This window comes from Dromiciops gliroides, chromosome 3, assembly GCF_019393635.1.
Source record: "Dromiciops gliroides isolate mDroGli1 chromosome 3, mDroGli1.pri, whole genome shotgun sequence".
NCBI classification, from domain to species: Eukaryota; Metazoa; Chordata; class Mammalia; order Microbiotheria; family Microbiotheriidae; genus Dromiciops; species Dromiciops gliroides.
The window spans coordinates 546,750,879-546,895,057 of record NC_057863.1 but is presented as its reverse complement, the minus strand read 5'-3'; the positions used below and the strand labels follow the sequence as shown (position 1 = coordinate 546,895,057).

The 144,179-nt window shown below is 41.5% G+C and overlaps 1 protein-coding gene across 1 annotated transcript; it reads left to right on the top strand.

The window, feature by feature from the left end:
• Nucleotides 1–50,931: 50,931 nt before the first annotated feature.
• Nucleotides 50,932–123,147, top strand: MAP6 (microtubule associated protein 6). Its single transcript, XM_043994153.1, is given in 6 exon segments — nucleotides 50,932–53,318; nucleotides 111,804–112,005; nucleotides 118,726–118,754; nucleotides 118,756–118,820; nucleotides 118,823–118,887; nucleotides 118,889–123,147. Coding segments are annotated over 6 exon segments (2,790 nt in total). The 3' UTR covers nucleotides 118,931–123,147.
• Nucleotides 123,148–144,179: the final 21,032 nt, after the last annotated feature.

Sequence of the window (144,179 nt, the reverse complement as noted above, 5' to 3'; positions counted from 1 at the left end):
GTGATTGACAGACACGGTACAGGCAGTGGGAGAATTGGCCACAGGGGATTATCCAGAAGGAAGGGTCCTCTCCAAACAGGGGCTACTCTCTTCCCTTCTTCCATTCCCCAAGGAGCTCTGCACATTTAACTGAATAGCAGTGGCATGGATTGCTTTCAATTTAAGTCAATAAACACATATGAAGCACTAAGTATGTACCTTGTACTGTGCTAAGTGCTAGGGATATAAAGGAAGGCAAACTTTGCTATCAAGTAGCTCACAGTCTAACGGGGGAGACAGTATCCAAACAAGTTATATCCAGGATAAATTTGAGATAATCTTAGAGGAAAGGCACTAATATTAAAAGAGAATCAGGGGGCAGCTAGGTGGTGCAGTGGATAAAGCACTGGCCCTGGATTCAGGAGGATCTGAGTTCAAATCTGGCCTCAGATACTTGACACTTACTAGTTGTGTGACCCTGGGCAAGTCACTTAACCCTCATTGCCCCACACAAAAAAAAAAGAAAAAAAGGAAGGAAGGAAGGAAGGAAGGAAGGAAGGAAGGAAGGAAGGAAGGAAGGAAGGAAGGAAGGAAGGAAGGAAGGAAGAAAAGAAATCTATTGAGTTCCATTTTGGACGTGGACAATCATGACTGACAAGCAGTAGGAGACTATATACTCCTAAGTGGGGGGAGGGGGGCCTTCCATGCCTGGAAGTTGGTCCACTTCAAGTTTCCATGAGCCTGAATAGAGAACAACCGAGCATACCCAAATTGTGGTGGGGGTCCAAGGGGAAACTATACTTCAAAAGGTAGAGAAAGCAATGGAGGAAAGCAATATCCTGTTCCTATTTCTTAGCAACAAGGATGAAACAGTTGCTAAAGTAGAAATGATGGGAACCTTTGGTGGAATGGAATACTCCTTAGAATTTATCATAGAGAGGGGAAAAAGAGTTGGGCATAATCTGAATCCATTTTTTATTTTAGAACAGAGTATTTCAAAGAGATCAGAGAAAAGATATGGTCATTGTTGTTCATCCTTTGTACTCAAAAAGGACCAAGGCTGTCATATTGTTGGGGTCACAATGTGTTCAGCTGTAGCTGATCAGACCAAGATGAGCTCAGAAACCTCTATCACAGTTTGGGCACAAATAGTCCATATGAACATTTGGAGGGGAGATGTCCCTAAATTTGCACATTTTACATTTCTTTTGAGCTACTGTGATTCTGCTTTGCTCATGGAGCATAGCACCTTCTTTGATGTGGGCACGCCCTGCTGGGTGGTCCTGTGACAGTGTCTCCCAGGCCTTATAATAGATACCAAAGTTCTTCAGAGAGAACTTGAGAGTGTCCTTGTCTCACTTCTTCTGACCTCCATGTGATTACCTGCCTTGGGTGAATTCTTTGTAAAATAGTCTTTTTTAGGTAAGCATACATTTGGCATTCGAACAATATGACCAACCCATCAGAGTTGTGCTCTCTGCAGGAGAGTTTGAATGCCTGTCAGGTTAGTTCAAGAAAGAACCTCAGTGTCTGGTATCTTATCCTGCCAGGTGATCTTCAGGATCTTCCTAAGACAATTCAGGTGGAAGTGATTCAATTTCCTGGTATAGCGCTAGTATACTGTCTAGTCCTCACAGGCAGATAACAATGAGGTCAGTACAGTGACTCTGTAGACCTTCAGGTTGATAGGCAGTCTAATACCTCTTCTCTCCCACACTTTCGTTTGGAGCCTCCCAAACACTGAGCTAGCTCTGGCAATTCCTGTACCAAACTCATCATGTGATCAAAGGGTCTTAGGATCAAAGATTTAGCACTGGAATCGACCTCAGAAGTCATCCAGTCCAATTCCCTCATTTTATAGATAAGGCCAAGAAGCTAAGTAACTGGCCCAAGATCACACAGGTAACAACAGTAGTGTTGGGAATAAGAACTTTGGTCCTCTGGTGTCAAATTCATGACTCTGGGTTCAAACAACCTAAAATTCTAGAGTTGAAGTAGGCCTTCCTGAGAAAAACTTTGAATGCAGTTTCAGGGAATACTGCTAAAGACAGAATCCTAGTGAAGGAAGCCCTCAGGACTCAGCCTCAGCCATCTACCTCAGCCTAGGATTCTGCATCTGATGAGACTTTCAGGAGCTTTACACAGTGATGTAGACAGCTTTGTAATTTAAACAAACCAATAAAAAACCTGTGTTAAAATTCTGCCTGACTTTGGGCAAGTTATGAATCACATAATTAGGGAGTTGGAAGGGACCTCAGCTGCTATTGGTTCAACCCATTTTCAAAAGGAATTCCCGGGGCAGCTAGATGGTGCAGTGGATAGAGCACCGGCCCTGGAGTCAGGAGGACCTGAGTTCAAATCCGGCCTCAGACACTTAACACTTACTAGCTGTGTGACCCTGGGCAAGTCACTTAACCCCAATTGCCTCACTAAAAAAAAAAAAAAAAAAACCACACAAAACAAAAAAAGGAATTCCCACTATAACACATAGAGACAGGTAGTTGTCTGGTCTCTGCTTGAAGACCCCCAAGGAAATGGAACCCTTCACTTCTGGATGCAGCACATTCCCCTCTTGGACAACTTGAATTGTTAGGAAGGTTTTCCTTGTGTCAGGCCTAAATTTACCTCTTTGCAATTTCCACCCATTGTTTCTGGTTCTGACCTGGGAATCAAGCAGAGCTAGTCTAATCTTTTTTCCATACTACAGCCCTTTAAATGTTTGAAGACAACTGTTATGGTAGTTGGCACAGTGGATAGAGTGCCAACCTATAGTTCAAATCCAGCCTCAGACCTTTACTAGCTGTGTGACCCTGGGCAAGACACTTAACCCTGTTTGCCTCAGTTTCCTCATCTGTAAAATGAGCTGGAGAAGGAAATAACAAACCACTCTAGTATCCCTGCCAAGAAACACCCAAATGGGGTCACGGTGAGTCAGACATGACTGAAACAACTGAACAGCAACAACAACAACATCCCCCCGAGTCTTAACTCCTTCAGGTTAAACATTACCAATTCCTTCATCTGATCCTCATAAATATTTGTTGGCTATCACATAAGACTCAGGGCCCTTCTCCATCCTGGGCCCTTAGTCCTCCTCTGCACATGATCTAACTTAGTAACTATATCATTCTCAAACTGTGGTGCCCAGACAATATTCTAGGTAAGGTCCAATGAGGGTGAAGTACTATCAAAGTGACTATCTCCCCACTTCTGGAAGCTATTTCCGCCTTGATCCAGCTTTTCCCCTTTTTCTACCCTTCTCCCTTGCCCTGAGCCTGGGCAGCAGTCTGTACCAAATAGGGTTGCCTGGGCAGGAAGAGTAACATGGCTGTTGGTACTGTTTGAACAAGCTGGGAATCATCAACTCTAATTTGTCAGGTGAGATAGAGGACCACCAGACCTTATCATCTGTCTTGTCATTGCTTCCTAACAGCTTCCAAACCATACCATGTTCTCTGCCTTCCCAGACCCCCAGCCACTGTGACATGCTCTAAGGATCCCTCAGACTTACCAGTCACCCTATCCCTTCACCCTTCAGACATTCAGAACTTCCCATCAGCCCTGCAACTGAGCTCTCTTGAATACATTGTTTCTGCCAATTAAAGCATGAGTCCCTTGAGAGCTGGGATTGTCTCACATTCCAAGAACTTCATATAGTACTTGGCATTGTGCTTAATAAATGCTTGTTCATTAATTAATTCATTGACTAATTCATATCATTAGTTTTCTTGGCTGCTACATCTTACTTCTGACTCCTTTGGGGCTTGCAGTCCACTAAACCCTTCCTACCCTTTTCAGAACAACCTCTGTCTATCCATGCCTTCCCTCATCTTTTATTTGTGAAGATGATTACACCCAAGTGCAAGGCTTTTCATTCATCTCTATTGAATGTCATCTTATTTGATTGAACCTGATGCTCTAACCGTCAAGATCTTTTGAAGGATACTGACTCCATCAACCAGTATGTTAGCTCTCCCTCTCAGTTTGGTGTCAGCTGCAAATTGTTGCACATCTATCTGATCTGTACCTTTACACAAGTCAGTGACAAAAATGGTAAACCATCAGAGCCTGAAGACCACTTGACTGACATCAAACCATTAACAACTACTCTTTGAGTCTGTCCATCCAACTAATTTTGAATCATTCTAAATGTATTGAAATCTAACTCACTTTTCCTCCATCTTCTCCATAAAATAGACAGAGATATTTTATCAAGCGCTTTGCCTAAATGCCAACAGCATCCTCTTATCCACTAACTTAGTACTAATCTTGCCCAAAAAAGGAGGTGAAGTGAGTCTGACATTATCTATTCTGACTGAAGGAACCAAGGTTCCTTGTTTTCACTGCCTCCCTTTCTGAATGTTAGCCAACCATCTCTTTAGTGGTCCTTTCTAGAATTTTACCAGGAATCAAAGTCAAGCCCTCTTGCCTATAATAAGTGGACCACGCTCATTTCCTATGAGGATAATGTGCCTTGTGGCAATTCTTCCAATTTTTATGATATTTTAAATCATATTATTGACAGTGGCTCAGCCATCACATCTATGACTTCTTTCAGGACCCAAAGTTAACCTGAAGTCAAGGCCAAATGACTTGAATGTATCAAAGGCAAGGAGGTATCCTCTAATTTCCTCATTATTTATCTTGGGTATTAATTCCCTATTAGTCATTTTCTCTTTGTACTTCTAAATTTCATTCTTGATAATCTCTCATCCCTCATGTGCTGACTTCTCCCATGGCATTTTACTTCATGAGATCCAACCTGGTTTTCTTCTGAACCTTTGAAATCATCTTCCCCAAAATCTAGGGTGCATGTCAGATTATACCTAGATTTCCTCTCTCTGTTCCTCCCTTTCACTCCCCCTCTCTCTTCCCCTCCTCCTTCCCTCCCTCTTTCCAACTCACACACAAATTCTAAGATGTAGTTATTGCTTCCCCCATTATTTCCATCTCAGCAGCCAGTCCCCACCTCCTTACCTTTCCTGAGAATCAGATCTCAGAATAGAATTTCCTTTTGCTGGTTTGGCCACCCCTTGAAGACTATACAATGCTATCTCCTTCTCTTACCTTTAACCTACTCTGTTTCTTTTGAAATGAGATATATCCATCTATAAGCCATGGTCTAATCATGAGTTTAATGCTACTAAATCTCAATATTTTACCTATGACATCAAATTTACATCATCCATTACATTTGGACCTCTAATACTTCTTCATTGTTGACAAAACCAAAGGTATTTGTCTTTAGACATTTGAAGTCATGAGTTTTATTTATCACTGAGTCTTTTCTTAGATTTTATCTCCTGTCAATTTATGGGTTTCTCAGATCTTCTTTCTTCTTTGTGGTTACTCTCTATAACTACTTAGCTTTGGGTACATACATAGGTATTCTTCTCCTTTCCTCATCTTTTTTTAGTTGAAAGCCCTTCTGTTTAAATTTGCAAGATTCCTAGAAAATACATTCTTGCCAGCCTTTGTCAGGTATACTTCATCTATGGTCCACAGTCTGTCATCCCATGGTCCAGAAGTGCAAAGTTCAGTCTTGAACATCATCTTCTCAACCACCTATTCACTTCAGAAATTAATTTTCTTCTGCATTGTCTTCCTTCAATGGCAATGGTGGGAACGACACATCCTCTGACCTTATGGTCTTCAGTTTCTTGCCCAAGACTTTGTCATTGTTGGCAATATTTTTAAGGGTTCCTTTTGGTAGTGACCACATGCCCATGTGACTCACCAGAAGTGGTTTGTTTTCATCCACTTTGACAAGTTTTTGAAGGTTTTCTTCTCTTCCTCCTCTGCCTCTTGGCAGATACTTGCATCATTATCCTCTGATGTCATGGGCATCATCTGAGCTTCAGATCCAGGCATCGTAAATCTGGAAATCCAGTTCAAAGCTCTTTCCTTAATACAAGTGGCTCCCAACCTTTAGCACAAGTGCTAGAGTTAGAGTCAGGAAGACCTGAATTCAAATCCTGCTTCAGATACTCATTAGTTGTGTGACCATGTTAACTCACTGAGCCTTAGTTTTCTCATTTTAGGATAATCATAGTATCTACCTCACAGGGTTATTGTTAGGATCCAAAGAAATAATGTATACAAAGTGCTCTAGAAATCTTAAAGTGTTTGTTATATTGGGTCAGCTATGTGGCACAGTGGATAGAATGCTAGGCCCACAGTTAGGAAGACTTAAGTTCAAATCAAGCCTGTGACACATACTAACAGTGTGACCCTGGGCAAGTCACTCAACCTCAGTTTTCTTATCTGTAAAATGAGGAATAATAATAGCACCTACCTCCCAAAGTTGTTGTGAGGATCAAATGAGATAATTTCTGTAAAGAGTTTAACATAGTGCCTGGTACATAGTAGGTACAAGTTAGCTAGTAGTAGTAGTAGTAACAGCAGCAATAGTAGTAGTAGTAGCAGCAGCAGAAGCAGTAGCAGTATTGTCAAGAGCAGACATTATGGTGTGGGATTCCTTACTTCATGAGCTAGGTTAGACCTGAGGAACTTTACTTAAGATTTAGATTAGAAAGCTAAGGAGCTGTTCAGCTTTCTACTGTATTATATTCACACTGGGGCAGGTAGGTGACATAGTAGATGGAACACTGGCCCTGAAGTTGGGAGGACCTGAGTTCAAATCTCACCTCAGACACTAGCTGGGTGACCCTGGGCAAGTCACTTAATCCCAATTGCCTTAAACATCCAGGGCCATTTCCAGGTGTCCTGATATCTATCTTGCCATTGGACCCAGATGACTCTGGAGGAGAGAGTGAGATTGGTGACCTTGCACAGCCCTCCCTCACTTAAATCCAATTCAGTGCAAGTCATGACATCACCTCCAGATGTCATGGTCCTCTTCCAGAATGAAGGACAAACAACAATAATAACAATAGTAACAATAATTATTCACACTAATAATGATGTTACATATTATTTACAATATGTTATTTCTGAAATTTTATCTAGTAGCCCTTTAAAAAGCCAGAGGCTGGGACAGCTAGGTGGTGCAGTGGATAGAGCACCAGCCCTGGATTCAGGAGGACCTGAGTTCAAATCCAGCCTCAGACACTTGACATTTACTAGCTGTGTGACCCTGGGCAAGTCACTTAATCGTCATTGCCCTGCAAAAACAAAAACAAAAAACAAAAGAAACAAACAAAAAGCCAGAGGCTACTACATTCCTCAGAGTTTGCTCTTGCCCTGACTGTCTCATAGTGAGTGTGTCTCCCTTTTTAAAGGGTCACTAGTATCCTAATGTGAGATTTAAAATTGGATATTAGATCATAAATCTCCCCTCTTTAACCTTTCCCTTAATTTATCTCCCAGACTAGTAAATGGAAGAAGCTTCTGGTTTTCTAGTTAGAGCTTTTATTGTATGGTAGTCACAAGGTGATGTTGATTAGAAGGATAGGAAAGTAGAAATACAATACAAATCGTCTTAAGTCTAAGCTTAGTCTATATTCCATATAAAACTCACCAAAAGCCAAAGGCCACCTTTGGAGAGAGAGAGAGAGACCGTGTCAAGCATGTGCTGCTGCTAACCGCGAGCTGGGCCCAGTCGAACTCTCGGTTTTGGTGAGTTTTATACGGAATATAGACTAAGCTTAGACTTAAGATGATTTGTGTTGTATTTCTACTTTCCTATCCTTCTAATCAACATCACCTTGTGACTACCATACAATAAAAGCTCTAACTAGAAAACCAGAAGCTTCTTCCATTTACTAGTCTGGGAGATAAATTAAGGGAAAGGTTAAAGAGGGGAGATTTATGATCTAATATCCAATTTTAAATCTCACAGTTTGGCGACCCCTGAAGGGACCTTAAGGACCCTCCCACCCTCCCTAGTTTGGCCACAAGCCAGCTAATTCGGTGGATTTTCCAAATACCCCCCCCCTCCCACGGACTTTCCCTTTGCCTAATCTCCCTTAAAGACTTTAAGCCTCTAAAAGCCTTGTTTAAAAAAAAAAAAAAGCCAGACCAGTTTAAAATATGATTGAATATGTCATTTTCCCTTTGGTTTTTTCATTTTTTTGCATTGGAGCATGTTGGGGTACCATACTGTCCAAACTTAGACATCTAGTTTACTCAGTATTCCTTCATTGTGTTATCGGTCTCCTCCTCACTCACACAGCAAAATCTTTTTGGTATAATGGTACGAGTGTAACTGTCTCCACTGAAAATGTGTTTAATATTAGTAGGAATTTTATGCCTGCAGTTGAAATAAATTGTAATACCATACTCACGTTAGTTAACATGACTATAACTCTTATTATGGGTATTATCATGGTTGTGAAGTGGAAGGAACCACGTGGCGAGAGAGACACTAAGATGGCTCCCTCTGCTGAAGGTAACCCAGCCTCACCATGTGGTGAGGGAGACACTAAGATAGCTCCCCCTACTGGAGGTAACCCAGTTACAGAAACAGATATTGGCCAGTCTTTAGAATCAAATCAGCTGAAACTACTTCCCTTGCAGGAAGATATAGAACTTAATAAAAAGGGAGTGTCACTTCAGGTTAGAAAATATCACCCCTTTACAGCAACTGACTTGAGATCATAGAAAACAATCTTCCCTAGTTTTGAGAAACACCCAAATGGTGTAGTTTCACAGTTAAGGACTATATTTAATATATATCAACCCACTTGGGCTGATGTTACTTGCCTTATGGAAACTTTACTGTCCCCAACTGAGATTACAGATATTATCTCAGCAGGAAATGCCCTTGTTGCTAAGGGTAAGGCCAATGAGGAATGGCCTCTAAAGGATCCAGAGTGGAATTATAATAACGATAGGGATTTCCAAAGATTAAAAGACGCTAGGGAAACACTTCTGAAGGGAATGGAATTATGCTCTAGAAAACCTGAAAAATGGATGAAATTTATGAGCACATTTCAGGAGGCTAATGAAAGACCAAGCAGATTTTATGATAGGCTTTGTGAGACTTCCAGGCAATACACCAGATTAGATCCAATTGATTCAAAAGATTCTTATATTATTCTCAACATGTTTATTTGTAATTCACTGCCAGAAGTACGCGAATATTTTCTGACCCAATGTCCAGATTGGAGGAGCTTAACAGCCGATAGACTTAAGGAATTTGCAAATTATGTCTTTGACTCACGTGAGACAGGTCCAGATCACCCTAAACAGAGCATTCTTGCACCAGTGATCCCTAGTCAGCCATGTGAACACCAGAACAAGGGCACTAAGGTGTGTTATTCCTGTCAGCCATGTGAACACCAGAACAAGGACACTAAGGTGTGTTGTTACTGTCATAAGGAGGGGCATGAATTGAGAGAATGTAGGACTTGGAGAAGAAATTCTAATTCTAATTACAGGCGAAATCAAAATAGAAATAGATCTTTTCGGATGAATACAGAAAGGCAGTACCAGAATAATGGTAACCAAGGTCCCTCTCAGAGGAGGGCACAGGAATGATGGGGTCTTGGGGAGGAATGGAACATAGATAATGAAAGCCATATATTCCCAGATCCAGATTTTTTGAATGCCCTTGTACCAGTCCATTCACCTCCCCAGAGTAAAGAACCACGTCACCCTAAAAGTGGGGGAGACTTATTATGATTGTGTGCTAGACACAGGAGCCTCTAAATCAGTATTAGTAAGCAAACCAGATGCTGGGTGTAGACCTGTAGGATTTTTGAACGTAGTAGGAGTCTCAGGAAAGAGCCAGAGAGTGGCAAAATTGAATCCTCGCATGGTATCTATGGGACCCTTAACAGTGGAACATTCGTTCTTACTCATGCCTGATGCCCCTGTAAATTTATTAGGTCGTGATCTCCTTTGCAAGCTTAGAGCAACCATATCTTGTGCTCCAGATGGGGCTGTCTCCCTACAATTTCCAGAGGATACTGTTCATTTATTACCAATTTTACTTACAGAAGTTCAAGGAACAGCAGGGGAGGTATCCAAAATCCCCTCTGACATTCCTGAGTCTTTATGGGTCTCATCCCCTAATGAGGTGGGGCTCCTTAAGGCTGCCATGCCTGTTACCTTTAAAGTTAAGGGGGGACCACCCCCCTCCATTCCACAGTATCCATTGTCTAGGGAAGCAATAGAAGGGATCACCCCTATAATTGAGGCTTTGAAAAGCCAGGGTATTATTATTCCATGTCATCACTCTCCATGCAATACTCCCATTTTGCCAGTTAAAAAACCCAAGCCTGGACCAGATGGTAAACCTGTTTATCGTTTTGTGCAAGATCTTAGAGCAATTAATAATTATGTTATCCCTAGACATGCTATAGTGGCTTCCCCTTCTACCATAATTTCATCCATTCCCTATGAATCTACATGTTTCACAGTGGTAGACCTCTGCTCTGCCTTTTTCTCCATACCAGTACATGAGGACTTCCAATATTTATTTGCTTTTACCTGGAAAAATAGACAGTGGACCTGGACTAGACTCCCACAGGGATTTGTAGACAGTCCCACATTATTTTCCCAAATTTTACAGCAGGATCTGGCCTCCATTACCTTTAAAGGCTCCACACTAGTACAATATGTTGATGACTTACTTTTGGCTTCTCCTAATGCTGAAATTTGTCAGGAAGATAGCCATCACTTACTGCTGGAGCTGCACAAGAGAGGACACAAGGTTTCCAAGTCAAAGGTACAATGGTGTTTGCCCCAGGTAGAATATTTAGGATTTATTCTGGGTGCTAGAACTCGCTCTGTCTCTTCTAAGCGAGTCCAGGCCATTCAACAACTTTCTGCCCCCTCTACTAAGAAGCAATTAAGAGCCATTCTGGGAGCAGCTGGGTACTGTAGACAATGGATACCCTTTTTTGGTGAAATTACTAAACCTCTCATAGCTCTAACAAAAAGTTCTGTCCCAGACATTTTACAGTTGGATCCCCAGCATCTCTCAGCCATAAAAGAATGAAAACAGGCCTTGTTATCAGCACCTGCCCTAGGACTACCAGATTATAGTAAGCCTTTCACTCTCTTTGTGCATGAACAAAGGGGGGTGGCTTCTGGAGTTCTGACTCAATCACTGGGGCCTAACCAACGCCCTATAGCCTACTATTCAACTCAGCTGGACCCTGTAGCAGCTGGAGCGCCACCTTGCCTTAGAGCAGTGGCAGCCACAGCCCTTTTGGTAGAAAAAGCCTCTGATTTGGTCCTAGGTAACTCTAACTGTGCAATGCCCTCACGAAGTGGAGGCTCTCTTACTACGTCACAGGACACAAGCCTTTTCAGATCAAAGGCTGGCTAAGTATGAAATAACCCTGTTAGGTAATGAGAATATCACTTTAAAACGCTGTCCAGTTCTTAATCCAGCAACACTACTCCCTAACTTACCATTCTTGGGGAACCGTTGCATGACTGTGCTTCTTTAGTTGATATGGCTGAAAAACCCCGTGATGATCTTTTTGATACACCTTTAGAAAATCCTGATCTTGTCCCGTTTTACTGGAGCTGCTGTAGTTTCTGATTATGACACCCTCTGGGCAGCTTCTCTGCCTTCCCATTTTAGTGCACAGGCTGCTGAACTTGTGGCTCTTACACAGGCCTGTAATATAGCCAAAGATAAGAGTGCCACCATTTTTACTGACTCGAAATATGGCTTTGGCATATGCCACTTTATTGGTATGATTTGGCGTCAACAAGGCTTCCTAACATCCTCGGGCAAGGCTATTGCCAATGGGGACCTTATCAAGGACTTCTTAGATGCCCTGAAACTGCCTTCTTCCCTAGCTGTTGTACATTGCCCTGCCCACACAGGGAATAGTGATCCTGTTTCAAAGGGAAATGCACGAGCCGATTCTGCAGCCAAGCTTGCTGCATTAGAAGCTCCTGAACATGTATTTAACCTTTCACCTTCTGAGGATATTCCTTCCAACCTAACCTATGACGATTCTGAAGTAGAAAAGTGGAAAAAGAAATTTAAGGCAAAACAGATCAACGGCGTCTGGGTGTCTCCGGAAGGTAAGCCATTTCTTCCCCGGAAATTCTACCAACAGGTATGCCTCTCTGTTCACAGAAAAGGCCATTTTGGTACACAAGGCATTGTAGACTCTATTAAGAGAACCTGGATAGCACCAGGTGTGACTAATACAGCATCTCGAATCTGCTCGGGCTGCTCCACATGTCAGTCTTATAATCAGTATGCTTTTAAGGCCAAAGCTTATGGAGGGCGTCCTCTAGCATATACACCTTTTGAGCACTTACAAATTGATTATATTACTATGCCAAAAGCAGGACATTATAAATTTTGCCTTTTTATAGTTGATCAGCTCACTCGGTAGGTGGAGGCATTTCCCAGCCCCCCCCCCCCCCAGCCACAGCTGCCTTTGTTGCCAAAATTCTTCTTAAAGAGATAGTACCTCGTTTTGGCCCACCAGCCTGCATCGATTCTGACAAAGGCACACATTTCACTGATTCGATTTTAGCCCAAATCTACTCTTTCTTGGGAGTGACTCCCAAATTCCACACACCCTACCATCCACAAAGTTCAGGCCAAGTTGAACGTATGAATAAAGAGCTTAAGAGTATGATTGGCAAATTATGTACTGAAACCCATTTGAAATGGCCTGATGTTCTACCATTGGCATTATTCTATCTACGAAGTAGACCAAGAGGAGAACTTCATATATCTCCTTATGAAATGCTTTTTGGTCACCCTCCTATCCAAGCTAAAACTTTTTCCCCAGTTTATACATCACTGGTGGGAGGTGATACTTCTGTTGCCTCCTATATACAGGAATTACAAACCAGGCTACGTGAACTCCATGAGGCAGGAGCTGTGGTCCAGGCAGGACCATTAGACTTTTCATTGCATAACTTCAACCCAGGAGATAAAATATATGTAAAAAATTTTCAGAGAACCAGTGGAACCCAACCTGCCTGGGAAGGACCTTTACAGGTACTATTGACAACTCCTACTGCCATTAAAATTGGTGAAAAAGACTCATGGATTCATTGCTCTCATGTAAAGCCTGCACCATTCATAGGTGAAGAGATTTCAGATAGACCTGAGGTAGACGCTAAAGAGCTAAAAACCCTAACGATAGCAACTGTTAAAGAGCAAAGAGAGTTCCGAGGAAATAGGCAGTTCCCATTTGATAATCCCACTGATCAGTTAAATGCTTTGGAACTCAGTCTTCGTAAAGTATCAGGAGATGGAAATTGCCTTTTTAGGGCCTTAGCAGACCAGCTAGAAGGTCACTGTAGAAATCATCTCAGACATAGACAAGAAGCTGCTTCTTATATGATTAACCATAGACAAGAGTTTGAGTCTTTTAGAGTAAATGACTCCCCTTTTGAAGAATATGTTGATGAATTAAAGAAATTTGGAAAGTGGGGAGGAAATGATACAATTGTAGCATTTGCTAAGCAGCATCAGCTGAATGTGGTAGTTCATCAGTTAAATCAGCCCTTATTGAAAATCAGTGGCACAGACAAAACTGATGCTAGAGAACTCCACATTTTCTACCATAAAGAACATTATGACAGCATTAGAATTATCAATGACAATTCAGAAACCCCTGCCACTTTGGCATGCAGAGAATTGGGGAACCAGTTAAAACAATGTGGCATACCCCAAACTCTAGCAGCTTAAACACCTTAAAATTTAACAAGCATTTCCTTCTACAGGCAAAGCACTGAAGCACATGGCCTAGTTTTCTGGCCCACCTCAATTTCCCCCACCCTTTCCCTACCCTATACCTATTTTTTTTAATCCTTTTTTGTTTTTTTGTTTTGACTTTTGAAAGTCACTGAAAAGACCTGGAATTCACCACACCTTTAAGTTCTTTAAGAGCACAAAAGAGTGCTTAGCGAATCTTTTGCTTTTTATTTTTGGTTTTTGGTTTTGCTTTCTTTTCTGACTTAACTAAATTTTGTAAACTAAGTGACTTTTCAAAGACATTTTAAGTATATGCTGTGGGTGAGGCCATCGGGCCTCAGAAGCTACCAGAATTCTTTTTTTTTACTCTTTCTTTTTGAGAGAACCATGAGTTCTAATGAGTTTTATTTTTTTTCTCCTTTCTCTTTTATGTTGTTCTGTTTAACTAAAAAAGACCAGAAAGGGTTATTGAACCCTATTGTTTGATACCTCACTGAAAACATTGAATATTGAATCTTGCTAATTGAAGTCTTATTTCTTTTTGATAAATTAATCACCACTCTAAGTATCTGTTACTGTTATACTAGAGAATTCATGTATACGATGATGTGGTTTACTTGCTAAAAGAAGATTATGTAATAATGTCTAAAAGAAGATTATGTAATAATGTTTAATATAATCAGCTATTTACATTCGTTTATTATTTATATGTCATTATACTCTGGATATGGTTTGGAATTATTGTATATATCACTAATATATTCTCAGTTATGCAGCATAGCATGCATTTTTACCATCATACTGTCTTTGGTGAAATTAATATGAGATTTTGGAAGTATGGAAACATTATTTCAGAGACTAACTTGCTGTGAACTCTGATGCAGGCCCTGGAGAGAATATATGTGCAACAAAAGGAGAGACAGATATATGTAAGTCCATGATTTGCTTATGATGGTGACTATGTAGAGCACAATTACTAGGCACACTCCAGTATTCATCCTCTCTCCCTCCTAATTTAACCTAATTTAACTGAACTTATTTATCTTTTTATCTCACTCAGTTGAACTCACCTGTGGCCTAGCACAATCACTGGCTGTCTCGGAACCATGAGATATGGTATGATAACCTTTCCATACATTTTCAGGTGTCATGAACACATACTAAATTTGACTTTGATCCAGACACATGGTGGTAAAAAGTGTTACAGATTGCATAACTACCTCAACCGTCTATTAGAAGTCTAAGGATATAAAGGAGGGAATGTAATGGAATTTATTAATTTGGTCATTGACAATGCTATGCTAAGGTTTAGTAAAAATACAGCAATTCAAACAGTTAAAGAAGATAATCCAGCTTTCCAGACCAGAATCCAGTTTCCTCCTGATGACATCTTACCACTTCAAGAAGACAAGAGAATTCAGAGACTTTATATGAACTGTTTTGCTTTATTAGTTTTTACTATCTCCTTTCTGTTATAATATATACTACCTGTAACATGTACTCTCTGCAGAGGCTCTCCCTTTGCAAGACTAATGTAAAAGCATCGGTTCATGAGGACAAAAAAAATCACCCCTCTGGAAAAAACTTTCCTCTCTTCCTTTTCTATATTGATGTTCACATATTATTAGTTAGCAATAGTTATTATATTCTTTTTACTGTTCCGTCAAGGAAACATTTTGTTTCTTGAGGAACAAAAGGGGGGACTGTAATGATTGAAATGATGCCACCTACTGGAGACTTGCTGTGGGAAAGCTCCACCATGAAGAAAATGCCTCAGAGGCATTGTGGCTTTTCCTTGGCGTCAGGAAATGACGTTTGCTCATGGGTGCTGTCTATCAAGGCTACCAGCCGATCAACTTGAGGAGCCTCCTATGGTCTGGGAGGAGACAGGAAGGAGGAGAGGGAGCCTTCGCGGAGAGCTCTGGGGCTTTTTGGGTTCCTGACTTGATGGTGGTGGCGGCAGAGGACTTCACACTAACCAGTTCTTGACCAGTCAATGAGGAGGGCAGAGAACTTATTCACAGCTGTAAAGAGGTAACAATATAAAGGTTTCTTCACATTTGCCTCAATACCTCATTGTCTGTTAGCTATTTCTCATCTTCTTTGATTTTATCACGTGGGTTGGTGGAGTGAAAGAGAAATCAAGTGATCAGGGGTGTCCCGATCAACTGTCCTCCCCCCCCCCCACTATATGTATATTCTCCTTTTCCTGATGAATAACCCCCCAAAACTTCACTTTTGTGTTCTGAAGGGTATGGTGAGGGGCAAGGAAAAGGTGAAAGTCATAGCTTTTGAGATAATATAGGGCAGCTAGGTGGCTCAGTGGATAAAGCACCGGCCCTGAAGTCAGGAGAACCTGAGTTCAAATCCGGCCTCAGACACTTAACACTTACTAGCTGTGTGACCTTGGGCAAGTCACTTAACCCCAATTGCCTCACTAAAAAAAAAAGAGAGATAATATAGATGGTTGGATGGATGGATAATAGATAGCAGAAAAGATAGACAACAGACAGACATATGACAAATAAACAGATAAGTAAGTAGACAGAAAAATAGACAGATAGATAGATAGGTGGATGGATAGATAGATGATAGATAGATAGATAGATAGATAGATAGATAGATAGATAGATAGATAGATAGATGGATGGATGGATGGATAGATAGATATAAATAAGACAGTTTCTGTTTTCAAGAAGTTTAGATTCTAATCAGGGAAAACAAAATTTCGAGAGGTACTTAAAGGAGGAGGCAGGATACCCTCCTGGGGATATCTGGGAAAGGAGCAGGAGCAACAAGAAGCAGATACTATAGCCTCCCCCTTCTAGAAGCAGTCGCTGGACATTTGAGCGACCTGGCCAACCTCTCCCAGGAGAAGATGGGAAATGAAAGAACAATTGAAGAGAAGGGGTGGCACAATCCTGAGACCCAGTAAGGAATGCTGGCATGAGTGGGAGATATGCTGCCTGGACTCTATAAGAGAAATACCAGGCAGTAAAGGCTTCCCATAAATCTGTGTGGAGTTCAAGAAAGAGATTCACTTGAGGGATACAAGAAAGATTGTTAGCTTCCTCTACTTCTTCAAAAGGCAACCACATGACGGTTAGGGATATGGAGGACATGTTCAAAAAGGGGCTTCCAAGTAATGGAAGTAATTTTTTTCCAGCTGATAAAACACACACACACACACACACACACACACACACACACACACACTCCCTCAGAGACTTATCCCAAATGGACTCAGCTAGATAACTGGTACCCCTGTGACAGAGAATGAGTAGAATCTGACATAGGGCAGCTGAGCTGGTGAGCGCAGCTCTGCAGCGAGAGCTCAGGGGCAGGAGGCAGGAGGCATGGTGCAGTGGGCTGCTGGCTGGCTCTGCCACATCAGCCAAGCTGATAGGCTCTCTGGCCACTGCTGGGTTGAGCTAAGGAACATGATGCAGCCAGCCCTGCAGCTTACTGGCCAAGGAAATACAGAGGACCGATGAGCTATATTTGCCCATGCAGCCACTCCCAGCCTCTGGAATGGACAGAGGCAAGGACTAGGACTCACACCAATTTCCAGACGCACAGGCACAATTTGGGCCCCACAAGCCCTGAGCTGGTGGCAACCATACAGCAAATGTAGGCATAAGCTTGACCGTCACACAAATCTATGTTAATAAGAGCCCCACAAATAGCCTAAGGACCAAGCCTCAATTACCTTATTAGAGGTAATTGGCAACAGGTCCATAATTAGGAATTAATTGTTGTACTGAAGGCAGCTGCATTCAGCAGGCCCTTAAGTCAGGGAAAAGCAGAACAGTGCACATTCAGGTGAGACGAAGAAGGAGGCTGTCTTGGAGGTGGGGAGAGCTCACCCCAGCCTGTCATCTGTTAGCTTCTCAGCCCAATCAACTGCTGGTGTTAAACTATTGTGTCTGTTAAATCCAGTGCCCTGGGACAAAGTTCTGATTGCTCCACCATAGTTGCATCTCTGGCATCAAGGGTTGGTGGATCTCATCAAGTTTTCTAAAACCTGGGTGTGAAAGCAAGCCCAGGGACACATGGTGAGGCAAAGGGCACAATCATGCCTAGTCTTATAGTTGCAACACTCTGTCTCATAGTTCACACAAACTGCCACATTCTATGCTAATACTCAGGTGTGGAGAGAACAATGTCACCTTCTGGGAGTGAATGATGGCTATGAGGCAATTGTAGCGAGAGCACATTTCTGTGACTTAGCAGGCTTCCTGAAAGCAGTGAGAAGGACAGAAGGGTGCTCACAGAGAAGCCGTGGAAGGAGCCCCAAGATAAGGCAACAAACACAGACCACTTTTGCTTGGAGCTTTCTCCAGAGTAGTATTGGAAATCATGGTGACTGCACATGTCTCTGGGGCTGGGTTGCTCTTTATGGTGGTGGATACTGTTATTTTCTGTGGTGTTCTTTATGACATAATGAAATTTTATCATAGTAGTGTACCATAATTCATTCTGTGGAAGTGCTCCTGAGATTAAAATGTCTATTTTCAATAAGTTACCTTAACAGGCAGGTGCACTGGATGCAGAGTAAGCCTATTTGTGGAAATGAGCCAATCAGGAGCCTACAGTGAGCAAAAGTCTTGCTCACTCCCAGATGCCTTTGCTAGTGTTTGCTGGCTTACCTTGCTGAGCTGTGCTCCCCCTAAACTGGCCCAAACCAGCCTTGTGGTCAACTGTTCCTGTAAAACATCCTGCTTCTGTGTCCCACCTGTTTCTGGGAAAGACTGTCCCTTCTTTTTCCCAACCCCTCCCTTAACCTCCTCTTTTGTGGTTCTCAAGCATAAAGCTCCCCTGCTTCTCCTGGGCTATGGTCTCCTTTGTATTTTGCAATGGGGTGCCACGGCATTAGTGTCTGATTTCCCTGCTAATAAAACTTTCCTGCTTTCAACTCAACTTGGACCCCTCTGCATTTTGAGGTGTGGTTTTCCTCTGGTTAACAATTTCATCATTCTCTTATCTTCGGGCACATGATTTGTCTCCAACTTTTTCCTATTACAACATGATTTGCTTCTATGAATACTTTCATAAGACTTGGTTATCTTGTCAGCAATAACCTTCTGTGAAGTATAAATACCTTAGTGGGTCAAAGGATATGGATAATGTTTGTCATTTTTATTGCATAATTTTATTCTTCACATCATATTTTATTGTGTTGATGTCATCCAGAAGTGTGCTGGGAAAACAACTGACTCTCTGGAAAAAGAATGCACACAAAACACTTTTAAGTTTAATAGGCATTATTATTTTCTCCTTCACTTTCAAGTTTAGGCAATCAATAAAACAATAAATCAAGGTCTGTTTTTTGTTTTGTTTTGGTTTGGGTTTTTTTTTAGCATTTGCCAAGTTCTGATTTGCAAATGCTCTCACTGAAAAGGGAACATTGACTTCGGTGAGGTGGGCTTGAGTTGGCTCCAGCACCCGCCTCTCTGAAACAGTAAGCTATATGGGCATTGAAATCTTGTATTTCTCTTAGCACAAAGTTTAGGGTTCTGTGCCTAGTAGATAACTATTTGTTGGTGATGGTGGGGGTGTTACTTGATATCTTCCCAGAGCCATCCTCATCCTCTCCCTTTATGATGATCTAAAAGGGTTGTTGTTTGTCCCTCATTATCAAAGAGGACCATGGCATTAGGAAGTGATGTCATGATTTGCAGTGAATTGGATTTAAGTGAGGGAGGACTGTGTAAAGTCACCAACCTTACTCTCTCCTCCAGAGCCATCTGGATCCAGTGACAAGATATACATCAGGATGACTAAGGATGGCCCTGGATGTTTTAATGCAATTGGGGTTAAGTGATTTCCCCAAGGTCACAATCTAGTTAAAGGCAGGTGTTCTTAACTTTTTTTGTGACCATGACATCTGGAGGTGATGTCATGGCTTGCACTGAATTGGATTTAAGCGAGGGAGGGCTGTGCAAGGTCACCAATCTCACTCTCTCCTCCAGAGTCATCTGGGTCCAATGGCAAGATAGATATCAGGATACCTGGAGATGGCCCTGGATGTTTAAGGCAATTGGGATTAAGTGACTTGCCCGGGGTCACCCAGCTAGTGTCTGAGATGAGATTTGAACTCAGGTCCTCCCAACTTCAGAGTTAGTGCTCTATCCACTGTGCCACCTGGCTGCCCCTATAAAAAGGGTTTGATGTGTGAAATCAGAGAGGCCTATACAGGCCTCTCTATACAGGCCATGTTACTTCCACAGGGAATCTTATTTATCTAGGAGTTAGTGCCAGGTGGAGATGCAGAGAGATGAAGCCTGGAAGAAAGAGAAACCCTAACGAGAATAGTTGACAGAGAAAGTCAAGATGCTTGGCCTTAAGTGGATTTGGAGAGACTTCCACAGGTGACCTCTTTGATTCCAAAAGGGGAGAAGGAATAGCAATTTTTTTTTGAGGCAATTGGGGTTAAGGGACTTGCCTAAGGTCACACAGCTAGTAAGTGTCAAGTGTCTGAGGCGGGGTTTGAACTCAGGTCCTCCTGAATCCAGGGCCAGTGCTCTATCCACTGTGCCACCTAGCTGCCCCAGGAATAACAATTAACAGGGAACTAGAGAGTTGCTTGAGGTTCTCTAGAAAGGAAAGGATACTTTTCCTGACTGTCCAAGGTCAGTTGGGTTCAACAAACTCCATCCTATATTCAATGCCTTATTAACCACAGTGCTTGCTGGGGAATTGAGGATTAATTAAAGGCAGGTGTTCTTAACTTGTTTTGTGTCATGCATGGACTACTTTGGAAGTCTGGTAAAGTCTATAAATCTATTCTTAGAATGATGCTTTTAGGGGACAGCTAGGTGGTGCAGTGGATAGAGCACTGACCTTGGAGTCAGGAGGACCTGAGATTGAATCCGGCCTCAGACACTTGAAACTTACTAGCTGTGTGACCCTGGCCAAGTTACTTAACCCCTGTTGCCCCACAAAACAAAACAAACAAACAAAAATAAAGGAAACCAGAGTATCCCTACTGCATTTTTTTTCCAAAAAGAATGATGCTGGGGGCAGCTAGGTGGTGCAGTGGATAAAGCACTGGTCCTGGATTCAGGAGGACCTGAGTTCAAATCCGGCCTCAGACACTTGACACTTACTAGCTGTGTGACCCTGGGCAATTCACTTAACCCTCACTGCCCTGCAAAAAAAAAAGAATGATGCTTTTAAATGCATAAAATAAAGTACATACAATTTCAAATGAAACCAGTTATATTGAAATATTGTTATCAAAATAGTAAAAAAATCAAAACTTCATGGACCCCCCCCCCCAGGTTTCTCTCCTCACCATTCCACTGACCACACCGTAGCATATTTCTACACCAGGTCTGACCAAGTCACTCTCTCCCACAATAAGCTCCCTCTTGTCTTTAGGATCAAATATGAGCTTCCCCATTTGGCATTTAAAACCCTTTATGACCTTGCTTGATGCTATCATTCTCACCTTATTACACATTATTCTCCTTCACATACTCTTTTTTTAAAAATAACAAACATTTTGTTGTTTATTCTTTTTTTTTTGAGGCAATTGGGGTTAAGTGACTTGCCCAGGGTCACACAGCTAGTAAGTGTTAAGTGTCTGAGGCTGGATTTGAACTCAGTTACTCCTGACTCCAGGGCCGGTGTTCTATCTACTGCGCCACCTAGCTGCCTCTGTTGTTTATTCTTTCTTTTCCCCTTTTGTTCTGGTTCTTCTCTTACAACATGACTAATGTGGAAAAATGTTTAACATGATTGTAATGCATAAAAGTAAATAAATACATGAACATTTAAAAAAAAGTTTTGAGTTCCAAATACTATCCCCTGTTCCCTCCCTCCTCTCCCCCCCTCCCTGAGGCGGTAAGTAACCAGATATAGGTTATACATATGTGATTACCTTTACATTCTCTTAAGCGCAGCCAAATAGGCCTTCTTGCTTCCCACATGACGTTCCATCTTGCTCTTTTAAGAAGGGATTCAAAGGCCTTGGAGGCCAATTCAATCTGTAAGGTGAGGGAGAAGCAAGGGCTTAAGAGGCTTCCATGGCATTGCTGTCTCTTGGTATCTCTCAGGCCATTGCTCAGTTTACTTTGCTGAAACTTTATACAGTCCCATCCTATGTGTGAGTAATACTACACAAGACTCTATCCTGGTTCATGTTCTCTCCTTTCTCCTCCTTCCTTCCCCTCCTGTTGCTCTCTCTCTCTCTCTCTCTCTCTCTCTCTCTCTCTCTCTCTCTCTCTCTCTCTCTCTCTCTCTCTCCATGAGTTTAATTAGCTTTTTGATGACTCCCACATACATAGGCAGCTAGATGGTACAGTGGGTAGGGTGCTGGGCCTAGAGTCAGGAAGACCTGAATTCAAATCTGGTCTCAGACACTTACTAGCTGTGTGACCCTGGGCAAGTTAATTAACCCTGTTTTGCCTCAGTTTCCCCAGCTGTAAAATGAGTTGGAGAAGGAAATGGCACACCACTCCAGTATCTTTGCCAAGAAAACCCCATATGGGGTCACAAAGAGTCAGGTGTCAGCACTCCCTCTTTCCTCAAGTTATCTACTATTTACCTATCTGTTGTATAATTTATACCCCCCCCCAAGTAGAAGGTAAATAAATTCTTTGTAGGGTCCAAGAAGAGGCTGCGTCAGAGGCAAACCTAACAACATCAGACCTTCCTCCAGTCCTCCTTCACCTTTGCTCCCACTGCCAGAGGTCCTGGGCTCTGCCTCGACTTTCACTAAAGGGGTGGAAGATGTCCTCACAGCCTTGTCATCATGTCAACATAAAGATTTCTCTCCTTCTGCTGACGGATTTCTTCACTGTTCTGTATTAATCCTCTCTGTCAGAGGTAGGGGAAGAAGTTGTCCTGTCCATATCTTTTGCCTCTTGGATGAGGTTGGCGCCTACTCTATGCTCGAGGCCTGAATAGCTGAAATATTGGGTACATGAAGGTACTTTGGCCTTGGAAGCAGGCTCAGATTCCCAGGGAAACCTTCCTCTGCTGTTCCTGTGGACCACAGTTGATATTGAGGAGGAGGAGGAAGAGGAGAAGGAGGAAGAAGAAGAGAAGGTGGAGGAGGAGGAGGAGGAGGAGGAGGAGGGGGAGGAAGGGGAGGGGGAGGAGGAGGGTCAACTCAACCATAAGGAGGCAGTGTAAGGGTTCCTCCTGAAAGAGTCCTGGGTGTGAATCCAGACAGCTCTGCTATTCATTGTCCATCCTTGTTGATTCCAAAGGGATTTTCCTTAAGTCCAGATGTGACCATTTTATTCTCCTACTCTAAACTCTGGTAGTTTTGGTAGTTTTCCTTGGGGAAAAAAGTAAACTCCTCAGTTTAGTTTTTAATCTTCTTCACAACCTGTTCCCCACTCATACACCCAGCCTTCTTGTACATCATGCCCACTCCTGCACTCTGTGATCTCGCCAGACTGGCCTTTTCCCTAGTCCTCACCAGGACACAACATATCCTCTCTCCGTGTCATTGTCCTGATGGTCTCCATGCCTGGAATGCATTCCCTACTCAGAATTTTCTTGGAATAATTTTCTTCCTTAAATATCTCTCCTAAGTTCCACCTTCTATATTCAAGCTTTCTTGATAGTAATGTCTCTTCCAAATGACCTTAAACTTAACACCTTTGTACTTAATGATATTAGTATTAGCATTTATATAGCACCTACTATGTGCCAGACACTTTACAAACATTATCTCATATGATCCTCACAACCACCTTGGGAGGTAGGTGCTATTATTATCATCTCCATTTTAAAGTTGAGGAAACTGAAACAAAGAGGCTAAGTGACTTGCCCAAGGTCACACAGCTAGTGTCTGAGGCTAGTTTTGAATTTAGCTCTTCCTAACTTCAGGCCCAGTACTCTAGTTGGTACACTACCTAGCTACATTCTGTATACGTACATACGTACATGTATACATACGTACACGTATACATACATACAATACAATATACACATGCTCACATATATACACATCCTATATATGCACACATTCTTTATATATATACACATTACATATATATATGTATATATATTCATTCTATATGCACACACATTATTATAGGTGATAGAGAGGACATTGCTCCATGGTAGGAATTTTCCTGTGTCCCTGATAGTGTAGTTCACCATTGACCTTTGCCCTCCCTATGGTCATTTTTTCCCCATGGACCTTGAAATCTCTTGCCTAAGTCCAAACCCCCTCTGCCCCCTACCCTTCTGGTTTTCAATTTCCCCCAGGATCCAAAGATCCCCCTTCTCCTGAGGCAGGATGAGCAGTCTCTCTAAGAACTAAATAGCTGTAAATTATGCCCATTATGTCCAGGGTCCATATCTCCCTTTATAGAAGATCTCTTTTCTTCTATAAGAACATTCATCAGCCATGCCCCCTCCCACAAATGAAACAATAATCCTGTTTTCTTCTCCTTTTTTCAGTTCCTCTCTTTGCCCCCTCTCTTATTCTATTCTTTTTTTTTTTTGCAGGGGGGGGCAATAAGGGTTAAGTGACTTGCCCAGGGTCATACATCTAGTAAGTATCACGTGTCTGAGGCTGGATTTGAACTCAGGTCCTCCTGACTCCAGAGCCAGTACTCTACTGCACCACTTGGCTACCTGCCCTCTCTTATTCTACCTGAGGTTTTCTTCTTTTTGAGGGGACTACAGGAGTTATTGTTCTTTCATTATTAATCTTTAATTTGATTAGACTTGACTTGATTTGTGATTCTACATCATATTGTGTAATTTAAAATTCTAAATGTGGGTTCTAATCTGTTCCCCCAGTTTTGGGGAAAACTGACTAAAATCACTGATAAAACAAGTTTAGGTTTTTAAGGGTTTACCGAAAGATAGAAAGAGAAAGATTGAGAACAGAATTCCTATAGCCTGGCAATCCTATCTTTCCTCAACTCTTCTGTGTAGTCCTTTCCTCAACTCTTCTGTGTAGTCCTTTCCTCAACTCTTCTGTGTAGTCCTCTCCTCAACTCTTCTGTGTAGTCCTCTCCTCAACTCTTCTGTGTAGTCCTCTCCTCAACTCTTCTGTGTAGTCCTTTCCTCAACTCTTCTGTGTAGTCCTCTCCTCAACTCTTCTGTGTAGTCCTCTCCTCAACTCTTCTGTGTAGTCCTCTCCTCAACCTTCTGTGTAGTCCTTTCCTCAACTCTTCTGTGTAGTCCTCTCCTCAACTCTTCTGTGTAGTCCTCTCCTCAACTCTTCTGTGTAGTCCTCTCCTCAACTCTTCTGTGTAGTCCTCTCCTCAACTCTTCTGTGTAGTCCTCTCCTCAACTCTTCTGTGTAGTCCTCTCCTCAACTCTTCTGTGTAGTCCTCTCCTCAACTCTTCTGTGTAGTCCTCTCCTCAACTCTTCTGTGTAGTCCTCTCCTCAACTCTTCTGTGTAGGTCCTCTCCTCAACTCTTCTGTGTAGTCCTCTCCTCAACTCTTCTGTGTAGTCCTCTCCTCAACTCTTCTGTGTAGTCCTCTCCTCAACTCTTCTGTGTAGTCCTCTCCTCAACTCTTCTGTGTAGTCCTCTCCTCAACTCTTCTGTGTAGTCCTCTCCTCAATTCCCTGCTGTCACCACCAAGTCAGGAACCAAAAAGAGAGAGAACTCCTCCCCCAGCATCCACTTCCTACTTCGTGTGTCCCTCCCAGAAATGGAAGGCCCCTCAAGGTGATTGGCTGGTAGCCTTGATAGACAGTACCCATGGGCAAACATCACTTCCTGATGCCAAGGAAAAGCCGCATGGCCTTGCCCTCAGAGGCCTTCTCCTCATGGTGGAGTTTTCCTATAGTAAGTCTCCAGCAGGTGGCGTCATTCCAATCATTCCAATATATCCCTCTATCTCCTTCTTTCCCTCCTTCCTTTTACATGCCCTCCCATTCTGTAATTTAGTACCATACAAAACATTGTATCACCCATAGGCAGAGTGTTGTGAAGCTTTAATCCATGATGCTGTGGATCTGTTTCTCCACCATCACTTCTATTTGATTTTTTCTTTCATCTGTATCCTTGTGTGCATTTAGAAAGGAATATGTTAATGATCTCTCTGTTGTTATGTTGTTGTCTGTTGCTCTAGATTGCTATATTTGTTTGTGTTTCTTATATTTTTTGTTGTCTGGGAGGTTTGAGAAGCAAATAATTTCTTCAGGTCTGATTTTATTTCTAGAACTGTTTAGAATGCCTCTTTTTATTGAATGCACATCTTTAAAAAAATTAACAATGAAGCTCAGATATGTAGTCACCTTGCATTTCATCTTGATCTAATTTGCTCTTTCAAATACGTTACCTTCCCACCTATAAATTCTTATGGGTGCAGAAGAGCCTCATGCTATTCTAATTGCCTAATTACCTAAAGGTCTTACTCCAGATCATTTGCAGAATTTGTAGTTTGACAGTGAACTTTTTAATTTTAATCACCATATCCACTGGAGTTTGCAGCATGGGTATTTTCTTTTGTTTTGTTTTGTTTTGTTTTTGCAGGGCAGTGAGGGTTAAGTGACTTGCCCAAGGTCACACAACTAGTAAATGTCAAATGTCTGAGGTTGGATTTGAACTCAGGTCCTCCTGAATCCAGGGTCGGTGCTTTAACCACTGCACCACCTAGCTCCCCCGTGCAGCATGGGTTTTTGTTTGTTTGTCTTTTCTAGAGCCAGTCTGTGGATTCTTTTGTTTGATACTTGATTTTGTGTTCAGACATTCTGCCAAGTTTTCTTATATTATGGTTTTTAGGTTTTTTTACTTTCGTACTTCCTTCGATTTATAATCCCTAGCTTATCTCTATACATCTTGTCTTCAGGATCAGTATGTTTTGCTTCTATGGAGATAATGTTTTTTCCCAATGTTATTGCTTTTTTCTTTTTGGTGAGGGAATTGGGGTGAAGTGACTTGTCCAGGGTCACACAGCTAGGAAGTGCCAAGTGTCTGAAGTAAAATTTGAACTCAGGTCTTCCTGACTCCAGGACCAGTGCTCTATCCACTGCACCACCTATCTGCCCCCCGATGTTATTGCTTTTTGCTTCTCTTCTTCCATATTTTCCTTCATTTCCATCATGTATTTCCATTCTCAATCAGTTATTTTCTCCTTTATTTCTTTGGAGAGATTTGCCACTATGGACTTAAGTTTTTCTATTCTGCCAATTATTTCCACTGTGCAGGCCATAAATTCTTCTTTTTTAAATCTTATTTCTCATTTAAACCATTAAGAAACATCATGCTGTGCTCCTGTGCTGTCTTGGAAATCCACAGGGTTTGTTATCTAATCAGGTGTGGATTCATTTTTCTATCTTTCAATATTTATTCATAGATGCCTGAACCCTTTCACATGATCTAGAGGCCATTTTTCCTTCAGTTACTGATATTTCCCCTGTTGGTTTATCTGCTTGTGCTCAAGGTTTTTAATTTAGCTTTCTTCCCTCTGAGATTTTTGGTTACTTCAGTCCCTTTTTGTCCTTATTTCCCCTTAATGTTCACTTTCTGACTCCCTCCCCTTTGATGATGACTTCCCTGGAGGCTAGATCTTAAAGCCAATTCAGCTCCCTCCCAGGCTGTGCATTTCATGTTTTATAGTCCTGAGTCTCTGTCCTGAATGGCTTATGGGAGGGACATAACTGGACCAAGTTGGATGCCGGACTCTTTCCCTCAGGCTTAGCAGCATGGCACACAGCCATACATATGTGTCATGCCCCAGTTCTATTTGTTCCTCAGTTCTCTGGCTGAGCTCTCTTGTGGCATAGAGTTGTCCCTGCCTAAGCAAATTTCTGCCTTTTTGGATATCTGCAGGATTTGGGGTTAATTCTGTTGTAAGTTCAAGTTCTGATTTGAGTTATGTAGTCATACTTCCAGAGTGTAATGAGTGGTGTGGGAGGGGGTGCTAAGCAAGCAAGTTATGGATTAGGGATTATTGGTCTTTTCTGTTGTTAGTTCACTGGATTTTTGCCTGGTTTGGGTTCTCAATGTCCTACACTGTGAAAACAGCTGCAATTGTTTTATCTCTTGCATATTCTTCCATTCTGGGGAGGTTTGAGAGGTTATAAGGATCAGAGAAAATGTCTAGTCCTCCAAATTGTAGGTCGTGTGACCTGGAAGGCTCTGACCATCCCTAATCTACATTCATGAGCCTTCCCTACCTTCCATCCTAGGCTTGGAAAGAAGATACCTCTATTTGGGGTGGAGGCTGAGGTGTAGTTTTACTGCAGAGGGGTCTGTAGTAGAATTCTCACATGATACTACATTGGGTCTCCCAGGTTAAGTCCTGGCCACTAGAGATGATGGTACCTGGAACATACTCAGGCCCTCTGTCAATGGGGATCTTGAAAGGCATTTAAGTCTCACCCTTTGAACCACACTCAGAATGGGCCCGTTGACTCAAGCTCCATTAGAAGCAGGAATTATTCTCCCTGATCCATTGTGGCTCTCTTCCTGGTTCCTGGACTTCCAAACAATGCTGTCTCATTCCAGAACTTTCCTGTGCCTGGGAACCAGCCCTACACAGACTTCCCAACCTAAGACATCCACTTTGTAGAGCTACTCAGGCTAGCCTCCACTCCCTCCCAGATCTGTGCTAGTGCTTTTCCTCTGTTAATCATTTCCCATGTATCCTATATATGGCCGTTTGTATATTTGTTTATTTATTGCCTCTCCCATTAGATTGTGAGCTCTTTGAGGGCAGGGACTCTCTTTTGCCTCTTTTTGTATCCTCGGCACTTAGCACAGTGCCTAGCACACTTGATGCTTGATGATGATGATGCCCAGGTACTATAAAGGATTGCAAGATAGGAGGGGGCTTTGAACATCAAATAGAGCATTTTGTATTTGCTCCTGGAGGCACTAGAGAGACACGGGAGCTTATTGATTAGGGAGGTGATGTGGTCAGACCTTCATTTTAGGAAAATCTAGTGGCTGAATGGAGGGAGGATCAGAGGCAGGAGAGACTTGAGGCAGACAGACCCACCAACAGACTATTGCAACCAGCCAGGTAATGAGGGTCTGGACCAGAGTGGTGGAATTGTCAGAAGAGAGAAGGGAGCATATTGAAGAGGTGTTGCAAAGGTAAAATCAGCAGGCCCTGGCAACAACTTGGATATGGGGGTGAGAGAGGGAGGAATCAAGGATGACAACTAGGTTGTGAACCTGAGGGACTGGGAGGGTAGTATTTTCCTCTACAGTAATAGTATATGTAGTATATGTGTGTGTGTGTGTGTGTGTGTGTGTGTAGAGATATATACACACATGCACATACACACATGCACATACACACACATATACACATACATAAGCATATGTACGGTTCCATGTGTATACATATACATATATACTATGTGTAATAGATACATGTGTGTGTGTGTGTGTGTGTACAGATAAATGGAAGCAGCCAGGTGGTTCAGTGCATAGAGCGCTGAGCCTGGAGAAAGGAAGATGTGAATTCAAATCTGACCTCAGACACTTGTTAGCTGTGTGATCCTGGGCAACTTACTTAACCTTTGTTTACCTTAATTTACTGGAGAAGGAAATAACCAACTAGCATCTTTGCCAAGAAATCTCCATGCATAGTATGGTCCATGGGGTCACAAAGAATCAGACATGACTAAACAATCGAACAATAACAAGATGAATGGATGGATGGATGGATGGATGGATGGATAGATAAACTATGTTACCATTCCCCCCCACCAGTTTTGGCAGTCAACATTCTATAATTCCTTTCAGTTCTGTTTGAAAATCTCATGTAAGGGGCAGCTAGGTGGCGCAGTGAATAGAGCACCGGCCCTGGAGTCAGGAGTACCTGGGTTCAAATCCGGCCTCAGACGCTTAACACTTACTAGCTGTGTGACCCTGGGCAAGTCACTTAACCCCAATTGCCTCACTAAAAAAAAACAAACAAACAAACAAACAAACAAAAAACAAACAAAAAACAAACAAAACGAAAATCTCATGTACTTGGGGGCAGCTAGGTGGCACAGTGGATAAACCACTGGCCCTGGATTCAGGAGGACCTGGGTTCAAATCCAGCCTCAGACACTTGACACTTACTAGCTGTGTGACCCTGGGCAAGTCACTTAACCCTCATTGCCCCATGAAAAAAGGAAAAAAAAAAGTTAAGAAAATCTCATGTACTTGTTGTTCATGCATATATGTGTGTGTGTATGTATATATGTTTACACACATATACTGCTTACCATGTATCAACACTGTGCTAAGGGCTTTACAATTATTATCTCATTTGAGCCTCACAACAACCTTGGGAGGTAGTTGCTATTATTCCCATTTTACAGATGAGGATATTGAAATAATTGGAAGTTAAATGACTTGCTGAGGTCATATAGCTGGTAAGTCTGTGGTCAGATTTGAACTCAAGTCTTCCTGACTCCAGGCCCAGCACTCTCTCCACTATACCTATATACCCATGTACATATATACAAGTACATGTACATATACATATACATACACATGCACATGTGTATATAAGCATATGTTTGTGTATATACTTATGTATATACATATATATTAACTTTATATCTGTCATATTTTTATATATACTTCTTGTCTCTCCCATTAGAATGTACACTCCTTGCAGAAGGAATTTTTTTCATTCTTTGTACTTGCATCCCTAGGACTTAGTACAGTGCTTGGCACATAATAAGTGCTCATCCTCACTGAAGGACTGACTGATTGATGCATTTTGTCCTCCAACTAGAGTGTAAGCTTCCTGAGAGTAGGGACTATCTAGAATTTTCTACATGCCTCCCCAGTGCTTAGCACAGTGCTTGGCTCACAGTCAATCATGCTTTCTCACTCATAGATAATTTTGGAGATTGCTCTAGCTTGAACATTCTGTGTCCTGTGTTCCAAGGACATTCCATGTTCTTTGTTCTAAAAGCCTGTATCCTGTATCCCACAGTCTCTTTCATCGCTAAGGTTCTCTGTTCTAAGGCCCCTTCCAACTCCAACATTCTGTAATCCATGATTCCAAGCCCCACCACCATCCTCCAGGGTTTTTCTGCTTCAGTCAACCCTTCCGTGCTGAGAAGCAGCAGGTAAAATTCAGCTCACGTATGCCTGCATGCAGAGCAGCTGCCCTCCATTTTAATTATGACATGATTGATGGAAAATGAAAGCTAACTGCTAGGGACCCTCACAATTTAAAGCCAGCCAGGCGGCTTTTAAAAATGTATTCACTCATTTTTCCTATGACAACGGGGAAGATTCCATGCCAGCAAACCCATCAAATCAATTGCATCCAATGCCCTTCCTTTGCAGAAGATTGGGTTAGATCTTGGGGCTTACGATTAATCTGCAAAATGAGTCTGCAGTCCTTCTGCAGGAGGGAGACCAAGGTCTTCCTCTCACTGCCCTCTGCCCCCTTACCAGAATCCCCATGGCTTATTCGTGTGTCGAGGGTCTTCCTTGGTGGGGCCCAGATCTGACACTGTCTAATGAATGGAGCTTATAGCCTGTTCCTGTCAACAGGTCCTGGCGGGGTTTTCCCCTGCAAAATGTCTCTCAGATCCAATCCTAGCGCAGATCACACCCTTCCCCATTTCTTGAAATAACCTTTGAACTGTGGTCCAAGTCTCCAGCCTTCCTAGGCAATCCATTCTATACTCTTTCTGTATTCTAAGCTTCCCACTAGTCCCCCACAGGTTTTAACATAGTCTACAATTCCTTCCACTTCTGTTTTGAAAATACCTCATGTATTTGCTACTGGTGCATGAAAGTACCCTTGTATCCCTAGTACTCAAAACAGTGCCTGGTACCCTACTGTGCACTTAATAAATGCTTGCTGACTGACTGTATAAAATGAAAATTATATATTTACAAGTCAAGTAAAACAGGGACAAAAATGTGTTTGGGTTGTTTTTTTTCATCATTAAAAATGAGGGAGGGGGCAGCTAGATGGCGCAGTGGATAGAGCACCGGCCCTGGAGTCAGGAGTACCTGAGTTCAAATCCGGCCTCAGACACTTAACACTAGCTGTGTGACCCTGGGCAAGTCACTTAACCCCAATTGCCTCACTAAAAAAAAAAAATGAGGGAGAATATAATTCTCTAGTTATTTAAAATTAAGTAACAATAGCTACAGTGCTGAACTTGGTGCTGCCCCACCTCTGACACTTAATAGCTCTGTGGCACCTCAGTTTTCTCCTATGTAAAATGGAGATAGTAACAGCTGGAGTACCTTCCTCATCAGATTTTTGTGAAGCTCAAGTGAGATGACACATTGCACAATTTAAAGTGTCATATAAAGGTCAGGTTATTGCCATTTTCCCTCTGGTAATTACCATAGGAAATGAATATTTTAAGATTCCTCCCAGCTTTGAGACTCCATGTTCTCTGCTCTAACATCTTCCTAAAACACAGCACTGCTTTCCCGTCACAGACACAAAGCTTTATTGATTCCCCATTCCCCGTACAGGAAAATATAAATTCCTTTCCTTGACACTTAAGGTCTTTTATCATCAGGCTCTGTCCTAACTTTCTGGCTTCATCGGGCTCCCCTTTACAGACTCTTTGTTCTAGCCAGACTGTGGGACCCACCCTAGTTTCATCCCTATCTTTTCTCTTTTTTTTTTTCATAAAAGTATTTTATTATTTTCCAGTTACATGTAGAGATAGTTTTCAACATTTGTTTTTATAAGAAATTTTTCTCCCTCCCTTCCCTCCCTCTCCCCTCCCTAAGACAGCAGGCAATACAAGTTATATATGTACAATAACATTAAAAATATTTCTGCATTAGTTATGCTGTGCTAGAAGAATCAGAGCAAAAAGAAAAAACCTCAAAAAAGAAAAACAACAAAAAAATAGTATGGTTTAATCTGAATCTAGATTCCATAGTTCTTTTTTTTCTGGATTTGGAGAACATTTTCCATCATGAGTCCTTTGGGACTATCTTGGATCATTGCACTGCTGAGAAGAGTCAAGTCCATCACAGCTGATCAACACACAATGTTGTTGATACTGTGTACAATGTTCTCCTGGTTCTGCTCATCTCATTCGGCATCAGTTCATGTAAGTCCTTCCAGGTTTCTCTGAAATTTGCCTGTTCATCGTTTCTTACAGCACAATAGTATTCCATTACATTCATATACCACAGCTTGTTCAGCCATTCCCCAATTGATGGGCATCCCCTCAATTTCCAATTCCTTGCTATGACAAAAACAGCAACTATAAATATTTTTGTACATGTGGGTCCTTTTCCCTTTTTTATGATCTCTTTGGGAAAAAGACCTAATAGTGGTATTGCTGCATCAAATCTTTATACCCTTTGGGCATAATTCCAAATTGCTGTCCAGAATGGTTAGATCAGTTCACAGCTCCACCAACAATGCATTAGTGTTCCAATTTTTCCACAGTTTCTCCAACATTTATTATTTTCCTTTTTTTTTGTCATATTAGCCAATCTGATAGGTGTCAGGTGGTACCTCAGAGTTGTTTTAATTTTCATCTCTCTAATCAATAGTGATTTAGAGCTTTTTTTTTTAATATGGCAATAGATAGCTTTGATTTCTTCATCAGAAAACTACCTGTTCATATCCTTTGACCATTTCTCAATTGGAGAATGACTTGGATTCTTATAAATTTGATTTAGTTCCTGATATATTTTAGAAATGAGTGGTTGCCAATAAATTATAAGCTTTAGCAAGAGTTAGACTTTTAATAATTTATTAAGGAGAATAAGAATTTGGTGAAGAGAAAGAGAAAAGCCTAGATTCATCTATCTATTAAAGGGAGAGCACATTTCTAGCTCCCTTCTCCACCAGAGTCCTGATGAAAGAGAGAGAGAGAGAGCACCAGCCTCGCCCCCTCTTCCTCCCACAAGCAAATGTCACTTCCTGACTCCAAAGAGCTGGATGTCCTGCCCTCAGAAGCCTTCTCCTCATGGTGTAGCTTTGCTACAGTAAATCTCCAGCAGGTGGCATCATTCCAATCATTACAATTCCATATATTTTAATTGTCTACCTATTACTTTAAATGGAATTTTTCTTTCTATCTCTTGCTGCTGGACTTTATTGGTCATGTTATAGAAACTGCTGATTATTTATGTGGATTTATTTTATATCCTGAAACTTTGCTAAAGTTGTTATTGTTTCAAGTAATTTTTTAGTCAGTTCTCTAGGATTCTCTAAGTATACCATCATATCATCTGCAAAGATGATAGTTTTTGTTTCCTCCTTGCCTGTTCTAATTCCTTTAATTCCTTTTTCTTCTCTGACTGCTAAAGCTAACATTTCTAGTGCTATACTAAATAATTAGAGGTGATAATGGACATCCCTGTTTCACCCTTGATCTTATTGGGAAGGACCTTCTTCACCTATTTTCCCAGATAATTTGTATAATATTGGAATTAATTGTTCTTTTAAATGTTTGGTAGAATTCACTTGTAAAGCCATCTGGCCCTGGAGATTTTTCTTAGGGAGCTCATTAATGGCTTGTTCAATTTCTTTTTCTAATATGGCTATTTAAGGATTTTATTTCTCTTCAATTAACCTAGAAATTTGTATTTTTGTAAATATTTATCCATTTTATTTAGATTGTCAAATTTATTGGCATAGAGTTGGGGCAAAAGAGCTCTAATTATTGCTTTAATTTCCACTTCATTGGTGGTGACATCACCCCTTTCATTTTTGATACTGGTAATTTGTTTTCTTCTTTCTTTTTTTAAAATCAAATTAAACAAAAGGTTTATCTATTTATCATTTTTTCATAAAACCAGCTCTTAGTTTTGTTGATTAATTCTATAGTTTTCTTGCTTTCAATTTTATTCATTTCTCCTTTGATTTTCAGGATTTCTAATTTAGTATTTCATTGGGGATTTTTAATTTGTTCTTTTTCTAGCTTTTTTAGTTGCATGACCAATTCATTTATTTCCTCTTTCTCCTTTTTATTAATGTAAGTATTTAGAGATATAAAATTTCCCCTAAGCACTGCTTTGGCTGACTCCCATAGGTTTTGGTATGTTGTCTCATTATTGTCATTCTCCTGGATGAAGTTATTGTTTCTATGATTTGTTGTTTGATCCACTCATTCTTTAGAATGAGATTATTTTGTTTCCAATTAATTTTCAATCTACCTTCCCATGATACTTTATTACATGTAATGTTTATTGCATCATGATCTGAGAAGCATGCATTTACTATTTCTGCCTTTCTACATTTGACTACATTTGAGGTTTCTGTGTCCTAATACATGGTCAATTTTGAATATGTGCCATGTACCACTGAGAAAAAGGTGTATTTCTTTCTATCCCCATTAATTTTTTTCCAGATATCTATCATATTTAACTTTTGTAACATTCTATTCACCTCCTTAACTTCTTTCTTATTTATTTTGTGGTTATATTTATCTAATTCTGAGAAGGGAAGATTCAGATCCCCCACATTAGAGGAGAAGTTTTGCTATTTCCTCTTGTAACTCATTTAACTTCTCCTCTAATAATTTGGATGCTGTACCACTTGGAGCATACATGTTTAGTATTGATATTACTCCATTATCTATCATTCCTTTTAGCAAGATGTAGTTTCCTTCCTTATCTCTTTTTCTTTTTTTTTGGCGGGGCAATGAGGGTTAAGTGACTTGCCCAGGATCACACAGCTAGTAAGTATCAAGTGTCTGAAGCTGGATTTGAACCCAGGTCTTCCTGAATCCAGGGCCAGTGCTCTATCCACTGTGCCACCTAGCTGCCCCCTTATCTCTTTTAATTAGATCAATTTTTGCCTTTGATTTGTCTGAGATAAGGATGGCTACCCCTGCTTTTTTTTACTTCAGCTGAAGCATAATATATTCTGCTCCAACCTTTTACCTTTACTTTGTGTGTATCTCTCTGCTTCAAATGTGTTTCTTGTAAACAGCATATTGTTGGATTCTGGTTTTTAATCCACTCTGCTATTCACTTCCATTTAATGGCAGAGTTCATCCCATTCACATTTACAGTTATTATTACTGTCTATTTCCCTCCATTCTATTTACCCTCTTTGTACTTTTCCCCCTTCTTTCACCCTATTCCTCCTCACCAATGTTTTGCTTCTTACCCCTGCCTCCCCCAATCTGCCTTCCCTTTTATCAGCCCCCCTTCCTTTTCTTTACCCTTTCCCCCCTGCTTCTGCCCTTCCTTCTATCAGTGCCTCCTTTCCCCCTTACCCTTTTACTTCCCTAAAGAATAAGATAAATTTCTTTATCCAAATTAATGTATATGTTATTCCCTCTTTGAACCAAATCTGATGAGAGTAAGATTGAAACAATGTTCACCCCTCCCTTCTTTCCTTCTATTGTAATAGGTTTTTTGCACCTCTTCGTAAGATGTAATTAACCCCATTCCACCTCCCCTTTCCTCTTCTCCCCATAAACTCCTTTTTTCACCCCTTAATTTTCTTTATATCATCACATCAAAGACAATTTATATTTATACCCTCTGTGTATATTCCTTCTGTCTGGCCAAATAGATATACAGTTCTTAAGAGTTATAAATATTATCTTCCCATGTAGGGATGTAAACAGTTTAACATTATTGAATAACTTTTTCCCCACTGTTTACTTTTTAAAACTTCTCTTGAGTCTTGTATATCAAGATCAAATTTTCTATTCAGTTCTGGTCTTTTCATCAGGAAACCTTGAAAGTCCTCTATTTCACTGAATGTCCATCTTTTCCCCTGACAGAGAATGCACAGTTTTGCTGGGTATTTGATTATTGGTTGCAATCCTTTAATGTCGAAGCTGCCAGGTCCTTTTCTCCTTCATCTGATAATTCAGGAATTTGGCTACAATATTCCTTGGAGTTTTCCTTTTCAGGTCTCTTTCAGGAGGTGATCAGTGAATTCTTTCAATGATGATTTTATCCTCTGATTCTATAATATCAGGGCAGTTCTCCTTGATAATTTCCTGGAATATGGTATCTAGACTCTTTTTCTGATTATGGCTTTAAGGCTGTCCAATAATTCTCAAATTGTCTCTCCTGGATCTATTTTCCAGGTTAGTTGTCTTTCCAATGAGGTATTTCACATTTTCTTCTATTCTTTTGATTCTGTTTGACTGATTCCTGGTGTCTCATGGAGTCCTTAGCTTCCAACTGTCCAGTTTGAATTTTTAAGGCATTCTTTTCTTCAGTAAGCTTTTGCACCTTCTTTTCCATTTGGCCAAATGAATTTTTTAAGGAATTGTTTTCTTCAGTCAATCTTTGTGCTTCCTTTTCCAAACTGCTGATTCTTTTTTCATAATTTTCTTTTGTTGTCTTCATTTATCTCCCCATTTTTTCTTCTACCTCTCTCAATTGATTTTTAAAATCCTTTTTGAGCTCTTCCAAGAAGGCTTTTTGGTCTTGAGACCAATTCATCTTCCCTCTTGAGGTTTCACATTTAGGCAATTTGAGAGTATTATCCTCATCCGAGTTTGTGTTTAGCTCTTCCCTGTTGGCACAAAAGCTCTCAATGGTAAGAGCCCTCTTCTGTTTCTTACTCATATTGCAGCTTATTTTTTTTTAAGTTGAGATCTGCTCCTGGGGCACAAGGGTCACTGTTTCAAGCTTCTTCTGCGGCGGGGATAGGGGCTGTGTCACTGACTTTCTACTCTGAGGCCTCTATGGCTTGTGGATTTCTTACCACCCTGGGCTTTCTCCCTGTGCTTTCTCCAGGCACTGGGATGGTCATGCCCAGTCGTGCCTGTCCCGTGGGTGGCCCTCCATCTGGCAGCCTGCCCTCTCAGCTGGTGCTGGTGGATCTCACAACTGGCTCACTGCACCACCAGGTTGCTGAGCCAGGATCAAGAGGCCTCAGTTGCTTTGCTGTGGCCAAGAGCTTCCTGCTGACTTGCCCAGACCCCCTCCATGCTATGATGTGCTGTGCTGCACAGTGCTCCCCTTTTGCCTGAGTGAGACTGAATTTTCCTGAAGTCTTCTAAATTATCTCAAGTTGGAAGATTGTGTCTCTCTGTCTTTTTGTAGGTTTTGTAGTTTCAGAATCTGTTTAGAGGCTTGATTTAATGTTGTTTTTGAGGGAAACTTGGGAGAGCTCAGGCAACTTCCAGGCTTCTCTCTGCCATCTTCCAACCCTATCTTTTCTCTCTCAAGGAGCATTTGTTAATGGATCTTGGCAGAAGCACTTATTCCTGCTGGGCCTCAGTTTCTCATTTGTAAAATCAGGGAGTTGGACCAGATGGTTTTTAAGGTTCCTTTTGGCTCTAAAGTCTATGATTTTGTATGATTTATAACTTTGCATGTCTGAAATAGAACACTTACCTCTGTCCTCCCCACTCTTGTGTATAGCCAGACTGTTATCAACTGTCCAGTTACCTCTTTCCTTTCAAAGGTCAGCCTAGATGCCTCCTTTTCCATGAATCCTTACCACATTTGAAAGACTTGTTCCTTTGCTATTTGTATAACTGCTTACTAGAGTCTATCTTTTGTTTGATTACACATGTCTACAATGGGTTTTGTTTTTCTCGTTCCCTCAATGTGTGTTAGGGAGAGAGGTGAGGAGGGATCAGGGAGATGGAGAGAATACAGACCAAAAAATGTTGTTGTTGTTTGTCCTTCATTCTCAGAGGACCATGACATAGGGGTAATGTCAGAACTTGTAGTGAGTTGGATTTAAGTCAGGGAGGGCTGTGCAAAGTCACCAGCCTTACTCTCTGCTCCAGAACCATGGACTGGAGATGGTCCTGGATGTTTAAGGTCATTGGGTTTAAGTGACTTGCCCAGGGTCACACAGCTAGTATATGTCTGAGGTGAGATTTGAATTCAGGTTCTTCCAACTTCAGGGTCAGTGCTTTATCCACTGCACCACCTAGCTGCCCTAGACCTAAAAATTAAGTGAAATTGAATCTTTTAAAAAGGTAATATCCTACATACTGAGCTCAGAGACTGCATAGAATAGCTAATTAATAAATTAATTTAATTGAGAATTAAAATTATTAATTAATAAATTAGTTATTAGTTAATAAAGTTATTAAATTTGGCTCAAAAAATGGATTCTTAATTTACATGTCTTAGGAAAGGAAAATTCTTATTTCTTGTACTTCATTTAATGAGCACCTCCCACCAAAAAAGAACATTTCCATATACAAAATACAACAGGAAAAGATCAGTATGGTTTAGAACACAGATCTCTATTGCCTTTTTAAAAACCATATAATAAAATCAATGTTACTACTTTCAAAGTTGTCCTGCTTGTCTGTGTTTCCTTCTGAATTTCTTTCTGTTCTCTTTGGCATATTGCTACAAAGGGTCAATGACCCTCTCTTCTTTATTTTCTTCTTTGTTGTTGGTTGGGTTTTTTTTGGAACCCTTTCAATGACTTCAATAACCCTCTGCTCCCCAAGTCCCCCCTCCTCAACAATAAAAAAAGAAGAAAATCCTTGCAACAGCTCAATCAAACAAAGCAAACCTACACATTTGTCATGTCCAAAAAATACAAGTCTCATTCTGCCTCTTGAGGGCATCATCCCTCTGTCAGGAGGTGGGCAGCATGAGGAGTCCAAGTGGGTTCAGGAGTTACTCTACTGACTTCCATGTTCACTAAGTTATCATACCCTCACAATTCTAGAGGTGGTCCTAGGGGTCAAGGGATGACCTTCTAGCACTATAAAGCTCACAAGGCCCCCTCTGACTCCCTTCCCAATATGATTATCAGGTGATATATATTAGTCAGTCAGACAATTAGCTTTCAGAAAGGGGTGCTGTACTTACTATGGTAACAGAGTTGGTACAGAACATCCCCCTTCCAAAAAAAGACAATGACACATTCCCTCACCAGTACATATAGAGTCCAGGAGAAAGCATGGACTTAAGCTTTAGAAAGTCCACATAACAAAGGGGACAACTCACAGTTCTCACTAGTCCTTTTTGTTTTGATTTTTTTTTTTTTTAGTGAGGCAATAGGGGTTAAGTGACTTGCCCAGGGTCACACAGCTAGGAAGTGTTAAGTGTCTGAGGCCGGATTTGAACTCAGGTACTCCTGAATCCAGGGCCGGTGCTCTATCCACTGCGCCACCTAGCTGCCCCTCACTAGTCCTTTTTGACTTTAGTTCTCCGGTTGTTCTTCTTAGGGTATAGCTTTTTCCTGCCAGGTTCTTTTCTACTGGGATTGCACTCTGAATATGTATCTAAACTGTCCTTGGCTTCTGATGCAGACACTATTCTAAAGCTCTTCTTGGGGTGCTGTCAGGATGCTGATTGGAAGATGAGAAGTTCAAGATCCTTCCAACCTTGAGAAGCCCACAAAATTCTCCTCCAGCCAATGTGGGGGAGAGGGGTATTGAAAAGAGGAGTTCTTGGGTGCAAGGCCAAAGCCAAGGCTTCTTTTTCCCCCTTCCGCCTCCCAAGGAGTCCTCTCACAGGGGTTTGTCTGAAACATCTTTTTCTAGTTTGATACTCATTCAAATCTTTGATTCCAACTAGCTCGGTGGTTTAAACAGGCCCCAGAGAGCAGGACCAATCAATTCCCTAGAGTCATTGTCGGTCATTGCATTGATCAGAATTTTTAAGTCTTTCAAAGTTGTCAGTCTCCATTATGTTGTTAACTATGTATAAATTTTTTTTAAAAATTGTTTATTCTTATAGCCTTTTGTTAAAGTATAAATTGGTATCTTTGTTCTCTTCACTCTACTCTGCATGAGTTCATATAATTCTCCCCAGGAATTATGTATAAATTGTTTCCCTGGTTCTGCTCACTTCACTCTGTATTAGTTCATAAGAGTCTTCCCAGGGGCAGCTAGGTGGCACAGTGGATAAAGCACCAGCCCTGAATTCAGGAGTACCTGAGTTCAAATCCACACTCAGACACTTGACACTTCCTTGCTGTGTGACCCTGGGCAAGTCACTTAACCCCCATTGCCCCACAAAAAAAAAAAGTCTTCCCAGGTTTCTAATTATTCCTTTCATCATTTCTTATAGCACATATTTCATTATATTCTATTATATTCCTTATATTATGCATATCATATACCTATATAATATATATTATATTCATTATATTCTAACCCCATAATTTGTTCAGCCATTTACTAATTGATGGGTACTCTCTTTGTTTCTAGTTCTTTACCATGACAAAAAAAAATATTTTTGAATATATGGGTTTCTTTTTTTCTTTCTTTGATCTCTTTGGGTGCAATGCTGGGTCAAAGAGTGAGTATAAATGATGTAGTGATTGTTTTTAAATTTTAGGGCATAGTCCCAAATAGCTTTCCAGAATGATTGAACCAATTTACAATTCTTGCAATAGTACACCAATGTGCCTAGTTTCCAACAGCCCTCCAACAATTGTCATTTCCCTTTGCTATCTTCTTTACCAACATAATGGGTATGAGGTGGAATTTTAGAGTTGTTTCAACTTGCATATCTCTAATTATAAGTGATTTATAGACTTTTTAATAAACTGGGTGTCCCAAAAGTTTGAATAGAGTTTTTAGCTTCAATAGACAAAAAAGTCATTATTATTTTAAGCTATAAAAGGGCAAAACTGCACTGAGACTGTTGATAGTTTGGATTTCTGCCTTTGAGAACTGTTTTTTCATATCCTTTGACTATTTATCTACTAGGGAATGGTTGTCATTCTTGTATATTTCAGTCATTTCCTTAAATATCCTAGATATCAGAACTTTATCAAAGAAATTTATTGAAAAGTTCCCCACCTCCATTTAACTGAGAATGTTTCCATCCCAATTTTGACTGTATTGATATTTTTGCCCCAAATCTATTCAAATGTATATAACCAAAATTGTCCATTTCATATTCTATGATCCTCTCTATCCCTTCTCTGGGCATTAATTATTCTCATAATCATAGTAATGAAAATCAATCCCTGTTCCTTTGTTTGTGACATTACATTTTATATCTGACTCATAGATCCATTTGGAATTTATCTTGATATATGGTATAAGATATTGGACTACACATAATTTCTGCCAGCTTTCTTTCTAGTTTCCCAATAGTTTTTGTCAAATTATGATTTTTACCCCAACAGTTGGAGTCTTTGGGTTTATCAAACACTATGACACTATGTTCACTTGCTTCTGTATATTGGCTACTTTGACCATGGGGGCAGCTAGGTGGTGCAGTAGATAAAGCACTGGCCTTGGAGTCAGGAGGACCTGTGTTCAAATCTCACCTCAGACACTTACTAGCTGGGTGACCCTGGGCACGTCATTTAATCCCAATTGCCTTAGACATCCAGGACCATCTCCAGTTGTCCTGATGTATATCTTGCTACTGAACCCAGATGGCTCTGGAGGAGAGAGTGAGGTTGGTGACCTTGTACAGCCCTCCCTCACTTAAATCCAAGTCATTGCAAGTCATGGCATCTGTTATGGTTCTCCTCCAGAATTAATGACAAACAACAACTGTGACCATAATAAAAGACCTTCAGCACTTTGGGTGAACTGCCTCTGATGCTTACTCCTATTATTTTACTTCCCTAAGCCTCAGTTTCCTCATCTGTAAAATGAAGTGTTAGAACAGATGGTCTCTAAGGTCCCTTCTAGCTCTAAATATTATCTTAGGACATTTTATAACCTCTGCTTAAAGTTTTCCTGTGATGGGAATGTGTGGCTTCCCAAAGTAGCTCATTCTACTTGTGCACAGCTCAAAATTACTATAGGTATTCTGAGGATAAGCCAGCCCTGAGATCACATAGCACCCGGCACAATTTCTTTTTAATGAGGTCAGTCAGATTGGATTATGGTGTTTATCAGAAATGTGCTTCCTGGTGATGATAAAACAATGCTCAAGACACAATTTAATTGATGGAAATGTAATATATCACTAAGGAGCATGACCTAAGTCCGAAGAAGTTTAATAGATAATTGATTTAAATCTGAACAACCCTTTCATCCTGTATGATTCTCCAAGTTAAAAAAAAAAAAGCCTGTTTGACAATTTTAATTTTAAAACATACACAATGATTTTTTTCTTTCCATGAAATATCCTTTATTATTGGTAGTGAAAAGCTCTCCACAAATAAGAACTGTCATTCCTAACAACCAGAACGAATAAGGGAATGTACCAGCTCCAGAGGTGGTGAGTTTCCTGTCACTGGAGACCTTCAAATGGAAACTTAAAGACCTTAGGACCCCTAGTTGGGTATGTTGTAAACAGATAAGTTGTTCAGATATGGGTTAGATTAGATGTCCTCTGGGGTCTCTTCCAGTTCTAAAATGTGATTCTATTAAACATATATAAAAATGTGTGTATATGTATATATGCATATATACATATACATATGTGTGTACACATATAAATATAAATATACACATATATACATATGATCAGATTCTACAGCTAAAGACCATGGTGGAGAGGAGAGTCAGTCAGTCAGGAAAGAAGCATCTATTTAGTACTAACTATACATGCTATTAAATGTTGGGGATACAAAGGAAGGCAAAGTCAGGTCCTTATATTATTTTTTTTTTGCTTTCCTTTATTCCTTTTTTTAATGTCCTATTTTACCCTAATTACATGTAAAACAATTTTAGCATTAATTGTTTTCTTTTTAAGTTTTGAGTTTTAAATTCTATTGTTCCCTCCCTCCTTGAGATGGTAAGCAATCTGATATAGGTTATACATGTGCAATCTTTTTTTTTTTTTTTTTTTGGTGAGGCAATTGGGATTAAGTGACTTGCCCAGGGTCACACAGCTAATAAGTGTCAAGTGTCTGAGGCCAGATTTGAACTCATGTCCTCCTGAATCCAGGGCCAATGCTCTATCCACTCATATTAGTCATTTTATGATAGAAGATGCAAACTAAAAAAATATTTAAATTAAAACTAAAAATAGTATGCTTTGGTTTGTACTCAGATATCATCAGTTCTTTCTCTGGAGGTGGATAGCATTTTCATCATAATTCCTTTGGGATTGTCTTGGATCATCATATTGCTAAGAACTGCTAAGTTATGCACAGTTGTTCATTATACAATATTGCTTTAACTGTGTACAGTGTTCTCCTAGTTCTGTTCACTTCACTCTGTATCAGTTCATATAGATCTTCCCAGGTTTTTCTGACACCATCCCCCTTATAATTTCTTCTAGTCCAACAGTATTCTGTTACAATATCACAACTTATTCAGTCATTCCCCAGTTGATGGATATCCCCTCAATTTCCAATTCTTTGCCACCACAAAAAGAGCTGCTATAAATATTTTTGTACAAATAGGTTCTTTCCCCTTTTAAAAAAAAAATCCCTTCGGGATATAGACCTAGTAGTGGTATTCCTTCATCAAAGGAATTTTGATTACCCTTTGGACACAGTTTCAAATTGCTCTCCAGAATGGTTGGATCAGTTCACAACTCCATTTACAATGCATTAGTGTCCTAGTTTTCCCATGCCCCTCAAATGTTTATCATTTCCTTTTCTGTCATATTAGCCAATATGATAGGTGTGAAGTGGCACCTCACAGTTGTTTTTATTTGCATTTCTCTAATCAATCATTATTTAAAGCACTTTTTCATATAACTATAGATAACTTTGATTTCTTTGTCTGAAAACTGCCTGTTCATATCCTTTTACCATTATCAATTAGGGAGTGTCTTATAATCTTATAAATTTGACTCAGTTCTCTATATATTTGAGAAATGAGGTCTTTGTCAGAGAAACGTGCTGTAAAAATTTTCCCTTATTCATAGATCTGACTGCTCTCCTAATTTGCTTAATGGTATCACCCTTTATGTGTAAATCATTTACCCATTTTGACTTATTATGGCTTATGGTGTAAGATGTTGGTCTAAACCTAGTTTCTGCCATACTGTTTTCCAGTTTTTTTTCCAGCACTTTTTGTCAAACAATGAGTTTTTGTCCAAAAAGCTTGGGTCTTTGGGTTTATCAAACACTAAGCCTTTCATAATTTCTTATACACTGAATCCAATCAGTTATCAAATTCTATTGACTCTACTTCCACATGTTGCCCATCCATTTCCTTCTCTCCATTCATAAGGCCACCGTCAGTACTGAGTTCCTCATGACCTCTTACCTGGAGAACTTTGGGGGGGAGGCGGGGCAATGAGGGTTAAGTGACTTGCCCAAGGTCACACAGCTAGCAAGTGTCAAGAATCTGAGGCCGGATTTGGACTCAGGTCCTCCTGAATCCAGGGCTGGTGCTTTATCCATTGCACCACCTAGCTGCCCCCTACCTGGAAAACTCTTAATAGCTTCCCAGTTAGTCTCTCTGTTTCCAGTTTCTCCTCTCTTTATCCTCCATACAACTGCCAAAATAATCTTCCTATGGTATAGGTCTGATTATATCAATCCTCCAATCAAATACCTTCAGTTGTTATCTATAGTTTTTGGATAAAAGGCAAACTTGACCTGGCTTTCAATACTATCCACAGGTGGGCATTAACTGACCCTTATAGCCTTATTTTATAATCACTTTGCTTCATGAACTCTGAGTCTTAGTCAAACTGAATTACTGGCTCTTTCCCAAATTCAATATTCCATCTCCTGCCTCTTTGTATTTGCACAAGATTTCCCCTGCCTGGGTATGTTGGCCCTTCTCTATAAAGTTTGTCTCATACTTTAAATTTTCTTGTATTTACTTATTTGTGTATATGCTGCTTCCCCCAGTAGAATGTAAGCACCCTGAAGGTAGGATTTCTGTTTGTCTTTGGATTGCATCTGAAGCAACTAGTACACTGTGCTGCACCCCAACACTTAGCACAGTTTTTTTGCATCTAGTAAATACTTAATAAGGGTTGTTGAACAAATGAACAAAAAACTCTTTATGAAAACACTTACTATGTGCTTGGCACTATGCTAATCACTTTATAAATATAACCTCATTTGATTCTCACAACAACCCTGGGAGCTAGGTGCTATTATTATCCCCATTTTGCAGGTAAGGAAACTGAGAAAGACAAAAGTCAGTGGCTTGCCCAGGGTCACACAGCTATGGAGACAGGATTTTGAATTCAGACTCCAACCAGAGGTCCCCAGGAAGGAGTTCCAGATGAAAAGGCTAATTCTCTGGTTCATGGGGTAAATTGCTAGTGGAGGCTAGGAAGATGGCTAAGAGGAGAAGTGAATGACTTATAATCTGCTTCTCTTGTACCTTCTACTCATTGGTTCTAATTTTTCCTTTGAGGTCAAATGAAATAAGCATAATTATTCTTCTGCCTGATCCCAGTTAAGCCACAATCAGGAGCCCTCAGAACAGCCCTTAACTAAGGGTTACTTAAAAGAACTGCCAAAAAGAAGACAAAGGACTGAAGATTCCACTTCATGGAAGGCAAGGAGTATTTGTCAGTAATCTACACACCATGTACAATGTTTGTTTCTGCCAGTACCAAGCAGTATCTCTGTGCAAAGTGTAAGGGAGGGGAAAGGCTGGAAGAATGTATCATTATTCTTTAGGTTATTTAGGAGAATTAAATGTTCTTTGACAGAGTGGAAGGAGTGCTTCAAGGAGGAAAAAGGAAAAAAAAGGAAGGTGTGAAGAGACAGAGGGAAATCTAATTTCTATAAGGAGAATATAGACTAGTACAATGTGACTCAGAGAAGGAAGAAAACAAAGACCATTAAATATCTAAAGCTAACCTGATTTTCTCTCTCTCTCTCTCTCTCTCTCTCTCTCTCTCTCTCTCTCTCTCTCTCTCTCTCTCTCTCGATCAGGGTTGAACAGGACAATAGTATAGACCTAGCATAATTGTACTGCCATAAAATATTTGACAAAAGACTTCATACTGTCATTGTGAATAAGGTAGATAGGTGGCTGATAGTACAGTGAGATTGATTTGGAATTGGTTGAATGACTGGACCTGATAAATAATCATTAGTGGGTTGATTTAAATTTGGAGGTAGGTTTCTAGTATACTATCTTAGACTTATGTCACTCAACATTTTTATTAGTGAAATGAAACACAATAGTACCTGAGAAAAAGATATAGAGGTTTATTATGAGTCAATAGTGTGACCCAGCAGCTAAGTTAATGCTATTCTAGGCTACATATAGAAAGGCATAGAGTCAAGAACAAGAGAAGTAATAATTCTATTCTACTTTTCATTATCAGACACTACCCAGAATTCTATGTTCAGCTATGGGCATGATATCTTGGGAAGGACAGAGAGAATCTGGAGAACATCTAGAAATGTGTCTAGGATGGTAAGGGGACTAGAGAACATGCTACATGAGAATACTGTGTTTATACTACATGGGGATACTTGGGGGGGGCTCATGGTAGTTCTCTTTAAGTATTTCAAGTATTGTGGAAGAAGGATTAGACTTGTAATGTATTATATTCTATGCACACATCAGTTCACATCATTCTCTTATTCAAAGACCCTCAATGTCTCATTATTGCCTCCCAAGTGAATGTCAAATTCCTTGGCCTGGCATTCAAGGCTCTCTATAATCAGAGACCAATCTGCCTTTCCAGTCTTATCTTGTGTTTACCTTTCAATCTATGCTCCAGCTAAATTGGGAAGCTCTCTGTGACCCAAACATATTCTGTGCTCTCTTCCTGTTACCTATGCCTGGGATGTCCTCCCTTCTCATCTTTGCCTGCTGACTTCTGTCATGTGGAAGAGGCACTGAACTTATTCTGTTAGGCTCCAAAAGGCAGAACAAGAGCAACAGAGCTGAGGCATTTAGCAGTAAGAATGATTTCAGCTTGAGGTGAAGGAAATATTTCCTAAAAATTAGAACTGTCAGGGGGCAGCTAGGTGGTGCAGTGAATAAAGCACTGGCCCTGGATTCAGGAGGACCTGAGTTCAAATCCTACCTCAGAAACTTGACACTTACTAGCTGTGTGACCCTGGGCAAGTCACTTGACCCTTACTGCCCCACCAACAAAACAAACAAACAAAAAGTAACTGTAGACGATATAAAAATACTTGGAAGTCTACCTGTCAAGACAAATTCAGGAACTCTATGAACACAATTACAAAAATTAGAACTGTCTGAAAATGGAATGAGGTAGATCAGGAGTTAGCAAAGTGGATTCTCCTTATACAAGAGACCCATCTAGGAGGCTGCCAAAGCTTTGGGGGGGGGTATTCTTAGGACTGTGTCTAGCAGCCTCATAGATCAGAGACAGAGGGGAAGGTTTCTTTATCTGAAACTCATTTACTCCAATTTCCTTCTGAACTGAGCCAGTTCTTCACCCAGATCTCCTCCCTCCAAATCTGGTCTTGGCTTTGAGGAAGGGATCTGTCCCAGAGCCTGGTCCTGAATAGTTGTTTCTTAAATTAAGATTCACAATAACTGAATTATTTTCAGCAATGCAATGATCCAAGACAACTCCGAAGGTCTTATGAAAAAATGCAATCCATCTACAGAAAGAGAATTGATGATATTGGAATACAGATTGAAACATAATTTCTTTTCTTAGTCACTTTATCAGAAACAAAAAAAAATGATGGGCAGGATGCTATCAAAAAAACCTGGAAAGACCTACATGAACTGATGCAGAATGAAATGTACTATATACAAAATAACAACAATAGTGTAAAAGATGATCTGCTGTGAATTACTTGGTTATTTTCAGCAATGCAATGATCCAAGATAACTCTGAAGGACTTATGAAAATTGCAATCTATCTACAGAGAACGAACTGATGATATCTGAAAACAGACTAAAGCATTTTTTTGATAGTTCCTTAATCTGAAGTTTTGTTTTTAATCTGTTTTTTTTTTCACAACCTGGTAAGTGTGGAGATGTTTTGCATGACTACTCATGTATAACTTATATTGAATTGCTTTAGTTCTTGGGGGGGATGGAGGAAGAGAAGTAGGAACGCAAAGTTTTAAAAAATTGATGTCAAAATTTGTTTTTACATATAATTTAGGACAATAAAATTCTAAATTAAGACTCACAGAACAACTGAGTTACCAAGGGTCCTTAGACCATAGAAGATTAGAGCTGGTAGGAACAAAGAATCTTGGAGTTCAAAGGGGTCTTGGAGACCACTTAGCTCAACCTTCTCATCTAATGGATCAGAAAACTGTGGCTCAGAGGGAGAAGTGACTTGCCCAAACTCACACATTAAATTTCTGGCAGAGTCACAAGTAGAAACCAGGTCTCTTTAACGCCCAACTCAGTTACCACCCCTGCCCCCAGCACCCATGAATTGGCCTTTTCCATAGACTAATATGCAGTCAGCTTATACTAACTATATCCATTGTGTGGAAACCAGGGCTCTAGTTATGTTTATGCCTTTTGCCTGCTTTATGACTGTAGTCATCATGTCCCTTCCCTGGGCCTCAGTTTCTTCCTTTGTAAAATGGGAGAATTATATTATTGCAAAGGAACCTTTTAAGTGTACTATTTTGTGATTTTGATGACTACTTTTAAGCTCTTTCCATCATTTTCAGGTGTGTCATCTGCCCAAAGGCTAAGATAATAAGATTTAGAACTGGAAGGAACCTTAGAGGGCATATAGTCCAAACCCCTCATTTTATAGATGAGGAAACTGAGGATCATAAAGACTAAGTGACTTCCTAAGGTCACACAGGTAGTAAGTAGCAGAGCCAGAGTTCCAGCTCAGGGCCTTTGACACCAAATCCAGCATGCTGCCTCTGATCCTCTGGCTTTCTCCCTTCAGGCCCTTGTCAGAGCTGTTGTGCCCAAGGACAGCATGGGATGAGGGTGGGAGAGGGGTCAGAGAAGTCAGGAAGAGGTCTAAGGAACTAATTTTCCAATTTCAGTTTGAAGAGATCCAGGGAATTTTACTTTGAGGGAAATAAAATGCAAGAAGGCCTAAATCTGGAATTAGAATACCTAGGTTCAAGTTTCTGGACTTGGCACTTACTAGTTGTATGACTGCCTAGGCAAGTCAGCTCCTTTTGCTGTTTGGTGATGATCAAAGAAGAGAAAATGTAAAGTGATATGAAAGTATGTTATTTATTTGTTTGTTTATTTTTGGTGAGGCAACTGGGGTTAAGTGACTTGCCTAGGGTCACACAGCTGGTAAGTGATAAGTGTCTGATGCCAAATTTGAACTCAGGTCCTCCTGAATCCAGGACCGGTGCTCTATCCACTGGCCCACCTAGCTGCCCTGAAAGTATGTTATTATTTCCAGTTCCTTGTCCAGTCACAGACATTGTCCTCCCGGCCCTTTGGTTGTAGGGTGTGTGAGAAAAAGCCTGGATTCTGTTGCTGTCTCTTCTTTCGTGCTGAATAGCTGGATTCTTTAACCTCCATTCCATCGTGGTTTGCTGTCGGGAGGAGGGAGGGTTGAGGAGTGGAGCCTCTCCTAAGGCCATTACCACTACCCAGGGAGAATACCCATTCTGTCCTAGGGTACCCCTCCCTAAGTAAATCAGCCTTGAGGCTGGCTAAAATGTGTTCCCCACCAAACAGGAGAAATTTCCTCTTTTCCCTACCAAATTACAAGCAAAAAGGCCCCTCTCCCCCACCTTGTCAGGCGTACTGTGTGCTGCTCACGGAGCTGGACACATTTAAGGTGGTAATAAACATTTGTGGTTTGCATCAAATTGAATTCCCAAGAGGGGCTTTAGTGTTTTCAGGGCGCGGCTGAGCTGCCTGTGATGGGTTGGGGAGGGGGAATATCTTTGAAAGGGGTCAGCCGCCTTAACCGTTTCTTTACCGTCTGCATCCTTTCAGGGAAGAGCTGCTGCTCGGAGGCCCTGCTCCCAGCTGAGTAGGAAGGAGTTACAGAGGGGAGGGGGGGCGGTGAGAAGAGCTCACGGACGCTGCGCGCTGACGAAAGCAGGTGATTTCTCTGCAAAGCTCTCTCCCACAGCATCTTTCCTGGTGTGGGCTTTTTTTTTTCCTTGATGATAGTGGGTGGGGTCGCTTCCCCTGCAGCAGTAGCGGCGGCGGCGGCAGCAGTGGCAGCAGCAATTCCAGCGATGCTCCGGAGTCCCAGCAGATGATCGCTTCTAGGCAGGTCACTCTGTCCTCTCTCTCCTCCCCTTGTTAGCCAGGAAGAGCTAAGTAGCTCAAGCGCGGAGCAGGAAGCTAACGGTGGGGAGCAGGATCTGGGGAACCGCACCGCATAGGGCAGGAAAACCGAGAAGCCCGGAGCCAGCCACCGCTCCCTGGGCCCTGCAAGCTGACAGACAGCCCCGCCTGTCTCTGCAGCATGGCTTAAGCCTGCAGCAGCCTCTATGGGTTCTACTTAGGGTTGACGGGCGAGTCGAGCCCAGGAGAAGATCTTGCACCTTTGTACTGCAATTGCAGCCTTTTTGCAAAGCAGCCTTTACAGGGCAGGTTGCACGCTTGCAGACTTTTTCATCTCGGACAACTGCACTGACCCCGAACCTTGGGGCAGGTTAAGTAGGGTGGTTGTGTGCTTTTCAATAAAATAAAAACAGCGGTAGTGGGCGAATAAGGGGCAGCACAGGCAGGAGGCTAGCTCCTGCTAGGGAGCAAGATCGGTGCAGCATAGCTCGTTTAGGTGGAAAGAGAAAGGGCAGGCAGAAGGAAAGGCCTCTAGACACAAGCATCATGGCTTGGCCGTGCATCACCCGTGCTTGCTGCATTGCCCGCTTCTGGAACCAGTTGGACAAAGCGGACATCGCGGTTCCCCTGGTCTTCACCAAGTACTCGGAGGCCACGGACCACCCGGGTGCCCCGCCGCAACCGCAGCAGCCCCCGGTGGCGCCGCCGCAACATGGTCCCCCCACTGGGCGCTCCGTTGCCATAGAGACGCAGCCCGCTTCAGGCGACCTGAATGCTGTTGCCCGGTCAACGGGGCCCAGCCGGGAGCGAGAGCCTGGGCTTTCCAGGGCCCAGAGTCAGGCCAAGACAGCTGCCCGGCCGAGTTCGAGCCTTGGTCTGGGCCCGGCTGACTCCGTAATGCGGCAGGACTACCGGGCATGGAAGGTTCAGCGCCCGGGACCTAGCTGCAAACCGCGGAGCGAGTACCAGCCGTCCGACACGCCCTTCGAGAAGGAGACCCAGTACCAGAAGGACTTCCGGGCGTGGCCACTGCCCCGGCGCGGCGACCATCCCTGGATCCCCAAGGCGGCCCCGCCACCCCCGCCGCAGTCACTTCCGGCTCCGGTCTCGGCGTCCCCGGGCCCGCCCAAAGCCGAGGAGCGTCGCCGGAGGCGGCCGCGAAGCCAGGAGTGGAGGTCTGGGGAGGTCCCTACCCAGGCTCTAGGAGAGGAGGAGGGGGGCGGAGGAGACCAAGCAGCTGGGAAGAGTTCCAGACCGGACTTGTGGGAGGTGCGCAAGAAAGCGGGACCCCCGTGGATGCTGCGCCGGGCTGAGGGCCAGGGGCTGCAGGGGCCCGAGGCCCAGCCGCTTCCGGCTCCGGTCTCGGCCTCCCCGGGCCCTCCCAAGGCCGAGGAGCGCCGGCGGCGGCCGCCACAGAGCCAGGAATGGAGGTCTGGTGAGGCCCCTGCCCAGGCTCCAGATGAGGAGGAAGACGGAGGAGAGCCCGCAGCTGGGAAGGGGTCCGGACCGGACTCGTGGGAAGTGCGCAAGAAGGCGGGGCCCCCGTGGATGGTGAGCCGGGCAGAGGGCCAGGGGCTGCAGGGGCCCGAGGCTGATGAGCGCCGGCGGCGGCCGCAACAAAGCCAGGAATGGAGGTCTGGGGAGGCCCCTGCCCTGGCTCCAGATGAGGAGGGGGCCGACGGAGAGCCCGCAGCTGGGAAGGGGTCCGGACCGGACTCGTGGGAGGTGCGCAAGAAGGCGGGGCCCCCGTGGATGGTGAGCCGGGCAGAGGGCCAGGGGCTGCAGGGGCCCGAAGTCGACGAGCGCCGGCGGCGGCCGCAACAAAGCCAGGAATGGAGGTCTGGCGAGGCCCCTGCCCTGGCTCCAGATGAGGAGGGGGCCGGAGGAGAACCCGCAGCTGGGAAGGGGTCCGGACCGGACTCGTGGGAGGTGCGCAAGAAGGCGGGGCCCCCGTGGATGGTGAGCCGGGCAGAGGGCCAGGGGCTGCAGGGGCCCGAGGTCGACGAGCGCCGGCGGCGGCCGCAACAAAGCCAGGAATGGAGGTCTGGCGAGGCCCCTGCCCTGGCTCCAGATGAGGAGGGGGCCGGCGGAGAGCCCGCAGCTGGGAAGGGGTCCGGACCGGACTCGTGGGAGGTGCGCAAGAAGGCGGGGCCCCCGTGGATGGTGAGCCGGGCAGAGGGCCAGGGGCTGCAGGGGCCCGAGGTCGACGAGCGCCGGCGGCGGCCGCAACAAAGTCAGGAATGGAGGTCTGGCGAGGCCCCTGCCCTGGCTCCAGATGAGGAGGGGGCCGGAGGAGAACCCGCAGCTGGGAAGGGGTCCGGACCGGACTCGTGGGAGGTGCGCAAGAAGGCGGGGCCCCCGTGGATGGTGAGCCGGGCAGAGGGCCAGGGGCTGCAGGGGCCCGAGGTCGACGAGCGCCGGCGGCGGCCGCAACAAAGCCAGGAATGGAGGTCTGGGGAGGCCCCTGCCCAGGCTCCAGATGAGGAGGGGGCCGGCGGAGAGCCCGCAGCTGGGAAGGGGTCCGGACCGGACTCGTGGGAGGTGCGCAAGAAGGCGGGGCCCCCGTGGATGGTGAGCCGGGCAGAGGGCCAGGGGCTGCAGGGGCCCGAGGCTGATGAGCGTCGGCGGCGGCCGCCGCAGAGCCAAGAGTGGAGGTCTGGCGAGGCCCCTGCCCAGGCTCCAGATGAGGAGGAAGACGGAGGAGAACCCGCAGCTGGGAAGGGGTCCGGACCGGACTCGTGGGAGGTGCGCAAGAAGGCGGGGCCCCCGTGGATGGTGAGCCGGGCGGAGGGCCAGGGGCTGCAGGGGCCCGAGGCCCAGTCGCAGCCGCAGCAGCCTCCTGAGACCGCAGGCGGCAAAGGACGGGCGGCGGCCGACGCTCTCAATTGGCAGATTCGCGAGGAGGTGGCCAGCGCTATGGGCAGCTCGTACAGGTGAGGCAGCGCCCGGGAAGAGGAGGGAGGGAGGAGGTGAGAGGGGCGCGGCTAGTGCCACAGCATTCGCAGCTCAATCTCATCTCTGCCTTACTCTTTGTATGACCTTGGGCCAGTTACTGTAACTCCTGGGGCCTTAGTTTCCCTAGCTGTAAAGTGGAGAGGTGGGATTGGATAACCTCTAAGAGCCCTTCCAGCTCTAGATTTGGAGCTAGACCCCGCCCTGTGGCCATGACTCCATCCATCTCGGGAGGCTACTTTCAGGAATCACTTTTTTCTCCTTTCTATCCACAGCTCTTAGCACAGTGTCTTAGTAGGAGCTTAATCAGAGAAGTGATACTTGGCCGACTGACTACTTGCTGTCCGTGGCCCCACCCAGATCTATGCTCTGCCACCCCATAGCCACAACACCCTTCATCAGTTCAACCTATTCGCCTCTCATTACTGCATTTAGTTCTTTCTTCCTAGCCCAGGGACAGCACATCATTTTTCCTCACCCTTCCTGCTGTCTCAAGGTCCACCTGGTCTTACTGTTGTCTTTACTCTGATTAGTCCTCCATTCTCTACTCTGATAGTCTGCTCTCAACCCACTAAACCTACATGTGACTTATCCCCTCTCATCCTTCTTCCTAGGGCCCCATTTCACACGTATTGTCCCATGTTCTTGACAACCTTTTACATTGTTACTGTCGTCATCTTCTAGTTCTCTGTTCACATTCTCCTTTTGCTCCATCCTTCATCCTCTCATCACCAATACCAACTCTCTTGTTACCCATATCACAAGACCTTTGTTTTTTTCCCCCAACCTGCCTCAACTACTCCTTCCCTCATTTCCAGCCCAAACCTTCTCCAGCCTTCTTGCTCTATTGCTCCTTTCAACTTCCCTTTCCTCCATGTTCTTCTCCATTCCCTTATCACCCAAACTGGCTCCTTTCTGACCTGGGGGGAAAGGGAGCCACTCTTTCTAACTTTACTAGTTCTGCCAAAGGCTCTAGCCTTCTACTAGTCACCTAGAAGTTATCCTCCATTCACAAGCATTCCCAAGAGCCAAACTCCCTTCCCTGACCATCACTCTCTTATTAGAACATGTTACTGAGGGCAGGGACAGTCTTAATTTTGCATTTGCATCTTCTGTATTTAGCACAGGGTTTGGCACATAGCAAACACTTAATAAATGCTTTTCATTAATTTATCTCCTTACTACTTACTGCTATTTGTCTGAACACATCGGAGGAACCCTCTTCTGGGTACATCACAGTTTTCAAGTAAATGCTCTGCTCCCCATGTTTATAACAGACCCTTTGCTATTTATTCCAATCTCCTACCTCCCTTCTGTTTTTGTTGTTGTTGTTTTTTTAAATTTAATGATAAAAGCATTTTATTTTCCAGTTACATGTAAAAATGGTTTTCAACATGTGTTTTCATCAGATTTTTAGTTCCAAATTTTTTTCCTCCCCTCCCCCTCCCCAAGACAAACCAATCTAATATGGGCTATATATGTACAATCAGATTAAACACATTTCTGCATTAGTCATGTTGTGAAAGAAGAATCAGAACAAAAGGGGAAAACCTCTAAAAAGAGAAAAAAACAACAAAAAAGTAGAACCAGCATGGTTCAATCTGCATTCAGAATCCACAGTTCTTTTTTCTGGATGTCCCACCTCCTTTCTGGCCTTTTCCACCATCAGCACATGCTTTTTCTCCACTCTTAGTTTAAGCTTTCCAAGCTAATGAATAAACAGATTCTGCTGTAGGTTATTCTGGAAAGACAAAGTATGAAACACTGGGCTTGAGGTCTCTAGAGAATCTAGATGTGTACAATGAATAATTAGACAAGAGGTATCCAGTGTGTGGCCCTAGGGCCCTACATGAGGGCCACAGCCACCTGCTTCTTTCTTATAGCAATTCAAAGAAGAAGACCACAGGTTTGTTATATGTTGCCAAAAACCTACACTCATTTCAAAGTTTAACTTCATATATTAGAATTTATTGCCTTATCTTTTTATATGTGTATTTATATACAGAGGAAAATATTTTACAAATATTCTTGCATATAGTAATGAGGACTGATGAGAAGTGATTTTAAATCGACTGGCATCCCTATTATTCATTAATTTTTAATGTTTTTATATGTAAATTTGTTACACAGGTGATTGGTTTCCAGACAAGTTAATGAATCGACCATTTAAATAGGGAGGCAGTTTTTAAGGACCTTGAGAATCCAAGCACAGCCTTGGACAGTGTTCCATTTCTTCAATGGGCAATTAAAGTATGTAATATTTAATGTGAAATTTAACATTTTTTTGATTCGGAAGGAAGACTGACCAACAATAGAGCTATGTACTTTGGAGGAAAGCAGTTGTAAAGACTTTAGATACATTATAAAAGGAAAGAAACATCTGGAAATGCTCTACCCTGAAACATTGATTCCCTGATGTCCCCATCTTGTCTCATAGTCTTTGCCCTCTTGTGTTTCTAGGCATTTCCCTGATTCAAATATATTCCTCATCTGTTTCAAATGGGTTTGAGAGGCCATATTGGTCCCATTTCAATGACATTTTGATTTATTATTCCTCATTCCTTCCAGAGTAAATCACAATGTGTTCAGGGCACAATGACTAATTAGTTAATCTCATGGGCTTTAAAGATGGCATCTGCTGCATGATATTAATGTTAATAGTTCACTTACATATGAAAAGCTCACATAATTTACCATTTTAATACATCTATAGTTCGACATCCAGATTAAAACCATAAATGACAGTAAGGTGTCTTTACTGGGGAAACATGGTTGTTCCATCAACAGAAATACATTGTTAATAATAACAGGAAGATTTGGAGAGACCCCAAATCATAGTCTAGCCACATCATCTTGGGATTTTGCCATCAAGTGCTATTTGAAGTGCAATTTGGAGTTATTGACACACAGTGTTGAATTAATGCAGTGAACTGTGACACTGTCAAACCTGTCACTGTTTATAATCCTAAAAGTGCATTTCACTGGGCAGACTTTTGTAGCAGATTTAGCAGACACACTTGTTTAGAAGATCAATTTGTCATTGGTGAAGGAACAATGCTCTTTTGGGGAGGTAAGGGAGGGAGAAGTAAAATTATCCTTCCAATCAACCTCTCTGCCCTTGCAGTGAGTTAATAGGGATGGATGAGGGTAGCAGGTGCTCCCCGTAGGAATGCTAATGGGACAGACCTTTCATGGCAGAAGGCAGCTGATGCTCTGGGAGATACACTATCAACCAAGGAGAGAGAATTTCAGGAAGGAGGAGAAGTGACATGGATGCCAGAAAGAAACAAGCCTTGGGTTTGATGCTCTAAGGCCATCCCAGGAAGTCTTGAGAAAGTGAAAAAGGCCCATCTTAGTGTTGGGTGAAAGCCAGGACAACAGGGAAGAAAACAGTTTTTTTCCTCTTTTCCTTTCAGAGAATTATGTTGAGATGAAACAAATCTAGTCCAGCCCATACCGAAGTAGGAGACCTTTCAATAACACAAGTGTAGTGGAAAGATCATTGGCTCGGGTTCAAGGCCTCTCTGTGCCACTAATTTGGACCTCACACTACTTTTCTTTTTTGGGGCCTCAGTTTCTTAATCCATAAAATTAGTCTGTTGAACTAGATGCTCTCTAAGGTTCTTCCCAAACTAACAGCTGGTGATGTGGTATCCAGGCTCCACAGGAGCCTGCTATTTTCTGAAGCAACCCATTTCATTTTCATCTATTAGAAAGTCTTTTCTTATATGGCATTGGAATCAACCTCTGAAGCTTCCATTCATTGTTCCTAATTCTGCCTATTGAGACTAAATAAAACAAGTCTAATTCCAGTTATAACCCTGAGCCCTTTGAATGTTGGAAAAATGCTATTAGACCATAAGTTATTTGTGGGCTGGGATTGTTTTGTGTGTGTGTGTGCGCGCGCGCACACACACACAAACACTCGAGCGCTCAAGGTGTGTGGTGTGTCCGTCCCCAGGACTTAGCACGATTTGTTGTTCATGGCAGGCATTTAAGTGGTGGTTGAATTGAATCATATGTCCCTTTAAAATGTCTTTTTCCTAGGCTGGATGATCAATGGATACTTGAGTGGTGTTTCAAATCCCCATCATCCTCTAGTTCTATCTTCTATTTCCTCTCATATGTAGAAGCTATCAATGTTTATTTCAAAATGTGATCCCAGAAGTCAAGACAATGTGCCGGATATGGTCTGGCTAAGGCAGATGAGATTGAAGCTATCATTTCCTTCATTCCGGACATGATGCTTCTATTCGTGCCATCTGATAATGCATCAGCTTTTATTTATTTTATTTTTTTACTGCCATGTCAAACAGTCAGCTCTTACTGAGTTTGTAGATAGCACAAAGACAGATCCCTAGGGTACCTCATTAGGAACTATTTTAGAAACTCTGCTTCCTTCTAGGTTTTCACCAATCAATTAATCAGAGTTCTTTGGTTCCAGTCCTTTGAACAGTTCTATATTTATAGAACTGTAGCATGAGCTAGCTCACCTCTCTCAATTTGGCCCATAAAGATATCAGAAGATAGTTTATATAAAGTACCTGGCAGAATTTCAGATGTCAGTGGCATCCCTTCACAAACAAGCAAAGAAACATTCACAAACCATCCTTTTTAAGGATGTGTTTTAGAATTTTGTCAAAAACTGAAGTCATGCTTCCTAGCCTATGAAAGAATCCACCTCTTTCGAGAGCTAGGGCCTTTTGGCATCTCTCCCATTCTCCATGAATTTCCAAAGATTACTGATAATGACTTAGCAACCGCTTCTACTTGCTCTTTCTGTTTGTCTAGGCCTGGTCACTTGAGGGTGACTAGTTGCATTCTTACCAACTTTTACCTTCTTAGATTTCAATTTCCTTTTAGTCGTTTTTAAGTTTATACTTTACATTTATGCTTTTCAAGTCTTCCGGAGCATTGTCTTCGGTAGAGAAAATGGAAGCAAGATAAGAAGCACACACTTCTGCCCTCTCTGTTATTGTCTTATTCACACTTGGATCTAATAGCATTTATCACTAAGCTTGTTTGGGGGTGTTAACACTCCTAACACCCTTTCAGGATCTCATTTTCAGTTCATTTATAGTTGATCTGTCCTTGCTTTCATATTTAGAATGTATCTTAGACATCTACCTTTATTTCCTTCCTCATCAGACGCATTGTTTTTATATCATTGGTACTTCCCTCTTGAGAGTACCCCGTACCTCTCTGTCCAATTTGTCTGTGGAATTTTCAGCCCATGGCTGAATTTCCTACCTGTCCCTTGTTCTGATCTCTTTGAAATTTACTCTTTTAGAATTTAGAAGTTACTTGGATATGTAAGTGGGAAGGATCTTGGAGATGATCTCATCCAACACTTTCCTTTACAAATGAGAAAACTGGAGCCCTGGGGTTAAATGATTTGCCAGGTTGTGCAGGTAGGAGATTAGAATTCAAACCCAAGTTGACTCCAAATCTAGTCATCCTTCTGTTCCATCATGCTGCCAAGGGACTATGCTTAGCCTTCCCCTCCCTTTTGTCTGCAGTCCTGAGATAATACTGTGGTTTCTCCCTGGTTTCCAGTTTTAATTATGTTTGGCTGGGAGAGAGCACATTGGAGGGTCAGCTAGCTCTGTGGTTTTGAATTCGGATGTTTGGAAGCATTGATAAAACTAAGTCTTTTCTCCTTCCACTCCTCCCCCTGCCTCTGACAATTTTAATGTTAAGCAAAAAGTAGTTATGTAATGGATTCAATTCTTATAGAAATTCTACTTTTGCACTTTCAAAGGCATTCAACAAACATGTATTAAGTGCCTCTTTATACATACAAAACACTGTACTTGGTGCTTGGGTAGATACAAATATATTATAAAAAATAATAGAACCCCTGCTACCAATTTTCTAATCTGATAAAGGGTGAGTAAATACAATGCAGTTTAGAAAAGGATAGGGCATAAGAAAAAGTAAAAGTACAATGAGTTTAGTTGAGGGAAAGATCACGATTAACTTAATGGATCATTGTAGGCTTCACAGAGGAGATAACATTTCAACTTCTTTTTTCTTATAATTTTTATAATTTTTTTTTGTGGGGCAATGAGAGTTAAGTGACTTGCCCAGGGTCACACAGTAAACTTATTTTCAAAAGATGGAAAGGTCATGACAGTATGGTATAGTGAAATGATTGCTGGGCTTGGATCAGAAGACCCTAGGTGTTCGTTCTCTCTCTCTCTCTCTCTCTCTCTCTCTCTCTCTCTCTCTCTCTCTCTCTCTCTCTCTCTCTCACACACACACACACACACACACACACACACACACACACACACAAACTGATGAAATAGACCAAGAAGAAATAAAAACATCACTACTTGCTTATGAGATGGTGACTTAAAGAACCCTAGAGAGTTAACTAAAATTTAATTGAAACAAGTGCATTTATCAAGCACTTACTATGTATCAGGCACTATCTAAGATACAAAGGAAAGCAAAAACAGCCCCTACTCTCAAGGAATTAAAAAATCTGATGGAAGAGACAACATGCAAAAAAAAAAAAGAATAAATCTATGTATAAACAAGGTATAAACAGGATATATTTGGATATATACAGGATGTATTAGAAATAATCTCAGGGAAGGCACTAGTATCAAGAAAGACCAGAAAATAAAGTTTTATCTGAGGCTTGAAAAAGCCAGGGAGTATAGGAGATGGAGATGAAGGAGAAAATTCCAGGCATCGGGACAGCCAATGAAAATGCATAAAGGGGAGATAGCGTATCCTACGCTATCTACAAGCAGGCCATTGTAGGTAGGAAAGGGCCAGATTATGAAGGACTTTAAAAACCAAGCAGGATTTTATATATGATCCTGGATATAATAGGGAACTATTGGAGTTTATTGAGTGGGAGAGTAACATGGTCAGGTCTGAATTTTAGAAAGACGAACTTGATAGATGAGTTGAGGAAGAACTCAACTGGGGAAAAGACTGGAGGGAGGGAGACTCTATGAGTAGCCCTGGCATGAGGTGATGAAGACCTGTACCAGCATGTTTTGTAAAGTAGCATTATATGAAAATAAACCCACAAAAATCAGCCTTTTCTACTAATAAAGCCCCTCTTGAAGAGATGGAAAAATAAATCCCCTTCAAAAAACCTGTAGAATGCATAAATCATCTGGGATTTCACCTGCTAAGACTCACTCAGAACTTATATTAATACAATAAAAATACTTTAAAGAAATAAAGGAAAATTTAAATAATTGGAGAGATCAATTGTTCATAGTTGGACTGTTCCAATATGACAAAAAATGATATCAAAATTAACTTACAAATTTAGTGCCATATTTTAATTACCATATTATTTTATAAAGCTAAACAAAAAATATAATTCATCTGGAGAAATAAAAGTTCAAGCATCTCAAGAGAAATGGGGGGGGGAAAGTGGGAATGAAGGAGCCTAGCAGTATCAGATTTCAAACTATATGTCAAATCAGTGATCATCAAATCTATTTGGTACTGGTTGAAAAGCAATTGATAATGTGGATAAAACACTGGACTTGGATTCAAGAGGACCTGAGTTCAAATCCGGCCTCAGACACTTACACTTACTAGCTGTATGACCTGGGCAAGTCACTTAACCCTCTTGCCCTGCCAAAAAAAAAAGCAATTGGTACTGATTAAAAAGTTGATCAATGAAATAAATTAAGTAAACAAGACACAGAAGCAATTGAACATGGTAGCACTATGTTCAATATGTGAGAAATAATAATAAACATCTTAGGGAACTTAGTGCTCTCCCCTTCTTTCTCTCCATACCCTCCCTGCCAAGGGTCCAATTCTCCTTGAAAGTTAGATTCATCTGTGTTGAGGGGTCTTGGGTGGAGACAGATCCATTTTCTAGATGGCTAAAGGACTTTGCTGTTAAGATTTAGCCTGCACCAAACCAAACCTCTGTGGAAACCTGGAAACCATTGACCCTCCATCAGCTTGAGTGTGGTCTGCATTTTTCCTCTGATGTCTTCTCTTTTTTTTAACCAAGATTTGGGTGGCCTAAATCACTATCCCCATACTTCATTTTAATATAGCACACCTCCAATCATGTTAACCAATTAGATTTGATTGCTCTGTGATTGACCTATAGTTAGAAGGGTATATAAACTGTGATCCTACCATTATTAGGGTCTTTGGTCTGAGAGACATGTTCATAGACCATCCTTTTATTAATAACCTGCTGGCCTATTAACAATCATTAAATTACCCAAAAATTATACCTCATATTTTTAAACATCACAAGTAAATCTAAGACTACCTATTACTGGAGTAAGTCGTCCCAATCTGACAAAAAACTGGGAAAAGTAGAAAATACTTTGGCAAAAAAAAAAAAAAAATGGGCTTAGAGCAAGATCTCACATCGTATACCACAATAAGCTTCAAATTAGTACATAATCTAAATTTTAAAGGTCAAATAAAAATCAAAGAATGGAAGGAGTTACCTTTCACAACTGTGATTGGGGAGAGAATTTTGTTCTAAACAAGGGATAGAGATGATTATAAAAAGATAAAATGGATTTGTTGTCATTCATATAATTCCTTCCTTCCTTTCTTTCTTTCTTGTGGGACAATGAGGGTTAAGTGACTTGCCTAGGGTCACACAGCTAGTAAGTATCAAGTGTCTAAGGCTAGATTTGAACTTAGGTCCTCCTGAATCCAGGGCTGGTGCTTTATCCACTGCGCCACCTAGCTGTCCCCCGTATAATTTCAATTATATAAAATAGAAAAGCTTGTGCACAAGCAAAATAAATGCAGTTAGAATCATAAGGGAAACAATTGGGGAAAATCTTAACAGCCAAATTATATAATAAAAGGTCTAATATCCTATATATAAAGAATTGATACAACTATATAAGAGCAAGATTCATTTGTAAATATATAAGTACTTAAATATGAATAGGTGAGTCTCAAAGAAATGTAAGCTGCTAACAGGAGGCAGCTAGGTGGCTCAGTGGATATTTCTCTGGGCCTGGAGTCAAGAAAACCTGAGTTCAGATTTTACCTCAGACACTTACTAGCTGTGTGACTCCGAGCAAGTAATTTAACCTCTGTTCCTTAATCCATTGGAAAAAGAAATGGAAAACCACTCCAGTAATATTGCCAAGAAAACACAGAGGGCTCACAAAGAATTGGACATGACTAAATTGACTGAAAAACAGCAAGCTATCAGCAACCATATAAAATGCTTCAGGTTACTAATAACAGAGGTTCCACCATGTATTCATCAGATTAGCATGGATGACAAAAGGGGAAGATAGAAATCTTTGGAGGTATAATGGGAAGATGGTCATTCTAGCTGACGAATATTCAATTGAACTGTGAAATATTCAACCTTTCTGGAGAACAATTTGGGTGCCCCCAAATTTTCCTAAACTATACGTTTATCCAATGATCTAATGATACTGCTATTGCATATATGACCTAGGAAGGAGAATGATAGCATGTATGTATGTATGTTTGTTTCATTCATTTATTTATTTTTATTTATTGTGGAACTTTTTTTTTTTAGCAAAAAACTGGAAATAAAATAGGTGTCCATCAGTTGGGGAAAGGCTGAATACATTGTGATACATGAATGTAATGTGAAATAATATGACAGTTTCACAGAAATATGGAAAGACATATGAACTGGTACAGAATACATGGAGAAAAATGAGAATAATTTACAAGATGACCACAATAAAAATGTGAAGGCAAACATCTTTGAAGAACCTCAGAACTCTGCCCAAAGCAATCCTGACTTTAAAAGACTGATGATGAAGCATGACCTCCCCACTCTGGACAGAAAAGCGATTGACTGGAGGTGTAGAATGAGACGTGTATTCTCAGGCATGCCCAACGTGTTCATGTGTCTCGACTGACTATACAGAAGACCATTAGCTTTGTAACCATATGTGAATTCCTTTAGCCTGTTCTCTCACCTGTAGCACAGGGATAACTATACCCAAAAAAGGCTAAAAATAGTCCATGTTCTCAAGGAGCTCACAATCTAATGGGGGCCACCAGAGGGTTGGAGAGCATGTGCAAACCATTATGTATGAATAATATATATAGGAAAAATTAGGGGTGCTCTCAGAAAGAAGGCAGGAAAGTCTTGTAGAAGTTGGGACTTCGGCTGAGACTTGAGGGGAGCTAAGAGATGAGGAGAAGAATCATCACTCTCCATCCTCCCCTATAGGTTTTGTGGGAGTCAATCAGCAAACACTTAAAGCACCTTCTAAGGGCCATTTCCTATGGCCATGACTCTGCATTGGCCGTACTCCTCAGATTATTTCAGTGCCATCATTTTTCTTTTGTAGATGAGCCCAAGGGAAGTAAATGATATACATTTAGGTGTCCTAGAGGTTAGATAAAGATTTGGTGGGGTTGACGAGAAGATTTAGGAACAGGAGGAGGGAAGCATGGTAGAGCATTTGGGTAGAGAGCAATAGAAGCAGATTTAAATATGTCATATTGTCATAAGCATATACTGTGGATTGCCTGGACAGGAATGGGAAATAGATGAGGAATATGAGGAAAAGCTTGGACCCCAGTCATCTCCAGGATCAGATCTTCTGTTTGGCACCCACAGCCCTTCATAACCCAGCCCCTTCCTACCTTTCCAGTCTTCTCACACCTAATCCCCCATCACATGCTCTAATCGGGTGACACTGGCCTCCTTGTTGTTCCATGAAGAAATTGCTCCACCTCTGGGCTCCTGGTATTTTCTCTGGCCATCTCCTGTGTCAGGAGTGTTCTCCCACCTCATCTCTGCCTATTGGCTTCCCTGGTTTTCTTTAAGTCCCATCTAAAATCCCACCTTCCCAGTCCCTCTTCATTCTAGTGCCTTCCCTCTGTTAAGTATTTCCTATTTATCCTGATTATAGTTTGTACAGATTTGCTTGTTATTTTCCCCATTAGATTGTGAGCTCCGGGGCAGCTAGGTGGCACAGTGGATAGAGCACTGGCCCTGGATTCAGGAGGACCTGAGGTCAAATCCAGCCTCAGACACTTGACACTTACTAGCTGTGTGGCCCTAGGCAAGTCACTTAACCCCAATTGCCTCACCAAAAAAAAAAAAAAAAAGCTCCTTGAGGGCAGGGACTATCTTGTTGCCTCTTTTTGTGTCCCCCAGCACTTAGCATAGGGCCTGGCACATAGGAGGCACATGTAAATGTTGATTGATTGAATTGCTACAATTCAACAAACTGATTAAACTTGTGGTTTGCAGAGCCCTGTGTCTGCTAGGGCTGGAGGAGATACAAAGTCCTGCTAGGACACATTACTTTTGCTCACTGTCCAATAAGAGGAGGTATCTCCCACCACTTGGGTCTAGGATTTCAAAGAACATGTTCTCTTCCACCTTAAGATTTTTACTTATAGCCTTCAGACCATCTGTGGAACACTCACTCACACAAAAAGAGTGTGAGAGTTTTTGTTCTACCACCATCCGGATTCCAAGACCTCGGTTGGGCTCTGAAGAAGGAAGACAGCCAACCATGTTACTGTTCACATATAACACAAGAAACTCTAGCCAGGCAAAGGACAACTAAAGTCGGCACGAGGTTGTTAGGGGCTATTCAGTTTCATAGGGAGGTAGATAAAAGGAGCAGGGGCCCTTTTACAAATGTACAATTCCAGGGTACCCAGGTACCTTTGAATATGTTTTAATCACCAAGGAGATCAATTAAAGTTAGACATGGGAGTTGATAGAGTTCTTTTGGTGTCTGGTACCATATTCATAAACTGTTAATCCGTTTATTCTGGCTGCATCTATCAACATTTAGTCTCCTCTCCCCTCTCAACCCCTTGAAAAGGGGCTGGTCTAACCAGCTTGCAGAAGCAAATATGACCCATGTTAAGAATATAAAAACAGTGAAAACAAAGTGCTTTGAGAGGCCAGAGAGATAAGGTTCCCACTGTCCAGGGGACAAAGGAAGGTTTTATGAAGGGAAAAGTAGTTTGAGTTGGACTTTCAATGATGAGTAGTTCAAATCTCACCTCAGACACGGTGTGACCCTGGGCAAGTCACTTAACCCCAATTGCTTTAAACATCCGGAAGCACTCTCCAGTTGTCTTGATGTATATCTTAGCCACTGGCCCCAGATGGCTCTGGAGGAAGAGAGTGAGGTTGGTGACCTTGCACAGCCCTCGTACTTTTAAATCCAATTCACTGCAAGTCATGACATCACCCCCATGTCCTTTTCCAGAACAAAGTGCAAACAAGGAATATAGCAGACAGGGGAAAGGGAGAGGGTAGATGTCCTATGTATTGGGTGCATGAGGTCAGGCCAGAGAGGGAGAAGAACCCAATGTATGTTGAGGGGGCAGAGAGTTGTCCTGTTTGGATGGAGTGCAAAGTGCAGGGAGTTAAATGAGATGAGGCTGGTAGCATCAGGTTGTGGAGGACTTTGAATGCCAGGTAAACAGTTTCTAACCACATATTGGCAAGGAGGACTGTGTTGTAGGTGAAGGAACATGAGCTTGGAATCAGAAGGCTAGAGTTTGAGTTCTGGTTCTGCTAATCATTATGTGACCTTCGCCTTTCTCAGCCTCATCTATAAAGTGATGAGTCTATTAAATGATTTGTAAGGTCTCTTAGGCTTCTCACATTCTGCAATAGAGAGCCACTGAATATTTTTTGAGCCAGTCCATGAGAGACATGCTTAGCTCCATCATCAAGAAGATGAGTTTGGTAGTGCTAAAAGGGAGGGCCTGAAGGTGGGGATGACACATGTTATGGATACTAGAACAGCGATCTTTTCATGATTGGGAGGCTTTAGTAGAGAACCCCACGATCTCATCCATCTTTTGAGACTTTAGGATTCTGTGATGCCTTGTGATTTTCCAGAAAAAGTCCATTTAAAACACATAACCAGCACAGAAATCTAATAAAACAGTAATGAATAGGAAGACACAGAGATAGTATGGGAAGACATATGTACTTCTATAAAGCATCAGTGTTGGGGATGGCAACGAGAAAATGTCCAAAGCCAAGAGGTGGTCCTTGTTTGTGGAATAGCCAGGCCAGTGTCACTGACCTGAAGAATGAATGTTGGGGGCTGGGGGTAAGGAGACTGGGAAGGTGAGATAGGGCTAGCTTATGAAGGACTTTGAATGCAGTGGTGCAGGCTTGGCTCCCTCTATATTGAACAGCTATTTATTGAGCCCTTGTTATATGCCCAGCAATATCCCAGGTTCTGTGAGTGGTATTAGAGGAGACACGAACACTGATGTCAAGAAGCTGGTCCTTTAGGAGAAGCTTATCCCTAGGCCTAACATTCTATGCTTCTTCAGCTCCACATCAAGGCTTCTGACTCTAAACCCATTTCTCTTCCTGCTGTACAGCATATTCCAGACTGATTATTCACCATGTTCAATTTATGTATGTGTGTAAAACAGGTATATATTTAATGTAGGCATATTTCCATGCATATGTTTGTGTATATGTATCATATATATAGATATATATACTTAACTAACAAATTCAAGAATTAGAATATCTTGTTATATACATGTATATAATAAAACACATATGGGAATTCTGATATAAATTAATTTAAGATTTTGAATAACAAGTCTGGTATAGCAGAAGGAACACTGGACTTAGAGATGTGTGTGTATGTAATTGTATATGTATATACACACTTGAATATATGTAAATCAAGAATATTACTAGTTATATACACATACATATGTATATACACATCATGGTGGCTATCATATGTTATATTAACTCTAGGTTCTAAGTCCTACAAGAACAAGCTTTCTGACCTTGGAGAAATAACCATAAAAATGTACATACAGAATTTTTTCTTATTTGCATTTTTAAATTAGCAGGCGTCTGGGAAGCCCTAAGCTCTAATGGTTATTTGCCAATTTTTATTGTAATATAACAGTTGGATTTTCTGTCTATGCGTTCATATCTACAAAAACATAGCATTCCTACCTGAAGTGACTCCTGAAAGGTCAAAGTATTTTTTGAAATTTAGACTCACTTAATAATAGTATCAACAATAAACATTTATATAGTATCTTAGGATTATATAATGTTGTATATCCATTATTTTGTTTGAGCTTCACAACAACCCTTTGAGAATAGCACCATCCTAAGTGTCATGAGACGCAGACTTTCTGTCTAAGCTCCACCACTCATTCGTGATTGTTGTTCTTGTTGTTGGCCCTTCATTCTCCAAGAGGACCAAGAGGGTGATGTCTTGACTTTCAAGTGAATTGGATTTAAGTGAGGCAGAACTGCTCAGAGTTGAGACCATGGGTAAACCCTTCTCTCAGTTTACTCCTCTATAAAATGAGGTTAGACTAGAATGACCTGTTAGATTCCTTCTAGCTCTAAGACTCTGAAAATGGGTGGTAGCATTCCCATTTTACAAAGGCAGTAACTGAGTCTCAGAAGGAGATACCCATACAGCTGGTAAACAGCCAAGCTGGCATTAGACCCAGGTCTTCTGACAAGTTGGGTAATCTTTCCAACACACAACGTTGTCTTGAATTGATCACAGAATCACTACCTTAGACATCTGGTAGTCCAGCTCTTTTATTTTACAAGTAAGTGTGGCGATTAAAAATTTATGAGGTGCCCTATCTATGTTCCAAATTTTAGGGAATTTAGCTAGGGTTTATAATATATTTGTTACTTAGAAATTAGAGACTACTGCACCAGTTTTGGGCATTAAGCATTTATTAAAGCATATTAAAAATTAGTAAAGAGAGAGCACATGGCTCCAAAAGATGAGAAGCCCTACATTCCTAGGATAGAGGAGAGAGAGAAAGCAGTGTGGGAGAGGGAAGAGCGTGCCAAGAGAACGAGAGACCCCTCTCCAGGATTTTTAACCTGTCTCAGAGGTGGGTCACTCCACCTTGATCCAAGCTAATTGGCCAGTAACATTCAAGTCCATTGATTGACATGACTTGAGGGTGGTCTTAGGTTAGTTAACTTCCTTTAGTTAGGTTGATCTACTTTTCCTTTGAAATTCTCCTGAGGTGGCGCAGTGGATAAAGCACCACCGGCCCTGGATTCAGGAGGACCTGATTTCAAATCCAGCCTCAGACACTTCACACTTACTAGCTGTGTGACCCTGGGCAAGTCACTTAACCCTCATTGCCCCGCAACCCCCCCCCCCCCAAAGAAAGAAATTCTCCTGACTCTGGGCTGGCCCTGCAAAATCAGCCAGAGTTCCTCTGTGTGTGTGTGGGGGGGGGTGTCTCTGAGTCCCCAAAACACCCTATTATTAATAATTTTCTCACATAAGGAAGCCAGCGAAGGGGGATCCCAGGGTTTACCCAGGGTCTTACAGCTAGCAAAAATGTCACAACTGTCTTCAAATCTAGCTCTTCTTCTGCAACAGGTTGAATTCGGGATGATCTTTAAGTGAGTATTAAGTAATTTACCTCAATCCGTTGAATCACTGTTTTTTTTTATTTTGATGCCACCAGCTAGAGAGTAGGTTGGCTGTATGCATAATATGGATGCTTCCACCCCAGAATCTCCAGCCAGATTTCTGGGCTGATTTAGCCCCATTCCACTGGATTCTTTCATAAAGTCTCCATAGACTCTCTTCTAAGAACTAGGGATGTTTGCTATGACTTTGCTGTGCTCTTTCACGTGTTGCAGAAAACTCTGCTATTTACTCCATAACATCATCTACAAATTCATGTCAGTTATAGTTGTAGTACATTACAACTTTTATTTACTGAAGCACTTTGTAACCACAATGCATTTGGAGTCCCACAGCAGGCTAGTGAGGTAAGTCATTGAGTTCACCATTTATAGTTCATTCTCCTCAGAACAACCCTTTGAAATAGAGGGGACATTTACTAGCTGTTCTTGTTATTTGGAGGAAAAACTGTGAACTAAAAAGGTTAAGGGGCTCACCCATAGGTTGTTACACACCCAGAATGTGGCAAAGCTGGGACCTGAGATCTTATAAAGTATACAGCTAGAGGGAACCTTAGTCTAAACCCCTCATTTAATAGAAAAAGAAACTGAAATCCAGAGGTTTTAAGCCAGCGGCAAAGGTCTGAGCAGGTTTTGATAGGCTCAAATCCTTATTGCCACCGAGGATTCGATACATCCAAAATCCTCTACATTTCTGGCTCCCAGTCCACTTTTCCAGCCACATCAATGGTGATGCACTTTTATTTAATGCTTCGGGATCTTAAAAGCACCTTCACAGATGAGATAGATTGGTACAAGTCTTATTATCCCCAAGTTACACATGAGACAGCAGGAAGCTGTTTTAGCAGAAGCTAACATTGTCCAGAAACACACAGATAATAGTGATGTGGGAGCTGGGATTATAAGTGTTTGTCATTTTCATGGGGTATCTTCAAAACAAGGTGGTGGTCAGTTGTCAAGGTAGTTTTTAAGATGGTATGAAAAACAGTGGATAGAGCACTGGCTCTGGAGTCAGGAGTACCTGAGTTCAAATCTGACCTCAGACACTTAACACTTACTAGCTCTGTGACCCCGGGCAAGTCACTTAACCCCAATTGCCTCACTAAAAAAAAAACAAAAAAAAAACCAAAACAAAAAAAGATGGTATGAAAAATGCTTTGTACTTCCTTAGAACTTAAGGTCATAGAAATAGCTCATCTGGAAGAGGACATAGACATCTTCTAATTCAATCTGTTTGATTTTACTGAAGAGGAAATTATAGCCCAGACACAGGAAATGACTTGCCTGAGGAGAAGTGTCTTGGCCAAGGGCACAGAGAGTTAGAAGAAGAATTATACTTAGAACCCAGGTTGGCTACAGAATTCCTGGTCCAGAGCCTTTTCCATTTAGTGTCCATTTTTAGCGTAAATGGGACAAGTTAAGTGGCGCAGTGGATAGAGTAACAGGCCTGGAGTTAGGAAGACCTGTCTTCCTGAATTCAAATCTGACCTCAGATTTACTAGTGGGGTGACTCTGAGTGAGTCACTTACCCTATTTGCCTCAGGTTTCCTTGTCGGTAAAATGAGCTGGAGAAGGAAATGTAAAACTCTTCATGTATCTCTGCCAGAAAATCTCAAATGAGATCACATAATTGGACACGACTGAAAACAACTGAACAACAACAACAATTAAAGAAATAGGCAAATGGCCTAGAAATCATAACTCTAAGATAATACTGTTCTGACCATTCCAAGACACGAGTTAGCTTGTCTTCTTGATCAGCCAGTGCCAACCTGACTGAACAGCAGAACACCCTTAGTTAGTCATCTGCTTAATTCTGTACAATGTTGATTTTCCCCCTCTGAGCAAAATAGGACCAAAGAATTTAGAACTGAAAGAGATCTCAGAGACCATCTAGTAGGTCACTTGTTTCTTTACATCTGAAATGGGGGATGGAAGCTAATTCCAGTGTGAGAACTTTCTTTGTATTCACAGATAATGGGTTATAAATCGGTGTCTGATGGCTAGGAAGACTATGCTGGCACTGGAAGCCCCATTGTGTAGTATTAGTTGTTAGCAGATCTTGACAATCAATGAGGGAGAGTTGCTATAAATTAAGTACGTGCCCAGGTGCCTGAACTAAAAGCGATAATAACAATAGCTCACATTTAGATACTGTTCTAAGGTTTGCAAACCACAGTTGGTGGAAGCAATTGTAAAAGGATGAGAAGGAGCAAGATTAAATGGGGGATAAAGATTCGTGCTCTGGATTCAGTGATGGACAGTAGCTCTGTTGTCCAAGAACCAGGAGGGGTAAGTTGGGAATGGCTCATTAGCAGGTTGGCTGTATAGGGTGATGATGTTTCAGTCCTAGCCACTCTAGAAGACTATCTACCAAACTGTGGGGTTCATGTGCAGGATCACCTATGATGATGAAATCGCAGGCATTGAATGAAAGCATTACAAAGTAATGGTACTCATACCCCTTATCTCACAGGCATGTGCAAGGAAAGAGCTCTGTCAGCCTTCAAGTGCTAGGAAATAGTAGTATTATTTATTATTATTATAAGGAAATGTACGTAATGCTTGTCCACAACAGCCTTAAGGAGGTTAGCTATACAAATATTATGCTTAGCATTTTACAGATGAGGAAACTGAGGCTTCCAGGGACAGAGTAATTTGCCAGCGTTGAGATTCCAACAAATTTCCCGACTCCAAATCGATTGTTTCCACCACACTAGCAGCAGGAGGCACACAGCAGTTAACCCAGTAATCCCAAAGGGAATTGTAATCACGAAGGACTTACTTAAAGCATTAGGTCCCTGGGACCACAGAATCATCATTTCAAAATTGAGGACCTCAGTGGTCCTCACTCATCTAAAAAAAGAGCCTCCATGATTAATAACATACATGGCCACAAGTGGCTATCCAGCTTTTGTTTGAAAACCTCCCACGAATTATGGTACATTGTCTGTTGGCCAAACCAAACATTTCCTCTGAATCAGCTAAGTGCAGACAATAAATCAAAGAGTGGTTTGGTGATTCTAACTCCAAAGCTTCTTTTAAAAAAAGTTAAAGGAGCCATTGTGCTAGTATGGCAAGAACCCTGGATTTGGAATCAGTCTCAATTCTATCACTTGCTAACTATGTGACGTTTCCCTTTCTGTGCCTCAGTTTCCCCTTCTGTACAATTAAGGAATAGGATTGTTTCTAAGGTCTCTTCAAGCACTAACATGCTGTGACCTAGATTCACCCCCATGTCCCCTACCATCAACTCTGCCACTATGTGAATTTGAGTTGTTTCTTTTTTTCTTTCTCTTTTTAATATTGAACCACAGAGGGGCAGCTAGGTGGCACAGTGGATAGAGCACCGGCCCTGAAGTCAGGAGTACCTGAGTTCAAATCCGGCCTCAGACACTTAACACTTACTAGCTGTGTGACCCTGGGCAAGTCACTTAACCCCAATTGCCTCACTAAAAAAAAAAAAATTAAAAAAAATATTAAACCACAGAATCAGAAATCCCTATGTGTTTGGAGCCACATGAGTGGTTTACAGTTATAATTACAGAATTGTCAGCCTCTCACCTTATGGACATTAGTTACACAATTATAGCAGCGAGCAATTCGTGTTCAGTGAGTAAAAAAATACTACACATTTCAAGGGGTTCATTTAGCTTTAATGGACCACCGGTTGGACATTTTGGGACTAAATAATCTGATCTTTTGTGTCCTTCAGTTTCAGCATTCTGTCTTAGAACAAAGCTTCTTAAACTGTGGGTCACAGTTGAATGTGAGGGTCACGAAGAATTTGGGCAACCGTAAAAGGTTGTGTGTATAACTATTTTATGTGCTTATATGCCCAGGGTCACATAAAAATTTCTTGGGCGAAATGGGGTCACCAGTGGAAAAAATTTAAGAAACTCTGTCTTAGAAACATATCTGTGAAGGGAGAATAAAAATCACTTTACACCTGTAAAGTGATCACTCAAAAAAGGCTATATCTGATCTGGTCAGAAAATTTATCTTTGAGTTGAAACTAACTAGGTTTGTGAAGTTCTGTTCCCTGTTTGGGGCAGACCTATCTTAGAAAGCCCAGGTTTGCCCTGTAGGCTGAAAAAAAAAACAAGAAAGGAGCTGGCTGGAAGTCGGACTGCAAAATGATCAGGGGCACAATCACAGCAGCCGATTCTGTTCAGTGCCCAGTGAATAAATGTGACTGTCTTTGACCATTGCAATGATCGATGGAGACTGTCTGGGGAGAGGCAGGTATCCATGGGAACACTGCAGTTGGAGAGCTTTGGCCGCTGGCCAGAGAGGAGAATTGAAAGAAAGTGGAAGGGAGCGAGGGCAGTGCAATGTGCCTGCCCGGGCGTGGATAGAGCAGACCCAGCACCTGGTGCTTCCAGACTGAAACAGCCGGCAGGCCTTTGCTGGGTCAGACAGAGGAGGGCAGCCCTGGCTGTGTGCCAGCTTGCTCCCTGAGTTTGCACTGCTGAGGAGATGTTTGTCCTGGGTGGGGGGGTGTTGGGGTTAAAAAACCAAGCCCTAGGAGGAGCTCTGCAATAGATGAGGGAACTGGATTTGGGAGTCAGAATCTGGATTCACATCCCAATTATGCTCCTTTAAAAACAGATTCAACTTAGCATCCACTACTTAGCAAATACCTTTTTGTGCAAAGCACAAATTTAGATGAGCTCGCTGTCCTGAGGGTGCCCTCAAGGAGAGCATCTATTCGTGTCTAGTGGGATGGAGGAGAGGGTCTGGGAAGGGGGATGTTATCTAATACCCAACTAAGCCCTTCTAGCAGCAAGGTGGTCAGTCCTCTTCCTCCCTGACTGATTCTCCACCAACCCTTCTCTTCTCTCCTTAAGCCTTCCAGAGCACCCCCTTGCACCATTCTACCCCATTGCAGACTGTTTTACTGAATCAAGGCCTTTCACCATGAGCTCATCTTCCTCTTTCTATATCTCACGCCACCCCCTGCTAAATCAGACAGCATCCCGCCATCTTCTCTTTTAACTCCAGTCTCTGAGGAAGAGAAATTCTTTTCTTTGCCATGGTCAACCTCTCTGCTCGTGATCTTGTCCCCAGCAGAAAATACCTCCCTTGACATCCCGTCTGTCTGTCTGTCTGTCCTGTCTGTCTCTCACCTTCACTCTATCTATTGGTTCTTTCTCTGCTTCCCACAAACATGCCAGTCTCCCTCATCCTTAAAAAAAAACAACCTCACTAGATCCTACCATTCCTGCTAGTTAATTATCTTGTATCTTCCCTCCCCTTTTCAGTTAAATGGCTTGAAAAACTACAACCCAACTACACTCTGTGCCTCCATTTTCTCCCCTTTTCCTCTCTCCTAATATCGTCTGAACACTCTGATTTCTTACATCATCCCTCAGCTGAAGCTGCTCTCTGCGAAATTGCTGATGCTTTCCCAGTGATACACCTGTCATTGTTTTCTCAAGCTCCATCTTCTTGACCTCATCGGCAGCACTGGACATTATTGACCCCTCTCCTGGGTACTGTCTTGTCTCCCAGTTTCATGGCTTTGCTCTCTCCTGGTTCTCCTCCTATCTGTCTTCTCAGTCTCTTTGCTGAATCTTTATGTCAGGCCCTCTAACCACGGGAATCCCCCAAGGCTCTGGTGTAGGCCCTCTTTTTCTCTCTATATCCTCTCTTCAGTGACCTCATCAGCTATTATGGGACTCAGTTATCTCTCTTGGATGCTTTGAACTGGATCTTCTTTACACATCTCAAATCTAAATGTCCAAAACAGAGTTCATGATCTTTCCCCCCCCCAAAACCCCACCCTCTTCCACATTTCCCTGAATGCTGATGGCTCCACCATCCTTAGGTTCATAACCTCAGTGTTATCCCAACTCCTTCCTCACCTCATCTATGTAATCAGCTGCCAAATCTTGTTATTTTATCTCCACATTCTCAAATATCCTTCCCCTTCTCTCCACTCACACAGGCTTCTCCCTAGTCACACCCTGTCTTTCAGATATTGCTATTGCCTACACAGTGCTCTCTTGCCTTAAGTCTGTCCTCACTGGATGTCCCATCACAAACTTCTGGTTGCATACTTTGAGCTGAAAATCCCTTATGCTTCTCAAGTCCAACATGTAAACTGAACTCATTATCTCTCCCCCTGAGCCTTCTGCTGTTACTGTCAAGGATACCACCATCTTCCCAGGTTACCCACACTCACAGATTAGGGGTCATCCTTGACTCTTCAGCCCTTTTCTCACACACCCCATGTCCCATCTATTGCCAAGTCCCTGTCAGTTTTACCTGTATGACGTCCCTCATATATATTCCCTTCCCTCTTCTGGCACCATCACCACCTGGTGCCATCCCTCATCACCTCAGCCTGGACTACCACAATAGCTTCCTGCTGTTCTCTCTGCCTCAGTTCTCTCCCCACTCAGTCTTTCCCTCCACTCACCTGTCAAATGACTTCCTAAGGCAAAGGTCTAATCATGTCACCTCCCTATTCAATCAATTTCCAGTGTCTCTCTATTCCTCCAGGATCAAAATAATGGATATTCTCTGTTTGGCATTCAAAGCCTTCATAACTTGGCCTTTTCCCTACCTTAATTCACTCTAACATTCTGCCATCCAGTGGCACTGCCCTCCGTATTGTGCCTCAAATAAGAAACTCCACCTCCAAGCTCGGTCATCTCCCGTGCCTGGAATCTTCTCCCACTTCCACAAGAAACCTTTCTCTACCCGGATTAATGCTAGTACCTTCCCTCCCCTCTGTTGATTAGCTCCTATTTTATCCTGTCTCTATCTTTCTGTACATAGTCCCCTGTTAGACTGTGAGCTCCTTGAGGGCAGGGACTGTCATTTGCCTTTCTTTGTATCCCTAATGCTTAGGATAGTGCCTGCTCATAGTGGGTGCTTAATAAATACTGAATGACTAACTCACTGCAGTCCTTCTCCCATTCAACCACCGGAACAATCTTCCTAAAGTACAGGCAGGCTTGTCCCTGTCTCTCCTCTACTCAATACACTGCAGTGACTCCCTATTACTTCTAAGAGAAAATAAGAAGTGCTCTGTTGTCATTGAAAGCCAGTCTTCATACACACTCCTCCTCATCCTGCACTCTACAAGCTAATCATGTATGCTTGCTGGTCCCAGCCCATGCCTGGAATGTTCTTCCTCTCTAGCCTTACATTTCAGAATTCCTGGTTTCTTCTAAAACTCAACTTAGGTACCGCCTTCTGCATGAGGTCTTTGCTATTCCACCCTCACCCAGCTCTTAATGCCTTCCCCTCTAAAGGGAATACTAATAATAGCTAATATTTACATAGTGCTTACTGTATGCCGGGCACTGTGCTAAGCACTTCACACATAATATCTCATTTAATCCTCATGACAACCCTGGAGGTGGGTGCTAAGGCAAACAGAGGTTTAGTGACTTGCCTAGGTCACCCAGCTTAGAAAGTTCTGAGGTCAATTTGAAGTTAGGTCTGGACTCCAGGCTTAGCACTCTATCCACCATGCTACCTAGCCCCTCCTTGTGTGTGCCTTGTGTCTACTTATCTGTGCCTTGTATGTACCTATATGTGCACGTGTTGTCTCCCATATTAGAATATATAAGATGGGGGAGGAGAATATAAGGTACTTGAGCAGGAACTGTCTGTTGCTTTACAATGCCTAGCACATAGTAGGCACTTTAGTAAATACTTGCTTGTTGATTGATCTTGGACAAGTTAGTGTCCCCAAAATCTTGATTCAGCTTTAAGCTATGGAATCTGCAGGATCTCCCAAGGCTCAGTTTGCACATCTGTAAAACAAGGGGAAATGGGTGTATTAGACCAAAGGTATCCAATTTTCCATTAGTGGGCCATATGATTAGAAATCTAGCTAGGTTAAGCCATGACGTGATGTTTACAGTTGATTCTCCTGTTAGTATGTCACCTGGCAACTGTCAACTCCTTGAGAGTAAGAGGCAGACAGGGAGGGGTAGGTGTATCTGTGTGCTGTGTGGTGATGGATGATCCCCTACTAAACCTCCCAGTTGTGGCACACGCTGGCTAATTAAGTAAGAACTTTAGGTGGGTTTCCTTGCCAGGGTAAAGGGAGTCAAGGCATTTGGCCCCTAGCCAACATTGGGTTATCTACAAACAGATTATTCCCAGGGTCCCTTTCAGCTCTAAAATTCTATGTTCTGTGCCCCTGGGTTCCTCCCAGTTTTGAAAGTCTGTGGGTCTAAGTAGTTCATGAGGAAATTCATTCAAGAAGCACTTCTGATCTTCCAGATCACATGAATAGAGAACTTTCAAGGCTTGCAAAGGGCTTTCTGTATGTTATCTCACTGTAACCTCAAAATAACCCTGGACATATTCACCACAGATATTTTTGTCCCCATTTTATAGCTGAAAAGGCTGAACACTAGAGGGGGTAATGTGTGGGGCAGCTAGATGGCACAGTGGATAGAGCACCAGCCCTGGAGGTCAGGAGTACCTGAGTTCAAATCCGGCCTCAGACACTGACACTTACTAGCTGTGTGACCTGGGCAAGTCACTTAACCCCAATTGCCTCACTAAAAAAAAAAAAAAGGGGGTAATGTGATGGTCCATGCCATCAGTGCTAATAAGCACTTGTGCAATTTATTCGGAGTCTTGGGAGAAGACTGGATGGTGCAGTGGATAGAATGTGGGTTCTGGATCCAGGGAGACCTGAGTTCAAATCTGGCCTCAGATATTTACTAGCTTCTTGACCCTGAGCAAGTCTTAACCTCTGCTTGCCTTAGTCCGCCAGCTGTAAAATGTGATACCATTAGGCACCTACCTCACAGGGTTGTTATGAGGTTAATATTTGTAAAAACACTTATTACAGTGCCTGGCACATAGTAGGGCCTTAGATAATTCTTTCTTTCCCCTCAAGGTCTTGCTAATTCCAAATCAATCACTCTATCGACTGCATAGCATAGCTTGTCATGTACAAGTTCATTTCTGTGATAGGCCTCAGGTGGGACCCAGAGATGAATAATATACCATCAGCTCAGCTACTTCGCTACTCCTAGATGTAGTTCAAAATTTGGCATATTCTTTTACCAGTGCGTCCTCCCCGTTTTCTGGCTACCCCCCCAAAACCCTCAAAATAGTCTATATCCACTTAAAGAAAGTTAAAGCCAGGGAGCCAGAGACAAAAGAGAATAGGATTCAGATTCCCTTTAATGTAAATGGAGCAACCCCCTCCCCACAAATGAAAAGAGAAATTACAGTTTACAAATAATTTAATACAAATAAAAGAGAAAAAAGAGTAATAACTCTTTAAATAATTATCTACTACTAATTCTTCACAATGCCTTATCCATCGATAAGCATTTAGTAATCCTAGTGCCAGGTACTGTGCAAGTCCAGTGATAGTAGGCAACAGATACATTGATACAAATCTAAAAGATAAAGAGTACCTATACCTAGGGCAGCTAGGTGGCGCAGTGGATAGAGCACTGGCTCTGGAGTCAGGAGTACCTGAGTTCAAATCCGGCCTCAGACACTTAATACTTACTAGCTGTGTGACCCTGGGCAAGTCGCTTAACCCAATTGCCTCACTAAGAAATAAATAAATAAAAAATAAAGAGTACCTACCCTCTAAGAGTTTACATTCCCCTGGGGAGAATATGACCTAGTTATGGATGAGAAAAATACAAGAGACATAACAGCGATTGAATGGAGAAGTGAGAGACAGAGAGCATTGCAGACAACTACAAAAGACCTGGAAAGGTTTCTCTGTTATTGTTGGGTTTTGGTTGTTGCTCAGTCGTTTCAGTCATGTCTGGCTCTCCATGATCGATCCCATTTGGGGTTTTCTTGCAAAGATACTGGGGTGGTTTGTCAATTTCCTTCTCCAGCTCACCTTACAGTTGAGGAAACGGAAGCCCAACAGGATTAAGTGACTTGCCCAGGGCCACAATCTAATACATGTCTGAAGTCACATTTGAACTCAGATCTCCCTGACTCCAGGTCCAATCTACTATCCACAGCACCACCCTAGCTGCTGCAAAATTCTGGCAATACCCACGTGCTCATACATCCTGAATTCTAAGCTGCTTGTTCTCTGCATACACTCTCATCCTGCTAGTAATTTACTGTACTGTAATTAGTATGCTGGTAATTACACCATTAGCAACTTGGCATGGGAAAGCCCAGTAGGAGACTGATAAAAAGGAATGTTTATGGCTGTGAGTATATAAATGACAAGTTTTCAAAGCTCTAAACATTCATTAAAAGTGTTTGTCATACTCTGAAAAAATGCCAGCACATCTATTAATTATTATGCTTTTCTTAAAGGGGTCAAGCATTTTCCAACCTAAAAAACCCTCGAGTATAAGTCAAGGAGACTATTTATAGTGTCCAGGCATCTTAGAAAGGAACTATCAACCTTTTGTTGGCATCATTTTTCTTTATCAGATGAAGGGGTTGAATTCTTTCTAAGGGGCAGCTAAGTGCCACAGTAGATAGAGCACTGGGTTTGGAATCAGAAAGACTTATCTTCATGAGTTTAAATCTAGTCTCAGACACTTGCTTTCTGTCGGGCCCCAGGCAAGTCACTTAACCCTGTTGGCCTTAGTTTCCTCATCTGTAAAATGAGGCAGAAGGAAATAACCACTCAGTATCTTTTGCCAAGAAAACCCCAAATAGGGTCAGAAAGAATCAGACACTACTCAACAACAACAACAACAAGGTCTTTAAAAACTAACAGTTTTTAAATTCTAGATATTAGAATGAGAAGTTAACTTTTTGTGACATTACCCATCAGTTTTATTGTTGATTTTTTAAAAAATCTATCCTTCCCACCCCACACTGAACAACAACAAAATGAAAAATAAAACCTTTATCATAAGCATGTGTAGAACAGCGAAACAAAATCCCACAATGTCCATGCCCCAAACTGTAATGCCTTCTCAGTTCATCATTTCTCTGGCAGGAGAGGAAAGACACCTTTCATCTTGAGTCTCTGGGCTCAGTTTATCACTGCATCTTCTCGTATAGATTTCCCTACATTTTCTCTAAATCTGCCCATTTCATCACTTGTGGCGGCACAAAAAATATTCTTTAACATTCACATACAATAATTTGTTTAGCCATTTGGCTACTGCGACAAGAACTTGCTGTTTTTGTAAATATAGCCCCTTTATTTCTTTCTTTCTTTCTTTGAATAAAAGCCTTGTAGTAGTATAGCTGGATCAAAGGGTATGAACAGTTTAGTCACTTGGAGCATAGTTCCAAATTGCTTTCCAGAACTGCTGGAGCAATTCATTGCTCCTTTGTTGTTGTCAAGTCATTCAGTTATGTTCAACTCTTCGTGACCCCATTTGGGATTTTCTTGGCAAGGGTACTGGAGTGCTTTGCCATTTTCTTCTCCAACCTATTTTACAGGGAAGAAACTGAGGCAAACAGGGTGAAGTTTCTTGCCGAGGGTTGTATAGCTAGTAAGTATCTGAGGTCAAATTTGAACTCATGATGATGAGTCTTCCTGATTCCAAGCCCAGTCCTCTATGCCCTGCTCCACCTAGCTGCCACTAATTTACAGCTCCACCAACAGTGCATTAATGTACTTGGTTTTTTGCAGCCCTGTCAACATCTGTCATTTTTTTCTTTTGTCATCTGTACCTGTCTTATGAGTGTGACATGGAACTTCAGTTGCTTTAATTGATTCTCTAGCTATTACTGATTTAGATCATTTCCCCACGTAGTTGTTGAGAATTTGTGTGTCCCCTGGCCAGTTATCTGTGGGGAAATGGCTCTTGTAGCCAAATAGCACTGAATAATCTTATAAATTTTAATCCATTCCTTACATACCTTGGGTAAAAGACCTTTATCAGAGAAATTTGCTTCAAGGATTTTTTTTTTCTCCCTTACCCGTTTCTCTTTAATTTAAAACCGCTGTCCATTAGATCTGCTTATGCAAAAACTTTAAAATTTTATATAATCAGAGTTGTTCCATTTTATCTAGTGCGATCCCCTCCATAGCTTGTTTGTCATGAACTCTTACCTTATCCATTGATCTGAAAGTTATTTTCTTCTAAGTTTTTGTTCCTCTGATTTGTTTATGAGCGATCTTTTATATGCTAGGTCATGTGTGCCTTTGGAACTTAACTTGCTATATGGTGTGAGGTGTTAGTCTAAACCTAATTTCTGCCAGACTAGCTGTCCAGTTTTCCTAGCAGTTTTTGTCAAATTCTGAGTTTTTCCAGGATTTGGGTTTTAAAACAATACTTTGCTACTGGTGGTTGTTTGATTCTCTATGTTTGTATATGTAATTTGTCCCACTGATCAACCTCACTATTTTTAACCAACTTAATGATGAATGCTTTGTAGTACAGTTTGAGATCTGGATGCTGGTAGAGCTCCCTCCTTCCTAGGTTTTCATTGCTCTTAAGATTCTTCACCTTTTTGTTCCTCCATTATGAATTACATTATGATTTTGCTACCTCCACAAATATTACCTTCCTAGTTTGATTATAATACCAAATAAGTAAATGAATGTAGGTAGCATTCTAATTATTTGTGTATTAGATTGACCTACCCTTGAGCAACTTAATGTTTGTCTAATTACTTGACCTGCCTTTATTTCTGCAAAGAGTGTTTCATAGTTGGATTCGTATAGCTTCTGCTGAAATATGTCTTGATAGATATACTCCCAAACTATTTTGTAGCTACTTGCAGTTACTTTGAATGGAATTTCTTTATAGCTCTTCCATCTGGGTTTTTGGATTAACATGTAGGAATGCTGGTGATTTACTTTATTGTACATCTTGCAGCTTTGCTAAATATCTTATTTTTTCATAAAATTGACTTTTTAGGGGTTTTTGTGAAGCGACCATTATATGATCTGGCAAAAAGTAATAATTTTGTTTCTTCTTGGTTTATGTTTATTCCATTTCTTTCATCTCTTATTACTACAGCTAGCATTAGTAGCATTATGGTTAAATAATAATGATATTAATGGGCATCCTTGCTCTACCACTGATCTTATTGGAAAGGTTTCTTTAACTTTTCTCTAGTACATATAATGTTTTGCTCTTGGATTTAGATAGGTGTTATTATGTTAGAAAAGGTTCCCTTTATCCTATGCTTTCCAGAGACGATAAAAAGTTTATCAGATCAACAGTATCACAAAATCAATAGCACATCCATATAGCAATAATAAAATCTAGAAGGAACTAACAGAGAAGTTCCTTTCAAATAAGTTAAAATGCACCAAAATTTCTCGGAGTCATTCTACCAAGGTACAACTCATACCTACATAGATACAATTATAAAACTCCCCTTAAAGAATAAAGAAGGCGTAAAATCAAATGAAGGGCCATTCAGTGCTCATGATTGGGCCATATCATCATAATAGAATGACAGTACTACTAAAATTAATTTACTACTATGCCAGTGAAACCACAAGGAATGCTTTTGTAGAATTGGGCAAAATAACAAAATTATTTCAAGAAACAAATCTTAAAGAAAATAATCGGGAAAAAAGTAGGAATGAAAGGGGGAATGGCACTTCCAGACATCAAGTTATACAATAAAGCAGTAATTATCAAAATTAATTTGGTATTGGCTAAAGAGAATTATAAAGCAGATGGGTAGAAAAGACTAGGAAGAGTAAGAAAACAACTGAAGTCAATAATTCATTAAACCTTAGTCTATACAGTTTGAAACACATCATAGTGGTCATACCTTGTGATCTTAATAGCTCCCACAAGTGTTCGAGTAATAGGATCCAAAGTTCTTTTTCTTTTTTTCTTTCTTTCTTTTTTTCTTTCTTTCTTTCTTTCTCCTTCTTTCTTTCTTCCTTCCTTCCTTCCTTCCTTCCTTCCTTCCTTCCTTCCTTCCTTCTTCCTTCCTTCCTTCCTTCCTTCCTTCCGTCCTTCTTCTTTCTTTCGTTCTTTCTTTCTTTCTTTCTTTCTTTCTTCTTTCTTTCTTCTTTCTTTCTTTCTTTCTTTCTTTCTTTCTTTCTTTCTTCTTTGCAGAGCAATGAGGGTTAAGTGACTTGCCCAGGGTCACTCAGCTATTTAAGTGGTCAAGTGTCTGAGGCGGGTTTTGAACTCAAGTACTCCTGAATCCAGGGCCAGTGTTTTATCTACTACGCCACCTAGCTGCCCTGGATCCAGAGTTCTTGACATTCTTTCCCAATGTCTCCTATAATTTCATGTCTTCATATGCCTTCTCAACAGAGTATTTTTATCCTTCCTGTGACCTCCAGTCATACCACCAGACCACAGAACTATACCAGGCTGTCTCCCCTATTGTAGCTTCCTTTTCCCTTCTTCCTCATCTTATGACACCATGGTTAACTAGTCCAGCTCAACACCATCTTCTACTCTTGAATCTGTTGTCCATTTGTCCTGACCACGAATCCCCACATCTCTCTCTTCCACTCCAAACAAAACAAGAGAAAGTCTCCAAACCATGCTGATAACATATGTTATCTCATCTTAACTGGGTGCACACTGCCCCAAACCATTCCTTTAGCCATTCTTGAACTGGTTCTCTGTTAAACTCCCTATGGCAGCTGTTTGCCACCATCCTTTATCTTGTCAAACTTCCCATCACCTCCCCCCATACCCCAGCTCTCCTCAGAGGAAGCCTACTTATACTTTACTGAAAAAAGGAGAGGCCATTCCATATGAGCTCCCTTTTTCTCTCCTAAATTACATCACAAACCCCTTTAAATCATTACCATTTCTCTCTCTTCCTTTACTCCAGTCTTTGAGGAAGAAGGGGTCCTCCCCCTTGCAAGACCAGTCCTTCTACATGTACAAAGGTCCGGTTACCACAGTCATTTCATCTTTCTTTTTCTTTTTTTTTTTTAAGTGAGGCAATTGGGGTTAAGTGACTTGCCAGGTCACACAGCTAGTAAGTGTTAAGTGGTCTGAGGCCAGATTTGAACTCAGGTACTCTGACTCAGGGCCCATGCTCTAGCTCACTGTGCCACCTAGCTGCCCCTCAGCTTTTCTTCCTAGTCTTTCAGTTTTCCTATGTACTAGTTCCTTGCCTTCTGCCTACATCAACTCACAGGTCTTCCCTGTCCCTTAAAAGCCCTCAACTTGATCCGACTCTATCCCTTCTCTCCACTCATATATGAACCACCACTCTGGTTCAGGCTCTGCTTACCTCCCACATGGATTATTGTAATAATCTCATTTCAATACCTAGTATGATGCCGGGCACATATTAGGCAGTTAAGAAATGCTTACTTGTTGATTAAACTGGGGATTTCTATAGCACTGTGAAATAATCTTTTTTTCCAATTAGTCAACAAGCATTTACTGAGGACTGTGTCCTATATTGCCAAATTCTGGGAATACAGATGTAAGGAGAAAGAAGAACAATCCTTGCCCTCAAGGAGCTTACATTCTAATGGGGAAAGACAGCACCAAAAAAAATGAAGCTGAAAAGCAGTGGGAGTGCGGGGCAGGGTCTGGACAACTAAGGTGCCAGGCAGAGGGGTATGGTGAGTTAAATTTACAAAGTGTTTCATCATCCTCATTTTGCACATGAGGAATATGAGGCTCAGAAAGGGTATAACTTCCCCAATCATATAGCTCAGTGTTGAAGCTAGGATACAAGTGAGGTCTCCCTCCTTTTCACTACATGATGCTGTAATGAACCCCTTAATGGAAGGAAGTGATAGCAACTAAGAAGAAGCTCTTTCATTTAAATCCTTTGGTCTCAGAATAAGCAGTACAGTTTGCATGGCTCAGTATTTATAGTAAAGCCTCTTATCACTTGTCAGTAAATCTCTATTGAAAGTCTGAGAGCAAAATTAATTCAAAGCTTCACCATCCTTTGAAGCAAGGGTTTTGGCAATGCACCAGCCGAGGCTCTTCATTTTAAGATAGTTTTTTTAAAGTTTTACTGAGGGCTTTTGATTTTACATTACAGTCCATTTCTGGTCAGAACCCCTCTGCTGTACCTGCTCACACACACAACCAGTTAAGCAAAACCATTGACACATGAACTTTATCTTACAGGGTATGAAGAATTCATCACCCATAGTACCCCACCTTTCCTAACAAAAGCACTTCCTTATCTCAGGGGGCCAACCCTGGTCATTATAATTACATAGTATTTTAACTTCAATTTATTGCTCTTTTGTTTCCATTATTGTAGTCATTGTATGATTGTTTTTTCTGGTTCTGCTTACTTCACTTTGCATCAATTCATGCAATATTTCAATTTTCTTAGGACTTCCTCTATATTGTCCTTTTCATGGAGTTCAGTAGTGTTCCGTAATGTTCATTGTATTAGCCCATTGCTCAATTGTAGGATTATACTAATGGGTCAGTAACTGTGCTAAGCCCTAGAGCGTATAAAAGAAAGTCCCCCTCCCCCCCAATGAAAATAGTTGTTGTTCAGCCCATTTTCAGTTGTTTAGCTGATTCTTTGTGGGACCCATTCGGAGTTATCTTGGACAGAGATCTAGAGTGGTTTGCCATATCCTTCTCCAGCTCATTTATACAGATGAGGAAAATGAGGCAAATGAGGGTGAAGTGACTTGTCACACGCTAGTAAGTGTTGGAGGCAGATTTGAGCTTCAGGTCTTCCTGACGCCAGACCCAGAACTCTCTCCACTGTGCCCTAGAAGCCCACCCTTGCCCTCAAAGAGATCCTTCAAATGAGGTAGACATTGTACAGAGCAGAGAAAGGTAACTGCAAAAAAATAAAAAAAAGGCATTAGAGGGACAGGGAGAAGTGGGCTATGTCATGAAGGGATGGAACCGTCCAGCATGAGAGATGTCACAGAGAAGGGGGGATGAACTGTAGGAGCATCCATTTCAACCAGTCAGCAAGCACTACTAAGTGTTTCCTATGTGCCCAAGCTTTGGGAACATAAAGAAAAAGGAAAAAACAGGCCCTGCCTCAAGCAGTTTCCCATTCTAACAGTAGAAACAACATATAGAAATCAGAACACAGGGTAAATACCAGATAGGTGGACCATAACCTTGGAGTGGATACCACTAGCAGGAGGACTATGAAAAGGCTCCTGGAGGACTGGAGGAAGGATGGAAGAAAACATGCATTTATTAAGTGCCTACTATGGGCCCAGGCACTATGCTAAGCACTTTGCAGAATTGTCTCATTTGATTCATATATTCTCATCCCCCCAGCCATTTTACGGATGAAGAAGCTGGGGTATAGTGAGGCTAAGTGACAGCATACAGCTAGTAAGTGTCTAAGGTCAGATTTAAACTCAGCTCTCCCCGATTCAAGCTGAGTCTTAAAGGAAACCAGGGCTTCTGAAAGTCAGAGTTTGGGATGGAGAGCATCCAGGCAAGGGGAATAGCTCATACTAGTTCGTACTGAACTACTTTCAGGGGGACAGAGACAGAAGATGAAGCATCTTGTTTGAAGAAGAAAAAAATTGGTCAGGATGGCTAGGCTGTAGAGTATGTGGAAGGGAGCAGAATATAAGGTAGCGGGGCAGCTAGGTGGTGCAGTGGATAAAGCACCTGCCCTGGATTCAGGAGGACCTGAGTTCAAATCTAGTCACAGACACTTGACACTATCTGTGTGACCTTAGGCAAGTCACTTAACCCTCATTGCCTCACAAAAAAAGAAGAAGAATATAAGGTAGGAAAGGGCTAGATTATAAAGAAAATAGCCAGACAAGGGATTAGAGTAATGGGGAGCCACTAGAGCTTATTGAATTGAGAGAGGGGATGGAGCACATGGTGAGACACATTTATAGATGGAAAGGACCTTGGATTCCATGTGTGGTCCAACTACCCTGTTTTACAGATGGGAAAATTGAAGCTGAGAGGTTAAGTGACTATCCCCAACTGACACAGAGTCATAATTGAACCCAAGTCCTCTGACTCCAAAGCCAATGCTCTCTCTACTATATTATCCTGTCTCCCATTTTGTTTATAAATCTAAAATATTGTTGTAGTAATAATAAACTAAAAATTAATAAACAACTATAATAGTAATACTATATTAAAACTATAACATCTGATAATAAACTATAATAATAAAAACAAAATGGTTTACCAGAATGGTTAGACCAATTTACAGCTCCACCAACAATGTATTAGCATATTTATCTTCCTCCTTCCTCCATATGGACCATTTCTATCTTTTTTCCATCTTTGTCCATTTGCTGAATGTGAGGTGAGAGCTCAGTTATTTTGATTGCATTCTCTTATTATTCATGATGTGGTGCAGCCCTTCACTTGGTTGCTCACAGTTTGCAATTCTTTTGAGAACTGTTTGCAACTAGGGGCAGCTGGGTGGTGTACTGGTCCTGAAGTTGGGAGGACCTGAGTTCAAATTTGACCTCAGACACTTGCTAGCTGTGTGACCCTGGGCAAGTCACTTAATCCCAGTTGCCTTAAACATCCAGAATCATCTTCGGTTGTCCTGCTATTTATCTTGCCATTGGACCCAGATGACTCTGGAGGAGAGAGTGAGATTGGTGACCTTGTACAGCTCTCCCTCACTGAAATCCAATTCAGTGCGTCATGACATCACCTCCAGATGTCATGGTCCTCTTCCAGAATGAAGGATAAACAACAATAACATGTTGTTGTAACTAAGACCTTTTAAAGTCCCTTTCTTTGGCATAGGCCCTTTTAGTAAGACCTCTGAACTGTTTCCCTGTGGCATGGTCTCCTATCCTCTTATCCTGGAGAAGAAAATACTTGGGGGAGGGGGGGGCAGGCAGCTAGATGGTGCAGTGGATAGAGCACCAGCCCCTGGCTTTTAAAAGAAAATACACCTAATAGAACCCCTCACCAGTTTCCTCAAATGCAAAGAGAGGGATTATCCCCATCCCTTATAAAAGTAATATTGTTTAGTGATTACTTGGTTTTGTGCCCAGGAACCTAAAGGGCCAGGAAAATTGGAAGGAAAGATTTAAGAGGAAGGGAGTGGGAAAGAGAAGAAAACTCTTGGATGAGCATCAAGTCCCAGAATTTTAGAGGTAGAAGAAACTCAATAGCGGTCTGGTGTGACAGGCCCCTGACCTTCAGTTACATTTATGACATCCCTTGTTGAGATTGTGAAATAGTAGATTTCCTGTTTTGTACCAAGTTAAACTAAATAACCTGAGAGATCCCTTTTAAGTGAAATTCTATTATATCTGTGGCAACTCACTCCAAATATCACCAAGTAACTTGTCAGTCTAGTTATTATTGTTCTTTGTTGCTGCCTGATTAGGAAGTGGTTGTACACAGTGGCCATCTGCAGATGGATTTTCAACTGTCTCTTTTCAAGGTTCTCCAGGGATTTTGTTGCTATCTCCAATGTTCACTGATGCAGAATGACAGTGCTAATTCTGTTGTTTAGAAAGCAATTATGAGGGTCTTCCTTATGAAATAATTATTAGCAAGCAAACTATTTTCCAACCTCACATGACACTGTTCTATAAGTATTATTTCTGTGGTCAGTCTTTCCCTGTTAATTGGTGCTAATGCATCCCTTTTTAATATTTATTTATAACATGTTATAATATGTATATAAAGATATACATGTCTTTTTATATTTTTATTAGGGAATCGGTTTTTAAACCATCTATGTTTATTCACTTAGCTGCTGTTACTCATGCTGAAGTAATAGATTTATACTGAATAGGATTAAGAGGAAACTAGAATTATGAAGTCAGAAGATGGGTGATAAAACTGAGAAATGCTTACCGTATTAGAGCTGATAAAAGTATGTTCCTTTAATTAATAAGGATCCATTTTCAGCTGGTGTTTCCCTAAGTCATTGTGATGCTCCCACCTCCTACAGCTGCCCCTCTCCACTATTGCAAGGAACAGAGAAAAAGTGTGGGGTGGGAGTTGGTGGTGCTTGAGGCTGGGGATGGCATAGTACCCTGATTACAGTGGCAGCACCAAGGGTGTGGTAGTCAAGATCAGAGTAAAAAGGATGCAAGGACATTCAGTGGTAGGTAGTGTGCTTTCTTCCTAGAGTCCCTGAGCCTTTTGTTCTTGCCCCACTCAATGATGGGTTAGTGCAGTTAGACAAGGTCACAGTGAGTCCTTGCCAGCAGCCAGGTAGCTGAAACGGAAGATGGGCCAACACTATGGAGGCCCAGTTTGCACCAGATGCCATGATCTAATCTTCTAAGTCATGAATGAACCAAGACCCCGAATCCAGAGTTTTTACATCTATACTCGATTGCCATTTCAAAAGGAATACACAGTAGGAGTTGTGCCATTGCCCTCCTTTGCTTTCCCAAGGATCAGAATAAAGGGAATTTTTAGGTAAAAGAGGTAAGTAGAGTACATTCCAGTGTTTGTTACTGGGCAGGTACAGAGAGGTGAAGCTGAGGAAAGAACAGACTTTTTATTTTTTTAAACTTCACTCAGTTTCTGAAGAGGGGAGTACACCTTGTAGCTTCAGCCTGAAATATGTTTCAAGATTCCTGCAGAAGACCAATGACCAGGGGCAGCTAGGTGGCGCAGTGGATGGAGCACTGGCCCTGGATTCAGGAGGACCTGAGTTCAAATTCAGCCTCAGACACTTGACATGTACTAGCTGTGTGACCCTGGGCAAGTCACTTAACCCTCATTGCCTGACCAAAAAAACCCAAGTAGACCAATGACCCACCTTAAGCTCTCCCTTCTCTGCTGCAGCCCTGCCCTTCTTTCTTCCTCCTTCTCTCTGTTGTTGTCTCTATGTCACCAATGTTTTCCAGTTTGACTTGTTAAGTCCCGGCTTGGGAGGTGGGGAGGCTGAGTATGTCAGCTCCCTGCTTCCTCAAAGCCTGCTTTCCCAAAGGCTGTGTGTGTGTGTGTGTGTGTGTGTGTGTGTGTGTGTGTGTGTGTGTCTTTTACAACTCCCAGTGTGACTAAAATGCCCTTCCCAGCTCAAAGATCTCAAAGGATTGTGAGGGGATGATAGATTCCCAGGATACCAGTTATTTCAGAGCCCTACTGTGTATCTTTTTAAATATTTTTATTTCAAATACATTTTTAGAACATTCACTAAGCTGTTGATACTCTTTTGGGGGGGCAGGGCAATGAGGGTCAAGTGACTTGCCCAGGGTCACACAGCTAGTAAGTGTCAAATGTCTGAGGTCAGATTTGAACTCAAGTCCTCCTGAATCCAAGGCCAGTGCTTTATCCACTGTGCCACCTAGCTGCCCCCATGCTGTTGATACTCTTACCAAAGCAATTGATATAAAATAGTGAATAGGATTAAGAGCTAAGTACAATCATGAAACATGCCAGCAGAGATCTCCCTTCCTCCTGACACTTATCCATTAATTTGTTTTCTTTATAAAGAGTAGTTAAATAGCCATGAATTTACCTGACTCTCCTATCTTTTAGCTTACATTACTTTTATGAAAAAAAAATCAATGCTTTTAGTATAACCCTGCTTAACCTACCACCCATATGAGAAAAGGAATAGTGAACATTTGTTAACTCTTAGTGATCACTGCTTTTTCCTATCTGCTCACAAACTAAAATAATCCTTTCTAAAATTTTGCCTGAGATTGACTTAAAATTTAACAATGTATAGTTTCCATTATTCACTTTTTTCATTTTTGAAAATCAAGATGTTTGCTCCTATCCTGTCTTCTGACATTTCTGCTCACTATAATTTTTTCATTAATTATTGAAAATGATTCTACTATTATATATTAATGTTAGCTAGCTGATTAGTTAGTTAGATTGGATAAAATATATCTGAAACCCAAACTCATTTCAAGTGGCTTAATGTTCTGCCAACACCACACCTACCATGGTCCTCATTTCTCTCATAACCATGTTGGCTCCACCCTTTCCCATCTTTATCTTTGATAGAAAAAGGTTATTAAGTGGTTCTTCTTTCTGCCTTCCATCTATTAACCTTACATCATCTTCCCAAAGAAGTGGGACTGTGCCTTTCCTTGTTCTCTCTTTTTTTTCTTCTAGACATGAGCTCCTTTTTACTTCCAGCCTTAACTCATTCTGGGCTTAGCCCTGCTGGCATCCTTACAAGTCTGTGCCCTTCTTCTGTATTTGTTCTTCATTGACCTTCCTTCCATCTTTTTCTCCCTCCACAGTCTTGGTGTTTTTAATGAGCTTTCTGTTGCAGTTTTGATCACATGCAACATTCAGCATCCCTTTGAAGTGCCAGACATAACCAGCAGCACTTCTGACAAGGTGAATTTTGGACCTATAGTTTCTTCCTCCCATCCTTTATCCATGCTCTTTTAAAATCAGAGCTTATCAATCAGAAATCTCTTTGTGCAATTCGATCGATTTCTTTGGATGCCTCATATTTTCTTATTTTCTTCCTTACTGGGAAAATTTGTGATTATATAGTTAGAATTTTGTTTCTAAATATATCCTGCCCTTCTTGTTCCCTACCAAAATCTCTGGCTCTAGTCTTTCTTAATTTTTAAAAACTTAATTTCATAAAATCAAGTGTACATTTCTGGTTATGGGTAGCATGTCTTTCCTTTGCTATAATTAATTCTAAGTTAACATGTTCCCTTTTACAAAGGTTCCTCGTATTTCAGATCACTGACTGATTCCTCTTTGTTAGTTGGAATTAAAAAGAAATATAGAAGGGTACATAAACCAAAAGCAATTTTATTACTATCCTGTTACAGTTAACATATGTGTATGTTTTTATTTTTAATAAACATTTTTATTTAAAGTTTTGCATTCCAAATTCTATCCCTCCTTCCTTCCTTTCTCTCCCCTCCCCTCTCCCTGAGGCAGTAAGCAGATATAGATTATTATGTATATATTTCTTTAAAAAAACAAACTGTCCATAATAAGTTCACATTTTTCTTTTTTAGTTCTTTGTATATTGAAATGTATGTGGTTAATTAAGTTCACAATTTTAAAACCCAAAATTTTAAAAGTAAAATGAATGGGGTTAGAATTAATAGTTTCTGAGCCCTTTCCTAGCTGATATTCTATGGCTACATCAAATAAAGATATTAATGCTTACCTAGGTACTTAAGCAAATTTCAGTTCCCTACAGAAAATTCAGAAGTCTGAAAACCATTGGAAAGATCAATAAATCCTTGGACCATCAAAAGAAATGTGATATGTTAGGTTCTAACACTTGTAACAGAATTTTATTTGTATTTCTGTTGACTATGATATATGTCATTGTTTCTATAATAAGGACCCTTTGTTTATTTAATCTGTCCTGCAATGTAATTGGAGGCTTCACTCATAATCAGAAAGAGCAGCCTCTATAAAAAAAATAACTTTTATAACACCAGACCAGGCGTGGTTGAAGAATTTGGAATGTTTATCTTAGAGAAGATGGTACTTGAGACGTGAAAAGTTTTCTTTGAGTATTAGAAGGATTCATTCTCACCAAAAGGAGGAGCAAATTGCTTTTGTTGGGCTTTAGAGAATAGATCTTCCCTCCCACACAGGGTAAAAGTTGCAAAGTTTGATTTGATATAGGAAAAATATTGCTTAAAATTAGTGTTATCCAAAAGTAGAATAAATTTTCTCTGAAAATAATGTGCTCACCATTACTACACGTCTTCCAGTAGAGGTTGGTTGACCTTTTGTCAAGGCTGTTGTAGAGACGACTGATGTTCAAACACAGATTGTACTTAATGGCCTCTGAGGTTCCTTCTAATACTGAGATCCCATGAGTTTATCAATTGAAGTCCTGACCTACCTCTTGTTAACATTGTCAGTCTGTCATTGGCCCTATATACAAAGACTTTCCATTTCTCTTGGAGATAGCAGAGCTTGTGTTTCACTAGCATAGCCTTCAAAACCTCAGTTACCCTGCCATGTCTTGGGGAGGTGCCAGTGGAGGGAGGAAATGGGTGGAAAAGGAAGTAATTCCACCCAAAAAATTTCCATATGAAACATTATAAATAAATATTAAACTGACAAAAAGGAACCTCAGAGGTTTTAGCCCTCTTCTTCCTGAAATGTAATCTCCTTAATCAAAGTGTCATCTGTAACTTTTTGCTAAAGTGACTAATTTAGAGACATATATCTAAGCATCATAATAATAATTAGTACTGTTTACAAATAACTTTCTCCTCAACTCTCCTGTAAAATAGCTCATGCAAGTACTAGTAGCTGCATCTTAGAGAGAAGGAAACTGAGTCTCAGGGTGGTGACATGATATGCACAGAGTGACAGAGTTAGCAAAGGCCAGAGCCCAGGTCTTCCTTTTCCAAAACTAATCATATTATGTTATACCATGCTGCCTTTTGTAAAATTTTAGCATGTAGGAAGACAGCACAATTTTACACTAGCTAGTACACAGCACAAAAGCCACAGTTGTGGTGGTGGTGGTGGTGTTATTGGCAGATGTCTGTAATCAAGACAGAAGTCAAGACACCAAGGAAGCATAGAACAATGGTTTTCACTTCTTTGCTTAGTTTCTGTTCTTGCCCATATTTATTTGCATGCCAGTCTATAGAAGATATGGGAACAAAGTGGACTCCAATAGACTCCATAGAGCTCTGGGAAATTTTCTTTAGTAGACTTCCCCTCCCAGGACATGGATTTTATGAGCATAGTATTCCCAATAAGGCTTAAATTTGAGTTACAAGTAATTTCTAACCATAAGTGAAACAGTTGGCTGGGGCAGTGTACTTTGAATCAGCATGAGATACAAGCAGTCAAAAGAAGGGAGTAAACCTTGGCTTGGACACCCTAACTGGATCCCGTCCCTTGCCGAGGTGTAGTAGTTTGCAGACCCAGAAGGTATGAACAGGATCAGCTATCAGCCTGCCTTTGTCAGGGAAAAGTGGCCTAGTAATTGTACCTGTGGATATGGGCACCAAGATGGCCAACAGATGACCTTTAAGAGATGAGGCCCAGAATCTGACAATAAAGAGAAGCAGTGTCCAAACTAGACAACATATTCAGCAAAGAGTGGGTTGTGACACTGAGCAGAGGCAAAGATCAGAGATTTGAAGCCTAGTGTGTAGCATCATGACATCACTGAAAGCCATGGTCATCCCTATAGTATTAGAGGTGTGAGTCACCTTGACCACTGCACATGTGTCCCTTATGTGTGTGTCCTTTCCATCTGTGACCCAGCCACATGGATTCCAGGCATGTGCTCTTTCATGCGTGGTAACAAGTCACGTGTCTTCTTCTTGACATGTGTGCCCCCTCGAAGTAGTAGTGTGGTAATTTATGGAAGAGGATATCCCATTTGTGCTGTAACGATTGGAATAACGCCACCTGCTGGATACTAACTGTAGAAGAGTTCTGCCCATGAAGCGAAGGTCTTTGAGGGCAAGACCAGGAGTCTTGTCTTTGGTATCAGGAAGTGACGCGGACTAGTGGGAGGAGGAAGGAAGAGACTGGCGCGGAGTCTCGGGCCTCTTTCCTCTGGACTCTGGCGGAGAAGGGAGCTAGAAATGTGCTCTCCCTTTAATAGATAGGAATCTAGGCCTTTTTCTCTCTCTTTACTAAATTCTTATTCTCCTTAATAAATGCTTAAAAGTCTAACTCTTGCTAAAGCTTATAATTTATTGGCGACCACTCATTAGATATTTTAGACAGTTTAGCTAGAATTTTAGCCCTTAACAGTGCATTGATGTTTTCCTTGGCACTTTGTTCACTGAGCTGTTTGATTTTCTTTGTTTTGAAGCAATGTATCCTACAAAAATCTCCTCCATAATATCTCCAACAAGTAGGGGAGCTAGCTACCGTTAGAGGCAACCCATTCTTTTTTGTCTAGCAAACTTTTATCTTTTTTGTGTTAAACAGAACTGAGAAAGTCAAAAGCTCATTAGTTTTGAAGTACTGTAATTGAGATACAGAGACTATTCGGGATTGAGGAATGCAGATAGGATTGATTTGATAGATATTTTACACTAAATATTAATTGCTTTCACAAAATCCTTCTTGGGTACTTTTGTGCTATAGCTCTAGATTAGTTAAAAGCTTGAGTTTTTAAAATAATAAACATTTTAATTTAAAGTTTTGAGTTCTAAATTCTGTCCCTCTTTCCTTCTATCCCCCATCCCCTCCCTGAGACAATAAACAATTAGATGTGGGTTATACATTTGCTATTATGTAGAACATGACCATATTAGTCATTTTGTATAAGAAAACTTGAATAAAAGAAAAAAATGAAATAAAGTGAAAAATGGCCTGCTTCAGTCTTGGATTGTTGTATTGCTGAGAATAGTTAGGTCATTCACTGTTCTTCATCAAACAATATTGCTGCCATTGTGCACAGCATTCTCCTGGTTCTGCTCAATTCACTATCCATCAGTTCATACAAGTCTTTCGAGGCCTCTCTGAAATCATCCTGGCTTGTCATTTCTTATAGCACAATAATATTCCATCACTATCATATACCACACCTTGTTTGACCATTTCCCAATTGATGGGCATTCCTTTCATTTCCAATTCTTAGCCACCACAAAAAGAGCTGCTATAAATATTTTTGTACAAATAGGTATTTTTCTCTGTTTTGGGATGTCTTTGGGGTATAAACCTAGCAGTGATATTGCTGGATCAAAGGGTATGTATGCACGGTTCTGTAGCCCTTTGGGAGGTGGATAACATTTTTCATTGTGAATCCTTTGGAATTGTCTTAGATCACTGTATTGCTGAGAATAGCTAAGTCATTCACAGTTGTCCATCACGCAATAATGCTGTTACTGTATCCAGTGTTCTCCTGGTTCTGCTCATTTCACTTTGTATCAATCCATATAAATCTTTTCAAGTTTTTCTGAAAGCATCCTTAGAGTATAATGTATTGTGGGGAGCATTATTACTTTGTTCAGTGGTCTTCTGATTATCAAGGTGAAGTAGGACATAAAATAGAAAGTCAGATGCTGGCCACAGGTGTTAGCCAGTACCTTGGGGGATGACCAGTGCAGAGTCTAAAGCATCATGCTCTGAAGAGATAATTTAGTTCCGCCTTTGCCTCAGGATTAACATGTTATCATAAAGAGATGGGAGTAATTTTTTAAAAAAGAGATAGGGCTAAAAGCAAACCTTGTAAACCTCAAAGTTGTATATAAATGGTATTATTACTATCTGTAATAATAATAATCAGTGAACCAAAAAAGTGACAATTTCTGCCCTGGCACTAGGAAGATTCCTAGTCTTTAGGTAGGAAATAAAAACAAGGTGGGCTGGAATCTATGGGGCAGTGTTTATGCCATACATACTGAAGTTGCAGATTTCTCTGTGTTGGAAGGTTCAGTCATTTCAGTCGTGTCCAGTGATTTGTTACCCCATTTTGGGGTTTTCTTAGCAAAGATACTGTAGTGGTTTGTCATTTCTTTCTCCAGCTCATTTTACAGATGAGGAAACTGAGGCAAACAGGGTTAAGTGACTTTCCTAGGGTCACACAGCTAATAAGTTTATGGGCCTGAATTTGAACTAAGTAAGATGAGTCTTCCTGATTCTAAAACCAGTGCTCTATCCACTGCATCAGCCAGCTGCCTGTGTTGGAAGGAGGGGAGAACAAAAAAACCAAGTGAGATCTCCTCATGCCAAAACATCACAGATTTGGAGTCTAGCATTCCTGCAGGTCTTTCTAACAACTGTGTTATGTGTGTGTTCCCGTTAAATGTGTCCTCGGGGAAGGCTCATGAGCTTTGCTTTGCCATGATTTGTCTAATATTGGGACAAATTTGTCTAGGGAACAGAGAATTAAAGGGCTAGATAATAACTCGACTCTGTTCAAGTTGTCAAGGAACACTTTGACAGAAATTTTGCTTCCAAAGCAATAGGGAAAGGAATTTAAATTTATATACTCTAGGAATGAACATAAATGAATCTGGAACTCAATACCCCCTGCTAGGTAGAAAAATGGATATTAGTGTAATAGACTTTCTCTTGGTTGATTGATCAATGTAGTGGAAAGAACACTGGATGTGGAGGCAGAAAATTTCATTTCAAATGCATATTTTGCTTCTGTGATATTAAGTAAGACATTTAACCCTTCTGAGCCTCACTTTCCTTTTCTGTAAAATAAGGGGGTTTGGCCAGGTGTTCTCTAAAGACATCTCTTGTGATCCCAGGTGGTCGTTGTTCTTGTTCAATCATTTTGTCACATAAACTCTACCTGACCCCATTTAGAGTTTTCCTGGCAAAGGTACTATAGTGGTTTGCCATTTCTTTCTCCAGTTTATTTTACAAATGAGGAAACTGGAGCCAACAGGGTTAAGTGACTTGCCCAGAGTCACACAGCTAGTAAATGTCTGAGGCTGCATTTGAACACAGATCCTCAGGCCTGCACTCTTCACTGTGCCACCTAGCTGCCTGTGATCCCAGGTAGGATTATTTAATATTATTGCTATCCCAACCACATAAAGATATAATTTATCATAAATTACTAGATTAAATATTTATCACCCCAGTGACAACCATCTATGGTCTCTAGGACCATCCCTCCTCCTTCAGTAACAACATGTTTCCAATAATCACTTTCCACCCATAAGTCATTGTTTATGACATTCTGCAGCCTGCCCATACCCACCATGCATCTTTCCAATACCCTTTAGGTCATATGTATTTTAATTTTCCAAAGACTATATATTGTCCCTTCATCTTCATTTATATATCATTGGAAATATATTGGTGACAAAGTAGTAGGGTTTGGGGTTTGTTTTTTTTTGAAAATTTAGCAGCTAGGGCTCATTGAAGGCCCTGAAATTTCCTGATTCTTAGTTGTTTCTCCGTCTCCTCTTCTTTTTCTCCCTTTCTTTTTCTCCTTTTCCTCCTCTTCTGTGTCCCCGTCTCTTCCTCCTCCCCCCCCTCCTCCTTCACTTTCCCCTCCTCCTTCCTTTGTGTCCTCACTTCTGAGCCCAGTTCACTGTCAGTCTGTAGCATTTGCATGAGCCCTCCATGCTGACAGGCTAGTTCAATGGGTTACATAAAGCCTGACCAACATGCAAGTATCTTCCTTCTACTTTGGTTTTACTCATATCCATCTCTCCTTTCTACTCCCACAGCAATCCCTCTGGTTCAAGCCAGCATCTCCTGCACTCTTCCCAACCAGAATCATCGCTTCCTAACTTATCTTCACTTCAACTACACAATTAATTTCAACAAACATTGAATGCTTCTGATGCAGAATACTGTGCTAGTGCTAGGGGAGATTTCAAAGTTTAGATAAGATGGTCTTTGCCCTTATGTAACTTATAGTCTAGTAGGAGGAAAAGGAACACACAGATAGGTAAAATACACTATAATATGATTTTAATCAATCAATAAACATTGTTTAAGGACCTACTATATGCCAGGTGGAGGCAGCTAGATGGCACAGTGGATAGAGCGCTGGGCCTAGAGTCAGGAAGACCCGAGTTCAAATCTAGCCTCAGACACTCATTAGCTGTGTAACTCTGGGCAAGTCACTTCACCCTGTTTGCCTCAGTTTCCTCATCTGTAAAATGAGCTGCCAAAGGAAATGACAAATTACTCCAATATCTTTGCCAGGAAAACTCCATAAGGGGGGTCACAAAAAGTTGGGCACAACTACTCAACTGAACAACAACAACAAATGTTCCAGACCCTGTGCTGAGTGCTAGGGATACAAAAAGAGGCAAAAGACAGTCCCTGCTTTCAAAGAGTTTATAACATAATAGAGGAATCCGTGCCTCCAATCTCACCTATCTCCTATCCATTCTTCACACCATTTCCAGGGCTTAGAATGGACTTTCTTCCCCCTCTCTCCATCTGTTGAACACCCTTCCCTTCCCTTGGCACTGGGACTAGAGTCAGGAAGAACTGAGCTCAAGTCCAGCCTCACATCCTTACTAGCTGTGTGATCCCTGGGCAAGACACTTTACCTGTTTGCCTTAGTTTCTTCATCTGTAAAATGGGGGGGGGGTAATAGTATTTACCACCCAGGGTTATTGTGAGGGATATTTTGTAAAAAAGCACAATAGATGAACATGAAGGAGAGAGATGGAGATAGAAGTTAAAAACTAGTCACAGATAGACTTGATTCTTCTCAGCAATTCAACGGTACAAGATAGTTCCAAAGGACTCATGATGGAAAAGGCTCTCCAAATCCAGAAAAAAAAAGAACTGTGGAATATGGATGCAGATTGAACCATACTATTTTGTTTTGGGGGCTGTTGTTTTTCTTTTTTGAGATTTTTCCTTTTTGCTCTAATTCTTCTCTTATAACATGACTAATGCAGAAATATGTTTAATGTTATTGTACATATATAACCTATATCAGATTACTTGTTGTCTTGAGGAGGGGGGAGGGAGGATAGGGAGGGAGAAAAATTTGAAACTAGAAATCTTATAAAAACAAATGTTGAAAACTATCTCTACATGTAACTGGAAAATAATAAAATACTTCTATAATTTAAAATAAATGAATAAATAAAATAAAACTAGTCACAGAAAGGCCCTGAATATTTTTACTTGTTTTTTTAAGGATGGCACCAGGGGAAGGCTGCCATGGCAACATGAGTGTTGCCTCCTGCGTGGCACTCTGCCAAGATTCAGAAGCAGACCGTTTCCTGGAGAGCTCAGTTTCCATAGTGATAGCCTCTCGCTTGAGGTTATTGAGTGAAATTGGCATGGAAAAACCTTAAAGCACCATAGAAATATTAATCATCCCACACTGAGGATAAACACAAAAGATTTGCTGGCAGTTATGAAAGCTTCACCTAGTTTCCCAGATTCAAAGAACTTGCTTTGCATCTAGTGAAGCTGACTGTACAAAGAGGAAAAGTGACCTGTGGAGGGATAGCGATTTTCCTAAGGCCATAGGAATTGAGCAGAAGGTAGCAGATTCAGGATTCGAACCCAGATCCTTTTATTCAAAATGTAGGCCTTTTTTTTACATTCATAGTGACTCAGAAGTCGGAAATCCACTTCCTGTCCTTAGCTTACTTTCCCTATTCCTGGGAGCACAACCCTTGAAAATTAAATGAGTAACTATTGAACACATGTGCCCTTCACACATCTTCACTAATGTAAATCAGCTCAGGCCCTTATCTGCCTTGTAGTATTACTGAATGAGAAAGTGTTAATGGTGTAGCCCATACTAGAATCTGCCTCAGAGGGGAGAGAGCCCCTCACCACTGGGAGGTTCGGGCTACTGAGGTGGAAGGATCGTCCTGGGTGAGAAGGCGGCTGAGAAGTGATTGTCTATTGAAATAAAGTGAACTGAACTTTGCGGGGCTTTGGTTTCCTCATCTGCAAAACGAGATTGACCCGGACCATCTCTGAAATCCCTTCCAGCTGTGTTCTAGGAAACCCAATGAAAGCCAGACCTCAGGATGAGTCCCCTCTTCCACTGTGAAGCCCAGGTCCCATACAGAGTACATTTCGTCCCCTTTCCTCCCTCCCTCTCTGTCTCTGTTTCTCTCTGTCTCTGTCTCTGTCTCTCTCTCTCTCTCTCTCTCTCTCTCTCTCTCTCTCTCTCTCTCTCTCTCTCGCACACACACACACACACACACACACACACACACACACACAAACGTATTTTTCTCTGTCATATTAAAATATATTAGAAGGCAATTTGTTGTTGCCCTTTTCCAAGCTGTGGGAGCCATGTCCTACGTGAGTAGATGGTGCTACTCCTAGGGGACCATCTGCACATCTGGTAATATCAGAGTGGAGTCTAAAGACAGCCAGAACATCTCTGTATCGGCAGTTAGTTTTTTTCTGTTGATATTCCATCAAGTCTGCTTTTTCAGAAAACATTTGTCACTCATGCACCAAGTAAAAATTCTCCATCTTCCTTCTCCATTTCTGTGGTTAAGGCCTAAAGACCTTGGCACCTTAGTTGTGTGGCTTCCCTGATTCCTATATTGGAAAGCACACTGGACCGACAGAGTGGGAGCATGAGGCTTGGCAGATAAGAAACTCAAGCTAAACTGAGAACTGGAGATGAGTCTTAGAGAATCCACCCTCACATAGTTTAAGACAAAAGAGTTGTTTACGCTAGCTCTGCACCAAATTCAGCACTGAGGTGGAATGGCAGAGCAGTTGGGCTCAGGACACTTTTGCCCAGTTGTTGTTGAGTCAGTTCAGTTATGTCCAACTCTCCATGACCCTATTTGGGTTTTCTTGGTAGAGATACTAGAGTGGTTTTCTCTTTCCTTCTCTGGCTCATTTGACAGATGAGGAAACTAGGGCCAGCAGGGTGAAGTGACTTCCCCAGGGTCACACAGCTAGTAAGTGTCTGAGGCTGGATTTGAACTCTGATCCTGCCTACTCCAAGGCCAGCATCCTCTCCATTGTGTCTCCATTGCCCATCTGTGAGCAGGTATTACAGGTATATTAAAAACAACTCAAATATCTATTGCACTTAAGGTTTACAAAACATTAAGGGGCCCCAGCTCCAGGCTCATACTCAAACTGGTTCATCCTAGGGAAGCCTGGACTCTAAAGAGAAGAGTTAAGCTTTCCCATTGAATCTGGAGTTGTCTCTGGGTCTTAATGTCCCAACCCCAGAACCCTGGAAGAAATCACTCAAAGCTTAAGGTATAGCTTATATCTAGAGCTTGTGTGTACAACGTAGAACAGGTATGAGACAGATGCCTATTTATTTTGTCCACACAAAAGGAATGCTTAATGCACAAAAGGCTCATAAACACACACTGACAAAGATTTAAAACATGAAACATGAACCCAGAACTTCTATCATACTCGCCTGAGGGGATAGTTGAATTCTTCCAAACCACCAAGGCCTTCTTTGTTGAGTCAAAACACACACAGCCCACCAGAAGTGACCAGGAGAACTCAACTCGGCTTCTTGCAGGCTCTGTGGGGATATGCTCTTACCTGAACATATCCAGTGGTTGGGGGTGAGGATTATCTTCATTATACTCATGTAATTGGCAGGTCAGCCCACACTTTGTGCAGTTTGCAGTGTGTATCTAGGAGAATTCAGTCGTAAATGATCAGGTAAAGCTCAGAAAAACTTTCGGCAGCTTAGTAATAATAATAATAATAACAATAGCTCACATTTTTGAGTCTCTACTATGTGCCAGGCATTATGCTAGCGCTTTTTACAAATATTGTTTCATTTGACCCTCACAACACCTCTGGGAAGTAGGTGCTATTATTTTCCTCATTTTAGAAATAAGGAAACTGAGGCAAAAGGAAGTTCAATGTCTTGCCAAGGACCAGGCAGCTAAAAAATAAATGTCTGAGGTCTGAGGCAGGATTTGAATTCTGATTCCATTGCCTAGTACTCTAACCACCAAGCGTACCACCTGGGATTTCCTTCCCATTTCTTTCTGTTTGTTTTGTGTGTTCAGTCAGCAGACTTGTTGGGGCAGTGAGTCATGAATTCCTGTTTCCCACAATTAACATATCCAAAATAGAATGCATCCACTATTTCCCCAAACCCACTTGTTCTCCAGTCTTCACTCCCTATTTCTGTTGAAGGGAACCACCGGGGCAGCTAGGTGGCACAGTGGATAGAGCACCGGCCTTGGAGTTAGGAGTACCTGAGTTCAAATCCGGCCTCAGACACTTAACACTTACTAGCTGTGTGACCCTGGGCAAGTCACCTAACCCCAATTGCCTCACTAAAAAAAAAAAATTAAAAAAAAAATTGAAGGGAACCACCATGCAGTTCAGTTCCCGTGACTCACAACCTCAGAGTCACCTTTGATTCACTTCTCCCTCACCTTCCTAACCAATCAAATGTCACATGTTGCCATTTCACCCTCACAAAGTCTCTCATCTCCATCTCCTTTTCTCCACTCATGTAGCCTCTACTCCAGTTCAAGTCCCTATCATCTCTTTCCTGTACTACTGCAATACTGACGGGTCTACATGTTTCTAATTTCTCTCTTCTCCAATCTATGCTCCACACATTATGCTCTGCCAGATTATTAAACACACACACAGAGAGCCTGACATTCTTGAAGTACTGAGCCCGAGATTAGCTGTCTGAGCTTCCAACCAAATCAACATTTCCTCCAGGGCACCGTCAGAATTCAAACAGTAAAATTAAAGCCTACAAAAGGTGTGGCTAAGAGGTATTAGAAGTCTGAGTCTTGAAATTAAGCTCATTGGAAGTCCTATGGTTTCCAGACTTCATTTTCTCCCCCTTTTTGAAAATCAAGACTGGCTTCCTTCAAGTCCTATTAATTAAATTTAATTAATTAATCAAAATCCCACCTTATACAGGAAGCCCTTCCTAATCTAGTCCTTAATTCTAGTCCTGTCCTTCCATGGATTATTTCAAATTTATCATGCCTAAAGCTTGGTTGTACAGTTTTTTGCTTGTTGTCTCCCCCATTTGATTGTGAACTAATTGAGGATTGTTGTTAGTCATCTTTCAGTCACGTCTGACTCTTTGTGACCCCATTTGGGGTTTTCTTGGCAAAGCTCCTTGTAGGGGTTTGCCATTTCCTTCTCCAGCTCATTTTACAGACGAGGAAACTGAGGCAAAGAGGGTGAAGTGACTTACCCACGGTCACACAGCTAGAAAGTATCTGAAAATGAATTTGAATTCAGGTCTTCCTGATTCCAGGCACAGCACTCTAAGTCCATCTGGAGACTTCTATTCATCAAGAATAGCTAAGTGCTTTCTTATTATCTCCTGAATTATTTTGAGGATCAGCTCCCCATTATATGTCCCCATTATATTATATAAATTTATTATAGAATACAGATATCTATAATAAAATAGCATTAGGAAGCTATGATACTATAATATATACATAAGTATGCATATATATATATGTATGTGTATATATACACACACACACACACACACACACACAAATGTATATAAAATGAATACAATGGATCAAGTACAATATATGGTGAGAGGGCATTGGCAGTTAAGATCAGGAAAGGCCCCATGGCAAAGGTCAGCCTTCAGCTTAATCGTGAAGGAATGAGGGATTCAAAGTTGAGAGAGGAGAGGAGTATGTGAGGAAAAGAGAGAAGGCCAGCTTGGCTATACCACAGAGTATGGGAAGGGGACTTCTGTCAACTGGGGCTAGCAAGATATTGGCTGGGGCTAGATTGTGAAAGTTTTTAAATGGTAAAGAAGGCTGAGCCAAAACAGCAAAATAAAACAAAAAGGAGTACAATGAGCTCAGATCTAAAAAATACACCAGACCAAACCCTAATTAGTGTTGTTAGCAACAACAACAAAAATCCTAATTGGCAAATCCAAGAAAAAAAATCAGTGACTCATATTTCTAGCCCAGGGAGATAGAGTTTATAGAAAATGGGGTGGTCTGGTCAGGAGCATGCCATACAGAACCTTCTAGATCAGGGACAGACTTCACAAAGCAAGAAGTCTCTTATCCAATATAGAGGGGCCTAAACATGTGTAGGGTATGGGACCAGATGCCAACTGTTAGCTCTATTGCTTAACTCCTGGTTCTAGGTCACAGATTCAAGGTGTACTGAGGAGAAGTGCTGCACCTAGAGATGGTGTTCCAGGGTGAACAGTGTTCATGGGCCATAGTCTGTGTACTGAGCAAGGAGTAAGTTTAGAAGTAGGCAGTAGCTGTGTGGCTTGAACCACAGGAGTGGAATGGGTTCTCATTTCCAGCCTCCAGCCCAGTCTAAAGCCTACAATGGAATAATAAGGTCAGAAATCCTGGTGTAAATGGAAGCCTGCCATTCTGTCACTTTGAACCAGCAGGGTTTTCCAATTGGCTCATAGTGACTGTGTCCCTACAACAGTCTACTAGAATTCCAGATAGGGTAATCCCATAAGTGTATTGCTCAGACCCAAAACCAAGTCAGGAACTTGTAGAGTTCAGACTAGGAGGGCTACTATCAGATTTTGTTGTAGATCAGTACCACTTCTGGAACACTGAAAGCTTTCATATCGCCAGCTAGAGTGGACTCTGGAATCCTCAAATACCACCATACTCAATAACCAAGGAAAGAAGCAGCAGGACCAGACATTCCCTCTAGAAATATGCAGACTCTTACCTGGAATATGAAATCAGGGTGTACACTGGAAGAAAGAACAAACCAAAAAGGATCCCATCAATAAAAACTCTTATGGTGACAGAGATTCTCAAGATACAAACCCATAAAAGAGAATGTCTCCAAAACATCTACAAGGAAAGCCTCAAAGGAAAACACAAGTTGGGCACAAATTCACGAGAATTCCTAGAAGAGATAAAGCAAGAGGTTTTTAAGGGGTAAAAGGCAGTTTTATAAATTAAATGAAAGCACTAGAGGAAAAAAAATAGAAGAGAAATAAGAACTACAAAAGAAAGAATTTGAAAGGTAAATAACATCTAGACAAAAGAAATACAAAACTTTGCCCAAACAACAAATCCCCTGAAAATTAATCAATTAAATAAAAACCAATGACTCTGAGACATGAAGAAATATTGAAACAAAATCAAAAGATCTCCCCCAAAATAGAAAAAAAATAGAGAATCTCACTGCTAAAAAAATGAAACCTAGAGAACAGATTGAGGAGAGATAACTTAAGAATCATTAGACCAACTAAAAGATACGACCCTGCCTCCCCCCAAAAAAGAGTTAGACATCATATTTCAAGTATTAAAAAAAAAAAACCTGCCCAGATCGCTTAGAACTAGAGGGCAAAATAGAAATAAAAGGAATCATTGGTCACCTACTGAAAGAAACTTGAAAATAAAAACTCCCTGGACCATTATAGACAAAATCCAGAATTTCCACTTCAAGGAAGAAAACACTACAAGCAGCCAGAAAGAAAAATATCAAATACTGAGGAGCTACAATCAGGCTCGCACAAGATTTGGCAGCCATAGCCATAAAGAAGTGGAGAACTTGGAATGCAATATTCCAGAAGGCACAGAATATGGACTTGCAACTGGGAATAATTTACCTAGTAAAACTGAGCATAATCCTACAGAAAAAGAAAAATAAATCCTTGATGAAATAGAGATTTCAAGCATTCTGACCAGAGATGCACAGAAACTTTGAAGTACAAACACAGAAATCAAGAGACACTGCTTTATAAAAAAGTAAATATGTGTGAACAAATGTAAGGGTCTAAACAAGAATAAACTATTTACATTCTAGTATAGGAAGATGATCTATGCGTCTCCTTTGAACTCTGTCATCATCAGGGGACATAGAGGGAATCCAAATTAGATTTTATCTTAGTGATTTTAAAAGAAAAATGGGAAGGAAAAGGAAGAAGAATATACTCAGGGGAGAGCAGAGAGAAAGGGAAAAAAAGATTAAGGAAAAAGATCTCACATAATTAAGTATGCAAGCAGAAAGCCATTCCCTGATAGATAAATGGTCCAAGGATATGAACAAATACTTCTCAGAAGAGGAATGGCAAACTATTAACATGAAAGAATGCTTCAAATCACTATTTTAAAAAATAAGAGGCTTCCCCTCACACACCGATAATTAGAAAAGATGAAAAAGGATGGGAATAGTAAATTTTGGAGATGTCATGGGAAGATAAGATCACTGTTACATTCTTAGTGGAACTGGGAATCCGGTTTGCAGTTTTGGAAAACAGTTTGGAATTATGCAAATAAAGTGACTAAAATATACATACCCTTTGATTCAGAGATTCCATTACTGCGTTTATTTCCAAAGAAGGCCTTGATAAAAAGAAAATCTCCATATACATCAAAATATAGCAGCACTTTTTGTGATAACAAAGAATTAGAAACAAAGTGGATGCCCATTGATTGGGTAATGGCTAAATAAGTTGTCATACATAAATGTAATGGAATATTATGGAACTGTAAGAAAGATGAATGTGATGAATACAGGGAAGCATGGAAAGATCTACATGAATGGATATAGAGTGAAGTAAGCAGAGCCAATAAAACAAAATATATAGTGACCACAGTAATACAAAGGGAAAGAATAACCACAAACAGAGACACACACATAATATCAAAAGTAAATGTTGCCAGGCAGCTAGGTGGTGCAGTGGATAGAGCACCAGCCCTGGAGTCAGGAGGACCTGAGTTCAAATTTGGCCCCAGACACTTGACACTTATTAGCTGTGTGACCCTGGGCAAGTCATTTAACCCCAATTGCCTCACAAAAAAAGTAAATGTTGCAAAATTATAAAGAAGTATGTTTATAAAAAGAGAGATATTAGAAGACACTCTAAACCTACCCTTTTGAAGAGGTGGGAGGTCCACAAGTATATACCTTGAAAATATTTTCAGAGTTTTTCAATGTATTGATCAAAATGCTGATCCCCCCCCTTTTTTTAATCTTAAAAAATACCATTTGTTTTAGGGGATCACTAGAAAAGGAAGAGAAAGGATACTGGGTGTATCACTACGATGATGTAAAAAGCAAAAGAGCAATAAAAATTGTTTTTAAAAAATCTGATGCAGAGTGAAGCAAGCAGAACCACGAGAAAAATTTATACAGTGACAACAATGTTACAAAGATAAACAACATTGAAGGAACTCTGATCAACACAATGGCCAACCATGATCCCAGAAGACTCATGGTGAAAAATGCCACCCACCTAATAAAGAAGTGAGGGGCTCAGTGCAAAATTGGATTTTTAAAAAAATATGGCAGTGTGGAAATTTGTTTTGCATAACTATACATTTGTAACAGATCTTGTTTTTTCAAGGGGGTTATGGGGGAGGAGAGCAAGAGAAAGAGGAAAATATATGTTTTTTAAATGCCAAACAAAAGAGCTTATAGGCATGAAAATCAATCAGGAGACTTGTTATAATCCAAGGTGGGGGCTATGAGAACAAAAAAGAAATGGATACTGTGAAATGTGAAATGGTAAGATCTGGTAACTGATTAGATATGTGAGATGAGGGAAAGTGAAAAGTTGAGTATTAATGTCAGGGATATGTAAAGAATTAATTGTTATTTGAGGTTTTTATGCTTCGTTCGCACTGGCCTGGGGCTCTGCAAACCGCAAGGTGCTCCACCCATTGGTTGTAGCTGTTGCCAGGGCTCTGGCACCTCTAGTCATCACCACTCGCCAACGCCTGCACGGGCCTGGCAAAATTATAATGATTGGAAGTCTAGTGAGGGCAGTCATGTGACTGTCAGAGTGGCCATCCCATTGGCTGGGGCTGTGTGGGGTGTTTCTAGGTTTGGGGGAGGAGAATTGGGCATTCTAGGTGGAAGCTGGGCAGTGGTATTTTTTCAGGTATTATAATTTCCCTTTCCCCATTTTATTTCCTTTCCCTTGATCTTACTGATCCTTTTTGTTGTTGTTTTTTTAAGTTCGTTCTTGTTCAAATAAATCTTGTTCTGTTTTGAGGGAGGCTGCCGGTCTCCTTCCTTGCCCCAATATTGCAGCGAGCCGCTTAGCTAACACTCCCCAATTAAAAACTGGTCCCCACAGATATGAACCTGAGAAACTAGAACAATGGTGCTACCTTGACAGAAATAGGGAAGTGTAGATTTGGGGGAAAAGAGGAGTTCTGTTTTGGGGGTGTCGGAATACAGCCTCCTTTCCTCTTCTCCATTACAGATTTCCTCAAAGCAGTATAAGCTATCCCTCCCACATCGTGACTTTCCCCATCACAATTTCCATATTTTGCAGGTTAGCATAAGAAATTAAATGGGAATTTGGGAGGAGTTTTGCAGAAGCCACAGATGACACATGAAGGCCACAGAAAAGCTTTAAAAACTCAGAAACGCATAAAACATATAGTGTTATATGATATCAACATATTTTATCTTTTAATACCATAATAATTCAGACTTCTTTGGTAGGAAGGTATGACCAAAAAATTTTACATGGATTTTCCAGATCATGAGCTCACCATGCCCCTAACCCCAGCAATATGGAAGAGATAACTGTATATTTTTATTTCCCAGTGCTGCTTCACTACTTCCTGGTATCTTTTTAATGTATCCTTTTCTCCCTACCCTCAGTGATGGCTAGAACAAGCATTTCAAATATGCCTCCTCACATTAGGATTTAAGGTAGTAGTTTGCCTTGCTTGTTAGCCACACTTTGCAAGTGCTGTAATGCCATGCAACATGATCGTTTTTATTGCTGATTTCTTTCTTGGATTCTGTATCCTGTGAAAAAATCTACATTGTAGCTGCACTCTATGGCATGAGTTCTTAAATTGTGTGTGTGTAGGTGGGTGGGTGTGTGCGAGTGTGTGTGATGGTGAAACCTATGGCCTTCTTCTGAGAATGGTGTTTTTAAATGCACAAAATAAAATACATAAGATTTCAAAGAAAACAGATTCTATTGAAATAAAGTTATGAAAGAAACAGTTTAAACAGGTTCACAGACCCCAGGTTAAGGGCCCCTGCTTTATGAGATCTAGTTTGCTCCACATACATTTCTACTGGTCTTTGTTTGACCAGTTCGTCCCTGGTAAAGAACCAGTCAATCCTGTATTTAAAACTATGGTACAGAAATAAAGATCCTATAATTAAACACAATCTTTACTATCTGTTTTTTTTCCTTTCTTTTTTCTTTTGTTTATTTTGTAAACACTTCTATTTCCCTTTGAAACACCTACTATTGCATTTTAAAAATCAGATTTACCATCCCTTTTCTGCTTTTTGTTGTTGTTGTTGTTTAGTTGTTTAGTTGTTTCAGTTGTGTATGATTCTTCATGACCCCATTTAGGGTTTTCTTGGCAGAGATACTGGAGTGGGTTTCCATTTCTTTCTTCTGCTCATTTTACAGATGAGGAAATTGAGGCAAACAGAGTGAAGTGACTTGCCCAGGGCCAGATTTGAACTCAGGAGGATCAGTCTTCCTGATTTCAGGCCTGGCACTCTTATGTACTGTGCCACTTAGCTACTCCTCTCTCTCCCTTAATTTCAGGAAAAATACATCCTCATGATAACAATTCACGTTTTCCACCCATTCTTCCCTCCTCTCCACCTTCTTGTTGCCCTGTTAACTATATGAGCTTCGGCAAGTCACTTAACCACAGTGAGCCTAATTTTCCTCATCAATAAGATAGGGAGAATAGTACTTAAAGTATATATATACCTCACAAGGCTGTATGTGAGGATCCAATGAGAGAATGTATGTGAAGGATTTTGTACATGGCAAAGTGATAGTATCTGTTAGCTACTCACACATTCTTAATATATAACAATAAACATGGTACTAAGTGGTACCTTTGTCCTTAGATCATAAACAGCTTTCTTTATTTTATTATTTTAGCAACAAACATTTATTTTATTTTTCCAGTTACATGTAAGGGTAGTTTTCAACATTCATTTTCATAAGATTTAGAGTTCCAAATTTTTCTCCCTCCCTCCCTTACTTTCCTCCCCCCCCATCCACGAGTGCTCTTTTTATCAGTTCTTTCTATGGAGGTGAATAGGAAGCTTCATCATGAGTCCCTTGGGATTGTCTTGGATCACTGCATTGCTGAGAGTAGTTTTCATTCACAATTGCTCATTGAACAATACTGCTGTCACTATGCACAATGTCCTTCCAGCTCTGCTCACTTCACTATACATCAGTTCATGAGTCTTTCCAGGTTTTTGTCATTTCCTATAGCACAAGACCATTCCACCACAATCATATAGCACAGCTTCTTCTGTCATTCCTCAATTGATGGACATTCCCTTGATTCTCAATTCTTAGCCACCACCAAGAGTTGCTATAAATATTTTTTGTACAATTTCCCCCCTTTTCTCTTTTTCATGATTACTATTGTTAACTGTTTCCCTTCCATCTTATTCCCTTCCCCATGATATTTATCCTGTTATCCATCTTCTTTCATCCTATCCCTCTTCAAAAGGGATTTGCTTCTGTCTGTCACCTCCCCCACTCTTCCCTTCCTTCTTTTGCCCTTCTCTCTCTTTATCCCCTTCCCCTCCTATTTTCCTGCAGGGTTAGAGAGATTACTCTACCCAATTGAGTGTGTAAATTATTCCCTCCTTGAGCCAATTCTGATGAGTGTTAGGCTCATTTACTGCCCAGATTAAATAGATTACTCCACCCAGTTGGGTGTGTGTGTTAGTCCCTCCTTGAGGCAACTCTGATGAGTTTAAGGTCTTTAAGCCTTTTCTGATAAAGTGTAAAATTCATTTATTGCCCTGTTCCTCCCCCATCTCTTCCCCCACTCCATAAGCCTTTTCCTATTTTTTTCATGTAGGATTTCACCTCTGCCCTTCCCCTTCCCCCAGTGCATTCCCCTCACCCCTCAATTTAACCCTAAGGATGTCATCATGGGGCAGCTAGGTGACACATTGGACAAAGCATCCACCCTGGACCCAAGGGGACCCCAGCCAAAACCCAGCCTCAGACTCAAAACAGTCACCCCCTGCACTACCCCAGGTATGACCCCCAACTCTAATTTTTTTTTAATGGTTCTCTAGGGTCTTGTATTTGAAAGTCAAATTTGCCATTCAGTTCAGGTCTTTTCATCATGAATACCTGAAAGTCTTCTTTTTCATTAAAGTCCCATTTTTTCTCTGAAAGATTATGATCAGTTTTGCTGGGTAGGTTATTCTTGGTTGTAATCCCAATTCCTTTGCCCTCTGGAATATCATATTCCATGCCCTCCAGTTCTTTAATGTAGAAGCTGCTAGATCTTGTGTTATCCTTATTGGGGCTCCACAGTACTTGAATTCTTTCTTTTTGGCAGCTCGCAATATTTTTTCCTTGACCTGAGAGCTCTGGAATTTGGCTATAATATTCCTAGGAGTTTTCCTTTTGGGATCTCTTTTTGGAGGTGATCAGTGGATTTTCAAGAAGGGTGCCACATATAAAGAAGAACATTGACAAGCTGGAACACTTTCAGAGGAGGGTTACCAGGAGGTGCAGGGGACTTGAAATCATGCTCGAGGAGGATTGGTAGAAGGAACTGGGAATATTAACCTGGAAGAGGGAAAGACTTATGGGAGGCACCATGACTCTCTTCAACCATGAGGAAGAGCAATTAGGCTTTTCCTGTGTGGCTCTAGTGGGAAGAACTAGTGGCCAATAGTGACAGGTGATGGGAAGGCAAATTTTGGCCCAATACCCTAAGAATTGGAGTTGTACAACAGTAGCATAGGCTGCCCCATGAAAAAGTTATGCCTTCCCATAGGAAATATCGAAGCAGAGAATGGGCAGCCACGCACCAAGGACACAACAGGAAGAATTCATGCACGAAATAGGAGGCTGGCCAGAGTGACCCATAAGGCCTTTCCTCCTCCAAGATTAAGTGATTCTGAGCACTCTTTGCTCTGCTTTACTCTCCAAATGTCTAGCTACAAATTTGTTTCATGTCTGTGTGTGTGTGTGTGTGTGTGTGTGTTTTGATTTGCAGAAATGAATTCAGAGCATGGACGGATGTTAAGCCTGTGAAACCTATCCGCGCCAAGTCCCAGTACAAGCCCCCGGAGGACAAGATGCTTCATGAGACCAGCTACAGCGCCCAGTTCAAGGGTGAGCCAAACAAGCCCACACCAGCTGACAATAAAGTCATTGATCGCCGAAGAATCCGCAGCCTCTACAGCGAACCATCCAAGGTGAGCTGCGTAGCCGGGTCCACATGGAGGAGCACACTTACCCTTCCCTGTACTCTGGGGGCACAAGGACAGGCCCACCCTAAAGGATAGAGAAGGGCTCAAAAGGGGTTGCGAAGATGCAGCTAGAATGATGATAATGATAGGAACAGCTCACACTTATTTAGCACTTTAAGATCTTCCAGGTGCTTTCTAAACTACCCTGTGAGGTAAAAAGTACAAGTGTTGTTAGGCCCGTTATGCAAAGGAGGATGTGGTATTTATGACAAAGTGAAGGTACTTCCCTGAGATTACACAGCTGGCAAATGTCTGTGGCAGTATTTAAACCCGGGTCTTCTGAATCCAAGTCTAGTACTTACTGACCTTCTAGCTCTTTTATATGTTCTGGATGTCCTGCCAGTCGAGTCCAATGCACCATTCTCTCTGTTCTCAAGGGAGCACAGATTTAGGTGCACAAGGAATGGCCCCCAGCTCCCCAGACTCCTAAGAACTCATGGTACTCCACTACAATGAGGTCTCACCTGCCATTCTTAATCCTTGCCTCTGCCACTATAGTCCCAGTATGAGACCCAGTATAGTAGAGGACTCCCTGGCCTGGGAAGGCGACACCTTCATTAGAGGTCTTGGCCACAGTTGTAACATTCCCTTTCCCATAATCCTACTCTCCTGGCTCCCCAATTATACTAACGCCAGACCCAGACCCAGACCCAGACCCGCCCCCCAACGATACTGATTTCATTCCATCTAAACTGAACAGCATATATATCAAATTCAGTTACAAAGATCCACAAGGGACTTTTAAGCTTTTGCTGCTATGCTGTAATCATCTTGAATATTACTTATATGAAATGATTTAATCATACAGACATTCTCATTGTAATGGGATCTCCAGTCCTGAAATTTGACCTGCATTGCATTCCCTATCTCACTGTCGGTAGTATTATGCTCTAGGTAGCGTTGTGCTTCTCCTATCACAAAATGACACATCTTGGTAGGGACAGTAACAAATTGAGCCCAGCCAGAATGAAGAATGAGGCTGGAGACCAAGCTGTACAAGGATCCTTTTAAAAGGGTCCCCCCCTACCCCCGCCCATTGCAAAACGGTGGAATAGTGGTTTTCCATAGATTCAGAGTCCTCAGAAAAAGGAATTATGTGACAGATATACTGTATATTAGCTAGAGCTGAATCCACAAGGTAAGAAGATATATTATACAAGGTAAAAAATAACCTCATGAAATAACACTGGACAATGGAAATACTTTAAGGCCCCATTCAATATCCCCATTCCATAGTGGCCACCCATGTAATGTATATGCAGCTTGTGCAGTCTCATGGACTTCAGGGGTTATTCACAAAGGTCCCTGCCCAGGCATTCCACATCAATGACTTGGCCTAAATTATCCCCACAACATCATACAAGAGAAGGCAGGCACTTGCCCAAAGGAATGTAAGAATGACTGATTGAGGGTTAGGGGTGGGAAGTGGGAGGAGGGACCGTCATAGTAAAGATGTGGTCAGTGGACAGCCAGAGGGAGGGGTAAAGAACTGGGGCTGTGGAAAGGGGAATGGATGTACAGCTAGAGCCAGTCTTGTGTCTTAAAGTTCATTCTGAGCAGGGCCTCGGGCACACCCCTGATACTAGGAGGCTAAGGACATCCAACCTATGAAGAAATAGAAAGGGTAGAGGCTGAAGAGTGAGGGAAGAAAACAGAAACAAGGAAGTAGGAACACAGGAGAAAGGCTGAAAGACCAAAAGTCCCAAGGAAGAAGTTGGTATAAACCTGACTCACCAGCAGATTAACCAACTGAGGAGCTCATAAAGACAAAACAGAATTCAAAGAGAGCCCAGATACAATAGGGAAAATTACCACACTACAAAGGAAAGTTCATCAAAAACCCTCAAGGAAAAAGAAAATTATGTGAATTCCCCAGAGGTCATGAAATGACAAGAAACTCCAGAGTGGTTCAAAATATAAGTAAAACGTTTAAAAGAGGCCTTAGGAATTAAATTAGGTTACAAATCAAAGCTCTCAGACTGGAACATTCTTTAAAAACAAGGTACAGAAGTTAGAAGACACAGTAGAGAAGCTCCACAGAATTAGAGACTCTGAAAGAATGGCATATTTGAATCATCAAAATGCAAAATACAGAAGACAATTTTGCAAAAGAAAAGCAATAACAACAATTTTGAGAGAACATGAATTCTCTACAAGCCAAAGGAACTGACAGTAGGCACAAAGAGAGCATAAAGATCATAGTTCTCTCAGGGAAAAAAAACATGATATCACAAAACCCATAATATGGTGAGAAAAAAAATAGAAAACTGAGCAGAACAGTTGAATGAAGACAACAGAGTAGCACTAGAACAAATCTATCTATATGTTGGTGCTGGAGAAAAAAACCCATGTCCAAAACTCCAAGGCATGTAATGGCTAAATGAACAACACATTTTGCAAGCAGCCAAAAGAAAGACCTAACTGTGAAGTTGAACACCAATTCAAATAACCAGGATTGCTCTGTAGTCATGAGAAATAAAAGGAGAGAATGAAATAGTACTTCTAAAAAACAAAGAAGGTCGGGGGGCACACAGTACACAACAATATGTAAGGAATTAATTGTGATTTGGGGTTTTCATAACCCTGTCTTTGCTTCATTATGGTCAGACTGAAAAAAATGTAAGCTTGAAAAGCCTAAGAGAAGATGGGTGTGCACTTTGGGAGATAATTGAACAAACAAGAGGAATTCTGACCACAGGGAACATTTATTGAAACAAAGTAACTAAGCCTCCCCGAATAGGTCCCCCACACCCACATGGGCCTGGCCAGATTATAATGGGGACAAGCCCTTAATATGGTAAGTAGTATCAAGGTAAAACCAAGAGCAGGCATTATATATAATGGAGCTAGATAGACAAAGTCCCTTCCAGGGGTTAAGCAAGGATGTTCATTGTCACTACTACAACTAGATATAGTACTAGAAATGCTAGCTATCATGATATAGGCAAAGAAGAAACGAAATTATCACTTTTGTAGATAAAATGATGGTTTACTTAGAGAATCCTAGAGTCAGGTAGTAATTAGTCAAATTAATAAATAGCTTCAGCAGAGTTGATAAAAAATAAATCTGCATAAATTACCAACATTTATGTATATTACCAACAAAACCTATTGGGAATAAATAAAGAAATTTCTTTTTTTAACTATAGAGTCTAGTATTTATAGCATTGTATATACAATGTTTTGGAGTATACCTTGTCACACACAAGAAATACACAAATATAACTATAAAACAGTCTTTACAGTAATAAGGATAGACCTAAATAATTAGAGAAATGTTGACTGTTCATGGCTATACTAAACCAATATAAGAAAAAAGGACAATATTACATAAATTAACCGCCTTAGTGCCATGCCAATGAAACTACCAAAGGATTACTTTGTAGAGCTAATAAAAAATAATGGAATTCATATGGAAGAACCAAAGGTCAAAAATATTGACTGGAAATAGTGAGGAGGAAAGTGGGGAAAAAGAAGGCCTAGCAATATCAGATCTCTATACTACAAAGCAGTAATCATCAAAACAGCTTAGTACTGATCAAAAAATAGAGAGGTAAATCAGAGAAACAAATTAGTTACACAACTTACAGAAACAAATAGATGCAATAATATGATAAACACAGTAGTGTGATAAACCTAAAGACCTCAGTTACTGGGGAAACAACTTATGATTTGACGAAAACTTCTGGGGAAATTGGAAGCGGCCTTGCAAAAACTAGATATAAACCACCTTCTCATACCACGTACCAAAATAAGTTCTAAATGACTTAGATTTAATGGGTTACATCATAAACATATTAAGTAAAGAAGAAATTAGCTTTCAGATCAATAGCTAGAAGAAGAGGTCATGACCAAGCAAGGGATGGTGAGGATCACAGAAGATAAAATGGACAATTTTTATTACAGAAAATGAAAAAGGTTTTAAATTTAAAAGAATATAGCTAAGATTAGAAGGCAAATAGTTAAGTGGAGGAAAAAACCCTTAAGCATCAAGTTTCTCTGATAAAGCTCTGATTACTAACATACATAGTAAACTGATTCAGATTTATAGAAATAATAGTTATTCTTCCAATCAATAAATGGTCAAAGGATGTGAATAGGCAGTTCTCAAGGGAGGAAATTCAAGCTATCAATAGCCATATGGAAATATACCCCAAATCACAAACAACTAGAGAAATGCAAATCAGATTGGCAAAGCTGACAAATAAAGGAGGGGCTGTGGGAAAGCAAGGCACACTAATGCACTGTTGGGAAAGCTGTGAATTGGAAAACAATTTGGAACTATGGCCCAAAGTTAACTAAATTGTAACTTTGACCTAGCTACTGTGCCTGTATCCTAGAGATCGGAGAGGAGAAAAGGACTCCATTATGAAATAACTCTCATTTGTGGGAAATTTTTCTTCAACTGAGGCAAAATCTGCCTCCCTGTATCTTCCTCTCTTTGGTTGTAGTTCTGCTACTGAGGGCCATGCCAGACAAATCAAATCCTTTTTCATCCTGAGAGCTCCAGATACTTGAAGACAGTGATCATGTCCCTCCCTGTTTTCTCCTATTCAAGCTAAATATCCTCTCTTCCTTCAATGGAGATACAGGCCCTGTGAAGCACTTAGAGCTTGGTCGGGCATCAAAGATGCCAAGGTCGTCCACTGCATTCTGGGCCAGCACCAGTTGTCTTCACTTTTGTCCTCCCATTGGACTTTGATGACTCTGAGACAGAGAGTGAGGCTGAAGACTTTGTGCAACTCTGCTTCACTTAAATCCGATTCACACACAAGTGAAGACATCATCCATGAGATCATCAGTCCTCTTTGAAAAGGAAGGACGAACAGCACACACACATATACATATGTATTTCTTACATAATTGTAATCGAGATATATACATATATATGACATAATTTATGATATAATATATACATATATGACTTTTACATAATTGTAATCGATATATGCATGTATGACATAATTTATGATATAATATATACATATATGACTTTTCACATAATTGTAATTGATATATATACATATTTATGACACAATATATACATATATATGACTTTTTACATAATTGTAATCGAGATATGTGCACATATATCTCGATTACAAATATGTAAAATGATCATATAATACCTGCTCTCATTTCTGTAATGCTTTACACTTACAAAGCATTTTCTTCACAACCACCGTATGAAGTAGGGAGTATAAATCATGTTACCTGACCAAGCCAAGACTCCAACTCATCTTCTGATCATAAAATAAAGTTGACTATGGGAGAATGTAGTTTAATGTTGTGTAGGTTCTTCATCAACAGTTGTAAGCTCATTCTTTTTTTTAAAATATATGCCAAGAGGGCGGCTAGGTGACGCTGTGGATAAAGCACTGGCCTTGGATTCAGGAGGGCCTGAGTTCAAATCCAGCCTCAGACATTTGACACTTACTAGCTGTGTGACCCTGGGCAAGTCACTTAACCCTCATTGCCCCTAAAAAAATTTTTTTTTAAACAAACAAAAATAAATAAATAAATGAATGAATGAATGAATGAATGAATGAATGAATGAATAAATAAATAAATAAATAAATAAAAATATATGCCAAAACAATAGCTCACATTTCAGGTGAATTTAAGATTTGTAAAATCTTCTCCTCAGAACATCCCTGTGAGGTAGGCATCTGCTGTTATGTTTATTTATGCACAAGGGAATGGAGGCCAAGGGAAGTTTTAAGTCACTCTTGCGGACAGGATTTTAATCCAGTTCTTCTGACTTCAGAAACTTTGCCTCTAGAAGCTTTTGCTTACTGTCCACAGCTGTTTGTCAGATCCTCGAAACCAAAATGTCAAATCCTGGTATTGTATATTGTACTGAAGGGCCAACTCTAGAGATGGGGGAACCTCAAAGAGGCTGATCGCTACAATGAACAGAGCATTTGACTCAGTAAGGAAACCAAGGTCATGCCTTGCTTCTGCCACTATTTAGCCAAATGCCCATGGGCATACTGTCCCCTGAAGTCCCTCCTAGAACTCACCAGATGCAGAAACTAACAGGGAGGAAAATGCCTTATCAATATTAATGCCCTCTAGAAATGGGCACTATGGTGGTGGTGGTGGTGGTGGTGGTGGTGGTGCTGATGGTAATGATGACAATGATGATGATTGTTGTGTGTGGCAATACCCCATCCTAAAGCAGCTGAATCAGGTCAGTGTGTGGTCCAAAATCATGGATGCCTAGCTTAGGGAGCCCTGCCTCTGATATACTACATTCTGCATTTGTCTTACTAAGATAGGCATCCTCGGGCAATATGTTTCACCTAATGCTGAAAGATGTGGCCCTAGTCACTTTGATAGACACTCCCAGCCTCAGTTCCCTCATCTGTAAAATGGGTACAAACCCTGTACTACTTAGCTCACACTGTTGTTCATAACAAAGTATATTATCGATTATAAAATGCTATGTAAATGTCAACTATTGTTACTGTTTCTCCAGATTCTTCTTGAAAAAAGTCTAGACACCTTGTCATGACTAATGGGGAGGGGGGGCAGGAGGCACGAGGTAAAAGGGGAATTATAAATCTAATGTCTTTCCTCTCAATCCATTTTCCTGCCTTCTCTTCCATGTTTCTGTGTTTCCATGTCTCTGTGGTATGTGATTTGCTTATTAAACCCATTCAGGTGGAGAAGCCCAGCGTGCCGACCCCAAACCAAAAAGACCCCGACAAGCCATAAACCGCTGAAAAAGGCCAAAGAGAAGCAGCTGACATCTGGCCGAACACTAAGAAAAAGGGCCCAACAGCGAGCGGAGCCAGCGGGTCCGGGTCCCAGGACAGGGAGCAAAAGTAAAGAGATGAACAATAAACTGGCTGAGGCAAAAGAGTAAATTTCCTTGCACCCTTCCTTCCTTCCCCCTCTTCTTTCCTTTCGGTTTTTTGTTGGTTTTATTATTTTCTTTTTTTTTTAAATAAAGGCCCACAAAATGAATTAGAGCTTCTAATCTGCTCTGGTTATAAACCTGTTAGAAGCTTTTGGGGGAGGGAGAGGCTGGGGAGGGTTGTTGGTTTCTTTTTTCCATGGCTGGCTAGAAAGCGTCATTGCTAAGATCATAATTCCATCATGCTTCAGCACTCCAACCCACGCTAAACCTACAGGGACCAGAAGAGAGGGAGGCCGGGGCTCCAGTTACCTGCACGGTGCCTATCCATGGCAGTACCTGGCTCACTTTCCACCCCTGTTGGGAGTGGGAATTAGAAGGGAAGGCTGAGAAAGATATTGGAGACAGGACACAGAGGCATGGTGCCATTGATATAATCATGGTCTGGATTGAGTCCTGGTTCCATTGTGAGGTTGGGCATTCATTTATTCTTTTAGAGCTCCATATGTTAAATAAGGAGCTAGAGTAGATGATTTCTATGAGCCCTTAAGGGTATGACTTCCTATGATTCCTTAAAATTTACCGATTTTTCATGGGGTCTTCTTGACTTTCATGGAAATCTCCTGGTGCTGCTTCAGAGTATCCACAGAAACTCCTCATGCTTATTTTCGGGGTCTTTCATGGAAGGCAATGTTTTCATTTTTCAAATTCAAATTATTATCATGCTGCCCAAAATGTCAGTAATTGATTGTGGAAATATAATGAATGATCTTGGCCTTAATGTAGATAAAAACTAAATTAGTCACAACTGTCAGGGTTTTATTGTGTTTTTATAGAAAGACAGCTCCATGAGAAGAACTATGTCTGTTTCCAGTAACTACCCTTGAAATTCTGGTTCCATTAACAATGTGCTAAATGTCCACACGGAGCCAATTATAGGAATGTCTGAGGAATGTCCTAGAGTCAGGATCTGTTCACCAGGGAGCACAAGATGGAAGCAGATGTTTGCCCCAGTGACTGGATATCATTTTGCTCAGTGTCTCAGACTTTGTAGACAAGACAAGGTAATGAAACTGAAAGAAGAATCCCCAAGTCATTGCTATCGAGCCTTTAGAAAGTTGTTATCATTGAGCCTCTTAGAAAAAGGCAGGATATAAAGGAGAGATAGTAATAAGATTTGTAAGATTTCTTTTACATTTTCCTCCTTTCTGAACTCTTCTCCCTTCCTCAGAGAAGGACAGAGGTTGCTGAAAACATCACTTTGTAAGAAAGTTTCTAGGATTTAGTTGGAGGTGGAGAGTTGTATGACTAAAACTGGTTAGCAAAAGTTTGGGACCTAAATAACACCCAGTGAAGAGCTTGGTGTATAGTGTAATGTGTCTGTATGGCTTGTGGCCCAGGTCTCAGGGTCACATGTTGAGTGTCACAATGGGAATCATTCCCAAGCTTAGCTTTAGAGTATGAATTAGTTAGGATGTCAATGTGAAAATCCCTTTTGTATTTAGGAGGGCACTGTGGAAATCACCCAGGAAAACAAGGCTTTGGGACCACTTGAGGACATAACCCATTCTGACACGCATGCTTCATGGACCCCCCCCCAACACTGATCTCACCCATAGTTATCTTCAATATTCCCAAACCAAGAAAAGTACCTTGACATTGCTTGACAGCAAGCATCAGCTATTGGTTGTTCTGTGTTTTGTCCTTTCTTGGAAATGAGGGAAGCTTAGATAAGTCTTAATGGAAGTAGAATAAAGGCCTCACAGTTTCTCATTTCACATATGCCCTTGGGTTCTTCCTGTTTCAAGCAAGTGGACCCTTCACGAAGCTCTATGGAATTCTTGACCTTAAGGACAGTAGCCTCCGGTTACACTTGCCTGTACATGGGTCAGGATAAGTCTGACTGTCCAATTCCTCACAAATTAACTAAGCACTTAAAATACCTAGTGGCACTTACCAGTGCCTGTCAGACCCATCAGACCCACCTTTATCTCAGGATATAGAACTGTGAGGTAGATAAAAAAGCTGTAGAAAATAAGCAAAATTGGTCAAAATCAGGCCATTAACTCTTAGTCGTTCCTACCTAAGAAAGTTTGTTTGAAAATGTATTATGGATAAAGTCCAAATCTCAGCTGTAAGGTTGCTAAACTTGACATTAAGCAGAAATTATTGTTTAAAAGAGAACCAGATAATCTTGACATCTGTTCATATTTTCCATTGCTCTTTCTGGAACTCAGCATTCTTATCACAGGTCAACCCTAGCTATGGTTTGGATTTTAGGTGCAACACAATCATATAAATTCTTTTCGGCTCATCTTTAATTCCTTTAAAAATTTAGAGCATATCAAGTTGATATTTAGAAATATAGATAACACAGAAGATTTTTAAACAATAGGCCCCATTGGGGCAGCTAGGTGGCACAGTGGATAGAGCACTGGCCCTGGATTCAGGAGGACCTGAGTTCAAAGCCAGCCTCAGACATTTGATACTTACTAGCTGTAATGACCCTGGGCAAGTCACTTAACCCACAATTGCCTCACCCCCCCCCCCAAAAAAAAACACAAAAAAAACCAATAGGCCCCATTCTTGCTACCATATGGTGGTTCTGTGTACCCAGTAGCAGGTACCATTTTGAGAACTTTTCTGACCAAATGACTTTGGGCCAGGCACTCAACATCCATTGCCTATGTGGTGTCTGTCATATAACAGCAGGAGCTCTAGTCTTGAAGTGAGGAGACTGAGTTCATACACCAACTCTAATATTTACTAGCAGTGTGGCCCTGAGCAAATTACCTTCTCTCTTGGGACCTGTTTCATCATCTACAAAATAGGAGTAATAATCTGCCTCACAGGAGTACCACCATTATGAAAGTGCTTTGCAAACCTTAAACAATAACCAACATTTTTGTGGCACCTTATGGTTTGCAAACCTCCATCCCATCTTACTGATGAAGAAACTAAGGCCCAGTGAGGTTAAGCAATTTATCTGGGGTCACATGGTACTTTGTCCGTGTGAATTAATGATATTGTTATTACATAGTCACACAAAATAGTCATATTTGTGGAAGTCACTCTACACAGTGGCATGGTTTAAAATGTCTTGTAGTTATGTTCTCACACATACAGAAGCACTCTGCAGTTCGGCCTGAAGCTACAGATGTCTTCTGCAGCTCCACACGCATGAGGGATAGAATTTGACTTCTCGTCACTGAATTTAGAGAAGGATACCACACATAGTCTAGTCTACATTCAGGCCCTGGCCTTCCAGGACAGAACCCCAAGGTATTTGATCTAGGAAGTCCAGGTGATGATAGCCTGAAGCAAGTGTGTACTGTGACTGGCCAGGGAGGAGGGAGCCAGCAGACTAGTATATGGAGGTAGGCCATCCATCCTTAAAAAGCCACATAAATATAGGAGTCTCATCAAGAATGCTCATTCATTCATTCATTTAGTCAACATTCAGCAAGCATTTATTAAGCACCTACTGCATGCCATTTAGTTTTCCTTTGACTCTTGGGCTTCTTTGGAAAACAGTTTCCCGCTTCTTTTTTCCCATTTCCAAATATAACTCACCAGAAGTCTGGCCACCAGATGATGAATTTTCTTGGCCACAGCAACTCATGAAAGAGTCTGCTAAAGTGTGGAGGGGTTGCAGTCTGTCTTACTTAGGGAACACACATACCAATGAAATCATATATCCTTCAAGTGTTAAGTATGACTCCAACCAAGCAGATTCTGCTCCAGCTTAATTCCCAATCTGGATAATAAATGTGGGTTTCATGTAAAATGTACTATCTCCTCCTTATGAAAAATGGAGGTGCTTTGGCCACCTGCTTCCTACCATTTTGGATTTTGTCCTTGTACCCGCTACCTCTCTTTGCAACATCATGCTCAAGCTGTTCTTTTGTTTGTCCTGAGAGTTTGCTGAATAAAAATCCATGCTCTTGCTTACCTGTGGTTTGTTTGCTGGCATTCTTCTCATCAGACTTCCTGGACTTGTGCCTTGTTGCGCCAGATCCGAAGCATCTAATTACTATTTTGTGGCCTGGGTTTTGTCACCTCTCATGGATTATCTATGTACTGTGCTTGAGCCTTCTGTCCTTGCTGTTAGTAGGAGAATGACACAAAGTACCCATGTATAGCCAATTGATTGTGACGTGCTTGTGGTCTTTGCTTGCTCAAAAAAAAAAAAACAACAACCACCATACACACATACACCGTTTTTTTCCCCCAATGATAAATAAATGCTAAAGACAAATACCATTTTTCTTGATCTTGTTTCGTTGATGAGATGCAGTGGGTAAGTGAAGGAGCTTCCAACCTTCTCTGTTTGAGCCCTATCTCACAGCGTGGGCTGTGGTGGGTCATGTTGACAGGGTTCACCATAATTCAGTTTGCCTTTTGTAGATTGACACCCAAATCCTAAACATATGCTGTACGAATTAACTCTATGTTGGGAAGATGAAGATGGACCCTGAGGCCACTGACCAGACCAGGTAGTGTGATATTTTTTTTTTTATTTCAAATATTGGTGAAGGAATGACTACTTTCATCATCACCATGCTGCATGCTAAGGTGTTGTAAACCTTAAGATTTATCAAAAGCTTTCTCTACAACAGGTCTATGAGGTAGGTAGCACATGGGAGATTATGCCAGTTTTTACAGATTTAAAAAAAGCTGAAACTCCGAAATAGCAAATCACTTGCCAGGATCATCAATTAAGCCTAGGATTTCTGCATGCAGTGGTTCTCTTTCCATTATATCACATTGCCTCCCAGTATGACTGATTCCTTGCATACTTAGGGTATCTGAAATGTCAAGTCTTGACTGAGAGTCAACTCAGTGGAGTGAAATGGGACCACTGGACTTGTATGATGGAAGACTTGGACCTAGGTCCCACTTCAGTCACTTACTAGCCATGTGACCATGCACAAGTCAGCAAGCATTTATTAAGCACCTACTCTGTGCCAGGCACTGTGCTAAGCACTAGGGGTATAAAGAAAGGCAAAAAACCAGTCCATGCTGTCAAGAAGTTCACTACCCAATAGAAGAGACAACTTGCAAACAATGATATATAAACAAGATATAGACAGGCTACAATGGAAATACTCTTTTTTTTTCTGGGGTGAAAGTACTTCTTAAAGAGAAGGCACTAGCAATAAGGGGGATTGGGAACAGAACATGCCACTTTTCTCTATAAGCCTCAGCTGCCTCATCTGTAAAACAGGAAAAATAATATCCAAAACAACCTACCTGATGGAGGTATTATGAGGAAAGTTCTTTGTCTATGACTATATATATATATATATCTATATATATAGATATATATATATTGTACATATTTGTGTATATATGTGTATATATAGTGTACGTGTGTGTATGTGTGTGTATGCATATATACATACACATATACACACATACATATATATATCCTAGAGAAATAGAAGGTATTTTCATGGCAAGCTTTTGTTCTATGAGATGGCAAAAGTCACTGGAAAAAAACACATATCAAAGCAACTCATTTAGACTGCAATTCTCACTTCTAATGCATACGTGTGTGTGTGTGTGTGTGTGTGTATACACATACAGACATATGTGGCTGTATATGTGGGTGTATAAACACATTCCAGTTGTGAGTGACTATTAAGGGGGAGAACTTAAAGCAGGTTATTAAAACAGTAATAAAGTAGATTAGGAATCAGAACATCTTGTGCCTCTAGTTCTGGTCACTGACTTACAATTTGGCCTTGGACCAAATCCCTTCCCATCTCCAAACCTCAGTTTGGGTGCTATGTCTAAGGTTCCTCTTAGCTTTAACAGTCTGTGAATCTGTACCACATGACCTTCTGTTAAGTGTGTGTTAAGGGGAGGGGGGGAGGTTAGGAAAAGAGATGAAAGAGACAACTAGACAGAAAAAGAATAACCAAGAAAGATAAAGAGACAAAAAAATACAGAGATTGAGAGAGTTTACAATAGAGGAAAATACAAAAATCAGAGATTGAAAGAAAGGTGGAATGTTCTGTCCCCAAATGTAGTACCATGATGTGCAGGAGAGTGATTATAAATAATTTAGCATACCTCTGGTTGTGAAAATGCCTCTTTGATGTCTGCCAAATTACTAGGAATCTAGTATCACTCATTAATTCTCCTCTAAAAAACCAGACTATTTTAGATTTGAAAGAAAATAGTTGTGGCAACTTTGTCACAAAGCATTTGAATTTTTTACCTAAATTCAGGAAATAGAGATGATCTTGAAATTTTCTCTTCATTTTCAGTTGGTGGTAAAACTAACTTTGGCTCATGAAATTGGGGAGGGTTACATGTCATTTGATAGTAGAAAAGGTTATCCCAGTCTTAAAGCCCATTGATCTTGAAGACACAGCTACTAAGATACTTTAAAGACATGGTTGTGTCTTCACAATGATAGCAAAGAATAATGTTATCTAATGGAACTTTACACACGTGACCATATGTAATTGTCAAAGGCCAAAAATTCTTCATCCCCACTTTTGGGCTGGGTGACTTTTAAGATCCCAGCCAGGACAATAAGCAATGTAAAATGGCTTAGTTAGCTCATGACTGTATCCTTCAACACCTAGCACAGGGCTTTCTTCACACATGTCATCTTAATGGAATTGAATTATGAGTTAAAAGGAAGTTGTTTTAAATGGTAGATCATTCATTGAGATTTCTCCATTCAGTGAGAAAAGTATCATGACATTTCTATAATGCTTTAAATATTACCAGCTCTTACAACACACACACAACCTGTTAATCTCCATTTTATGGATGAAAGGAACTGAAGTTCTAAGAGGCTCAATAAAGCTTGCCCAGAGTCACAGACACAGGTAGTGTCAGAGCTGGGATTTGAACCCAGAGCTCCTAAGTACAGAATCTCCACAGAAGTCATACTAGACTGGACAAGAATCTCTCCTACAAAACAATAATAGCTTTTCTATATTTAATATTTGCCAAGTGCTATACAATTACCTTTTTATCCTTACAACAACCCTGGGGAGGTGGGAGTTTATTATTATTATTATGACCATTTTACAGATGAGGAAACTCAAGCAACAGAGTCTCAGTAATTTCCCCAGGGTCTCACAGCCAGTAAGTGTCTAAGGCTGGATTTGAATTTGGGTCTTCTTGATTCCATGCCCAGCACGACACTGTGCCCCTTAGCTGCCTCTAATTGTAAACCCAAGTTGGTTTAATCAGGGTGGTGTATAATGGAACTATTATCTGCCTTACCCTGGACACTATATCTCTTTAATGAATACATGCAGACCAAAACAGCATTAACCTTTTTGTTTAATGTCCCTGTTTATGGATATTGAGCTGAGGTAATCTAAAGCACTGCACCACCCCTTATAGTAATATGTGTGTATGTCTATGTCTATGTGTACATATATGTGTGTATGTATATATATATATATAAGGAATATACAAATATTATATAGGAACAGCTCAATCAGTGTTCAGAAATCCAAACCCCATTCTCAGATACCGTCTTATACAGGAATAGAATGTCCACTGCCCCTTCCCAATCCTGTATTTATGAAGTTAACTTTTTGAACCCCTAGTGTAGATCTTTACATTTGTTCATTTAAAAAAATAATAAACATTTTTTATTTAAAGTTTTGAGTTCCAATTCTATCCCTCCTTCTCTCCCTCCCCTCCCCTCTCCCTGAAGCAGTAAGCAATCATATATAGGTTATACATTTACATTTGTTCTTAATGAATTTCATCCTATTTGATTCAGCCCACCATTACAGTCCATTGAGATCTTTTTAATCTGACACCTTGTCATCCAAAATGTTAGTTATTCCTCATGTTATCTACAAATTTGGCAAACGTCCTCTGTGCTCTTTTCCAATTCATCAATAGGTATGCTACATCTGTAGCATTCTGGTGACCTGACTACTCCATCAAGGACTGGGATAATGAGTCTCATATGTCAAGAGGAGCTCCTAATGAGGCTCTTAATGATTACTGATTCCCTTTCTAATACCTACAAGTCATATCTTTAATCATGTGAACGTTCTAGAAATTAGTCAGGAATTAAAGCCAAGGCTCATTTTCCTATAACTTGTAGACTTTTTTGCCCCTTTTTGAAATTTGGAACAACATTGCCCTTCTCCAGTGCTACAGTACCTCTCCCTTTCTCAAAAACTTTTCCAGATTCACTGACGTGGTTTAACAATGACATTGCCAGTTCTTTCTGTACCTTGGGATGCAGCTCATGTGGGACTAGTGACTACTATCTTATCATCTCCTCACCTGTTTTGAGTTTCCAGGCCCTGTTCACTATTTTTTGTTCTAGTCTTCCTAGTCCAAAGGTAATTGTCCATGGAAGAGAATACAGAGGTGGGGGGGGATGGGGAAGGAGTTTATATAGTCCAGCTTTCTCATCATCCCCTATTATCCTAGTCCAGTACTTCCTATAGGAGTCCACTTGTTCCTAGAGTCCCTGTTCTTTCTCCTGAAGCATCTAGTTTCTAGAATCTCATTCATAAGTATTAGTTCTAGAATAGCAGTTTACTTTGTTTCTTCTTTCTCTTTAAAAATCATTAAATTAATATTAAAGCAAGTCACTAATTATCTGCTCCTCTGGCTACTCTGTATATTATATGACTGTGTGTGTGTGTGTGTGAGAGAGAGATGAGAGAGAGAGAGATGAGAGAGAGAGAGAGAAGAGAGAGAGAGAGAGAGAGAGAGATTTGGTGGTATTGTACAGCTGTTTTTTCAGTTGTATTTAACTCTTTGTGATCCCATTTGTGGTTTTCTTGGCAGATAATGAAGTGGATTGCCATTCCTTCTCCAATTCATTTTACAGATGAGGAAAACTGAGGCAAGCAGGGTTAAGGGATTTGTCCAGGGTCACACAGCTAGTAAGTGTCTAAGGCCACATTTGAAATGAGTCTTTCCTGACTCCAGGCCTGGCACTCTTATTCACTGTACCACCTGGCTGCCCAAGTAATTGATGCCCCTATCATAACTACATCAAGCTTCCATTCTTGGCTTGAGGTAGTCTTCCTAAAATTACTCCTTTTGTGCAGAAGTCTTGTGGTATACTCTTATGATAATATTCTGTGTCTGTTGACACTTCCCCAAATGCTGTCCACCATGTTCCCCTCCCAACCGCACATTGTGTTCCTGAATTTCCTCGTTTGATTTTTTACTAGACAATGCTGCTCTGCCCACCAAACTTCCATGTCATCTCTTCTGTTTTTTTTTTAAATAAGATCTATGTTTGTTAGTCTCATCCCACCAACCCTCAAGATTATCTATTATATAAAAATTGCCTCCTTGGGTTATAATCTCTAAATCACCTTGCTTTTGGAATCCATTCCTTGGTACATTTGTTTATAGATATTTATGGCCACAAGTTTGATTGCTGACACTCTTCTCAAATCTTGTTTACTGAGAATCCTTTTATTATTCTTTGTTATACTCACTGTTCTCTAAGGTTTCAACTTTGTCCAAGTTTGTCTATTTAAACAGGTTTTTTTTCTTATTTCTTTAAACTCTTCCTTGTTTGATTCACAAGACTGTTAGCAAAAGTAGTTTTTATCATCCCGTTGTTGGGTGCACTGCATCTCCTCTCCCCTGCCTCTTACCCATGATTCCTACTGCTTAAGCAAAGGACCATAAATGAGCCTCTCTTCTAATACCTTGCCTTTCTAAGGGTCCCACAGTCATCAGTGATGTAATTAAAACTCTTGAAAACTTGTCAGGTTCTTTGATGGTACAATAGATAGAGCCTGGAGTCAGGAAGACCTGAGTTCAAGTCCAGCTTCAGACAGTTCTAGCTGTGTGACCCTGAGCAAGTCACTTAACCTTATAAGTTAACAGAGGTTAACTGTAAAATGGGGATAATAGCACCTACCTCATAATATTGTGTGAGGGTCAGATAGGATAATATTTATAAAAAGTGCTTAGAACAGTGCCTTGCCACGTAGTAGGTGCCAGATAAATGCTTATTCCTTTCCCTTCCCTTCTCAAAGTTCAACCCCAAAGTAGTTTTGTAAAAAAGAATTTTCATGAGACTGAATGCCCCACAAAGAATGTTTAACTAAGATGAAAAAAATGAAAAGTAATTATTCAATTCAACAAACATTTATTCAAATGCCTGCCACATTCAAGGGTCTCTGCTGGGCACTAAGGGAAAAACGAAGATCGTCGTCATCACAATCATTAGCGTTGTCATTGTCACTATGGCATCAGCACAGTACAGTTTGCCAAAAACTTTACAAAAGTATTGACTCAGCTACTTCGTTTCCACCACACTTCAAGATTTTCCAAGGCCAGCTCACAATGGCCCCACGTGGGTGGTAGTGGAAGGATTCATTATCATCCTCATTTTCAAAAGAGGAACTAGGCACAGAGAAGCAAGATGACTCACCCAGGGTCAATGGGAAGGAAGTGCAGGAACTAGAATGCATGCTAGGTTCAGTGGTGGCTCCAAGGCCGGTACTCTTTTCATTACACCCCGATGCAAGAACACAAGCTGGAGACCAGAAAGGGGCCTTAGAAATCCTCTGGCCTAGCTCATTTTAAAGATAAGGAAACTGAGGCCCAAAGAAGTCAAGTCAACTACAAGGCTGGGGCTCCAACCCACACCCTTTGACTCCAAATCCAGTGTCCCCTTCACCTGTCCATGCCCTCAGAGAATTTACAACCTAGGAGGAGGAGGAGATGAGGACCAAAGAGAGCTATAAGGTCACAGGTATGAGAAACAAGCCAAGGGGAAGGGGCAAAGTGCTAGGAAAAAGCTGAGTTTGTTGAAGGGAACAGGGACAGTCATCATATACCCAGCCAGTGGTCCATTACTGTAAGCAGCAACAGAGAAGAATATTTTAAACTCTGTTTCTGTGGAAATACAACAGTAAGATAGTGGAGAGGATGCCCAGCCAGGTGAGTTAGATTCCTTGCTCTGCAACCTACTAGATGAGTGACCTAAGGTGAATCAGTGGCCATACCTGTACTTGCACCACTGTTGTTTAACGATGGGCAAGTCATTTCCTCTCCCACAAGCCTAAGGTTCTCTGTCTGTAAAATGGAGAAGTTAAATTTGATCATAAGGCATCTTCCATCTCTAATATTCTATGTTCTAAGATTCCATCCAGCTCTAATATTTTGTGTTCTAAGATTTCTTCTAGCTCTGGCATTCTTCTGTATTTTAAAGTCCCATCTTTAACATTGTGTTCTAATGTTTCTACCAGCTCCAGCATTCTTTGTTGTGTGTCCTTTTTTTTTCCTTTTTTTGTGTGAGGCAATGAGGGTCAAGTGACTTGCTCAGGGTCACACAGCTAGTGTCAAGTGTCTGAGGCCGGATTTGAACTCAAGTCCTCCTGGATCCAGGGCCAGTGCTTTATCCACTGTGCCACTTAGCTGCCCCCTGTTCTGTGTTCTAAACTCTCATCTTTAACATCCTGTGTTCTAATGTTTCTACCAGCTCTGACATTCTTTGTTCTGTGTTCTAAACTCCCTTCCAGCTCTAACAATCTGTGTTCTAAGATTTCTTCAAGCTCTAGCATTCTTTGTTCTAAACTCCCTTCCATCTCTAACATTCTGTTCTATATTCTAAACTCTCTTTAAGTTCCTACATTCCATATATTACCTAAAAATATGACAATGAAAATTGGAGAAGCTAGGCTCCAGTCTGACTTGTGTTTTCCTGGATTTAACTTGGTTTATTTTTATTGACATGGCAATAACAATTTAGTCTTTTGGGAAATCTTTTGGAGCCCTACCTGACAGAACCATTTGTCAGTTTCACTAGTTGGCATAATAGTAGGGACCTGTTAATATCAAGAGACACCTGCAGTCCTGAGATTTTTTTACTTGACAGAACATTCTGTCACTGAGCAAAAGTATGGGGAAAGTGTGTTTGGTTTTTTCCAGGTGTTACAAGATAATGTCTGTACCCATGGGAATACTTTAGAAAATTATATTTCACACACCATACCGGCTGGGGATTGACAGGTCAGTGGCAGTAGCTGGTGTTACTGGAACATCATAAAGAGACAAGTGCATTAGCAATAAATAATAAATGGTCTGACCTTAGAAGCAAAGGCTAGATTAGAAATAAAGCACTGGACCAGGTTCTAGTCCCAATTCAACCAGTGGCTTGCTTGTAACTTTGGATAGGTCCGTTCTTCCCTTTCTAGGCCTCCCTTTCATCCTCTATAAAATGAGGAAGTTGGGCTAGGTAATCCTTAGCATCCCTTCTAAATTCAAAAATGAGTTTTTAAATGGGAGTGATAGGGGAAGAAATGGTAAAAGAATTGAGAACTAAAGAAGAAAGATTTTTGGAAAGAGAATTAATTGCTTGGAACTTAGAGGTACAAAAAAACCTTATCCAGTGAGTCTGGAAAGATGGCCAGGTTGTGCAGACCTTTAAAAGGCCAAGAGGGGTGGGGGTGGGGGGAAGCAGCATTTATCCTAGGGGCAATAGGGAGCCACTGAAGTGAATTGAAGTTAATGTGAGTCATCTGCATAGAGATGACAATTAAACTCGTAGGCACTGACAAGGTTCAGCAACAGAATGCAGAGAGAGAAGGCTCAGAATAGAACCTTGGAGAATGCCCATAGTTGGTGGGGGAGGGGGGATAATATGGATGAACCAACAAAAGAAATAAGGAGCCGTCAGGTGAGAGGAAAACCAGAAGAGATCCCAGTCACAAAAAAACAACAACAAAAACAAAAAACCAGAGAGGAGAGAGTATCCAGGAGGAGAGGGTGGTTAAGTGTCAATCAATTCACAGCACATAAATTGAGGATTAGGACTGAGAAAAGACCATGAGAATTGATAGGAGATTGGTGGTAATTTAGAAAAAAGCAGTTTCAGTTGAGTAATGAAGTCAGAAGCCAGGTTGCAAAGGGTTGAGGAGTGAGCAAGAAGGGAAGGCAGTTGGTTTTTTTTTTCTTTTTCCAGGCACCTGATTGGGAAAGGCATGAGAGATAAAGGATGACAAGCTGATGAAAGGCAGAAACTAAGGGCTCTTTTGAGGTACCAATCCCAGTTAGTTGTTTTTGTCCTATAGTTTCCAAGGAAAAGGGAACAGAAGTAAATTCTGTAGATTTGTGCTTCCACAAAACTCTCTTCATCTAATTGTTTTTCTTCTCATTGGAATTATCTCCCTTTGTGTCTTCAGAATTTAATTCTAGAGTGTCTATCATCCCTCTTGGGCTAAGATCCCCTGAATAATTTTGCTGCATGTGATCCTACCTGTCTTTCCTCTGAATCCCAAATCTAGAGCACATGTTACAATATACCCAAATTTCCCTCTAACAAATTCTAGGAACAATCACTTCCCTCCAGGGTTCTCATCCCTCCCTTGTGGTGAGAACCAAATTCAGAAAGAATTTCCTTTATTGCCCAATTCCTCCACCTTCTGAAGGATGAAATATCACTAAGGCAAGTGAAGAAGCTATTTGAAGCTCTGCTTTTTCGAGAGAGAACTAGGGCAGATATCTGGATAATTGAGATTCCCTGATCACTACTCTCAGACCATGCCTCTGTGCCAGGCTTGTGATCTATTCCCAAATTCCTCATCTATTTATTTTATTTAGATGATCTCAGTTATGGTGGCACTTCTGTTTCTCCTTCTATTGAACTTCACCATCATGCTTCCCCAACCCAGTTCCTGGATTTCCTCATATAACTAGCATTTCAGTCAGTCAACTAAAATTTATTAAGTGTCTACTATGTGTCAGGCACCATACTAAGTACTGGAGCTACAAAGAAAGGCAAAAAAACCCACTCCCTGCTCTCAAGGAGTCTAATGGGAGAGAGAACATGCAAACAGCTATGGACAAACAAGATATATACAGGAAATATTGGGGGTAATCTCAGAGGAAAGGCACCAACATTAAGGACTCAAAAAGATTTCTGGCTGAAGGTAGGAACTTCAGCTGAAAAATCAGAGAAGCCAAGAAGTGGAGATAAGGAGGATGAGCATTCCTGGCATGGGGGACAAGCCCTATGAAATAAATGTTCAGGGGAGTGGATAGAGCACCTGCCCTGGAGTCAGGAGGAGCTGAATTCAAATCTGGCCTCAGACACTTACTAGCTGTGTAACCCTGGGCAAGTCACTTGACCCTGATTGCCTCCCAACAGAGAGAGAGAGAGACAGAGAGAAAGAGACACAGAGACAGAATACTCAGAGAATAAAATGCTCAGAGTTGAGAGATGGATTGACTTTTTGAGGAATCAAGAAGGCTGATGTCACTGGGTCACAGAGTACATGGAGGAGAGTAAGGTGTAAGAAGCCTGGAAAGATGGAAGTCAGGTAGAGGTTATGAAACGAAACAGCAGATTTTATATTTGATCCTGGGGTAATGGGAAGTCCCCGGAGCTTACTGAATAGGGGTGTGATATGCTCAGACTTGCATTTTGGGAAGATGGCTGTGACAGCAGAGTGGAGGATAGACTGGGGCAGGAAAAGCTTTCTGGCAGGGAGACCAGTCAGTGGACTGTTACAATAGGACAGCTCTGAGGTGATGAGGGCCTGCATGGGAGGGGATGCAGGGAGGCTTGTAGTGTCAGAAGAAAGAAGAGGGAATATAGGAGAGATGCTATAAAGGTAGAAATGATAGGGCTTAACTATCAGGTTAGATATTTTGGGGTGAGAGACATTAGGAATTCAAGGATGACTCCTAGGTTGTGAGTCTGCATAATGAGAAGGATGTAATAGGATGGTAATAGAAGAGTTAGGAGAGGGGAGCTTGTAGGAAAAGATAACAAGTTTGGTTTGGGGCATATTGAGTTTAAGAGGCCTTCAGGAATCTAGTTGGCACCATAGATAGAGTGCTGGCCCTAGAGTCAAGAGGACTAGAGTTCAAATTTGACCTCAGACACTTAGTAGCTGTGTGACCCTGAGCAAATCACTTAACCCTATTTGCCTCAGTTTACTCATCTGTAAAATGATTGGAGAAGGAATGGAAAACCACTCCAGTATCTCTGCCAAGGAAACCCCAAGTGGAGTCACCAAGAAGTCAGACAAAACTGAAAGGACCAAACAGTAATGGCTGTCATTTACAGTCCCCCTGAGGCTGATGGTCCAACCTTCCTGAGGGCACCTCTAGTGAGGAAGCTCTCTGCCTCATAAGGAAGCCTTTTCCAAGGCACAACAATTGAAAACCTAGAAATCCACAGGGTCTATAGAGTCACAGACATATTTGAAGAAATGAAGGATTTCCCAACATGAAAATGAGAATTTAGAGTTCAATGCTCCAGATTTCCACATGATGCTTCTACCTTAAAAACAAGAAATTCAAACAGAAAACACTTTATTGACAGCACAGCTTGGCACTTACTTAGTTTCCTTAGACAGATGCTGTGTCTCCTCACTGGGAAATGCCCTCTCCAGTGACTCAGATCACAAGCTCTCCTCATTTTGTCATCTTGCCTCATCAAAACCTTTCTGGAAAATCTTCCATAAAGTAGCCATCCAAAACACTGGATGCCTTCCTCCAGCTTATCCCACATGTATACCTTTTGCCAAAAACTAGAAGAAAAACTTTGATCATACTCACTGAATTACAGTCTGAAAGGGAGTAGGGAATAGCTAATCAATTGTTTACCCTGAGCCAGAGGGTATTAGTAAGATAATGCATTGGGTAAACTGGACCCCTGGCTCAGTGCCTCCCATCATTGATGGCCCCTCCACCTCATCATACTTTCAGCTTGAGGTTTCAGTGACCAACCAATGGTCTTTCTTGTACAAGACCCTATGGAGTCCAGTCTTATGAAAAGAAACATCTAATAAATAGCGTTCAGTGATCAAAAAGTGAGATAGAGGGTGGCTAGGTGGCGCAGTGGATAAAGCACCGGCCCTGGATTCAGGAGTACCTGAGTTCAAATCTGGCCTCAGACACTTGGCACTTACTAGCTGTGTGACCCTGGGCAAGTCACTTAACCCCCATTGCCCCATTTAAAAAAAAAGTGAGCTAGAATGAGCACCAGACTGGGAGTCAAGAGTACAAGCCCTGACAATGACTCGATGTGTGACTTCAGGTTATGCACTTCCTATCTCTGTGACTCCATTCCCCACTCTGTAAAAATGGGGTGACAAGACCGAATCATCTAAATTCCATTATAACTTTAATGTTCTATGTTCTATACAATGTTCTAACCGTCTATGCTCCAGTTCTGTGTAGGAATCAGCTAGGTGGTGCAGTGGATAGAGCACTGGCTCTAAAGTTGGGAGGACCTGAATTCAAATCTGATCTCAGACACTGGGCAAGTCATATAACCCCAATTGTCTTAAACATCCTGGGCCATCTCCAGTCATCTTGATGTATATCTTGTCACTGGACCCAGATGGCTCTGGAGAAGAGAGTGAGACTGGTGACCTTGCACAGCCCTCCCTCACTTAAATCCAATTAACTGCAAGTCATGACATCACCCTGATATCATGGTCTTGTTATAGAAGGAAGGACAAACAACAAATAGAGTCTGTGCTCTATTCCTTCCCTCTCTTATAACCCTCATCTCATTCTGCTGTTTTGTCATTGTTTGTGTCTGTATCTTATAACCCCTAAGAAACTGTGAATTCTTTGTGGTCACGGGATACATCTCATTCATCTGTTTATCCTCCCTTAATGCTGAAGAAAGGGCCACGCACAGCAATTGTTCAAGAAATTAATGAATATATAGATGGATGGATGGATGGCTACATGGATACATGGATGAACTGGGATCTGTTGAAAGGTAGTTTTTATATGGTTCAAAAACCACTCATGTGACACTGGGCTTAGAATATGTAGGTTTAAACCCCCAAGCTCTGACATTTACTGAATGACCCTGAGCAGAGCACTTCATAGCCCTGAGCCTCAATTTCCTCATGGGGGTTAATAATAATACTTGCAGTACTTAGGCCCCGGGGTCACTGTGAAGGAAACCTTAAAGTCCCATAAAAATGGATGCTACCATTACATTCTAACATCCCTCCCAGCTATGACATTTTGTATCCTGTGGCCCATTCTGATTCCAATATTTCATATTCCAAGGCCCCTTTTCAACTTTCAGGCTATTCTATATGAGAAAATATGTGGAAAAAGTGTGATTTGAAAGAATGGTCACGTCATTAAATGTAAATGACTACTGAGGAGGCTGAGTCTTCCCACTCCCATTTGGTTTATGCTGTGGGCCTTGATTTCCCTATCCGTAAAATGAGGAGGCCTGACTTGATGCCTTGTAAGAACAATAGTAATGGTTCCTATGCATATAGTGCTTTATAGTTTAGCCTCAGATCTGTTCCAACTTCAAGTCATCATATCCTTGGGCCGAACAAATGCTTTTTTTTTTTTTTTTGTGAGGCAATTGGGGTTAAGTGACTTGCCCAGGGTCACACAGCTAGTAAGTGTTAAGTGTCTGAGGCCAGATTTGAACTCAGGTCCTCCTGACTTCAGGGCCGGTGCTCTATCCACTGTGCCACCTAACTGCCCCTGAACAAATGCTTTTTAATCACATGGTGCCAAAGCAGACCTCAGTCCAGACTGTGCTAAAACACTATGAGATTCTGCACTCAAGGGGATGAATGACATATGGCCCACCTTTGTGCATTGTCACCTCTATGGTGAGGGCAAGGGGAAAAGTGACTAAAAGACCACCAGACTGTGCAGAATGGGACAGCGGGAGTCAGTGGAAGCAGGAGGCAAGGGCTTCTTCATGTCTGCCATCATTTCAGAGTTCTCCCCCAACCTGCCATCAAATCCACCAAATGCACAAAAGTTGCTGGGTAAACTTGGGTGATTCATTTTCCTTCTTTTGGGGAAGAGTTCTGCTCTGCCCACCTCCCACCTCCCACAGATTATATGTAGATCAGATGACAAAAGTCAGTTCCCCTTTCTGAGCCTCAGTTTCTTTATCTGTTAAATGGGGGCGATTGGGCCTCCCCATCTCACTCCCTGAGGGTTATTGTGAAGATCAAATGACTTTGGAAAAGTCACTTCCCTCCTTTGGGGCTCAGTTTCCTCAACTGTAAGATGAAAGGGTTGAGCTCATGCTCACCTCTTTGCCAGGGGGAGAAATAAAGCATGAGAAGATGGGGAGAAGACCATTTCAGAAAATGCGTTCCTGGTGGCCTTGGAAGGTGGGACAAAGTGAGGGAATGGCAGTGGGATTAGGGCTTGGAGTCTTTGTTTTGTGACCCAACACAGAAGGGACGTCAGCCTAGCTTGGAGGAGGAGCAGGAGGGAGGGAGTGGTGGAAAGACCAGATGTGCCCTCCAGAGGACACTGAGTCTTGGTTGGGATCATCACCATCTCATTGGGATTCTGTTCTTGTGGGCCACGGGCAGGTTATAATCAATTGGCAAGTGCACTGAACAGGTAAACCCTGACCCCAGCCCCAGTTCTGGCCTTGAGAACACGCTGGTCTTAAAAGCTCTCTAACTGGATCTCCAGTTAGGTGCCATCTTCCTGGGTCTCCCTGGGGTGTCCCCTGTTAGGCCGCAACCCATCAGACAGTATGTGCTTGGCTCCTGGCCTTGGCTGTCCCTCCGTGGCCTCTACAGTGACCACTTCTCTCTCCTTTCTAGGACCCCAGCCCAACCCAGTGGCCCAGCCCAACCGGGAAGCCCGGTCCAGCCAAGCGGTCCGGTCCAACCCAGCGGCCCGGTCCAGCCCAGCGGCCCGGTCCAGCCCAGCGGCCCGGTCCAGCCCAGCGGCCCGGCCCAGCCCAACGGCCCGGCCCAGCCCAGCGGCCAGGTCCAATCCAGTGGCCCAGCCCAACCAAGAAGCCCAGTCCAACCCAGTGGCCCAGCCCAACCAGGAAGCTCAGTCCAACCCAGTGGCCCAGTCCAACCCAGCAGCCCGGTCCAACCCAGTGGCCCAGCCCAACCAAGAAGCTCAGTCCAACCCAGTGGCCCAGCCCAACCAAGAAGCTCAGTCCAACCCAGTGGCCCAGCCCAACCCACCAACCCAGCTCAACCCACCACCTCCAGTGGGGATTCAGATCAGAATCAAGGTCCCATAGGCCAGGAGCCGCCTGTTGTGGCTGAGATCCCAGAAGCACCCCAGACAGAACGTCACGAAGGGTCACCCAACCCCTCAATCCCTGAAACACTGCTGAAAGAGCTGCCAAGGAAGGAGCTTCCTTCTGAGGGCCTGTGAAGTCACACTCATAGTCTGCATGAAACATGTGCTGTATTATCTTGTTGGAGTCTAATAAAACTGGTGACATTGATGGAATTGGCTCAACTGTGTCTAGTGAGGGTGGGATATGTGTATGGGGAAGGGCATCAACCTCTGATTCAGGACTACCTGAGAAAAGACAGAAGGACCAAAAAGGGTGTCGTGGAGAATGTTGCCATTATTTACTGTATGAGAGTTAACATTGCCCAATTCTGAAATATATTGTGCCTTAAGACCCTCAACAACATGAGATTCTCCCTGGAGATGCACTAACATAGGAAAGGACAAATAGAAATATCAAGATAGCCACCAAAGAGTCGTGGCAGGCGGTATTGTGGTCAATAGTAAGCATCAGATGCTGTCAATCAATCAAACAAAACTATCCCTGCCTGTTAAATACACCACTCAGCACCAGAGGGGACTCTGAGATAATGACTCAGTTCTCTCTGATGCTCATAGAGCTGATTGCCTCTCTCTCCTTAGCTCTGCCCCATTGTGGGTGCTATCATCTCTCCTTGTCTGAGTAATTGATACATAAAAAACCCTTATCAAACTCTTGGCTCAGCCCCCATCCTATGGGGAAAACTGCTTCCTTTCATTACATTCAATCAATCGCTAAGCATTTAAACTCCTACTACAAAGTGTGCTAGAAATACAAACACAAAAGTGAGATGATCCCTAACCCTCAAGATGTTTACATCCAATGACATCATTGGTTTGCGATTCATTGATTCATTTACCAAAAAATTTTATCAAAACTTTTATTGTAATATTAGATATCAATAAAATAAGTAACATTAATGTACCCAGTACAATAGCCCCCTCCTTTTCTTTTCTGTGGGCAGTTTCCCCCAAGCTGTTCTCACAGGGATCTGAGAAGGTAAATATCCTGGAGCTTTTTCACTTACAGTAAAACCTCTCAGGTGTTCTGTGGCCAGTCTCTTGGTATGATACAGGAACTCAGAATGCATTTGCTAAGGTAATGTGGCCTTTGAAAACTGACTGCATCCAGGGATGAACCTTTCTCTCTCTCTTTCTCCCTCCCTCCCTCTCTCCCTCCTTCCCTCTCTCCCTCCCTCTCCCCCCTCCTTCCCTCCCTTCCTCACACACACACACACCCTGCAGCCACCTCTCAAATTTCTAGCTATTTTGGTTTTTTTGTTGTTGTTTTAGTGAGGCAATTGGGGTTAAGTGACTTGCCCAGGGTCACACAGCTAGTAAGTTAAGTGTCTGAGGCCGGATTTGAACTCAGGTACTCCTGACTACAGGGCCAGTGCTCTATCCACTGCTCCACCTAGCTGTCCCCAAATTTCTAGCTATTTTCAAGTGCACTTATTCAGTTCTCTCTACCCCCTTTCACATCAGCAGGTATGAAGGACCCCAAGGGCATAAACAGCCTGGGTCTTGTATCCCTACAAAACTGGTGGGCAAGGAAGAAAGCACAGACTTATCTGGATACCATTCCCAGAAGACTGTTCATAGTCAGCTCCAATATACATCAACATCCTATCCCTACCAGGTATAGGTAAAAAAAATTCCAGGCTGTACCCACTCAGGTGCAGCCTGGCAGTCACCTCTAGTGTCCATGGCATCAAGGAAAACTTATGTCACTTAGTTGTCATCCCTTTTTCTGTTTCACTTTGAAAATTCCACACTACTACCCCTCAGTCCAATAGTCAATGCCAACCAATGTAGTCTTTTTAAATATCCCCAGGTGAATCTATCCTTTGGACATGCCCCCAGCCCAGGTGATCATGTCTCTTCTGGCTAGGGCCTACCTATTACATAGGTAATCAGACTCCCTAGAACTACACTGCACTGTTTCAAAGAGGTCTCATCTCATATGGCTTCCTGGTTCTCTCGTTTGCTTTTCTGAGGGCCAGGTGAGCTCTGGTCTGCGAGAGCCCATTGAAAAACACTAGGCTAGGGGCAGCTAGGTGGCACAGTAGATAAAGCACCGGCCCTAGATTTGGGAGGACCTGAGTTCAAATCCGGCCTCAGACACTTGACACTTACTAGCTGTCTGGCCCTGGGCAAGTCACTTAACCCTCATTGCACCCCCCCCAAAAAAAAAAAGAAAGAAAAAGAAAATCACTAGGCTAGAAGCCTACACTGGTCTGCTTTTTATAAGCAGGCTACAAGAAACCTCAAAAAGGGAGACGCAGCATTAGGGCTATTGCTAACCATTGCTACCTTCCTGACCCATAGCTCAATTTTCCTGCCTTCTTGATTGTGATTTGGAAAAAAAAAGAAAAAGAAAAAAAAAACAATCTCACCTATTGAGGCAGCTAGATGGTGCTGTGGATAAAGCACTGCTCCTGGAGTCAAGAAGACCTGAGTTCAAATGTAGCCTCAGACACTTACTAGCTCTGTGCCTTTTGGCATCTCTTTGGTATATAAGCAGGATAAGTACTGTTATTCCCATTTTACAGAAGAAGGTAAAAAAAAACCACCAAAGTTTGACAAGATGAAGGAATTTTGCCATGGATACAGAACCAGAAAGTGGCCGAGGTGGGGTTTGAACTCAGGTCTCTGGAGTCCAACAACAATATTCTTTCTTCATTTCTCTTTCTTCTGGTATCACTGCATGGAGTGGGTGCACTAGGACCTGGGTGATGGGGATTCCTACTATATAACTGGAATACCAGCTCATTCCTTCTCTCACTGTCCCATTTACACTTACTAGAATCAGACATAGATACACATAAGAACATGATGGAAGAACAGAGGAAGGAATAAAACATTGATTAAGCACCTACTATGTGCCAGGTATGGTTCAAAGTGCTTTACAAATATTGTCTCATTTGATCCTTACGACCATCCTGGGACGGGGGTGCTATTGTGATCCCCATATGACAGTTGAGGAAACTGAGCTAGACAGAGGTGAAGGGTCACAAAGCTAGTGAGCGTCTGAAGCTGAATTGGAACTCAGGTCTTTCTGACTTTATGCCCAGTACTCTATACTCTGTACCTTGCTGCCTCTAAGGAAGAGCTAGAAGCTAGGTAAAGAGACTAGCTGGGAACAACAAAGTAGCAACCAGAGCAAGGCTATGAATGTGGAAGCTATGGAACAAGATCACAGCATCTCAGAGCTGGAAGGGCCCTTAGGGGGTTGTCTAGTACAACTCAGACCTAAGCAGGAAGCCTGTCTATACCCTCCCTGTGTAGCACCCCATCTAGGCTGACTCTACAAACCACCATCCACACTGGCAATTGACAACTCCTCCCTTCAGGGTTCTAGGGATAACCTTAAGTGTTTGGGAGTTTTAATACTGTCCCTCATGAAGCCCCATCTGGTATGCTCTTCCATAATATCAATTAACCAGTTGATATCTCCCTATACTTAACCCTCTTTAACTCAGTTTCCTCAGCTGTAAAATTTGCTGGAGAAGGAAATGACAAACCACTCTAGTATCTTTGCCAAGAAAATCCCAAATGAGGTCATGAAGAGTCAGACACAACTGAAACAACTGAACAACAATTTCTCTTCTATCAGTCAGTTGATCTCAATGAGCTTTTACTGGGAATTTATTAAGAAAGTATAGCAAGAGGCGGCTAGATGGCGTAGTGGATAGAACACTGGCCCTGGATTCAGGAGGACCTGAGTTCAAATCCGACCTCAGACACTTAACACTTACTAGCTGTGTGACCCTGGGCAAGCCACTTAACCCCCTTTGCCCTGCCAAAAAACAAAAAAACCAAAAACAACCAGGGGCACACCCTCCCTTTGCATACACTCACTCCCTAGGGGATCCTGGTCTCAACCTGAAAACAAAAAGTAAGGAATACATATGGCTGGAGTGGGGAGGGATATCCCAAGAGAAGTCATTTTCTCTCTTCTTAGAAAACCCACTGAGTTCACTTCTGAGACTGGCACCTCATTATTCCGTCATTCAGCTGGGCTAGCTCTGTCAGATTCACTGTCTCACATGATAGGTCAATCTACTAGTAGACTGCATCAATCCAGTTTGCCCAGTGTCTACACTGGATCTTCACCAGACTCAGCTGCTACCACCAGCTCCAGGACCCCAGCTGTAGGTGCCACCTCAGATGGCCTCAGTGGTTCTACCACTCTTGACAGCTGCCAGGACACTCCCATGTCCAAATATTCCCTCACCTATAATCAGCCAAGAATAAACACAGAACAAGTAGGTGTCATGCACTGAGGGCGCCATATATCATAGGGGGTGATGAGGCAGTGGAAGCTACTGCCTGTCCTTCCTCCCACCCCCACCAATCTAAAGGCTCAAGTGCCAAGAAAGGAGAGTACAAAAAGAGCTGAGGACAAGGGCATATTGATCCTTTTCTATGCAAACCCAGTTCAGTTTCCATCATTATTCTTCCTGGCACTGGAAGCCAATCAGAAAACACCTTAGCATATCTCATGACTAGAAGGAGGATTGAAGAAAGCAAATGTCAGGTGGGTCCCTGACAAATCCCTGCATTGCTGTAAGGGCTGAACTTTTACAGTCATGACTGTGATCAGCCTGTCCCTCATTCCACCTGAGAAACAAAGGACCGCCCAGTTTTCATTAAAAGTCTTCAATTAGGGGCAGCTAGATGGTGCAGTGGATAGAGCATTGGCCCTGGATTCAGGAGAACCTGAATTCAAATCCGACCTCAGACACTTAACACTTACTAGCTGTATGACCCTGGGCAAGTCACTTAACCCCAATTGCCTCACTTAAAAAAAAAAACAAAAACAAAAGAAAAAGAAAAAGAAAAAAATGTCTTCAATTATAGGGAACTTGCTACCTCCCAAAATGGAGCAGAGGGTCATTCTCATATCAAGCCATCAGCAGAGACTAGGGAAGGCACAAAAGCCACAGATCCTGGCAGAGTGGGCCAGACACTGCAAAGAACAGAAACAGAGAGGGAGACCTTGAAAGTGCTCACCTCTGCCAGGAAGCTTTTTATTCTCTTATGCGTCAGCAGGAATCAGTGACTGGCTTCCCAAAGTGGAGCCAGAGCCTGGTTCTCATTGGCTGCTGTAGTGCAGCAACTGGCAGATTTAGCCATTAAAGGACCTGCTACTTCCTACCTGTGTGACCTTAGGCAAGTCCTTTAACCTCTGTTGGCCTCAACTCCCTCATCTAGAAAATGAAGGGGTTTGACTAATTGACCTCTAAGGTCACTTTCTGGTTCCAAATCTATGATGTTATGATTCTCAAGTCCTGAATCAGCAAGAATTCCCTGTGTCTGTCCTAATCTTTCAAGCCATGAGCCCCCTGAGACAGCCAAGTACCCCGGCTTCCCCAGGATTCAGCGGGCCTAGATAACAATCGCCAGCATCTGGCCCAGAACTCCAGATGCCATTTTAAACAAGTCTATTCTCAATTAAGCAATGCTAGGGAATAACTGGGAGACAGCTGCCCTCCAGTGGCTGGTCAGTGTATAGTACCTCCTTCTTGACATCTGCCCTCTCTATGTTCAGTTACACAGTTCAATCCAATTGAACCCAACAAACATTTATTAAACACCATCCTAGCCTTAGATCTGGCTACTCTGCAGACAATCCACCTGAACCTCCTTTCTCACACCCCCATTTCAAGGCTGAGAAAACTAAGGTAAAAAATGTCTTAAACCGAATTCTGATGTGGAACAGAAAGTTAAACTCTCCCGTTATGCTAACTGTTGCCTCTATTATCAAGCAGAGATGAGTCCAGGGCTTTGTTCTATACATACTCACATGCACATGTGTGTGTGTGTGTGTGTGTGTGTGTGTGTGTGTGTGTGTGAGGCAATTGGGGTTAAGTGACTTGCCCAGGGTCACACAGCTAGTAAGCATCAAATGTCTGAGGCTGGATTTGAACTCAGGTCCTCCTGCCTCCAGGGCCGGTGCTCTATCCACTGTGCCACCTAGCTGCCCCTCACACCCTTAAGTTTAATCTGCATTACTAATATAGTCTTAAGTCTAAAAGTCAACAAAACAATAAACCAAGCCCTGATTTGTAGCATTTACAGATTTCCAGCGTGAGTACCTGCTCACACTGAAAATTTAACAAAGGTTTGAGCAGGCCCACCTCTGCCCTGAGACCAGGGGCTCTTCAAAGTAGGGGTTGTATCGCCCTATCTTAAAAAGAGATGATAAGGGGAGCAGCTAGATGGCGCA